The following is a 128,828-nucleotide window of genomic DNA, read 5'->3' on the forward strand; positions in this document are numbered from 1 at the left end:
ATCCAAACTAGAAATGGCTTCTCAGCCTACAACATCACCTGGCTACATCAAAACATCTAAGTATAATCAGAAATGCAGCTGGAGGTAAGCAACCACAAGCATACATTTTAACAGGAACTATCCCAACGGGCTCTGAGAGCTACATATAGTCTATCTACCTGTTGCTATTTATGAGTGGTGGTGGTTGGTTTGTTTGGTTGGGTTTTTTTTCAAGCTGAAGATGAGTCAGAAAAAGAAAAAAGTCCTTTATTGTTGTGGAAGCAGAAGGATGTCTCCTGAGGGTGTATATAATGCACTACTGTCACGGCATGACAATAGAAAAACTGACTGCTGAGCCAACCAAACCCCCATAAGTACCTAATGATATCTCTCCTGGCCCAGATTTTCTACAAGTCAGTGCCTGAACTGCATACAAAATGCCAACCAATATGAAAGGATCTCTCTTCTCAACAGAACCGGAATTTAAGAGCCCAGCTGAGCTTATATTCCAGTTTACAGAAAGAGAGCCTTTTAAAGACCTGTCACAATAACTTAAGGTGGTGATTTGACAAAGAAGCTACTAGGCCTCTCCTCACCCTCTCCCCCACACCTCCTGCCATTACCACAAAGAGCAGCTGGCTTCAGTGAACAGGCATCATTATTAGTTACAATATGGTGACACAAGCAACGCGTGCTAAGGAATGTTATTGACTTTGCATTCACGTAGGACAAGCCCAAGATTTTCTTTTTTTCTTCTCCTGGCTTGGGTAGCTCCGCTGCCTCATGTACTTGGCTGGGGAGGCAGCTGTGCCAAGCACCTGGCCCAGTTACAGGTATGCACACAGGGACAAGGAGCCCGTTGTGAGAAAAAACAGCCTTAGCAAATTTCTCTGGCCATAAGCCAGCCTCTGCATGTTGGGCAAGTGACTCTCTCTGACCACGGTTACATCAGTCACCACCACCTCCCTCAGTGTTATGGCACAGGAAGAGGCTGCCAGGGCAGAGAGAGAGAGAGAGAGAGACAGTCACTAGGTTTTGAAACCATCTGTCCCACAACATTACAACACCCTCACCGTTTTCCAGTGGATTTGCTCAGTTCCTCCCCTGCCATGAAGACCACACAGACTTCACGAAGGCGTTTTTCGCAGTGCTGGAGAAAGGCAGTCTCTGGGGCCTACCACTCCTGGCAGCAGCTCTGAAGCAGTGTGATTCCCCTGACTGCCTACAGATGCTCTCCCAGTTTACACCAAGGGCCAGAAACAAACTCAAAAGCTGATATTTAGAGGAAAAAAATACGGGTAGGGTTTTTATTGTTGTTGTTGCTGTCAGTTTTTTTACAGAGAGAGATTCTCCATGCTGCTCTGCGCCCAGCACAAAAGGGAGGCAGGGCTGGAAGGGTGAGTGGATGGAGAAGCCCCTCACAGATCCACTCCCTCATTTTGTCCTCTTCTCCTCTGCTGGCTCTGGTCTCTTGCACACTGATGGACTCACACCCCCTTAGCACAGAGGCTGCCCAAGGCAGCCCTGGTGGGGGACCCCTACTACTGCCTTGCCAAGCTGCCAGCTCACAGGGGCCCAGGTTAGGAGCCCCGAGCATGCATGTTGCACTGGTGAGGAGGCAGGCAGAAGCACCACTGCCAACAGGGCTGACAGCCAAATCTCACTCTCAACTACTGCCCAGTGTAAATTTAGAATGACTCCCCATAGCAGTGACCAGGATTTGTTCTGTGCGAGGGAACAGAGCAGACTCTGGAGATCGGATGGCACTTCAAGACAACCATCTGGAGCCCAGTGTAATCACAATCACTTTATAAAAGACAGCAAAACTGGCAAACAAAAATATTGCTCCTGGCATGAAACTACTTCCATATTGATTCAACACTTAAAAATGCACTGAAGTGAGGATGCCCTTTCTTCTAACCCTCCAGCAAATTAACTTTCATTCTTCACAACCTGCTGTTTTCTCAGCCCTCGGCTTCTTCACCCTGACAGCAGCAGCACCTTCATACAACAGTGTCTCAGCCCTCCATTGCCAGACTCCATCAACCTCTGTGCTGCCTTCTCTTGCTCCCTTTTCTGCTTCACCTCCTGCTTAAAGTTCTTCCAGAGAAGGAGCTAAAATTTCTGCAACAACTTCCCTGCAACATAACCCAGTACAGGCCTGACTACCCTAGCAAGAGCAGGGAAAAGCACAGCTGGGCCTCATGCTACAAACCTGTCCTCTCAGCCTGTCTCTCCACAGACAGGAGCCCTTGCAGGTTCACAAGCTGGCCAGATCAGGATGGATTTTCTCCACTCAGAGATTCTGGAAGGATTATTTGGCTGCAACATATCATATGACTTTGTTCTTAGAGTTACATTTTAACTGAGAAAGTTTAACAAGTATGACTTACGGGTTTCTAAAATTGGCAGCAGAAAAGTGAGCTGAGGAAGTTATGGAAAAAAACCACAAGCAAGGCCATTCCATGTTATGCACAATTTCTGGGCTCTTTTTCCAACCTTCTTTTTTTTTTTTTGGATGGTGGAAAATATTTTCCAGCTACACAGGCCTGGCCTCCTTAAGTAAGTATTTACACCAAGTTTATAAAAAAGCAGCTGCAGACAGGGTTGAATGAAAGGATTACACTGCTGTCGGTCTTCCAGAAAGTGCTTTGGTTCACACCCTGTCCCACAAAGCAAAGCTCAATTCTCAAATATCCATAAATTTAGGTAAAGAGGGGAAAAATATGAACCACACAATACAAACAGCTATGGTTGTGCATGCAAATGGGCATGCATGAGTGTACATCTAGCTAGCTGGCTAACTAGCAACTGCTCCTAGCCACTGATAATGTGGGATTTTAGCAGCTGAAGATTATCACCATTCTTTCTACCCCCTCCCCACCCTACAGCCTGGTCCATCTTCCACGAATATAGCAACAGCAAGAGGACTTTCAGGGTCAAGGTTCCTGTCTCAGTATGCCTCTGTTGACTGCTTCACATATACCTGGTCTCTACTGAAATTCAGGCTGCACCAACCTCATATACTTTCAGGCTGCCAGGCTGTAAGGATAGAAAGGATCGCTGTAAGCTTGCGGCCTGACCTCCTCTGCGGCACACGGCCACTGAATTTCAATCAGGAACTCACGCAGCAGAGGCATAACCTTAATTTTCAGCTGTGCCTTGTCACAGCCTTGGCCTGATACACTAGTCACACGAGGAGAGTCACAAACAATTCTTCACTCTCCTAAACAGAATAGCTACTGGGGGTGCAGGGAGGACACAGACTGAAAGTAAATGGATATAAAAAGGTAAGGTGAGTGGTAAGCTACAGATAAGCTACATTACAGATCTGTACCCTGCTGGTTTTGCCGTTGAGTATTTTAGAACAGTACTGAGAATGACAGCGTTACATCAGGAATATCGGTCAAGACAATATTTCCTGGCAATTGTTTGAGAAATGCTTTTCTCACAGCTAATTGCTCCCAAGAGGCTGTGTTTTCTCTGTTTTTAGAAGGACAGCAACTGAGAAAGAAGGTTTTTAAACCTCTGTACCCTTCTGTGGGACAAAGAACTGGGGGGAAGAAAGAAAGAGAAAAGAAAAAGGCACCACAGCTGTAATGTTCTATAAAATTATTTTGTTCTGTTCTCTTGCCGGGGTAGTGGGTGCAATCATCAGTTTGGCAGAGATAAATACAGAAAAAGCAAGAAGTTTTACAGAAAAGGGTTGTTTCGGCTGCCAGAGTACCACATTGCCATCTAGTGGCACCGGCTCTAAGAAGCCAAAACACAAGGGGCTCTGCAGGCTCTCCATGCCCTGCCTCACCGGTGCTTGTCTGGGCAGCAGGCTACCTAAATATGCGGCCATGCTTTACAAAAAAGCTTGACAACTGCAAAACCTGCTTCGTCTGTCTATAAAAGATAGGTGTTGGGAGAGATGGGGAAAAGGAAAAAATCCCACCAAAAGGAAGTTTAAGACAAAGTTGGCTTCCCTTGGGAAAAAAGGTGTTTTACACTGAGGGCCACAGGTTTCTGTCTTTCAATGATCAGACACAGCTACTGCAGCCTCAGTATGTTCTGTAATTGTCGTATAGATGTCTTGTGTCAAAATGACGGGCTGGTAGGAACAGCAAGTGCTACCTTGTCCCAAGGAGACAGGCCTAAACCTAGAGCTGAAGCTCTGTCACCAATCACGTAGGACCAAAAGTCTCAGTACCTTTGTGCTCAAACGCTATCTGCCGTGCCACTCCATAAAATTTAACCATGTGCTTCTACAATGACACATTTCCTCTGCATTCCAAAAAGAATGCACACATTAACCTTTCAACATTGAAAAAAATGAAAAGCAAAAATGTTAATCCCCTTTAGACAGCAAAAGGCAGGGTTCCACCTTTGAAAGACACCCAGCAAAAAGCAGCAAATTATTTTCAATGACCTTCACACAAGTTAAAAAGAAAGAAGAGCTTTGGTGTGCTTGAATTCTGATGTTCATTGAAAGATGTTAAACTGGAAGGTCCTAGCTGCAGCAGACTTCTGTTTAGACAGAAAACAAAACAACACCCAGTGCCTCAACTCTGCCAGAAGAGACCATCATTTTGGGAACCAGTGGAAGAAAGCCTTGCAACAAGCATCCAAGACTGCTCACAAAGTTCTGCCTCATAGCAAAGTTCTTCCTGTTCTTGCATTTTCAACTAGAAATAAATGACCACAGTCACACCTTATGGGCAATGAAAGGTGATTAGCAGCAAGCTGCATTTGGCCCTGGTGCAAAGGACAGTATGCCTAGCTTATCATTAGCTCTTTGTCTTTGGTCCCTGAGTGCTGTGAAGCTTTGCAAGAACATAGCTGTACTCCATGTACCCTAAACTGCCATGTCAACAAGGATGATATTCCTGGATACTAGTAAAAATAATGTGGTCTTCCAAGAAGAAAGGAAAATGCAGTTAAGTTCCCCAATAATCCAGTCTATATTGCTCCAGTGAATCAGTCTTACAGCAGCATTTCTTCCAAAGCCTAGTGACAAGCTCTACAAATGCTATGACAACCTACAAATACTTTGAATTTACAAAATCCTTGCTGTATCCGTCATAGAATCATAGAATTATTTTGGCTGGAAAAGACTTCTAGGTCCAACTGTCAACCTAAGACTACCATGGCCATTAAACTATGTCCCAAAGTGCCGTGTTCACACATTTCTTGAACACCTCCAGGAATGGCGACTCCACAACCTCCATGGGCAACCTATTCCAATGCCTGACGACTCTTTCAATAAACAAATTTTTCCTAATATCACAGGATGTTAGGGGTTGGAAGGAACCTCTGGAGATCATTGAGTCCAATCCCCCGGCCAGAGCAGGACCATATAATCTAGTGCAGGTCGCACAGGAACGCATCCAGATGGGTCTCCAGCGGAGACTCCACAACCTCTCTGGGGAGTCTGTTCCAGTGCTCCATGACCTTTACAGTAAAGAAGTTTCTTCTCATGTTGAGGTGGACCTTCCTGTGCTGTAGTTTACATCCATTGCCCCTTGTCCTATATCAAGGCACAAGTAAGAAGAGTTCCTTCTTGACACCCAGCCCTCATATTTATATACATTTATTAAATCCCCTCTTAGTCTTCTCCAGACTAAACAGCCCCAGGTCTCTCAGCCTTTCCTCATAAGGCAGTGCTCCAGTCCCTTAATCATCCCTGTAGCCCTCTGTTGGACTCTCTCAAGTAGATCCCTGTCCCTCTTGAACTGGGGAGCCCAGAACTGGATGCAATATTCCAGGTGAGGTCTCATCAGGGCAGAGTAGAGGGGGAGGAGAACCTCCCTCAATCTGCTGGACACACTCCTCTCAAAGCACCCCTGGATACCATTGGATCTCTTGGCCAGAAGGGCACATTGCTGAACTTGTTATCCACCAGGACTCCCAGGTCCCTCTGCATGGGATCTGCTCTCCAGCAGATCAGCTCCTAACCTGTCCTGGTGCAGTTTGTTGTTCCTTTCCAGATACAGGACTCTGCACTTATCCTTATTGAGCCTCATTTGGTTCCTCTTTCCCAGCTCTACAGTCTGCCCAAGTCTTGCTGAATGGCCACACAACCTTAGGTGTATCAGCTAAGCCTCCCAGTTTGGTATCATCAGAAAACTCTGTCTGTCCCCTCATCAATGTCATTGATAAAGATGCTGAACAGGACTGGACTTTCCCTATCCAATCTAAACCTTCCCTAGCACAATTTCAGCCCATTTCCTCTCATTTTATCACTTGATACTAGGGAGAAGAGACTGACCCCTACCTCACTACAACCTCCTTTCAGCTGTAGAGAGAATGAACAACAAAGCTTGTGTTGTCACCCCCTGAGACCAAGTGCACAATACCTGCAATGTTACTGGAATTTATGGAGGCAGGATTTGAATAGTAAGATTAAAAAAAATGGAAAGGTCATGAAGGATCCTGAATCTGATTGTTCTGTCGTAGTGCAATCTGTTTCTTAATTATTTTCTTTAAAATTGGTGTGAGTGTACTGTTTTTATCAAAAACATGCTGCCCAGCATAGGAAACATCCATCTGTGAAAAGATCTACAGTATAATGACAAATATTATCAAGCTGCTGAAAATTTTTGAGGTCAAGCCAGCAGAGTAAACACTGCTCCCAACCTCAGAAGAGTCTCATAACAAACACCATCCTGGGAACAATAAAAACAAAGGGATGGATTCTACAAAGGAACCAATGGTTTTCCCAGATTCATATTTTACAACAAAATCATAGGGAGAGTACTGACCCAGTATCAACACATTCCATCCCAGGGCTCTGGGGCCTTTAGAAAAACAATTTAAATTATCAGCACTTACTTCCGTAGTTGCTCAGAGAATTCAAGGTGCCAAGTGGTTAACTCAAGCTCCTACGAAGAACCAGACAGTCTGTTGGTTCTTGAGGGTGGCAAGACACACCAGTCTGATCATCTGACATTCCAGATATATGGCTACCACATAGCCAGCTGCTTCCAGCCACATCCCCCTATCCTTTCCAGATACTGACTCCAAAGCAAAAAAAGGAATATAGAGCCATCTTGGTTAATAACATCTGCTCTAACCACAAGGACTTTTCAACATCAGAAGCAAGCTTCAGAAGGCTGAGATGAGTTAACTATCCAAAACTGGGCTACAACTTTCTCAGTGAAGTACCCCTCCAAATTTCAACCATTTTATCAGGCTGTCATGTATTCAGATTGCAATCCAGTATCTAGGATGGATGCTGAGTCACTGCCTTGCTTCTAAGCTGTTTGCCTTATTTATAACCGCTTAATACCTATGTCCCAGCTTTCCTATTTGCATAAGGGTGTCACCAAACTTCAGGCACTACGATGTAGGCTGATCAATAAATTTTGACAGAACTGTCAGAGTTCCTTTTAAAGCTGCTATTGAGCAAGCCAGATTTCTGAAAGATCACTTCTTACATTTACAGTGCAAAAACGGCTTAAGAACTGCAGGACTGCCAGCAGAGCAATTAACCCACTGCTCAACAGTTCATGTTTTTTGATTTCAGTTTGGGTGGGGACTGTCCTTCAAATATTTTCAATTATAGAGTATCTTTAATACTTCTTTTCCTTTTGGTAGGTTTCATGATTTTTAAGTAAGTCCACAGTTGGTGGAAGTCTGAGTTTTCCTGATGATACTAGTAACTAGTATATATAGTATATATAGTATACATAGTATATACTAGCTATACTAGCACTGATTAGTCAACCAGTCTAAAACTAATGTGATGTAGAAAAGAAGTTTTAGAGCTTCATATGTAATTCAGAAAAACAAAACAACCTCCCAGAAACTACCAAAACAACCATACTATCCTAAACCTTACCTTCTCCCTTTCTGTGTCTCTGTCCCAATGTCCTGCTCTTGACTGCTTAGGTTTCCATGAGGAAAGGACCATGCAGAGTAAATTACAGGATCAAGACCGCAGGCTGTGAGCTTGCAGAAGCAGAGACTTCATCTTGACAAATTCTTCAGAGTGCCACACATATCTCTGCTGACATAGAAGTAATAATAATTTCATGCTAAGAATTCTGCAAGTGCCAACGGCCAGTAGATAACACCCCTACAGAGCAGTAAAAAAGGGCCCTTAGTTCTGTCAGACAACTTTTAACATAAGCCAAGGGGCCCAATGCTGAAGCTCAAAACTTTAGATGCAGAGATAAAAGCAAACCCCCATGGTTATACAAATTCAGCTGAGTGTCATTATAGCAAACAATCAAACTAGGAGAACCCAATAAATGTGGAGGCTGCAATGTGAGGTCAGACAGGGCTTCTCTTCCTTATACAGTCAAAAACATTCACCTCCTTAATTCTAGGAGCTGGTAGTCTTTACTGTGGTAACTTACAGGACCAAGCAAATTTCCACAAAACTAGACTGTTCCCACCAATAATGAGATATTACTATGGATTGATTAGGTATGTATTATCAATCAAAAACACCAGAGGAAAGTTTCTCAAAGAACATGCTTGCTCAAGAATCCCTTTTTCTCCATTTAATTAGTCATTGCATTATAATTAACAAATGCATGCAATAATCATTGCCATTTTAATAATCAAAGCTGAATGTACATTCCTTCTCATTAAATAATGTTAAATACAACAAAAGATGCTAAACCAAGTTGTTTCAGAGCTCCAAGAAGCACTCTTTTACATACATGCCAAAGCAGGCAAAGATTGGTTTGTTACAGCAAATTCCTGTATCTTCCAGGATGTTTTACAGGGTGCAAGATACCCAGATTGACCTAAGGAAGGAGGATTAGCATGCTTTGAAGAGAGAGTATCTTTTATTAAACTCTCTTTCTCCAGATACTTGCAATGTTTTAAGCAGACTTTGAAGAATTTCTTCCTAACAAGTTAATGTTTGGATAAATGCTGATCAAAAGCTACAAATGCTGGAAACTTCTGTTCACTTGTATGGCATAAAAATGAACTTTCCCCCTGAAAACACAGCCCAGGAAGCAGAGGGAAATCACTTCTAAGGTGCAGGGGTAGTTAAGATGTGGTCTCAAGACAGTGTGACACTACAATACAAACAGCTGCCTCCAAGGCATGAGAAACCCCCCAGCTCACTTCATATCAGTTACAGGACCACAAGAAGGTGAGCAGATTTTGCCACCTTAATCTGAAATTCAGCCAGCAATGAAACTGCATCTTATTGGCAACCTATAACATCTTGCCCGCCTGTGTCTTTCTTTCGCTGCCCCTCCTCACACAGGCCATCACAACCAGAGTCCAAATCTGTGAAGAGCCTCAGGATACAGATTTCTCTTCCATTCCTACTGCAGTTAACAGGTGCTTTCCTTTCACTACAGCTAACAAAGCTCATTCAGAAAAAACACAGCTTGGCAGGGGAAACTCTTCTCTTGCACACCTAGGAATAAGATTCAGTAGCATTTTGTTGCAGAGTTTAAGTTGTACAACACAGTTGTCTTATCTACATACCTGGTTTGTGTTGAGGGATGAATGGAAAGGAAAATTCTTCTAATCATGTCATCACAACAAATTAAACACAGGATTAGAAAAGCCAAAATTAGGTATTGTTAGAAACACGTCACTGCTGCCACAGTGATCCTGTCTTGTACACTGTACCAAATTTGCCTCACCAAAACGCTGCATTACATCACCACACAAAACAAGACTAAGAATTAGGATTTTGCAGGGCAAGCTTGCACAGAACGCGTGTGCAAAACTGCCCTCTGCTGTTCACATTAAGACTGTTCAAATAAAGGATAGTGACCAAATCAGTTTTGAGTTGTAAGGGTTGAAGTTGTAAAGAGGCAGAACTATCTGACTTCGGCTGCTTTCTGCTTGCATGCACAGCAGAAATTTCATGCCTGAAAGCCACTCAAACTGTCTTGGAGCGGGTACCATTCAGACAGACTTGCAGGCTGTAGCAACATTGCGTTAGCTGCAACAGCACTCCATTCAGCAACTATCACGCAGCAGGTGAGCACCAACAGATAATTCTCTCACCCCAAAGACAAGTGAAGAACATCCTCGGGTTGTAAGGGACATGATGGTAATTGTGAGTGAGCAGGAGAACAGGCATTTATCAACCCATTAAATCCAGGCCTGACCTTGACAAAACAGGAAGCAGATCTCTCTGACTGGGGTCAAAAGCTGATAGCACAGAGGCTTTTAGGAGTTCGTTATTATTAGATTACAGGAGCGACAGGATAACCGTATTGAAAGATGCCCAGTAAATACTCTGTAACAAACGAGTACTTGTAAGCCTCTACTGCAGGGAAATGAAAACCTGTTGGTTGGTTTAGTGTTTTGTTTTGTTTTCGAGAACATATGCAAACCTCTGTACTTTGAAAAAGCTGCCCAATAGATTCTAGTGCCAGTATACTGAACAGTTTGGAACAGAAATGTCACAAAAGGGCCAGCCGTGTTCTATGGCTTCGCTCACATTCGTACACAGGATGTGCTAAATTCAGCCCTCTGACAACAGCTTCAGCTGTCCACATCTTTTCCTTTGGGAAGCTGTTTCGGTACAAATGCAGAAAAGAAGCACTGTTACCATACCAGAAACTCAGTTTCCAGAGTGCTTCTGATGAAGATAGACGGTTCTTGTGAATTAAGCACAAATTTCAGCTCTGTGCAACAATCTTTTGGTCAGATTTAACTGCTGTGCCACAAGTTTCTTTTTGGTCACTGCACAGAGACCATCAGCTGTGCTGCTCAGTGTAAGCACACAAGTTAAAAACTAGACCAAGATTTTTTTTTTCCAAATCAGCCCTTTTCATATCCTTATGTTTAGATGTACAAGTATGGGTGTACAGTGCAACAAGTCTTTCAAACACTAGAAGAACTTAGTGACCAAAGATTCCCTTGAAGTTTAACTCATGTTAATTTTAATATAACAGCCATGTAGGACCACCGTTCAGCCTAAAGGACTTTAAACATACCATCAACATCTTTACAAATGAAACATTAAAAAGATCCTTCTGGATAAATAAATAGCTGGAGCTTTACTTTGATGATGGCTGGATGGCCTCCTATACAGCAGGTCTAGGATTCCTCCATTTTTTGAGTTAAGGACAACAATAATACTCTGTCATCCCCCAGGGTAAGGAAATTACTGCCAGATGATTCACTGTGTGTCTGATCACTTTGGTTTTGGATTCAATTCCATTATCTAGAAAACTTAATGGTGAGACATCAAAGGTAGTCCTGCACAATCATAAAATTAGCTGGGGCTTTTGTGTAAAAGTTGCCTGAGAATCTAGTGACTGATAAAACTAACAGATAAAACTAACAGATCTTTGATTTTCTTTATGAGAAACCCTTAGTGCTGAAAATGTGCCCTTTTTGGAGCACCAGAGAAGGGAAGATTGCTCTTTCCAAGGGAAAGATTAATAGCTTTACCTGCAGCAGAATAAGAGTAACAGATCTTACTCATCTGTGGTTTTGAGCTTAGGAGCAGCAAATCCACAACTGGAATGGCTTACTTCCACCTTCTTTTAATTTGCACAGGTGAAAGATGGTATTGTGCACAGGTAATGCAGTTGCATTGCTGCTACTGATGCAGTAACACCTACCACTGCACTCTCGATGACCTGTACTTGGCTTATGTCTGTAACATAATCACAGCCTCTGCTATATGTGGTCTGTGCCAGCCCTCGATCGTTGAAGAAACAGCAAATCTCCATTCTAGACAATGCATTCAAGTTTTCACAGCTTGTAAGGCATTAGCTTCATCAGATTTTTGGAAAAAAGAAATAAAAAAAATTCTCTAGCCTTGTTAAAAGAATTGGTTCATTATTCCCACTACATTAGCCACAGTACTCAATACAGGTATCAGACGTTGCTGTAGCATACTAACCAGGTACTTCTGAGTTATCAAAATGAGAACAAATTGATACTTAAGGCTTCAATTAAACCTATGCTATCTATAAAATTGTTTAGATCTAACTTTGCAGGATCAAGAACACTAAAAAGGGTTAGAGTAATACTTGTGTCTACGTTTATTAAAACAGTGATCATTTGTAGACATAAAGACTCCCACAAAGTCTTCCATCAAAATCAGAACTGACAGAACGTACTTAGCTCAGGACAGCTTTGCTGCCAGCTAAACTCTGAATTCAAATTGTCATCATTATACTGAAGGGTGTAGAAAATTGTTCAGGTTTGAAGGAAGCAAACCACTTTTCTCATATGCTGTTTGGGTTTTGTTTTTCAAGGCAGGATGGTGATTTACCTTAGGATGACCTTAAAAGTTGAACCAAAAGGTACTACATAGAAGTGATCACTGCAAGCAAGGACAGCAGGTAAATATGCTAACAGTTCAGCGTAATCTATGAATTCTTAACTTTTGAACGTAAGGGTTGGAAATGAAAAATACAGCTACAGAAAGCCTCACTCAAAAATAGATCCTTTTGCAGTTTCATAGTATTTTTATTAAGTATTCTAGGTGCTGAAAAGGATTGTCCTCCTAAAATTAAGGAGCAAATCAGCCACTGTCACCTGAAGATTACGGATACTAAGTTTTGGTTTTACTTGTATGCATCGGAGAAATTTGAGCTCAACAAAAAGATTAAGCTACAGTTCAATAATTTTCTGTTTGTACCAGGCATTAACTTAAGTACTGATCACATTAGTCAAAGATTGAATAGTACCTCAAAATCTTGGGAAAAAGTTTTCAAGGGGTTAAGGGAAAAACATCTCTTTCATGGCAAACCATTTAAGCAGACTGACTCAGTATGAGCCATTTCTACTCCTAAACTCAAGTATATGACTGACCATGAATTGTCCACTTAACCTCTCAAAAATTGCATGAGGCAATTTCTGAAATGTCAAGACCTGTATCTTGGAAAAATCTGCCTTTACAGAAACTTAGACCAAGCTGAAATGAGACAGATGGAAATGTTGGCTAAAGTGCTCTCAGAATATCTCACTTGGACTATATACCACCTAGTACCCTACTATCATTAGCTGGTCTGAAGGACACTTCAAAGCGTTCTTTCTCGAGTTAAAACAAGTCACCATGTCAAAAGTAAAGTTATGTTTTAAATTGTTTCTTCTGCCACCTGAGTGGTAATAGCACAAAGCTAGAGAACAGCAGAAGCCAATCTGTTTTCACATACAGAACATAATTGTCCATGGAAAACTTGCTGGCAGAAGTATGCTTCTGCTACCCACTGGTCTGTAGGATTTGTCTCCTCTTCAGCAGCAAAGGAAAACATACCTAATTCAAGTTCACTGTATCACACCATACCAAAATTTCACACCACCTTTTTAGTTCTATTAGTTTTAGCTAGCTTAGCCTGGGGATATCATTGTCTTACCTTATCAGTGCAATTTTATTTTAAGTTAAATGTCAAAGACTTAAAAACTGGTTTCTATGGTCTTGAAGACTAGAGACTGAAATATTAACTGCCTATCTTGCAAAAAGGTTCCAAGCTTTCCAAAAAGAGTCTTATGCTCTTATGATCTGTCCCAGGTTCTATTCCAAACAGCTTTATTTAACACACTTGCATTAACAGAGCTTTCATGTTTGCCAGATACAGTTTTGACTTGTAAAATGTTAGATTTTATTGTTCTTGACAGAAATGGATTTGTCATTCTTTCTGCAGCCAGTCATCTATTACCATTCTAATTTGCATCTCTTTATAAAGTGACTGGTTATTGTTTAAATGATCATGTCTGCTTTCTCAGGAAATGACACAAGTGTTTAAACATAATTAAAAGCATTGCAAAACCAGCAATAACATTAAAAATAAATTTTAATGTTAAGTCACATTAAGATCATTTGCTCTGACACTCAAATGTTCTGAAATTTAAAGTAGTACTATAGGGACACACAAGTGCAGATAAATCTTTATTGCCATAGTTTTGTTGCGGGTTTTGGGGTTTGTTTTTTTTTTTCTTTGTTTGTTTGGCGTTTTTTTTTTTTTTTTCCCAAAAATGGGCATTGGGATTCTAATAGGTTGTAGTTTAATGTCTTTATATGTACAACATTACAACTGCATATTTTAGTAATAACGAAGTTAGTGATACTTTCATAACTCAACACAGTGTATTTATAAAATGAATCCTTATCAAAATACACTTTCCACTGGGATAATAAATAAAATCCTGTGAAACCCACCTACACAAAGTTAATTTTAACTCTGGTAGAACCCGATGTAGTATACAGTCCATTAACTAACATGTTTGCCCCTTTATCCCCCTACTGATGCTCATCTTCTGGGGTAATAAAACCTTTTTTCCCCCCGTTGTGGTGTGACCTCATTCAACATCATCTTCAGCCAAGCACTGTGCACTTACAATTCTCTGTAAGAAGGAGAAAAACTCATTCACAATTACATAAAATCGACAGTAAGCAACTGATTATCAAGCAATGTAATTTTACACTGAAGATTAAGCAGTGTAATTACTAAGCAAACTGATTAATGTTAAAAATGGTAATCTATTTGACATAATTTAAGTCAGTTCTGCAGAAATTATGTACTGTGCAAGGCCTATCAATGCCAAAGTCTGACAAATAATATCCTATATCAGCCTTAAGTGGTGAACTGTGTGGGTTTTGGCACTTTTACTCTATTATTATCCCAGACCTTCACATCTTGTGTACTTGAAATTTTTCACCATTTTTACTAACTACATGGACCTTAAATTGAAACGTAACCAGGCCCAAGCTGTAAAGAGAGCTGACTAATGCACAGCACTGAGTCTCTGCTTTATGTGAGGTAACATCAACAGAAAGTACTCTTGCATTTCCAAGAACATAAAAAATAGTATTTTTTTTTCAACAGGCTCCCTTGGTAGCATATTGCCAATGTTACCTGCACAGTACTCAGGCTAAAAAGGAAGGACATTTTACACAGAGCTATGAACACTTCTATCATCAGGGAAATCCCTAAGCTTCCCAAACTGTGCCATGCTCTAATGCTAGTTAACACTGTGTTTATAGCTGGCCCAGAAGCAACAGGCTAGCAAAAGCAACAGATTAATTCTAATAATCTTTAATAGCACTAACAGACACTTGCAGATACACCATTTAAATTAAAACCAAACCACAAAACTCAAGACCCAGTGTAAGAAAGTTAGTGCTTTTCTGATCTTCCAGTATTTGGGAAAGAGAGAACCCGCTTACAGTATTCAGAGCTGCAGTCAGGTGTCTCTGCTTTGGAAGAGCCTAGCTTACCCAATGCATGAGAGAAATTTTCTATTTCTGTTTTACCCTGTTTGCTATTAATGCTACGTGATGTTTTTCATAGGTGCTTTTTAATATTTTGCATGGAAAAAAGCTTTTTTTAAATGTAAAATATATAAAACACATTACAAAAAACAATACTTGAGACTGATGTAGTACATAAGAGAACTAGAACAATTATTTTCAAACCAAACCAGCAAGGAACATTTCACATACCTGGCTTATTGTAGGGAGCTTAGTAAGAAGCATTTGAAACACTGGTGGTGGAAGAGTCTGCTGTAGAACTTGTAGTAGCTGCTGTGGCTGTCCACACACAGCAATGGCATTGGTCAAGTGATCGACACCTTTCTCATATTCACCTGTACAACAAATCACAATGTTTTGAAATCAACCTTCTTCCATGCTTTAAAGTATTAACATAAAACACCCATCAACAGTGGACTGAATTACTGAAAATCAATCCACACTTCTTTCTTCCTCCTTCATTGCCGGATCTTCTGAACGCAGAAGGTTAGAATTAAGTAAACAGATTTTGCTAGGTGAATTTGACTCCCCAAAAGATCTTAGTATATAAAAATCATCTTCTAGCAAAGGGAAACAACATTAGGTAAACTATTCTTAGAAAAATAATACTATTACCTTGAGCTAGTAGTTCCTCGCCCAGCTGAATCTCCTCAAGGAAAAATTTCTGAACTGCTTCAGCATCTTTCAGATCAGGCAACTATAACACACACAGTAAAACTGAAGTTGGCCCTTAAACATCAGTTAACAACCATGTTAGTAGAAAACATCCTCAACTGATATCAAGCACATATACAACCATACTGTTACACTGAAACTGGTAAAAAAATCAAACATTAGATGTGTCACCATAAAGTTAAATGCACACAGAATGTTTTTGATGATCAGACTCAGGTCTCATATCATTGCATCATAAAACCATACAGGTAGACCTTGAAATACCTCCATTCAGTTTATTAAGTACACAATTTCGTAGAAAATACAAATTTGTTTATCACAACTCTTTTTCTTACAATTATTAAGATAAATCTTTTTTCTTCTAGGATTCACTGGTCATAAGAAATATCAAATACTTAGAACAGAAAAATATCAAGTTCAGTTATAGGTTCTTCCCATCAATGACTTAAGTCTGAAAAGTCCTTGCACATAGTGCAAAGAAGAAAACAGCATCAAATCATGCAGTAAATGTTGTACTTTCTGGTACACAGCACAAAAAGGAGCAACTAATTCATTAGGTTATTTATAATCATTAAGAAAACTAAAGACTTGTCTAGCTGCAGAAGTGTTTGTAGTGATGGAATCAAAATAGGTCTTTAAACAAATCTTATAAATAATACAAATTAAATATTTTTCAAAATAGCACTGTATTACTGAACACAAAATTACCTTGGAAAGCCCTGCTCTCTCTTTGGCAAGTTTCTGTTTCTTCCTTCCTGTAACAACAAAAACATTGTACATTTTTAAATTGCAATTAAGAAAGCCTCATTCAAAAGTGTGAACAAATCCAAGTTATTTTCAAAATAAGAAATTGGCAATATGTTCCTAATATTGAAGACTGAACACAAGACCGCAACCCACCTCTGCAACAGGATATGATTTAGAGTTCTAATAAGGGTCAACAGTAGCACACCAATGCAAAGTGGCAATTCTTCTGCTGTCAACGGTAAACACCAACTGCACAGGACTTGCAGCAGAGCATACCTCATGCATGAGAGGCATGAAGATGAAGAAGGAAAGAGAATTACAGTAATACTGGATTTCTTCTGAATGGTTTCTAACAATAAGCACAGAAGCACTGCCTACAAGTCAAAGCTATCTGATTTTGAACTACATGATGCACCACTACCAGGAACTTTAGCAGGTCACAGTACATAATTGTCCTTTCCCAGCTGCTTTAAAGTAAACTTGGGAGCTAGTTAAATAGGTGGCAATATCTCATTGTCCCACAGCAAGAACAATACTAAAGCATATATTTTGGAAATCTGATGAAAGCAAGCATTTATGGACAGAGGAAGCAGATTTAATTGCACAATCTAAAGGCACAGATGGTCTGAAACAAAGTTGCACCACTCTAGTAAAAGTAGTGTAAATAAAATTATATATAGCTTGCTTTTAATGTAATCAAGCAGATATAAAGATACTCTATATCAGCAGTTATTCAAACAAGAAAGAATAATCATAGCGATACCAGTAACTTCCTTGAAAGAATAATTTTTGTAAGTCATCAGTTCATTAACAGAAATACTTAGACATAACTTTAAAATACAGCTTATGATTAAACAAGTATACTCTTACTATTTGGCCTCAGTGTCAGCTTGGTAACATCTGTGTTAACAACAACTGTCACAGCCTGATTTTTCTGTTGAGACAATTTTACAAGTTGGAAATACTTCCACACGTGACTAACAGTTTTAATGGCAATGAGTTAAAAATCTGCAATTGTCCACATGAAAACATTAAGGAATACTATTTCCTAGTAGTGATAATGCAACATTACATTTATGGACAAGATCAAGTGTTTTTCTATATAAAGAGAATCTACATTCTACATGAATCATTCTTTTACCTCCCTCCCACAATACCATAACCCTTAGCACCTGAATTTTGACAATTTCTTGACCTGTATAAGTTATTTCACAACATTACATACAGAAAAATGTGTCATATAGAACTGTAGCATACTATAGTTTTATCATTATGATTATTTTCAATCTTAAAAGAAAAATTTATCTCTTGAAAGTTGGTGCCTTTAATTAGCCCACTCCAAGTTTTCTGAAGCATTAATTTGCACACAACTTTAAACTGCACTATTACGCAAAGCAGTTATGCTAATATCTAAAATCTTGAAGATTAAATAAAAGTAAAATTAAAAAGTAGTAGCTGAAATGTTTCACTGTCAAAACAAGGCACACTGTAACTATAGTGCAGCCTCAATAAAAAGTACAAAGAATAACAGTCTACCATTTACACGTAATTTTCAATAGAAAATTGTGTTTTCTTGCATGACTATCATTTCTTCTAAAATATTACAACAGGTATCAGTCACAAGCTTCAGTATTCAATGGAAAAACAAATAAAGACATGCTGGTAACCATAACTACTTAATAAAAGCTTTTTGATCACTGATTGTACACATATGAAGTAACATAATTTAACCTGGAAATAGTAACACTGAACACACTTCTACAGAACCTTTGAAATCCGACTGCTACGCTATTTTTCTTCCTCTTAATACATTTTCACAGGTCTCTTTAAAAGTCTATTAACCAAAAGAATTATGAAAATCAAATAGCTCTAAATGATTTTTAGCAATTCTTCCCACATTGGCTGGTAACACTAGTTTTAAATACATTTGCAATGACAGCCAAAAGTTGCATTTGTAATAAGACAAAAGCAAAAAGCAAATACTTTAGGAGGACCAAAAAAATGAGGGGAAAAATATTATTGAAAATATTGTTTTCCCTCAGAGAACCTCCAAGAAAATTAAAAACTTCCATTTTTTCTAAAGACATTGTCACATTTTAAAAAGGGGAAGGGTAATCTTTCATAGAAGTCATCTTAGTAAACACAGAAATGCGTGTGCATCCATTCAAAACAGAAAGCTAAACTGCAGCTCTCAAACTGGATGTGACTTGCAGGTCTCCTGCAGGCACAGCTCTCCTACATGGAGAACTTTCAAATGCAAACCAATGGACAGCATAGCCTGTTGTGCTGCCATGGGTTGCAAAACCCCCACGAGTTGCCCCAGCAGCTTCAAAAACAGTCCCACAAAGGAGCAGAATGATCAAAAAGCCATTTGCGTTTTCAGGTCCCATCCATGCACTGCTCTCCTCATACTGCTGTCCAGGCAGAAGGTGCTCTGAGGCAAAGTTCAGCGTTGCCAGAAATTCTGTCTTTCAAAGACGAGCTTGGTGTCCACACTTGTGTACAGAACAGTTCTCATTTATATATTCAAGAACACAAATACTAAACACATCCAATGTCTTATCATCTTAAGATATAGCTGTGGAAGCTAAAGCAGCTCCTGATGTTTATAGCTTTGCTATTTTTTGGTCCAAAGATTACTGTCCACTGACAGTAACATGCTGCTAAACTAGCATCAGCAAAACCTAAAAAAACCCACAAAACCTGCTAAAAAGGTAAGATTAAGACATCTGGAAAATCAAAGTACAGCAGATTTTCAAGCCTCCCAGGAAATCTCATTTTTTCCCCCTGAAATCTGAATCTGGCCACCTAACCTTTTAGGATGGGCCTTTGCAAAGCAAACTTTGGTCCAAACATAGCCCAAGGAGATGTACAATTTAACTGGTTCCTCATTTGTCAGTAAGTGCCTGAGCAAGTATGACAGGCAATCCCTTGACATAGGGGATCTCCAGCCCTTTCCAAATTTTGGTGATACCACATCACAGAAGCGAATAAAACCCCAAACCTTATTCTAAGAACATTAGTAGAAAATATCTGCTATAAAGGTGGCTTCTACAATTTTTTTCCATCAAATACCCTTATTATTGCCTGAGAAACAGTATACCATCATCTAAAGAACTGCAACTGACTGCATCAAATACTTTACAGCCTAAGCCTTACTATCCAACAGTAAAAACGCTGTAATAATCAGATCACTGGAACTACCACAGAAGCATCCCTATGAAGAATCATTTAGAGTAGTTAAAAAACAGTAAATTTAAAATTCCTTATTATCTAAAGCCTTACAAATAAAGGAAACCCAGTGTATCACATGAAAAGATCACAAGCCCTCCAAATGACAACAGCCAACCTATATCAAACCATACTCTACTTTTTCACTTCAAAGAAAATGTTAATTCTTAATCAGAGAATGTCTAGGGTTTATTCAGAACATTACTGGACCGAAGCTTAAATAATGCAAACAATAGCGATAGAAAATTAATTTTCAACGTTTCTGCAAAAAAATTACATAATACAGTAATTTCTCTATTACATATTTAATATTATAAAAAGAACATGGATGATTATACTGCCAAAAATCGAGTTTGTTTGTGCAAGACAAGCACTTAACCAACTTAATATACTATGAATTCCCAATGAATAACTTGCACTTGCAAGAAGCATGGATCCATGATCCTACATACATGTGCAATGGCCTCGAAGTGAAACATTCAAAAGATGTAATTTGCTGTGGAAATGCTTACAGTAAGAGGAAGTAATTTGCTGCTAAGTGCCAACACTGGTTACAAAAGAAATCCAAACCACTAAGGGAGAATCAAACTGTTGAAGTTACGTTTAATCAGCATCAGGTAAATACCCATTTTCAATCCATGTAGTTATTATCCCTTCTACCCCTGAAACTTCAGACGCCGTTATGTTTATTTGTCGGGAAAGTTTACCTTCATAGCAGTTTCTTATGGTCGGATTAGCTATCAAAGAAATACTATCTGCATTTGCATGATAGGAACAACCCAGCACAACTAATAAAAACTTATTTCTCGTTATTGAAGTACCCCGAGTACTCATTTCACAGTTGCCTTCACTAATTACTAAAGCGTTGTTGAAGATGTGAAATAATGAAGAGCCACAGGAGAAAAGCTCTACATTTTGGATTAATCATCAGTTTGCTCTGGCATTCATTCTTATCCTGGAAGCTAATAACCGAGCTGCCAGGAGGGTTAAGAATGCAGCAGATGAAACACCCGAGAGCTGCTACCTCCTCTTGCCTTACGACAGCAACAACTTCACTATGAGAGATTACATTGTTCTATCTGATCTTCTTTAAAAAAAAAAAAAAAAGTCAAAAAGTCACTATGCTGGTTTCTGATGCCGAAACCATAAGTTATTCAGTAACCCTATCAACTACAGGAAACACTCTGCTCCGACAAGCAGCCCCGTCTCCTGATTAGGCAAAGTGATGACGAGAGGCAGCGAACAGCAGGGTCTCGAGGCCTGCCTCTCACAAGCGCACCGGGGCGAAGGTGCCCGTCAGCCTCGTCTCGCGCCCTTCCCGCCCAGTAGACGGTGGTGACGAGCCGGGCAGGCACCGGGGGCTCAAGGCCGCTCCCCTCCGACAGGGCTATGTGTGGGAGAGGATGGATGTGCAGCCGCGGCGACCGAACCCCAGCGGGACCCGGGAGCAGGAGGGCGCTGCAGAGGCGCCACGTGCCACCCGCCAGCCCCTCGCGCGCAGACCAGGCGGGCGGGGTTAGGAGGCAGTGGCCGCTGAAGGCCAGGAGCAGAAGGAGAGAGGGCGGCCCGGACACTCACGCTCCCGCAGTCGGTTCTTGAAATTCGGGTCGCTCCGTCTTTTGCGGTCGAAGTAGATGCAGTAGCCAATGAAAAGGGCCCCGCAAAGGCCCGCCGCGATGGCACTGGTCTTGCCCACCTTCATCGTGCCCAGCGCCGAGGGGTAAGTCCCACCGCGTCGCCCCCTCCCTTCCACCGCGCGGCCAGCGCCGAGCTCCGCAAGCACCTTGGGGCGAGCGGACAGCCAGAAAGGACCCCGCCTCGCTTCCGCTGGCGTCATCAGCCAGCGGCAGCAGAGGCTTCCCTCTGCAGTGCCTGCGGGGGAGCCAGCCAGCTACCGGGCGCATGCGCGGAAGGGCTCACATCGCGCAGGGAACCCGAAAGTGCGGTGGAGCCAAGCTGCGCTTCTTGAGAAGGCACAGGGGAAGGCGCACAGGGCGCTCGGATCCCCACTCCCTGAGTACCGGCTTTCCGTGCAAGTCTTGCAAGCTGAAACTTAAGTTAAAAACAACCCCAACGGTTTCTAGGTAACGATTTGCATATCATCACAGCATTCATCTGCACAAAAGCCACTTTGGCTGTAGTCATTTTGACCAACTCTCAGAATTCAACTAAACCCTGCAGCAAGGCTGCAGCTGGAGGTGCATTCCCTGAACACAGTATCATGCAGTGTCTGCACTGACTGGAGTATGGATACATACCTTGTACATCCACTTTATTTTCTAGAAAAAGCCAAAAGCCCCAGAGTGAATACAAACAACTACAGCTGTATTACAAACAAAATTTATGGCAGAACAGCGTGTATACATCAATCTTTATAACAATAATAAGCACGGTTATAGCTCTTATTTTTATCAAAAAACTTCTGTTTTCTTCACAGCTCTATTTCTAGGAAGAGTTTTTAGTACTTTCTGTTTACTGCTCTTTAATGGGATTGCTTTTTCACCAGAGCTACTCTTGTTTTTTAAGGTACTATCAGCTCTGTACTTCAGAGACTGATCTGCACTTTTCCATGGTGCTTTCCATTTCTCTCTGCAGTGCTTCACTTGTATCTTTCTTCCCTTAAGATTAGACTTGTTGAGTTTCAAAGTGACATGTACAGCATCTGTATTCTGATCTGCACTTTTCTGTGGTGTTTTCCACTCCTCTCCACAGTGCTTCACTTGTGTCTTTCTTCCCGTAAGATCAGGCTCGTTTTTTTTTAGAGGGAGATATATGGCATCTGTATTCTGATTTGCGCTTTTCTGTGGTGCTTTCCACTCCTCTCCACAGCACTTTGCTTGTGTCTTTCTTCCCGTATCAGATTTGGTTTGTTTCACAGCAACATGTACAGCATCTGTATTCTGATTTGCACTTTTCTGTGGCGCTTTCCACTCCTCCCCGCAGTGCTTCACTTGTGTCTTTCTTCCCGTATCAGACTTGGTTTGTTTCACAGCAACATGTACAGCATCTGTATTCTGATTTGCACTTTTCTGTGGCGCTTTCCACTCCTCCCCGCAGTGCTTCACTTGTGTCTTTCTTCCCGTATCAGACTTGGTTTGTTTCACAGCAACATGTACAGCATCTGTATTCTGATTTGCACTTTTCTGTGGCGCTTTCCACTCCTCCCCGCAGTGCTTCACTTGTGTCTTTCTTCCCGTATCAGACTTGGTTTGTTTCACAGCAACATGTACAGCATCTGTATTCTGATTTGCACTTTTCTGTGGCGCTTTCCACTCCTCCCCGCAGTGCTTCACTTGTGTCTTTCTTCCCATAAGATGAGACTCGTTTTGTTTCAGAGCAACATGTACAGCATCTGTATTCCGATTTGCACTCTTCTGTGGTGCTTTCCACTTCTTTCCACAGCGCTTCACTCGTATCTTTCTTCCCATAAGATTCGACTCATTGAGTTTCAGAGCAAGATGTACAGCATCCGTGTTCTATAGCAACAGACAGTTTAAAAGCATCGTGAGAATACTGGGGAAGAATGTTTTTAGGCTGCAGGAAACAAAGTAAGGAAGATGAAGCTCAGAGACTGCCATAGAAAGCAAGTTGTACTGAACCCACAGCACAGTCAGTAAGCAATATGTCTGCTGGAAAGAATTCCACTTGTAATTTGACATGTAAGAAATGGGATACCATTGTAATTACACCAACCGAATTCTTCTGTCCATCTTTCCCTTAAAGCTCATTTCTTTCACCAAAATGCTTTACAGCTTTTCTTTGTACACAACCTAAAATAGTTTGCTCTATATCTGCTTCCAGAGAACTGGTCTTCCAAACTGCTTTTAACACATGCACCCTCTCCCCCTGCCAATGTTACCCTTTAATGTTACAAACTGCTACTACTACTATTAATAATGACAACAATAACAGCAGTAATACTAATAAACAAACCCACACATTTAAATTTTTTTAGAAATTTAAAATCCTGACTCAGATTTTGAAGGATTTCCAGTGTCCTGAAGCACACCATTCACACGTACCTCAAAGAGAACGTAGCCGAAGCCTTTACCCAAGCCAGTCTTTCTGTCTCTCACAATTCGCACTCCTACTACATCTCCACAGACAGAAAAGTGTTCTCGCACAGCATCGTCACTGATGTCTGCAGGCAAGCACAATGACACATGCTTCTTCACTCAGACTCAGAGCTTTTGAAGCCTGGCCCAAATCCAAAGATTTTATATTTACCAATTTGTATGCACAAACCGTATTTTTATATTTACACAAATGTAAGTGGTTCAGAAAAATGACAGCAAGTTAATAATGCAGACTTATAAAGGGCTGTTTACTTTGACAGTTAATGATTCTCTAGCTTTAAAGAGCACAACATAAATCACAAAGAACAAAGGCAAAGACTAAAATAAACTTTTCAAACAATTATATTTATTATTTGAATGTAGTGGAAATGAAGATTTGTGCTACATTTTTGTATCTTTTTCTTATGCCAGAATCTCTAAGAATCAATGCTGATGACAATGAGCTTGTGCTGGCATTTCTTGAAGTCTAATACTCATTGCCTGTGTCATGAATTTTAGCTGAATCATGAAGGGACTTACAGTTTCAAACCACAATTGCTATACCATTGTTCTGATAACAGCCAGATGTGTAAGGCTTTCTCAGTCTCATGTCCATGCAAACAGAAGAGTGTGATGTAGCAACACAAAAACACAGGTTTATTCTTTTCTCTACGATTTACTTCACACTATGGTAAACCCCTTACACTGATATAACCCTATCTCTGCTGAGGGCAGGCACTGAATTTAATAATATAGGGTTTAATTACAGCAATGGGACTCAGATGTGCTGAGAAATGACCTTGGCAGATTGAACTTTTTACAGAGCACTGCTAATCTCCAAACTGCTTTTTGTGCAGGATGTTTACTACTTGGAATTAGTTCCTAAACAGGTATCAGTACACATTTAACATAGTTTTGAAAGCTATGGCCTATACAGTCCAGTCACATTTATTTTAAAAATACCAAGCAACAACCAGCTACAATAGAGAAAATTAACCTGCAGAACCTGCCCAAAATTTACAATGCCTTTAGATGCTGGAGCTAAAAAAATAAAACTGCTATTAAAAAATTAATTCCAACAAAAGACATTCAGCTACCTAAACATGCTACCCTAAATACCAATTAATACCACCCCCAATATCAATAGATTACATAAATCTTAAGTAACAATGTGTAACAATCCATTTCAGACTTACCATATGAGACATTTCCCAAAAATATGGATCTTTTATTATCATGCTAAAGAAAACAAGATACAAGACAGTAAGTTCTTTATTACAGGGGGAAAAAAAAAAGCAGCAAACATAAAAGGGATTTTCTAGTCACATATCTTACTTACCGAACTGCTTTTTGATGCAATGTCAACTCTGATGTGAAATCCACTAGCAATTTCTCTTCCATTTCTTTTGCAACCAAAGGCAAAAAGGTTTTCAAATTAAACAAGTTACTTAATTTGCAATGACGCTGCATAGCATTACTCAAAAAGTATACTTCTAAAATCTGAAAAATCATTTTATTGATTTATGCAAAAGGGAGGAGGTAGTTTAAATTTATCTGTAAATCTACCTCTTCAATAGGGAATGGGGAAAAAAACTGAGACTTACTCCTTAAGAGCCTCAATGGCATCACGTTCTTCCTCAAATACAATATAAGCATTAACGAACTTCGCATTAGGGTGCACTTTATTCCTGGAATGTGAAAAAGACACATACTGTTTTAATAATTCTAATAGCGTGCAATGCACAAGCACTTCTTGTTAAACACATTTATGCCTGTTGTTTTATGCACAGTAACAACTTAATTTTTCTTAAAGGTCAAGCTAGCCACTTATGTCCACACTACATCTTGTAAAGCCTGTACGTGCAGCCTGATCAAGCTTCCTCAGCTCATAAATGTATCCAAAAATATAAAGAAATATAACCAAAGGTAATAAATTACTAGTACCCCAGGCACATAATTACTTTTCACTTGTCAAGAAAATTTACATACGCATAAAGGTAATTACAAAAGTCACAGAAACACAGAACTAAAGAAAAAATTAATATAGCCAAACAGGCAAAAAACAGCATTTAAAAATTCTTCTGAGGAATAAAGCAAGAAATTCACAAGGAACCTACTTTATTGCTGCCAACTTTTTGGATAAAGTAGCTTCTGCTGGAACCTTTAAGATAAAAAGAGCTTTAGTTAAGCGAGCCTAGTATCAATTTCTCTCAGGTATTTTTTTCCTGAAGACAAAGAACAATTCAAACAAGTACCATTCCCACCCAAAGCAATGTAGCCAGTACAGTGAGTAATGATGGAAGTGGTTATTCTACAGCTGATAGAAAGACCTCATAATTAGATAGATTGCTTTGACTTCATCTGTTAAGTTACTTGAGTTCCAAGACTATTACCCTTTAAGTATTTTACAGAGTATGCTAATTTATAATCAACGCATCTTTGCTAATATGATTTAAAAATGGGTAAGCACTGTCTTAGCTAATGAACAATAATAATAGCATTCTTCTTGCAGGTAAAATACAGCTCTGACACTATCAACTGCTGCTACAGGAAGCATAAAACCTGATGCAAGGAGAGATGAACCCCTAGTGGTGCCTGTGTGGTAAAATCTCCAAGGCTTTTTCTAATGGCAAAAAATATACACCCAAGGCTCCTTCAGAATTAATTAAGATACAACAACCCTTATGAATACTACCCTTTAAGATCCAAAAATATTGTTGTTACATAACGTTAAAAGAAACAACATACCAAAGACCGGAACCGAACAGATTTTATTTGTCCATACTCTTTAAAAAGAGCTTTCAGTGCCTAAACAGAAGACAGTACAAATATTGAATACATATTTGCATACTGGTAATAAAAATTATTGTTGAACATTTATTAGTAAGATTAGTTTTACACTATTTGCATGTTGCTTCTATTTCTGTTAAAGGGCAACTAAAAATAAGACAGACCAACCACATCCACTGCCATAGAAAGCCTAGCTCCACTAAAACAAAAAGGATTGCCTTTCAGTAACAAGCATTATTTCTTACTTTCCCAAAAAGCAACTTTAGTCACAGTATGTGCAATTCCTCAGATGAAAACATCCTCCCAAACTATGAACCGTAGTATCAATTTTCAATCCTTTAGCTGACAGAATCATCTCACATACCTGACGAGTACAGCTGACAGGCAGGTTTCCAACAAACACTGTCCTTCTGCCTACCATTTCGTCGGTCACCTTTTTCCCTTTTTTTTGTTTCGCAGTACTGCCTTTATCTGAATTAACAACACTTCTGGTGATGGCATGAGAAGCGCTTTTCTTTGGCTTTGCTTTGTTTTGAAACGGTTTTTCTTTCTCCTCTTCATCTGCCTGCTCCAAAGCACTCTCTCTTATCAGAAAAAAAAACAAGTAAATTATAATTGATGAGAAAATAAACAGAGTTTAGGTCAAAAAGTCAAAGCTTCCAAGACAAGTATTTTATCTTACATTTTAAATTATTACATTCAACACTGAATTGCAAAGGTTATTTTGCTTATTACACATTGAACAAATACATTTGATATTCCATAAATGGAAAACTATGTTCTGTCGCCAAGACATTGCATTTGCTATTTAGTCGGAGTTCTAAAAAACAAATTCACAATTAAATAATTTGATATCCTCTAAAATTGAAAGGGGGGGAAAAAATCATCTTTGCACACTGAAACCAAGGAGAGATTTAATTCTTCCCAGTATCCAGGACAGCCAGAACAAACAATCCTTTGGGATCCATCTGCGTAGTAAGGAGGCTCTATCTATCCAAACTTGCTGTAACAGCATGAAAAATAAGATCTGAAGAAGCTTCTAGAAAGCTACCATACCAAAACAGCAAACAAGTTACATAGGTGCAGAAGATGCAACAACATACAGTATCAGAGAGAAACCGCTGTGTTAGCCTTGTGCTACAATCAGCCAGACTTTGCTATCCAAACATCATTATACAGAGACTTCCTGACCGCACTGACAGCATCTTGGTTTAATCTGGAGCATTTACAAGAACTGTTAACAGCGTTTTCTGTGTCACAGCAGAGGGTAAGTGTTGGCAAGGATAGCTAACCCTGCCTGGTACCTTGCTGCTGCTGAAATCACCTTTGTCCCTTGGGCTGCAGGTCTGCTGGATAAAGCCAATTAGAGTTAGAAAGCATCACGCCCTGCGATGATCTGATAGCTCCCTATCAGGGGATCTGCACTTCATGGACCTAGAACTTCATGAAGCTGGAAGTATTTATTACCTTCTGTAGCAAACTACAGAAAACTTTTGCAGTATCCTTAAAAGTGATCTTCTTAAACACGAGGTTCAAGATGAATGGTAGAATGAACTACTGCTCCACTGAATCCATGATTTTGGGATTAAGCTAGATGTTGTTTAAACAATACTATAAAATGTATCTTCCAGTCACCTGTTTGCCAGTTTTTTCTCTGCTTGTGAAAGTTCCTTTTTTCTGACTTTCTTTGGCTTTATAGGAGGTTCCTGTATGACAGATGAGCTCTGGTCTTCTGCTACTTTCTCCACTTCTGCCTGCCTTCTTTTCTTGCTTTTCTGCAAACAAAACAAAACTTCCAGAAACGTCCTACCGTTATTGTATATATTGCTATTTAGTTGGGGCGTCACTAACTGAAGCCAGCAGCCCCAGGCAGTGGCGCTTCCCGAGCTCGGATCTATCTGCCTGCCTGCCTGCCTGCCTGCCCACCCACCCCGTCTGGCATCCTCACGGCACTTCCAGCCCCCAGAGGAGGGGATCACCGCGAAGCGCAACTGGCGGCCTCGCACGCCAGCCATCTCACTCGGCTCCCACGAAGAATTACCCTGGACTAACCCCACCCTCGCGAAACCTCCTGTCCTCCCGCCCATTGTCCCACGACCCTTATTTGGCGCTCCGCGGGCACAAAGGCGCAAGGCAGGGGAGAACGCGCCCCCGCAGAGTCCACGCAGCCCGGCTCGGCGGCACTCACCCTCATCACGGGCACCAGCGCCGGCGGGGCGCCGGCGGCGAAGGGGCTGAAGAGGCGCGCGAGCGGCGCGTCGGGGGCCGTGTCGGGCCAGAGGCTGCCCGTCACCTGCCCCACCACGTACTCCTCCGCGCCGCCCGCGCCCCCTCTGCCCCGCGCGCGGGGAGAGCGTGGCGGCGCTACACCACGTGCTCTCTCCTCCGGTGGCGGCGGGCCCCGCGCCCCCACGCCGCGCCGCTTGTCCCCCATGGCTCCTCGTGGCCTGATGGGAGTAGAGGCGGGGCGCATCACTTCCGGCGCGCGGGGCCGGTGCAGGCTGAGGGAAGGCGGAGCGACGGAACGGTGATGGAGAGGGACAGAGGTGTGCCCTTCGAGAGGCTGGACGTGGGGGAGACGCCAGGTAGAACACCGTGTCCGCTCCATCCCCCGCCGCTCGCCGCAAACATGCCCCTCAACACGTAGAACATCGGCGGTGGCTGCTACACGCGGCTTGGGCGGGGAGAATCGTCTGATACGTTATTTTCCAAGACCCTCAGCTCGAAACGTGCCGTGCTCCCCTCCATCCGAGAAGGAAATAGAAATTATTCTGTGATTACTTATGTCTTCTTACGCAGTTCCTAGTTAAAATCATTTTTAAGTGATTGAGAGTGCCAGAAGTTGCTGTTGTCTGGAGAAAAAAAAAAACACATTTCTTTGCCCTATGTTGCTGTGGAAGCCCTCTCCGGGATGACATTATAAAATGCACAGACAAAAATCCCAATCACACAGCCCCCTAAACTCCCACTTATAGCCTGTGCAAGATGTTCTCATTGTCCCAGAATGCAGACTAAATGGAAACCACCAAGTTTGCTCAGTGGCAGGCTGCGCCGCTCCAACAGCGCCTCTGGCCTCTGCTGGAAGACTGAACTAATGCCTGTGGAAAAGGGCTTACTCCAACCGTCTTGTTAAAGTGCACAGGGGCCAGAGTGGGTGATCTCGCAGAAAACATCTTTCTGCTGGTGCAGCCACTTCTAAAGTAGTTCATCTTCAGACGAACCTGGAAAAGGATTAGAAAAACAGAAAGGGAGGAGTGTAGAGCCCACCCAAAACTGAATGTTGTCCATGGCTTGTTTGTGTGAAACAGGCTATGTCTTACAAAACTGGATAACAGAAAGTGCACACAGCCCCAGGCCACTAAGCAGTTAAAGCTGTTTTAAGCAATAAGTTACTAGAGCACAAGAGACATCATCCCAAAGCATCACTCAGGCAGTCAGATTCCTTCTGGATTGTATCAGCTGTACATGGAACCTGCAAGAGGCTTTTAAAACATGTAAGGATTTTTTCTGATGAAAAACCCCTGAGAAACTCAGTACTTCTAGGGGGATTTGAAAACAGGGGCAGGGGGACAGGAAAACAAGGAATCAGTCAGACCTCCTACCCTACTCTGTAGCCAGCAGAGTACTTGATCTTGCTGCTGCAGCTATGGGGATAGGACTGGACAAGTGATGCAACTGGAAAAGACACTTTTTTTGCTAGGCTAATTCTCAAACAGTGCATTTTCCAGCCAAGGCCACAGTGCAGCTGGTGCATAATGCAGTTTGATCTGTTACGAACTCTATGAATAGACATCTAATTGGGATCTCCTTTTAGACCTGCCTGGTCAGAATGTAATTTTAAATGTTAGATGCTGTGATAAAAATTGGAAAGGCACAGAAAATTAGCAAGCACTTAAAGACTGAAGCAAATACAAATGCTGCTTCTGTTATAATATTTTATGCACTTTTTGCACTGCCAGTGTCAGCAGTTTTGTTGGCACCAATGGTCAAAACTGAAGGCAAAACAAGTAGTCCAGCTATGAAAGGAAGTATGGACACAGCTCAGCGATCACTGCTAGCGGGAAGTTTCCTCAGCTTTAAGCAGTATGCATGCCAAGCAGGGAGCACATCCATGTTTGAAACTGCATTACAATATATAACCTAAAAAGATGCTCATGTTTCACTCACTGGAACATGGGATGAAATTGCAGGGCTAACAGTTTGCCAAAGGCACCTTCTTTTGTAACTACTGGGACCCAAGAAACATGAATCTGGTAAGTACCGTTTGGAGAACTGCATCACACAAGAGGTGCAAAATATCCAGAACAGACTTTTGACTAACCATTAAACTGCATGAGTAATACAGCATGAAATAAATAATTTCTGTATTAAACAACAGCAAAAATCCTATTTATGCAACAACTCAATTTGTGAGTGGAGGGGTGACTGTATGATTCCTGTTTTAAACAAGTAAACAAGCAAAACCTCAGATACAACATGAGTCAACAATTGTCACATCAAAGCAAAAATGCTGGCACTAAAACTGAGAGCTGACCAAGAACTAGTACTGAGTGGAGAGCTGAATTTGCTCTTGCTTGCTCAGATGCATTTTCCAGTTAAATCAATACCAGTTACCCTACTGAGACTGCAAGGTAGAACTGAACAATTATGACTGATTCTGCTAAACGTAAAACATATGTAAATATCCTCTGAGTAGCATGATGGAAATTATTGAAATTGCTCTTCAGGCTCAAGTCACTAGTAGTTACTAATGTACTAACAATGTTTATAAAGCTTATAATTGCTTGACATTTATCCGTCTCCTCAGTAATCTATCATTTTGCAGGTGTAATAGTATTTTGGTCAACTGAACTACAGCCAGACATGATTTAAGCATAGAACACTCAAAGTTTTATTCCAGTTTCACTTCTGTTGAACCTGAACTTGATGCAGTCGATACAAAAGTCAGCAAGAATCTTCAGGAGCTTGGGTTTACATTTTCAAACTACCTGAATTAACATGAATCAAAATTAATCTTTTTTTCAACTGGTCCTGTCTTAATAATTACACTGGGCCAAGTTTTCCCATTCCACTGAAAAGGAGCATGAATATGAATTAATTGCTAAGAGGAAAAGTAGGGCCAATGTACCTGCTCTCGGTTATCTTTACTGGCTAAACTGATTCTATAGCTTGATGTCATTTTAATGCACATTATGGTTGCTTAATTAAAATGTTAGAAACAAAATCAGGGATTCACAAACTATGGCATTTTATTTCAGAGGCCTTTGCTTACATTTGTACAATATATTACATAATTCTCCATTTTCTGCAGAACCTAATATATATTTTATAGCTTTTTTCTATAAGCTTTTCCTTCAATGTTTGTCAACAAATTTTTTACAGTCCTGTACAATTCTGAATACTCTGAAACCATTTTCAATAAAATCAGTTAACCTTAAGCACACACTATGAAGACTGAAAATGCTTTTCTTAGAAAAGTCAAATGTAAAGGATTCTGACACTAGCATCTACAAACAAAATGCTCTGATTTCTTACATGTTGTATTGCCAGAAAACAAACAAAAACATGCCGGCCCCTATTTCCCCAGGCAAAAGAAGTACACAGAACTACAATTAAAACAGTAAAACAATCTGTACAATAAAGTACTGTGTATTAACAGTGCCAGGTATTAAATAGCTTGAATGAACACTTCCGCAATATACAAATGTCTTACAAAGGTATATAATTAACAGGAGAGAGCTTGGGATCCATACAACATAAAATCAGTACAAGTGAAAACAGTTTGAAGTTGGTTTTGGAATTTGTACAAGGCATTTAAAAAATTAAATGTCTACCACTCAGCTAGCTATTCATTTTAAAAACAACTACCCTTTTGTGGCAGTGTTCATACCAGCAACCACAAATTATAACTTCACACTTTACTCTGTCTTGAAGTCCTCTCTTTGAAGCTCGTAATAAAATAAGCATTACAAATGAAATATTTGTTGCTTTAAGGGAAAAGAAACATTTACAAGAGAACACAAAAATATAACTGTTATAATCCATTATGAATAAATATACACTTTAAACTGGCTAAATACAATCTTTATACATTAAGATTTAATACAGTTAGCCATTTTCTTTCTTTTTCATAATGTATTTTTATCAAAATTAAAAAAAAATACTGTTTTATAGAAAAATGGCAAAGTACAGTAGTTTCATTCCAATTAAGGGGTTCTTAAAACCCAGAGTAACCCATTTGAGCCTAATTCAAACCTGTAAACATTAGTCAGTCTTTTTTTTGTTGTGGGTTTTTTTTTGTTTGTTTGTTTGTTTTAAAGGAATCTTCCTATTTGGTTATCAGGACTGATGTCAAACATCCTACTAATTTCAGGTTTTTAATTGAATACATGTGCTTGACGTATACAATTAAAGCCACTGTAAGGTGACTTAGCAGTTAAAAAACAATTAGCTTGTACAAATGAAAATAGGTTCAATATTTGTCATAAATAAATGGAAAAATATCAAATGTTCCAGCTTTAACAAAATACGAGGGAATAGAGTAAGCCTGATCAGGTTTATTTAGATCAACTCAACAACTATATGCTTATTGTCCTGTCCCTACAGGCAGTGAACAGCCTCCATTTGCCACAGTGGAAGGCCTTCGAGTCACCAGACTTACAATTCCCAGACAAGTTGGAAACAATTATTGCTTGAGGAAAAGCAGTTTGTTGTACTTTTTCTTCATAAAAGTGCACTTAAGTGCAAAGTTAGCTTGTCAAGAAACAACTTTAAATACAAAATAGTGCTTGTCTGAATTTTGTGCCACTGTGCAGTATAAAAAAAAAAAAAAAAAGAAAAAAAAGGAGGAAAAAAAAAAGAGTGGCCCTCAGCAGCCATTAAGTGCAAAGTGCTTTAGCAAGTCCTGCTGTCACCTGCACTCAACTGACATTCCATTCTGTGATGAACTTGACATAGATGGTTCTGCTAAAGTTAACATAACTGCAGCTGTAATGGAACTAGAAGAAGGTGATGAGGAGGAAGATGATGTAGTAGCAGCACCTGCACAGGAAAACACAGGTTATAAAGATTTACAAATTATGCAATAAAAATGCTTTCCTATTCAACAACAAACTTTGGTATACTGAATCCAGCAACTAAAACATAGTAACTAAAAAGAAAAAAAAAAAAAAAGCCTCTATTCCCTACTTTCTGTGGGAAATACTCTGAGACAGAGCTTTGGCTATGTGCAAGGCAGCACAGCATTGCCCCTTCCAGCCTTGGTTCGTTGTCCAAGGCAGACACCAGACCTCCTTCCTGACCCACCAGCAGAGTCACCTGTTCCATTGGGAATCCACTCAGGTAGAGCCTTGTTCCAGCATTCTATCTTCCTGTACACCCTGCTCTGGCAACCATGAAGCAACTGCAATTATTATGTGATGGTTGCAGCCATAAAATCTTACTACAGGTGGCATTTCAGACTTTCTTCTTACACCCAGTGAACTCTTAAAAGTGCAGGTAAACAAGACATGGAGAAAATAATCCTTTTAATGCTCCTAAGAGGCAGCATACTAGAACATTCCCTGCAGCAACAGCTAAAGCACCTTCAGGGAAATCAGAATCACCGAATGCACTGGGTTGGCAGTAACCTCTAGAGGTCATCTTGTCCAACTCCACTGCAGTAAGCAGATAGCCCTAACTTGTTCAGATTGCTCAGAGCCCCATCAAGCCTGATCTTACATGTTTCCAGGGCTGGGGCCTCTACCACCTGCCTGGGCAACATATGCCAGTGTTCTACCACGCTGATAGTAAAGAACTTGTTCCTAATGTCCAATCGAAATCTACCCTGATCTAGTTTAAAACCACTACCCCTACACCTTGTCCTATTGTTACATGCCCTTGTAAAGTCTGTCTTCAGCTTTCCTGTAGGCCCCCTAACAGGTACTACAAGGTCTAACCAGAACCATGAGAGATTAAATGTATAGTCTCATTTAAACTCATAAAATAAATTACTTCATTCTAAGGGGAATGCACAGTAAATTACTGTGTATCAAAGAAAAGCTATAAACTACTACTAATCTTAGACACTCTTTTCATTGCTTAGAAATGTTAATTTTTCTGTACAAAGTAGTTCTGCCTAAACAGCATTAAACAGATTGTGTGCCTTTTTTCATGTTTCGCCCCTTACATAGCCACTGGATATCTGAACTGTACCCTCTAAAGATTATAATAAAGCTGTATACAGTGTTGTCTTTAACAAACAAAACCACACTCCTAATGGCACTTCCCCCAAAATTATCCATGCCTTGTTATTAGCATCTTAATAACATGACATGCAAATTTATCCCTCTAGAAGCAGGATTTAATTCCCAGCACTTACTTTCCCGCTCTTTCTTCTTTAAACGCTTTCTTCTTCGGTCAATGGAAGCCACCTCAGATTTCAAGGACAGGTAATGTTTCCTGATTTCCTGCAGTTTTTCTTGGAGGACTGTTATGCGCTCAGCGCTAGTCAAATTTTCCAAGTCGGCTGCAAATTAAAGAATCCCTGTTAATGTATTGCAACATTTCCCAAACGTTTCAGTGAAGTGGGAAGTACTCAGATCTTAGTGATGTGCTTTGAGATAGCAGACAGGAAAGCCAAGAAACACAGCAAGAGCAGCTGCTGTTTATTATCAGAAGCTTTGTTCATTTGTTGGGTTTTATGGTTTTATTTTGGGTTTTTTTGTTTGGTTGTTTTTAAAAGCTAACACCATATATACTCTTTTTGTTAAGGAAGTGGGAGGAAGAAAACACATACACTCCCCTCCCCATAGGAAGGGAAAAAGCCCAAACAAACAAAAAAGAAATAGTGAAAACATAGGGGCCAAAAGTAGCTTTGAGCATGCTGTTTTGAGTATTTTCTAGAGCTCAGTTTGGCCTAATACAGCAAGGTCAGTCCTGTCTGACTTGTACTGGTTGTTACAAAAGCAGCAGGTTACAGGAATTTGAGTAGCTGTGAGGTGGTTCTAATTGAGTCCATAGCATACGGGCCATAACGTATAAATAAGGAGGACCTCCTCTCTGGCATTCCAAAAAAGGATGTCAACGGACAGGGGCTGATCCTCTGGCTGTTTCTAGCTGGGAGCTCTCCACCCCATAGCTGTGAGTGGCACAAGCAGGAGGAATGATCTCAATTCGTTCCCCTTCAGCCTCAAGTAACCACCCTGGAAACACTCTATTTGAAGACATTTAAGAATCATTTAAGCTGCTGTGGGGTATAGAATGTCCATAACCACCTATAAGGAAGGTAGCACCAAAGGACCAAAAGCCACAATTGTAGTAGGCTGTGGGAAGATGAAGAAAACTCAAAGACACTACAAGTGTCTTAGGTGCTTGAAACAGCAGGAAATGTGTTAAACAGCACTCAAAATTCCAAATTCTGCCAAGCAAATTTAGCATGTGCAATGTTGCCAAGGTAGAAAGAAAGGAAGGAGCAAAAGCTCTTTAAATGCGTTGCACAGGAAATCTGCCCAATGAATCTCAGCAGGCCAGTAAGTGACAATAAAGATCTATTGCATTACACAGTCCTGAAAAGCAGCAGAAAGTAACTTCAGTGTAGAAGTACTAAGAGAAAACCACTTTTAAAGGAGAGTTACACTGGGATTCAGGACTGGGGGCAGAGTCAGATTTCCTGACTGCAGAAACAGCTGGCTAAGTGGAAAATTCCCTGGGCATGCTGCTGGCAGAATTAAAAAAAAAAAAAAAAAAAAAAAAAAAAGAAAAAAAATCAGCAGATGTGTCTGCACAGCGTGCTGTGCCAGCTATTTCCTGTTCTCACTTCAGGTGAGGAACAGCAGCCTGGGACAGAGCACAGAAAAGCACAAAGCAGTGTTCTGAGAGCTTGAGAAACTTAGCATACACTAAGGTCATCTGTGAATACTGGATAAGATACTATGGATTACTTTAAGAAGTAATTTAAATCAGTCACTGCACCCAGTTTCAATCTGACCTTTAAAAGCAAAGGAAAGCAACTCATGCAATGCTATGCATCCATGGTTGGTACTAACAATTTATTGCTGATCTGACAATTAAATATACAGATGCTGTAAGAGAGAGGGCTAAAAATAGCACATTTTTGGTTTTAAATAATTATTTCAATCATTTGATGAACCAGCTAATATTTTCTCTTACTTCTTCCCACTGCCAACAATGCTGCAATAGAGGAGAGGCAATTAAGAAGTTGAATTAAAGTTGAGGCAATTTTTGAACTGTTTTACAGATAGGTAAATGCATAATCCTTTCAAACATACTGGAAGGTACTATTATTAGAAACAGCAAACATGTCCTGGCTTACTCCAGCAAAATGGAAGGGAAAAAGTCCACTCAGAATGGCAAGAACAGCAGGTCAGCTGAGGAGCCATATCTAAAAATCAGTATTGGAAGAGTAGCAGCTTCCTGCACTGCAACTGCAAAACAAATTCTTTTGGAGCGGTAGTTTTCTGATTAGTGTGCTGTGTTTGTTTGTAGCTGTTCATTTGCTGGGGTGTTGTTGTTTTGATTTGTTTTTTTAATGGAGGATTTATCACAAAATAAAGCAAACTGAGGATGGAATAATTTTAGGGGAAAAACCCAAAATACACAACATTCAAAAAGCCTTCTTACACTCTACCACAAGACCATAGTGGGTTTGTTCTGAAGTACATACTTACACATTTGAAAACTCCATTTGTAAACTTTGGGCAAACGATTATTCTGTTCTTTGAGATCAGAGTCCTTCTCTCCATTTTTCCCACATTTTCCAGGGGACTGTGTTCTTGTAAGTGATTTGGTTTGGTGAGATTTCATGCTAGTAGAAACAGATTTTGTTGACTGAGACTTGGACACACTTTCACCAGCAGATAGTTCTTCACTGTCACTGCTGTTTGCTGAAGAAACAAGAAGATATGTTTCAAAACAAAGCAACCTTCCTGCCCAAGCCAAACCTAGCAGAAGCTACCCTTGTGCCAATTTTCATTTAACAGGAGTTTATTTGACCAAAATCCTTTTACTCTAAATGGTATCATCCATCCTGGTATAGAAGCTTGGCACACAGCTGTTTACATCATTAGTGCCTAAAGAATGGACCACAAAACCAGCATGTAATGGGGGCCCCCTAATTCTGGCACGCTGTGAAAGTGAAACCTTGTACTGGAAACACTGTCAAGTTTGCTGCTTTGCAGGTAGATTCATAGCCATTATGTAGGCCTGTGGGAATCAAAATCCAAGGAATAATTCAACAGAAGTCTTGTGAAGCACTGGGATACAATGCCTAGGGAAGCTGCAGAATCTCCATCACTAGAGTATTTCAAAACATATTCAATTAATATTAAAAAAAGAGAAATTTATGGCTCAATTGTACTTGGTCTAGGTCTTGGTAAAATGACCCCTGAAAGTCTTTTTCATTCTGGTTTTTATGAGCGGGTGATCTATATTGAAGAAACCAAACATATGGTATGAAAGAACTCAGCATGCTGTAGCACTGTTGCTGTCTGCAAGAACAGAAGCTGCTATGAAAGCAACTTTAACTGGTGTATATGAATTCTGAAAAAAGCATTTTTTGCTCACAACCGATTCCACATTTTATCTATTTATTGCCCTCACTACATACAGCAGTGCCTGAAATCTAGCAGAGTACATAAACACCAAAGACTGTACTTGGCACAAGAAACAATTCTAGCTTTGAAGTGCTTGCAACCTGACGAAGAAATGGATTAAGAAAAAAGGGATAAATTCACCAAATCAAAAGGAACAATGGCAAAGCTATTAATGGTGTATAATTAGTGCTGCAAATTTGGTTTGTTTTGTTACTTTCATTCCTGGGGGTGAGGGAAGGAGCAAGGATTAATGAAGGGGGAGATTAGGGAAATGGAATGAAAAAGGATGAGAGAATGTGAAAGGGACACCAATGAACATGAAGGACAGGTGGGTTGAAAGGAACCACCCATTCGTACCAGAAAGTACAGACTTTTTGTAAAAGCTGTTAAAAGGAAAAACAGGCGGTGGAGGGAGTAGGAAAAGAGAGGAGAAAAGGCAAAGCATATGCTTTCTATTCTTGCTTTAACTGTGTTTTTTGCAGCTATCCTCCTGTCTTCACTCTTAAGCTGACTGTCCCCTGATAGTTTTTAAGAGTGAGATAAGGCAGTAATGGATCTTGAGGTCTCCTGAATGCATGTGCATATGTCTCTCTAACACACACACCTCTGCTTTTATTAAGCTTCTCTTTCCCAGTACTGTGGTTTCTATTCCAATTAACTTTTAAAACTACAATAAAAAGTTGCAGAAGTTGCATTATTTACTGGACATGTAACAGATGATACAGGAAGAAAATAGAGCCTATATTCTTCTGGAATTATTTTCATATTTGGTACTGGAAGGGATAGTAACCCCTAAAATCTCCTCTTGCAAAAAGTACAGTTTCATCCAGGTCCCCTCTAAAACATGCAGCTATCATGCCACAGAGATTCCTGTCCCAATTCTACCAATTGTGAAATACTTGCTCTTTTTAGTCTCCCTGAATTACACAATACTAAGGAACTTAGAAATAGGCCTAGAAGTAACATAAGACATTTAAAAACACTTCAGCATGCAGCAAGAGGAATTGCTGAGGAAAACACTTTGTCCTATCTCAATTTTTTTTATTTCCAGGCTTCATTTCCTGTAATTGTTTGACAATGACACAGAGCGTTTGCACATTTCATTTCACACTGAGCTTCTATACATACCAGTTTTACTCTTCTTTTTGTTGTTCACAGACGTCTTGTGGCTTCTTTTCTGCTTTTTTGAGGAGCTGCCTCCTCCCTGAGCATCCTTAAGTCTTTTTTGGCCTGTACAGACTATAATTGGAGGAGGGGAGGACACAAAAAGAAAAAAAAAGAAAAGAAACAACAAGAAAGAAAAATAAATTAAATAAATACTTATATTTGTTTTTCCCAAAATTTAAAAAAATAATTCTCAGAAATTAAGTTTGTAGACAACAATTATAGCTGTTTCTACTTACTGTTACTACAGCTCAGCTTTTTACTTATATTGACAAGAGAAGGTGAAGGAAGATGGAAGGCAGACAAAGTTTATTACAGTGCACATGTAAGGTTATTGCAAGTAGCTGTCCTGCATGCATCATAAGAATTTCTCTTGAACCACATGGATTTTTATTTTTTAATACTGTGAATTAAATACATTTATTTGAAAAACTTAGCAAAATCTACTAGAAGTGAAAAACGTTCAAAAAAGCTTGTCACACTTCGAAGCTGTGAGGAAAAAACCTGAAACTAACACTTGTGATCAGCAATTCTACTAACTGCAAGTATCTAAGACTTTTTTTTTATATATATAATTTTAAAACACAAGGCAACAAAAAACGAGGGCAAACAAAAAAACCCCAAAGAAAAAGTCTACTGGTATTTGTGACTACAGAGGGGAAAAGCAGAATAAGAAGATAAAGGAGCACCTGTTAAGAGAGCAAATTTAAGAGTTGCTCAAATGTTCCTCCTGACTTACAGATTAAAATTGAGTCCTGTAACTAAACCACTTAAATTGAGAAACCAAATTTTCTAAAATAGGCAGTGAGCTGACATAATTAGAGAAGTTAAAGTCTAATGCATGTAAAAGAAATATTGTGTAATAGAATATAATTTTTTTGCACATGGCAATGATTTCCTTTATATTTAAAAAAAACCCTCTCAAATTAAATTTTAAACCTACACGTCTATAATTAAAAAAGCAACACAGGCATATTTATTAAGGGCGACATATTCACCTCTGCCAAACTCCTTCCTTTGTTTAAGGAAACACATTTTGTTGCATTCTTTCAAAAGAACAATTTGAATGAGATGAAGTTAACATATCTTAAGGGCATTTTGAGAAAAATACAGTTAATTATTAACTGAAATCTGTTGAGATAAGAAACTACCTCTCTCATCTCAGATTATATTCAGACATGTATGGTTTTCCTTTATATTAATAATTTTAGCGGCACTTAAAAAGTGCTTTAAAAGTGGAAGTAGCTGTATTTTTGATGGACCTGTAAAAGAGCCAGTGACTTTCATAGAAAAACTTTTAGATGCAGCCTTGCAAACAGTTAAAAAGCAGGCAGCAGTACACACATCACTTGCTCAAGTGCTGGCACTGTTTATTATCCCTTATATTCCCTAGTGATCTCAAGACAGGAAATTCAATCTGCAGAAACACATCTGAAAGCAAAACATAGCTACATAGCTAATAAGGTCAATGTTTGCTGTCAGCTTGACTTACTTTCTTTAAAGCACCACCTTCATAAGATGCAAGTTTAAAATGGTTGTCTAAGTGTTTAATAATTGGTGCTTTCTACCCTCAAAGAGGTTACAGAGATTCAAATTTAGATAAGAAACAGTATCTTCCACTTGTAGGCAAGGTATCAAAACGTATCCATCTTGCTACAATCAAGATTTCTTAAACAATGTATTCCAGTTCACTCTTACTTTTCATTGAAACCACCACAATTCCTAATGAAAGGCCAAGAAATTACCTGGCAGATTATATTTTAATTGCTATATGATTATGCCATTTCCACACATTTGAAGTGGACAGCATGCTACGACTTCCTCCAACAACTAACCTTCCAGTGTGTAACCGTAACAGAATGCAAATACATTAGCAATGCTAAAACAAGAGCTGGTTAAGTTGAAGACAGCTTTTACCCTTTCCTTTACCTTTTTCAGTATGCTCTGGCTCTGGTTGATTACTACTACTGGAGCTGACGCTGGCATCAAAACCTGTTGGAGAAATATTTCCCTCAGACTGGAGGTCTTGCAGCTCCCCTGCAACACTGTCCACCTCTATTGTGCTATCAGTTTCACTTTTAATGCTTCGTATCTCTTCTTGATTTGGTGGCAGGGTCTCAGAGACAGTGACACTGGACTGATGTCTACTGGACTCCGTTACAGTCACAGATGAAGGCGATTCAGGAGTTGTAGGAGGAGTATTTAGCACTGAATTACTGCCACTGCTTGGAAATTCAACTTTCTTTTCACCCACTTCAGTCGATTTCTCCTCAACAGGTTTAATGTCCACACTAGCTGGCAAAGATTTTTCAAGTTCCGACCCAGGCAAGGAAACGTCTTCTTCTGCAAGAGGCTGAAGCTGCTCCTCTGCTGCAGCATCCTCAGGAGCAGCATGTGGAGGCGAGGCAGCAGCTTCAGTGTCAGAGTCCGAAAACAGCTCCTTCAACGTTTTCTTAGGCCATTGTCCCTGAATACTTGACCAGACATCTTTTCGATCCTTCATTCTGGTGTTCTGAAGTCTTTCATCTGAGTTATTTAGAAGCTTTATTCTTTTTTCTCCCACTTCAGAAAACCCTGAGTAGAAAGCACTTGTCCGTAAAGACTTCCTTTTCTCCTCTAGTCCATTGTACTTTTTAGTTGGAGTGATTTTCAGTTTGGATTTGTCGTCTTCATCTTCATCCGATGAACTGTTACTGCTGTTTCCTAAACTAAGGGAGTCTTTGTTTTTGGACTTCTCATCCTTTCTATTAGGTGACACAGTCTTTAAAGATTCCTCTGTAACACAGTATCTTCGTTTACCACGTTTTACCTGTGGTTTTGCTGTTTTATCCACTACCTCCTTTTTTACATCCTTTCTCTTCTTCGTGGCTTCATCTTCTCCATCGGAATCAGTATCTTCAGATAACTCTTCCAACTCTTTTCTCAATCTTTCAGGAGACTTGGATCCAGACTTGTGCACTCCTACATCTGTCAGAGATTTAGTTTCTTCTGGGAGGGTTGAACCACTCTGTTGTTCTTTCAGACAAAGCTCGTTTTTATCCTGGTTTACAGGTTCATGTTGAGATTCCTCTTTGCCATCGGCATGTACGTTCAGGGCACTTTGGTCATCTTCCTGCTCACTATCATCAGAACTTTCAGAAGCTAATTAAAAATAAATAAATAAAATAAATAAATAAAAACACACCAAAACAAAATAATAAAGGTTTGTCTTGATTCCATTTACAACGAATTCTTTAAAAAAAAAATGCAACAAAACAACTAAAGAAAATATATAAGCACACATTTTAAGTGGTACCCTCCTGAAGACTTAAAAAATGTATTTCCTGTTCTAGCAGAAAATATAATGGCTGGATTAGGAACTGGAAAAATTCTGTATTACACAGTACATCTCCAGGAATTTCTGAGGAGGCAGAGAAAGCATAGAGTCCATCAGTCCATAAAACACAAGCTTCTGCATAATTAGCCACAACAAAAATTGAAGGATGTGCTTGACAGAAAATCTAAATATTTCTTATGGATTACAAATACTACCACTATCTCCCCTCTTTCCAAAGCCCAGAATATAGATAATATTTTCCCTGGAAAATCCACAATCTAAATGGAAAGAACTACAACAGACATTGGACAATCTCTAACAAACCAACCTGATAACCACCTTGGAAAAGTGAAAGCAACAATGAAACACACTTGGAGAAACATGAACAATAAGAATGTAAGACAATAGTAAGAAAACTCAGGGTCAGGATTGAGAAAAGAAGCACAAAGATATAATGAAGGAAAGAGCAACAAGGCCATTAAACGGCAAGAGAGAGAGATACAGGGAAGAACAATGAGAATTGGCTCAAATACAGGTAACTCCATGATATGCAACTCATTTATTTTTGTTGGCATAGTTAGGTAAACTCTTCTCACCCCCATTCTCTCATTCTCAAAACTAAAACTCACCATCTCTTTAAAGATAATACAACCAATGACACAGAAGAAGAGCAATACTGTCAACAAAATTCACTAAATTGACAGAAGTTGACTTAACCCTTTCAGTGTTCTTTGCATTTTTAAAAATTAAATATTTATGGGTGGTAAGCATCTTGGCCTCTAATTCCAAGAATTCAAATCACTTAAAAATCACTCTAAAACCACTTAAAACGGAAAACAAGCTTTACTAAATCAATTTTTCCAAGACTCACAGAAAACAAATAATGGAAATCCTGGGTCTTAAAAGTTACGTAAATGAAAAATTTAGAAATAGAGGAAACAAAAAATGCTTTGCTGTGTATCAAACAAACAAACCAACAAACAAAAAAAAAAAAAAAGAAAAATAATGGAAAACAAATGATGCAATTCTTAAACCTGTTAACATACACCAAGTCTACAATACTTGTTTTCAGAAACTATGAATATTGCTTTTGTTCAAGGGTTATTTCTGAATCTGATGTTGTAATTAACCATAAAGCCACTTAGAGAATTAGATTAAGTACAATACCTTGTAGCCCATTAATGACAGAAGTAATTTCTACTGATTTAACTGGAGTTTGTTCAGTGCTTTTGGCCTCAGTGCTGTCAAGCTTGGAGCCAGTCTCTGGTGACGTGCTGGTGTGAAAGGGTGGTTTTGATGAACGTCGCAATTTACAGTTTTTAGGAGAATATTTTTCTTCCTTCTCTTTGTCAGTTTTATTCTACGTGAAAATTTTTTTTAAAAAAAGATTAAAAACTCATCTCATTTAAACACACACCTTAACATAATTATAATTAAGCAATGCTTATAGTCGTCTTAAATATTCAGCCTTTTTTGATCTCTTTTTAAAAGACTACAAATACCTTTTGACGTCCCATGTCAAGATATTTATACCAAAGACAGGAGCTCTGTCAGCAGTGAAACAAATGGGAAAGCAAACACAGCAAGTGCTCCAGGAGCAGTGGCACTGCAGGTTGCCAAGTTCAGCAGTGGCAAGGCAGGGCTATGTCACAATGAGCTGTAGAACACAACAAAGGTTCCAGACTTGGCATGGTGCTGGGTGGGGACGAGAAGGATATTGGGAATGCTGCATCTGTGGCAGAAAGGAAAGTGTCCTTGCATACCACTGTCCAAGGAATGTATCATAAGCCTAAATACCAATTTTAAAATAATTAATTTGGAAAGAAATGCTATGAAATCAAATGATAGTGACATACACATGGCCTAGCCATAGGTTTGCTCTCCAGAATCAGCAGAGAGCTCCCAGATTTTGTCCTCCTGAGCAGGCTCCTACCAGTGATAACAAAAATGGATTCTTCTTGTTTGTTTTCTATAAATTTTTAAATTTCATTTAAAAAAAATATAGAGAAGAAGGAAAGAGACGCTTCCCCTCCTCACCCTGAAGTGAAAAACCCAAAATCTTGATGAAAAAAGTTTTAGTTTTTAAAAGGCTAGGAAGTCACTTTTATTGTCAAGCATTTGCAGGCCAATCAAAAGGTTAGAAAGGGGGAGGGGAAATACTTAAGAATATATTAAACCAAAATGGAGAGGAACAAGGGAGAAAAATGAGAGAAACTACCTTTATTTTCTTTCGATGCTTAATTTTTGGTACATTTTTATCAGCTGGTCTCACTATCTTGTCTGCCTTTATCCATTCATCATACCTAAAAGCAAAAAAAAAATGTATACATTAATTCTTTAAAGCCATATAAAAGCTGAATTGGAGTTTGAATAAAGAAGTAATTTGTGTACTTTTCAGTATATGAACTTTCAGCTAAAGTCAAAATCTTCATGTACAAATGACTGACATTATTTTACCTGCATGCATGGATTTTCTGCCATGCAGCACAAACTGGACAAACACCAGCTTTCCCACTTACACATTAGTGAGAAAAAAACCCTGACTACCAGAATGACAATTCTGTGTGGATCTCCCAGAGATATACTTTGTATATATACTGCAAAACCTTAACAATAAAATAATTCTTAAAGCTACATAAAATGTGACCAGTTAACAAAAACAAACTCTTTCAAGCCCAAATGTCTGCAAAGTGATATTTGGAATGATTAACACTTAGGAGTCATTAACTTTTGAGTCACTAACTTAACACTAACACTTTTTAATTAGTTTTCACTTTCTACTTTCTATCAAAATAATACTAGACTGAACAGCACCAAGACAATTAACAGCTCTCTTATTATCTAAGGCTGGACTTGTTAAATACAAATCCACACTAGAAAAGCATGTTCTTGGTAGGAATATACTGTAACTATCGTACTGTACTTGCCAGTTACGTTGTGTATTTCTGAAAAATACCAAGAATCAATTTGAACATTTTTTTGTCTCCCAATAAGCTTAACTTGCTGCTTACTTTAACTGTGAATTTAAGAACTGAGTAATGGTCAGTTAAAAATTAATATATTTTAACTTTTGCTTTAATATACAGCCATGCAAACTCTGATCATCTAGGTAAGCATGAAAGCAGAGGGAAAGAAAACAACTTTAAAACGACAACAACAACAAACACAGACTGAAAAGAAAACCCAAACCAGACACACAGAGAACTAGTACAAGCCGAAGCTAAGCACAATGCACTCATAATCATGCTGGCTTTCCAGGTGTGTTTGCTTGACCACCATTTTGATAAATAAGACACTTGATGCAGTCCCAATTCTGCTTCTCTGTGACTACTGTCAATTACATCTACAATACTGACATACAAATCAAAAAATTCGGGGGGGGGGGGGGGGGGGGGGGGGGAAGGCAAGTTCCCAACTTGCTTTTCTGTATTCTCTAAGTTAAGATCTTATGCAAGGGGTTCCAAACTAATAAAATAGTATTTTATTAGTTTATATTTCATATAATAAGAATGAAAAATTAAGTAGCAGTAATCTCCGAAAAACATTTTTCAAAACAGTTGTCTTGTTTTTTTCCCTTCATGAGACAATAAAAATCACAAAATCCAGCAGCAGATCATGCAGAATACAACAAGGCAAGATTGCCCATGTTTTGGCAGGTACAGCTGCAATTGTACTATTAGGTGAACAGACTCAGACTTCTCTCCAAAACTGAAACACAACTCTGCAGGGTATTTTCCAGTCCCCTGAAAAAATCCCATATTCCATGAGACCGTGGGCAGCCTTATGTGAAATATGATTTCTTCAAGTCAGACACGCTTTCTAAAACAAATATTGCTAAGCAGACTGCCAAATGGACTTTGCAGTTCACATAAGGTTATTTAATTAGGTCTAAATGCATGCAGGAAAACAGCACTAGTACACATGAGAAACAACTACTCCGACAGTGTCTTTTCTGCCTCAACCATGTTGCTATATACAGAGTTTATACTGATTCATTCTATGCATTTACAGTAAGAAACCAATCTTCTTCTATGCAAAGTATGTGTCTGTGATTCAAAGTAACTGTAGTGCCTGCTGGAGTGACAGCTGACAGACATAGGGGCACACTGAAGTGAAGAATCTTAAGAGAGTATCGGTAGATACCACAGGGTACTACATGTTACATATCAGAAGCAGTGGTTACAACTCCTCATTTGAAGGAGCACTAATTGAAAACTTATATGTGAAAGCCACAGTTCCTGGTTGGAGCACACCCTGCTCCACTCCTGACATAACAGCAGGTACACCCTGCAAGGAGGCGCAGCATCACAGAAATCTTTCATCTTCTCAAGGGAATCAGATGCCTGCGTTTCACACCTTTGCATGGCACCAATGCTCCCAATACTCACACATCAAATGCATATTGTTTGCCTAAACCTGTGACAATTAAGACCCAAGGCTGAAACAGACCCTACAAAAGGGATACATCCCAAGCCACAGCTGACAACCTGACAGTAAACCAATTCTGAAAGCTGTAAAGCACACCACAATGTCATGTGTGACTCAGATTAGAGCCTTTCTTTATAGAACTGCACCTTATTAAAACAGGAAAACTTAGTTAACCACTGATCTTGCTTTAGACAGCCTATTTAGAAAACAACAAAACCCCCAAAACATTATGAAAGAAGTTTTTCAGCCATCATTACATGAAGTGCATACTTCCAATAGAACTGGATTGTTTTACTGCGTTGCTGTCTTCCACACTTGAGTGTGGAGAGGAAGAAGGCAAGATGGTGAGGTGTTGCTAAAAGTATTTGCACAGACTTCTTTGACAACAAAGAGAAGCAATTTAATAAGAAATTGTTGTTTATTTTAAAAATAAGGTTTTGTATGAAAACGTGCAATGTTTTCAGAGGAAACATCCCCTTTGCCTTACCAAAACGAAGACAAAAACGAGCCAGTAAGGAGAGCTGTTCTGCCTTCTTAGTTAAAATGAATGCTTGACAAAGTTGGGTTTGAATAGGAAGGAAACAAAGAATGCCTCAGAATACGCACTGATTCTATTACATCCACATGTCCTGACTGCAAGCTAAAATACACTGCAATGTATTCACAGAGCCAATTGTCCAAAGTACTAGAGGAGACGCACAGAAGAGGCTGTACTTCTCCAGCCTCTAGATTTATACTACCAAATGTACCACTTTCTCAGGAAGACAAATGACCTCAAGCAACTAGCAAGACTTGGCTGATATTGGAACTTCACTGAGAAGTTCCATTATACTGTCTGCATCTGTTAACAAGGAAAAACTAAATGTTTTCTATGGTTGTCATCAAAGAAAGGAAGAAACTTACTCTTATCACAAAATACCAGCATATTAGATGAGGGCTCCAATTTAATTTAATTTTTATTTGACTGCCTGCCCCCCCCCCCCCCCCATCCCTGACATACAGTACTCTCAAGACCCTGAAATTTGGCTACATATAGAATGATACAATTATTTAGGTTGGAAAATACCTTTAAGATCATCAAGTCCAGCCATTAAGCCAGCACCACTAAATCCACAACTTAACCATGTTCACCTAAGCACCACATCTACATGTCTTTTAAATATCTCCAGGGATGGTGACTCCACCATTCTCCTGGGCAGGTTGCTCCAATGCTTGATAACCCTTCCAGTAAAGAATTTTAACATCCAATTTAAACCTCTCTTGGTGCAACCTGAGGCCATTTCCTCTTGTCCTATCTCCTTCTACTTGGGAGAAGAGACCAATCCCCACTTCTATAAACTTTACAAGTGGTTGTAGAGGTCTCATATTCCTTTAATTGCAGCACTTGTCTATTAAATACAAAATTTGTATGTTGTTAATACTTCAACAAGTTGAGACAGAAATTAAGGAAGGAAGGTTAGGAAGAAAGGAAAGAAATCTTTAAAATAGAAAGTTTCAGTTTTAACACTTAAAACATTCAAGAATGACATGTCTTGTGATATGGTACAATGAGAGGCAGTTAAACAAACCAAACTTTTGAATACACATCCTCTGTCTTTAATTACTAAGCACATACTGCAAAAGAAATTCACCTCAAGCAATGAAATTTTCTTTGCACTGGCAGAGGAAAACTAAAATTATGACAAAAGGCACTCTCACTAGGCCCCAGGGAAGTTTAGTTCCATACATAAGCCACAGGGTGACCAGTCTGTTAGAAACACGTGGTAACATAAACAGGTGTCTCTAACAGAGCAGAGATTTCACCATTTTCTTTCACTACAAGTCAGGCTCCACCAAAGCTACAACTCTTTACCGTTATTAGAGACACATCACCTGAATCTCAGAAGCAAACAACAAAGTCCTTCAGCATGAAGTACTGCAGCTCTACAGTGCTGTTATTCTCTCTTACATTGCTGTATTTTCTATTTACTATTAAAAAAAAATTAACACCAGGTTTACCAAATTCCATTTCAAGTACCCTAAAAGTGTGTGCACACAAAATTATTGTGAATCCCAGTCCAAAACTGAAGTTACCTTGTAATAAGAAAGATTATTAATTAAGATTCCTGCTCAGACTTACAGGTTTAAAGAACAGGCCATTAAATGGCATACTGACCAAACAGCGATGATTAGAAAATTCTAGTTCAGTACATCCCATAACTAGAGTGTTACAGTAAGGTACAATGAAGAAGAAGAGGGAATTGCTACTTATTTAAGCAAAGCAGCTATTTTCCAGGTTGTAACTGATTAAAATATCAAACCAAGTTATTGCATCATACAAGACTTGTCTTCACTATACTAAAATATCATAGTGTTTACATGCTGTCTAAAGCTCAGGTTTACCCATTCCTACTGTAGGAAAAACTTAAGTAATTTTACTTGAATTGAAAATAAATGGCCACATCTAGCAGAGTCCACACACCATCTCAATGCCAAATCTCAATCACTGTTACCTTTTTCAATGAAGAATCCTATTTTCCCAGCTCCTTTAAGAGAGCCCTTTTCAAACAAAGAATATAAATGCAAGTCCCACTGCCAGAAAGACCAAACAACTCCCCTATACCTCTCAAATAAGTGCACATTTATTAAAAACGCTTTTATCAAATATATCCTAGTTACAGACACAATGTCTCTGATATCAATCGATGTATTTGTTTAAAATGCAGATTTCAAAAAACAGAATCTTGATTCCTCTTTGAAAACCAGGGTGCTGGGATCCCTGGGATCCCTGAGCAGGTGAAGGCTCAGTGTTGACTACTTTTTCTTTTGATTTCAAATAGTACTACTTCAATAAAACTCTGATCATCTCCCCTCATAACATAGATAATAGCTCAAAAAGGAAAATACCTTCTGTTTGCATGTGAATTCCAAAACAAGAGTTTAAAGCAAAAACCTCTTGGAATGGTACACACTCAACCTCAGCAAGCAGGACGCAAATATCAGCAACTTACACTCATAAAGAAGTTCTCCCCAGTAATGGCTGAAACACTAGTTAAATTCCAAATCCCACCTTCAACAGGCTTCATCTCCCTTTGTGTCTTGAATTCGTAACTGACTATGCTTACACATGTTGTCTGAAGATTATGTGAACTGTAGATCTGCATTATGTGTAGATCAAAATTCTACAGAAGATTGGTATTAAAACAACCAGCAATATCAAGATGTTTCTCGTCAGCAGAGGCTTAGGTGGTCCTGGAAAACACCAGGCCTAGATGCAAAGAGGTGTATTCAAGGGATGGAGAGAAGTATGATACTTTTGTGTGACTTTTGCTAGCAGGTCTTGCTAGCACTGAATAAATGAGATTTGTCCTGCCCTCTTATTCAGAAGCATGATGGTAAAGTCCAGATGACAGGAAAGTCACAGGAGCATCAGACTTTCCAGAAGAGAAACAAAGTCAGTAAAATGTAGAGCAGATATGCCTCAGACTTGTTTTCTTTTTTAGAGATCTAGAAATACAGTAATAAAGTTTAAAAGATGATAGCTGAGGAAAACGAGCAGGTAAGTTGAAACACAGGAAAAGCAGGAGACTAAGTAACTGGCTTAAAGCCCACTCTGAAGCCTTAGTTTTCTCTACCATTTTCAACATGCTTCAAGTTCTAAAAGGCAAAAAAGTAGGCCAAAATAGCAAAAAATAAAATTAAACTTATTTCTATTAATAGTATATTAAAAACAATTAAAAGCGAATAATCCTACATATATTAAGAAAAGCCTAAGAAGCCACTAAGCTAAGAAGAGTCTTGTTTGGAAGCTTGAAGCAGCCACAGGGGAAGGAGGAGTAGGGAAGAATGGAAATTGGGTCTGAATGAATGCATTTGCTGCACACTTATTTGCCACTTTGAACTTGTTAAATACCATACTGCTGGTGTACTCCCTGTTTCACTGTGAAGCACGTGTATACAGACTCAGCTAACTGCATTATTCAAATACTGTATGAGATAAAACTGGCTTAAGAGAGCTGGAGCAGGGATTTGCGTAAGACTGAGCTGTCATTTGCTGTGTGGAGAGATCCAAAAAATAAGATGGGGAATGAAGAAAGACTTCTTTGAACAAGTTATTTTAAGATCATTTTTTAAGTAACTCAAGTATTGCATTTATATAATGTTAAAACCCTAGCAGTTTTACATAGTACAATGACCTTCACAGACCACCAATACGGCTAGTTTAGGACTCCAGATGTCTATTCATTTAGTTTTTAAAATACACAAGTGTATTTTAGAAGTAATTCATGAAGTAATCACTAACTAAAACTCAAGTTACCTCACATTCCATCCACAGTAGTGCACCAAGTAAAGGACTTCTCCACCTTCGATGTCAGAATCTTTAATACTAGCTTCATACATTTTTTGATTTTTCCCTCTTCCATACCGCACTTGGACTTTCATGCCTGGTGGATAGCATTCAAACTCTTCTTCCTCATTGTTATTGTTGTCTTCCTCTTCCTCCTCCTCCTCTTCCTCCTCCTCAGCTTCTTCTTCATCTTCATCTTCTTCCTTACTCGTGTCATCTCTTGAAAGGTTTAAAAAATTGTAGAGTTAATATGAGATACTTCACAAGCTTTTCAGTTCCAAACCACATATATTGATAAATATTGTGGATGCATTAGAGACTGGGAAACAGCAGGCTCCAAACATGTGAAACTGCACTACAGCTGAGTAATATCAGCAAAACAGGATATAGCCATACACACAAAATCCAGTGACTGCAAGGTACAAAAATGGCTTGACTGGAAAAAAAAAAAGTAAAAAAAAAAATCCATCAAAAATTGTATGAGCAGAAGTTGTTCACTCATCTTTATATGATTCTTTCATGCAGTCTCTTGGTTTAAATATCCTTTTTTTTTTTCAGTTCAAACTCATGCCTCTCACTATCAAGTTCTCTAAATTCCATTTTTCAACCTACAAGTTTTGAAAATTGTTCTTATAAAGATCCTTGGTTTGTTACGATAAATAATCTATCTCAACAGCTTGAAGCGACTGCAACCAAAACCAGATTTTAGGCAAAAAAACCCACCATCCCTTAACTAAGATTATTTAGCAAATCAAGCAACCTCTGCTAATTTATGACCTTGTCTAAATGTAAGTCAAACTTGCATTTAATTGTTATACAAATACACAACCAGGTGTTCGCTGGTTTCAAAAGCTGATTTTGAATACAATTTTAGGTATTGGGACCAATATTGAGAAGCATTAAGAGTCTACTGATCTTGCCAGTTTCAGTCAATGGCAGCTATGGGCTGCTCTGTGGTTCTTCTATAAAGGCAGGCTACATGACAAAAGCTAATGGTAGAAAAACATCTTTTAATCTTAACTATTTTTACCAAACAGTGCTTCTGGCCCTCACCTCTAATTCCACACCCTGTGCAGTACAGAACAGATTAGGGCTGCTTACCAAATTCACAGTAACCACAGACCACTAGTAACTTAAACTGAGAAGTGAACAGATATGTACAAACTAGGTAAGAAAACTTAAGTGCTGCTCCAAGTATGATTTACACCAATATTTAAGTTAATCTCACAAACACAGAAGTCTGTATTAATAATCTAAATCTTTCCCATGAAGTTTTCAGTAAAAAGTACTCAGGAAAGCCAAGCTACTGTCTCTCTGCAAAAGGATCAAATAGCACTTTAATTATGCAATTTCTTTTTTGTGGAAGTAAAACTGCACTATTATTATCTAATTAGCTGGAAAATGAGAATTCAGAACAATAAGCTAAATTCAGCTGTAGTATAACTGAACTGGTTGAAAGAAATTACTTCACAAATGAACGTTGCCACAAACACATATATACGTGCATGTGTGTGTGCATATATATACACATGCATAAATCAGGAGACAAATGCCAAAACTTCCCTTTGATAGCGTATTAAGTAAATGAAATTACAGAAGATATATCTATTCAGGTATACATGGCATAAAACATACAGTTTTGTTCTGGAAGACCAGGATTTTAAATTGTATACTTTCAGTGAGCTGCTTTGCTAGTAAAGTTAAATCTACCGGAGTTAAAAATCTAAACAGAAACGAATGAGCTGTATATCATGCAGCAAAATTCACTTCCAAAAGAAGTCACAAATAAGGGTCCCCAAAGAATGAGATGAAAAATTCCAGAACCAAACTCCACAGCTAATAAACAGAAACCACCAAGCAACAATTTAAATCTAAATTATACTCTCTGCTGTACTAAATCAAAACTCCTTGCTAATTTCAACTTAACAGTTATTAACATACAAACACCGAAAAAAAACCTTGGCATCAGAGCAGAGCCACCTGCCCTGAGAACAAGATCAGCCTGTGATTTCCCATTTCTCCAAGACTTCTCAAAATTCTAACGGAACAAAGTTTGCAAGAATTCCACTGCATCCCCAGCCCCCACCAAGAATTAGCTGCACAATCCTTGAATTCTGTGTGCAAAGAAAAGCATGCCTATGAAGGAGATCCTGCATTTTACAGACACTGGCAATTATGCTGCCAGTGGCTCTTTGGCTGCTAAACAAGTCTGGAGTCTCTCTCACTTTAACTGATGTATGTATGTCTTATTGTCCCAACCGATGTTCTACGAAGACTTCATGACAATACCAGAACTCCTCTGGAAGACACATGTGAAACCTTTATTGTGAAGTTGACTAACTTGGACAATCAAGACTATGCACAGGATGGAGGGAACATAAGAAGTAAAAGCAAAATGGAAGCAACGATGGCTGTAAAACAATTGTGTTCTAAGGAGTGATATGGCTAGCAAGCAAACCGGAGATTTTTTTGGAGAAAAATGAAAAGAACATTCATAATTTTGGAGCAGAAAAATCTGTGTATTCATACAGCTCTTGGCACCAAAAAAACCCAAGCAAACAAACAAACAAAAAATCCCACCAAAAAAACCCCACAACAAAACCAACCCAAAATGTATTCAAATGGTTACAAGGAAGAAAAGATATAGTTTTATAAGACTGTAAAAAGCTGCCAATGAAGGAGAAGCCATGACTACAACAAAACTAAGGTCTGTAAAAGAAAGTTGCAACTGTAGGCATCCAGCATGCACAGTCATAACTTCATTTGTCCATGTATGCACGCATAAGAACATCACATTTTCTTTAATGCTGTTTAGTCAAAATCCTGTTGGGGGGGGAGGGAAAAAAAAAAAAGAAACAAACATGTCTTTTGGCAGCAGACAACAACTGTCAACTTAAACACAGCACAAAGCTGCAATGATGTGAGTAACTCAAACAGCAGCTGATAAATTAAGGCAGCAGCAGATGTGCATGCACACTGTACAAGAAAGACAGCAATACAAATGTAACTGTGCTCCAGAAACCAAAGTATCACCAGAAAGCTTATCAGGAGGACTTGAAAGCATTTCCAGTAACAACTGTAGACTAAAGAATATCCTCACCCCAACTCCTATAGAATGGGAAACATAAACCTCCAGAAGTAGGAAATAAACTAATTAAAATGCAGAAATATTTGCTAAAAATGTAAAACCACTAAAACGTTTAGATCATACAAATATTGGTTATCAGGAGCTTCAATGGACATTGTGAAATTGTTTAAAGGATAAAAATATTGCAAGAGTTCAAAATTACAAATACAGCAGATAATTCTCAGTCAGTATAATGATCTAGCACCAACAACCCCATAGCATGGATAAGTATATCAATTAATAGGTGTTAATAGATTAAATAGTGCACAGTGTTACAGCACTCAAGGAACTGTAATAGCAAATGTCTTTCAGCCCCCAGATTCTGGCACAAAATACAGCACTGTCACAAAGCCCAGCTGAAAGCTATGAGACTGGATGTGATTGGAGTACTGGATCTGCCTCCTATGATCCCTGTTTTGCAGCAACGTTAATACTAATCTGAAGCACCTACCCTAGCATGGTATCGTGCTAGCAAACACAGCAGGTGAGATGGCAAACGCAAGATTTTTTTTTCAGGAGTTATTCTAACACTTGAGGAAGCAAGATTATTTACATTATTGATTCAATTAAGTCATTACAGTTAATTGAACCACTAGCAGAAATAAACTCCAGTATAATTGACACTTCAAGCTTAGCAATTACCTTCTATTTTTGTTTTTCTGGTTTTTCCTTTTTTCTTATCCTAGAGTATTATTTAACCTCTACTTCACATAATACAGAGCTGGAAGATATTCATACTCCAACTTGCTCAATCACAGCTGGTTTAAGATACGTTTTAAGGCAGAGGGGTCATTAAGACCTGTACTTATGCCACGACATCTTTAATTAAACACAATAACAAAAGCCACAAAATTCACCAGTGTCTTCCCTCCTCTAACGTTACAAAGAAAACCTAAAAATAGAAGCTCCAAAGACTTTTGTCTACACACAGAAAAATCTAAATAAATGCATAGTTATGGTCCATCATTCTGAAAGGAGAGGACAGGCACTAACTTCATCTGAATCGCATCTGTGAGAAGTACAGTCACTTCAGGCAAGCATGTACTCTGTAACCAGGGAATTTCTCTAGTGATGCAGAGAACACAAATTAAAGGACCTCAGGTTATTGCCTCTAATGATTCAGCCACGTATTTTAAAATATTCCTCAAATGGATAATGAATGGCTCAGAAGTCTGACTGAGAAGTACAGCACTTTTTATTTTTATGGCGCTTGCGCACACACAGCTTGAAAACATCTAGTATTTGATGAATGTTTTAAGGGCTCACCCACACTTGATAAGCCTCAGTGACAGCTACCATGGTTAATACCCTCCATGGTGATCATAAGCTATGGAAAATGTGATGACAGAATCACTTTCTCTGCATCAGATGACTTCCTTCCATTCAACATGACGCACGCACAGGACTGGTACACTTACACTGCCACTCTGCATTTTCTTAATGCATTATTAGCAGTTTATTGCTATATTGAAGCAATTCTTGCATTTATCTGAGTATCAGCATATATTATATATTTAAAAAAACAAACAACCCCATGATATACAAAAATGTCCTTCCCAATACAAAGGCTGCTGGAATAGGTAAGTAGAGCACGCATCACAGAGCTAGAGCATAGAAATATGCAGATGTTCCTATATGCAGATGTTCCTATATGCAGACGTTCACAGCAACTTTCTCTCCCTTCTCAAGCTAATCAATTTCATATAAATTCAAATCAGACTGGAGAAATCTACCACAATATATAGTTCTTGACACCAATCCACCCAGCTGGAAGATATACCTTCTGTATCAAATCCCTCTCACTCCAAACCATTTTAGCCTTCCGGCTACCATTTTAAATTCATCACCATAAAGTCTTGATATGTCATTTTAAGAGATAAGGAACTGAAGAAAACACTGCCTCTAACAATCTGTTATCTCCCATATATGAAGTGGAGCTTTTGACTATTACATAATCCTGTTGTAAACTGCTTTCAGAAAATCCTCATCAAGCATTTCCAGATTATTTAACTCTTGTACAAATAGAAGCAAGTAGTCATCCTACCCTAGAAGTGTAATAAGCCCTAGCAAAATCCTCCACGTGGAGTACTGCTCATCCTAACCTAGAGCTTTTATTACTTCTACCTCCCTCCTACTGCTTACAGGGAGGGAAATGCTATTACACATGTTACAACGTATGTAATAGCTCTAAGAGTGAGGTTTTTCCCCTGCACGTGAATGAATTGTTTAACTCCATTTAAGATAATTAGTCAAAGACATTTAGCACTTTCTCCATTTAGTACTATCAAAATATGACAGCACCAATTCTCAGAAAACCACACCATGAAGACCTAGATCAAAAGCATAAGACAATCAGTGTTTAAGTTTCTAAAGTATTCTTTAAGAGTTAGTTGTTCATCCACTGCCTGCTTCTTTACTTCCTCCTAGGAGTTTTTGAGAAGAGAAAAAAAAAAAAAAAGGAGGAAAAAAAAACCAGCTTGTAAGACCGAGAAAGAACTTTTTGTGAGTATTGAAAATAACAGCCTAGTGAGAAAAGGCAGGATTACGATCCAGAGATGGTAACCCCCATGCAGTGTTAGGGTTAAGGAAACACGTCTCAGTCAAAAGAAGGAAAATGCAGGAACAAAGCCACCTGCAATCTTTCTGTACTGTACTGGGATCACTTCATACAATTTTGCTTGGTCACCTCAATAATCCAAGTACTACCAATACATAACTCTGTGCTAATGTTTAATTGGAAGCAGAAATTTTTATCTGGGTTCTGAGCACTTAAATCTTTCAGTTCAGTATAAAATACCTGACACAATGGTCTGTATCAAGTGCTTGAGAGTTAAGTGCTTTTAAAAACCCCAAATCAAATAAAACACAAACTTGGGAATTGAATTAATCATCTGGTAAGAAAAGTCTTACTAATACTAGTTAACTAGCAATTAGCCTAAACTTCAGTTCACAAACTGTATCTACTATGAAACTCTTAAAGACTTTTTAGCTTATATGAAAACTTCATCTTTCAGAAACTCCACTAGGCTCCTAGCCTCAGTCTCTTGGGAGTATGTTCAACTGCCTGCATTGTTCATTGCACAGAAAAGCCCCCGTTTCTCAATTTGTTGTCTTCAATTCAAGTCTTTGAACAGTTGTAACAATGAATGTTAGATGACAACAGAAAATTGCACAAACTACACAATGCTGCACTTGAAGACAATTACTTCTACAACATGAAGTTTGCAGGAACTTTAAAACAAAGAGAATTTAAAACTTTCCTGTTTATTCATTGACTGAGTACATTTTTCTCTGTTTTTGTACATATGGGAAAGGGACAAGTTTATAAAGCCATGTTTGTAAAGATCTCTTTGGAACACACCAATGGAAAATAACTTATTACTGGCCTTTTTTTACTATTTTATGAGCAAGTTGCACAAGATTGTGCCACATGCATCTTCCACTAGCCACAAAAAAACAAAAGAAAAAAAAGGCATGTATAGAATACAGAGCATGCTGCCTCTGAATCTCTGTTCTCAGTGTTCACAGACATTAGAAGCAGGCAAGAGACAGGCACCGTGGGGAAGAAAGGAACAGAGCAACATTCAACCTTTCCTTTTCTCCACCACATTATTTAAGTCTGTGATGGAAGGACCAATAGGATTCAGATGGTAACATTCTCAATGGGTTGAGACACAACAGATACATAGAGATACAAAACTTGTGGAAACTGAGCAACTTTGGCTTCCACCAGTACTTCCTGAGATCTGGAAGCTGGGAATTAGACCCAGTCCACCAAACAGAAATTAATCAAGAAGGAACTCAGAAGTTTTTCTGTCTTCTATACACAAATAAGCTACATGAAGGTGCTTCGAAGTCCTCCACGCAAAATGAAAATAGCAAATTCTAAAGCTTTGCCTTATATAATATTAATTTTGTTTGTTTGGCTGTTTGGTTAGTACTGTAAAAGACAGATGGTCCATAGTTTATTAAAGGTTCCATGAATACATTTTAAACACACTGACAAAAATTCACAGTGATCTATTCCATTTGCTTTTTGGATAATTTTTGTATGTGTGACAAATACTAATTTTTGATTTTGTATGAATACAAACCACAGCATTTCCCCCGTCTGTATACCCTTTGCCACTTCCAACCCATAAAGGTTGGGACAGGAAGGAGTACAACCTATGGTACAACGTCGCTACCAGCATACCAGACTCACAAAACCCCTTTATGGTATACATGCTAAAAACGTTAAGCATTTAGGATGACAGCAACATTTCAAAATCTCTTTAAAGCTGATACACGTGCATCTTGTACTTCCTGTTAATCTCTAAAGGAAGAAATGAAACGTAGTCATGCTCACAGCACTACAGTACTACTACTTATAAACACTTAACAGACTATCAACTGCTACACGCTTTTTTTAAGTTTAAATTATTCCTTGAAACATATTCCCAGCAATGACCACATCACCTACATCTATTTTTAGAGCTAAACTTCCTATTCTAAGAAACTCATTACAATCTTTCATAAATCAAAATACCAAAATATTAGTTAGAAGAATTTTTACTGGATGAGTAAGGAGAAGCAGAAAGAAAACAACTCACTCAACTACAGTCACATGAATTGGGGAAAATTAAAAGGGAACAATATTTTCTAGCTTTCTGCTATTTTGCTAGATAAAAATCCTAAGAAAACTCGTAACTTTTTATGTCATAAATAACCCAGACATTAAGCATTATTAAAATAATTACTGAAACGCAAATGCAGCTTCTAATTGTGTAACATTTACTATAGCAGAATGGTTAAGTATGAAGCCAATGTACTTTCCTATTATATAGACAGAATGTAATGTCATAAACACGCATGCATATAAACATACAACTTTAAGAACTTGAAAAACTGCCATTCTCTAAGCAGGGCAAAGTTTTCCATCTATTTAGTTATGCATTTTGAAAGTACCATTGTAAAATCTGTTTTCTAATTCTCGAAAATCTAGCAAACTTGTTACAACTGAACTAGTTCACTCCAAGCGGCAAATGTAACAAAATTCCACCAACTAGTCTTAAAAAAAAATAAAATTCATGCAGGATACAAATGAAATCACATCCATAGAGAAAAGGCTCTTCCTAATTGAGTTCAGTTAAATCAAAATTTTCCTCTGTTCTGCATTTCTGAGTTACAGAAATTGCCAACATCTCACTGAAATTATTTAGGAAGACAGTTACATTATAGAGAAGGATCCTTCCAGAACCTGTTATATGTAAATCAAAACCCTTAATTAAAAAAAAAAAAAAATTAAAAAAAAACCAACCCAAACACACACAACGAACGCCCAACAAACACAAAATTACAAATTAATCAGAACTCAATATACTGAACTAAGGTGTTCTGTCAGAACTCTCAATGATCCAGAAAAAAAGCATTAGGAGTGAATGGTATTTAGAGAGAATATTAAGACAGCTGATCTATTGAATAGCAAAGATTGCTGGAATGAACAAGGGAATTAGTGATTAGATGACAGCTGGTATTAAGCACAAAAAAAAAGTCATCCCCTGACATACAGACTGCTGTGAAAGTACATGGAGCTGTCATTACCTGCTCTCCTTCTTATAACAGCTTCTCCCTTAAGCATCTGTTACTGGTTTTGTTGAAGATAGGACTCTATATTAAAAGAGACCTTTGATTTGACTTGTAATGGCCTTTTTTGTGTTCTTATCACTTGAAAATATACTCTATGAGGGTCCTAACTACAAGAAGATAAATTGTTAATACATTGGGGATTAATGAGGACTCTATTCTGGTTTAAACTTTATACAGGTTATTTTTGTGTGACTGCTAATAAACACTTGTGGTTCGGGTTTTTTTTCACTGAAATAAGGAAAATCTGCCCATTCCATGAAGGAAACACACCTGATTATGCCCTGAGCATCCCTATTTCTTTAATCTCCTACTTTCAAAACTCCTCTCTGAGAGACTCTACAAGAGACTCCCACCAGCATCATGCCCACTCAATGGCAAAGTTGCTACTGAACAAATGCAAGGTACTTCCATCTTTTCCCCTTGGTACTCACAACACACCACTGCCCAACAGCAAAAGCTGGAAACCACAAGTTTATGATATACTTGTACCAAAATTAAGTAGACAAATACTACTGGCAACAGCTGCTATATTTTTGTCTTATATCAAATCTTACGCTTTCCAAGTTCTTTTCTCACTCAGCTGATAAGTAGTTAGGCCTGGACTTTAAAAACTTAAGCCACTTCCGTTTTTTTTTTTCCTTTTTCCAAACCAACTTTTCTTTTTTTCACCCAAACCAGGACAAAGTTAGGAACACACAGGGCTACAGAAGAAACAAGTCTAACTTAAAACAGGGATGTCTGATTTGAAATTCAAAGAGTAAAATTCAGTGAACACACATTAAGATGCCTCAGATGATTACTAAATAGTGTTACTTACCCTGATTTCTCCTTTTCTTCAGTGTCTGTATTTACCATAGGATTTTCCACTTCTTTGATCTTCTCCTCCTCTTTATCTTCTACTTTGGTTTCATCTTCAGTTTTGATTACATTTAAGTCCTTTTCCTGATCAGGCAGAGTATATACAGAATCTGGCAAACTTTTTTTGTTTCCCTAGGACAAATAAAACCTTCATTTAACATACAAGGTGAAATAAAAAAACAAAGGTTTTATGAAAAAGCAGACAAAACACACTGAAGTTATAAGAGGAAAAAAAGACATCTAGAGTCTAGGTCTTATTCTAAAATTATGGCACCTGCACCTTTTTTTCTTCTGAAAATCTGAAACATAATGGATTTTGAGGTTGCAGCCAGTGTCCCAGCCAGCTTTGCCACAGTATAGGCATGCTCCTTTTAAAGCTGAATTGCAGAGCAATCCCAAAGATGTACACTTCACAGTAGTTAGCACGTGAAGATATCAGTACTGGCCTATGTGGCATTCACCCCAAAGTTACTACCAGAAGCCGGATCAGGGCTTCACATGCAGAAGCGTTATAGTTGCATTGCAGACTGATTTGAGGGGCTACACTCTTTCCAGAGTGAACTGCTAACCCTGCACAGCACAGCACTTCAGCTTACTGCCCTGGGACTTCCTTTGCTAAAACCACAGACTCAACATTAGATTTTGAAAAGCTATAAACATTTGTCCCTCTGGACCACTGAACTACTGCGTATATCACATGGCCCAGGTTTCTGTAAAGCTTCACTGGTTTCACTGGAGTGGAGAAGATTCATGAGGGCTTAAAAACATGGCTAAATGAAAAATAAAAATATCAGCACTGTAGCTAGCTGTGAGTGTATGTTATCCAGATCAGGATAAAGCTGCATGCTAATTGGGCTCTTTATGACCCAGGAGGCCACCAAACAAGTGGAATGTTGCAGCTGCTTCCTACCAAGTCAGATACTTTGACATCATGATCCCCTAAAACAGGCATCCAGGGATAAATATGGCTCAAATGTGTTGTTCTGAATTAGGTTTACAGCATGTTTGTTTTTGTTTATGGAGATTTCAATCTTGACATGAACTCAGAGTTATCAACACCCCACCTGACTTCATAAACAGTTACAAACATTAAAATATTTTACCAGAACAGAGGGCTTATCATTTTCTTTACTTTCATTATCATTCTCAGCTAATTTTTTTTCTTCTTCTTGTACTATTGCTACTTCCTCCTGCTTGCGTTCTTCCTTATCCACTGTTATTTCTTTTAATTCCTGCTCTGGTTCTTCACGCATCTTCAATTCTTTTTCCTTTTCACAATCCTTACAAGGCTTGCTCGTCACTTTCTCTGGCAATGCCATTTGAAATTCAATGTTAGCTGATGTACAATACTCTTCAAAACCATAGAGGTATCTAAAGGAAACAAAATTGTTTGCGATAAGCAAGTATTTTTCAAGAACGAACATACCACCTTACAGAAACAAAACATGAACATGTTTAAAGCCTAAAAACCTGTATCATATAACCAGAAAGTTACATACTATGTATATTACCACTACCACAGGATCACTTCACTGCATTCTAGTTGCTTTAGCACAAACCTCACAGTTTTATTACTTACTTTTTATATGCACATTTAACATTATATCCTGCAGCTGAATTCAATACAGGGATTCCAAGATCTTGATAAACTTGCTTCCACACTGCTCCACTTTCAATCTGTTAAAGAAAATGAAGTCATGGTTTTTGAATTAACTCACTGATACAAAAAAATCTAAGTCAAAGTTTACAACTTTGGAAAATAATTGTAAATCATTTCCTCCAGTCAATAAAATTATTATTCATCACACACAAGGTATTTCGCTGCAATGCATACTGTAATTTGATGTAACTACTTTGAGCAGTTCAGCATTTCAGTAAGCAGGCTTTTCTCTCCAGGTACAAAGAAAGTACAAAGAAAAATTAGTCCCCAATTATTTTATTTACAGTACTTTTTCAGCTATCAGAGCTAGGATTTTAATTAAACTGGACAAAAAAAATTATTTCAAAGAAGCATTAACAATATTCAACCCTGGCAGCACTGCACCAGACAAGAGTGGCTGCCTGTCTTTCATTATGCCCTTAATATGCCCTTTGGGGTCACAGTTCTGTGACAGTGTGATGTGCTCATTTTTAACCATCTGTGAAGGTAGAGCAGATGTAATGCAATACCCAAGTGTAAGATCCTCTCTTGTGTATCAGAAGAGTGCCACTGTACAAAGATACCTCCTCAACTGATGCACTACATCTACAGGAAGCAGATCAAATCAGTAATAGAATCTGCTCCACCGTGAATTCCATATACTTCAACTATTGCTCTGAGACCAATCCCACTAATGCCAGTCAGTACATTTTTCTATACACTGTCCAGAATAGATAAGAATTAAGGACTTCCCATCAGATCTCAAACTAGATTACCTGACTCTGAGATTTTGAGCAGTGACATTTCACTTTCTGAGGTAACAATTTAATCACATTTCTTGAGCTATCACAAAACCACAAATGCTGGCTGATTTTATGCAGCAATAATTAAACACACTGAGTAGATTCATAATTTATTTGTAATATAATTGCCTTCTGATTCCTGTTGAAGCATGTTTTTCAGAGTTACAGTGTGTCTTGCAAAGCCATAGTAATCAATTTTCAGATGACTGAAGTACCTAGGTAAGATTCTTCTTCATTACTACTTAAAAATAAACAGCGTTCTCGATCTTATGGCTCTGGAATACTCATCATACTGATACTCACATTATCAAATCCTCCAAGTTTGTGTACAAGCCTGAATAATTTGAAGAGATTCAAATTTCTATATCCTAATACCGGTCGTTTGTTAATAGGAGTCCCTGTGAACAAAGACAGTGTTTTGAACTCATTTTTAAGAAAAACACAAAATCTACATCATATGTACTACTATGCTATTCCATACAGTATCATAAACCCCACCTCCCTCTGACCACTCCATGCATCTGGTGCTTTCTCAGCAAACTTTTTCAATCAAATTCAAGTCTTAATAATCTATTTTTCCTGCAGTTCAGTAATTGAATTTATATATACGCATTCTTCCACATATTATTGAATGTGCATAAATGGAACAGCTTTTCTTGCTATTTGTACTATAGATATTTTTATTTCACCTGCTGAAACAATTACATCTAAAAATACCAGGACAGTCCTTTCACTATTATCAGAAGAAATTCCTCCCAGGAACAAATCCCACAATGCTTCAAAGCGCAGAAACTTCCTAAGCTACTGTATTAGTAGTAGCCACCACATTGTAAACAGTTCCTCAACTCATCTTCACATGTGATTAGCAAGATAATAATTTCACTAGTTCTAACACTAATTTAAATGCAAACACTTTTACCTCTGCCTCCACAGACACTGTACTTTTCTTGCAGTGCATAAATACCTGGTATAGGCTTAATATAATAGATGGCCTTTGCTTCTAATAGCTTTTCAATCTTTTCAATGATCAGGATTCACACAAGAAAACTAGCACGAGGTAAATAACTTCTCTCCATGACCCTAAAAGGTAGGGCTTAGCGATTAAGTATTTTGAAGTTACAAACTGAGCAGATATTAATGATTGAGGATATTAAATGTTTCATTATACACACTGAAATTACACAGCAGAAAATATACCACGATATATGAGGTACTATCCATTTATTTCAGAAAGTAGGAATAAATAATGGTATTTTAGGGGAACAGTTCAGGGACAGACTTCTTTTCTAAATACCAGGGAAGTAAAAAATTATGAACACAGTCTGTTTCCAAAAGTGGACTGCAAAGCAGCACTAGTTTACAGATTCAATTCTTTACAGTACTGCTAAGCAATACTACCTTCAGCTTCTACAAGCCAAAGATGAGAATGCCTACCTCTGTCTTCCATGAACTTGTACAATTGCTGAAGAAAGTTCTCTCGTTCTTCAGGAAACGGCTCTATTTCCTCCTGTTAGAAACAACACACAAGGAAATTATCAGCACTTCAAGTTACAGTTCTTCATTAAGAAACATGTCAGCGACAATTTAGGTTCAAATGTTCAAATTCATTTTGCTGTAATCAGCAAAAGGCTACTATACAAAAAGACATTTGTTATCAGTGCTACATCACATGGAAGTAAGTTTCATAAACTGTAACCAGTTTTTCAAAATCTATAAAATAGTAACTGTAAAAACACACTGAAATTCAGTTTTTGACTAAAGTATCATAAGTGAAATAGGGAATAAAGATGTACTCTCAATTCTGTCCATTTATGCAGAAAGCCTGGGAGACACCACTAGTAATGATTGAGAGATCATATCAGAAATATTTCTGCTGCAGTTAAGTGACTCATTGCCTGGACACACTATGTTACTTTCAGGATGAAGTGAAAGAAAATGATGCTTGCACTTTCTCTGGAGCTCTAATCCACAGTACTGGCAAACGGCAGCCAATGGCACTGCATGCATGCTGCCATAGGGCACCAGTTGATCATGTGCTCAGCAGGATCAATTCCAGAACTGAAATAACAACGGATATTTTGGATGCTCACTTCACTGAACCAATAAACCTTTGCATTAGACTACATAGATTAACAAACAGTAAAGTTTCATAACAAAGCACTATGCCTTATTTCACAATACCTCATAATTTCCTTAGGAAATTTTTGCCCTAACTAGTAACAAGAAGGTATTAATACAATCAGAATTCTTAAAAATTGTGATGACTAAGTTACTTTAAAACAATGTCAGATGTAAGCTGGTTAATTTTCTTTTTTTAATACTGCCTGCAAAGTTTCTCAAAATAAAAATTATTCAGTATATCTAAAAGAAATTGGTTTTAGTGTATTCTCATTCCATGTTTATCTTTTCCATTCAACAGCCATCTTGTACTAAATATTGAAGCTTTACCTACCCTGAAGCAAGGGGCCAAACATACTCTCTTTAAAGTTAAAGCAAGACAGTTCAGAAATAAAGAGAAACAAAGTACCACTATTAAATGGGGCAAACAGGAGGGATCAAAGTCAAAACTTCACAGTATCTACTGAGGCTATTTAATAAAGACACAGATGGCTGAAAATAAGGTCAAAGAAAGGTTACAACTACTAGCAGTGAGGGTTTTTTCCTTTTTCTGTACTTCTCCATTAAATGCACTTCAAGGATGTATCAGAGCAAAAAGACAAAAAATGAAGAACCAATATTCACAATATGCTGAAATAGTTGCCAGAGATATAATTATCAACAGAAGCATAATCAAAATATTCCATAGTCTTGCAGAGGCAAACAACTGCTCATTTAAAGGGAGAGTGAACTACAAAACAGAAACTCATCTGGGCCATGACTGACATAGCCCAGGAATTAATACCACCCTTAGAAAGTCAAAGTTCTACATCAGTAGAACTGATGGAAATAACATATGGCAAAGAAAACGTCTGTCTGGGTGTACATACAGTTGCAAGATATAATTCCAAATATTTTCAAAGAAAACAAGAGAAATCTTTGTTTTAAAGTTATCAAAGATAATTTAAGCACCACATATTAGAAACAACTTAAATATTTTCTTAACTGCACAGATCTTCCCAGTTACAAAGCAGCAAGACCTTTCACAGCTAGCAGGCAAATTCCACTTAGAAATATATACAAGGAAAGGCAACATTACTTATTTCAGAAAAACAATATGCATGTGACAGTAGACACCAATATTTATCCTTCTTCATCCTGCTCAGTCCCTAGTAGGTATGGTAACCCCTTCTGCCACTGCAGTAACACCAGCGTGGTAAATCTTCTAAAGCAGGCTCTTTTCTCAGAGTTTTAATTTCTATTTTCCACTAGTCCCTAATGACTCAGTCTTTTGACTACATGTTTTTTGCTTAGTGACACAAAGATATTTATTAATTTTTTTCAAGTTGATATTTTCACATTAACTGGTCCTCAGTGAATATAAATTCTGAAAGCTGAAAGCCAACAATGCTGCTTATGTTAACATGTTAAATGTTCCCAAATGTTAAAAAGACGCATTTAAATATTACAATCTTGCTAATTTATATCAGCTCTGTATCTATGCCCTTTACTAACTTCACTTGCCTCTTCCTCACTGCTGTTATCCTCCTTTTCTTTTTCATCCTCTTCCTCTTCTTCAGCTTCACTGCTGGAGCTGTCTTCTTTCAGTTCAGTTTTCCAATTACTAGGAACAGTTCGGTTCTTAAGGAATTCCAGGGCTTGGTCAAAAGCTACAAAAGGACCAACATTTGTTAGCACTGCAGAAAGTATCAGTTTCACTGAATGTTCTAATCAAAAAATGAGGTCAAAGGTGAGGTTGCGGGGGTTCCACCCCCACGTTAAGAAAACCTTAATCACTACCTCTTGTTGAGTGGTCTTATATGCCTTACCTATTCAAAATGACCTAGTGTTCTCTGCAGATCAAATTATTCATAGCTATTATTAGGATTACTACCACCTTATTGTCTATAGGCACAAATAACAAATCTTCTACTAAGACACATGTGAAAAGTTAATTGAGAGAATCCCTATTACAACAGGTTTACATATATTGAACAGGGAGGAAAAGGAAGAAGGAAATGTGCAAAAGGTAATTCTGAGAGTCTGCACAAACAAACTTTCGAATGAACCCACAACCCCAGTTTCTTGAGAGTGGATAAAGACAACTTATAACTATTAGAGATAGGACAGTGAGAATAACTCTTAAAAGGTCAATACAAAAGGATGAGTACTAAATAATCTATAAAGTCAGTGTGTGCTGTACAACTATATCTTTTGTTTGGCATGTAGACATTTATTAAAAGTACACTAGAGTGGGGATAATTTCTTTAGGTTCTGTTTTGTTAAGGTATATTTGTGGGGTTTTTGCTTTGGTTAGTTGGTCTTTTTTAACAATTCCTCTAGATTTTCAGAAGTGTTCTTTTTCAATATATTGTGATATAAGGAAAGATCCTGTACTTCAGCATTTCTGAGCCGGGAACTAATGTACCATACATTGGGTCCAATTTACGTAACAAAAGGAAATACATACATGTTTTCTCACAGAAAGTCGGTTTTACCTTGTTTTAACAAAGCATCAGGCTTTGGTGAAGTTTCACTGATCTCCCGAACATCTTTTCTTGGCACAGAAACACTAGATTATTTAAGAAAGCGTTAAAAAAATAAAATTTTAAAGCTAATTAACAGTATAACACAGAGCTACCACTAAGACTATAACACACTTACTAAACATACAGAAGCAGCATATGACAATTCTGTAGTGTTAGTCTGGTATAGTTTAGTCAGTTATTGGATTTAAAAAAAAAAAAACAAAAAAACCACACTTCTACATAAGTTTGATTAGACCATCCATATACATTCACTGCATATTAAAGAAAGCATTCTTCTTCCACTAATAAGTAGGTTCTGGAATCTTCCAAATATATATTATTTAACAAAAAACTCGTGTAAATTTATCAAGTACTTACTACCCACAAACAACAAAAGCCTGCCTTGCTTGAAAGATAATTGTCTATTAGTATAAACTGTCAGTATGAAATACTTTCAAATTGAGGGAATCACATACTTTCTAATGTAGCTATATGCAAGGAAGCAAATCTGAACTGCAGCCTTAGGGGGTGGGAGTACGTGCACATGCTTATGTATGTTTCCCTAGTGATATGCATTGATGCCTGAGTAACTCTCCAATGGTGAAGTGACAGCCTAGACTTACTAAGCAATTAAACCACAATGAAACTGCAGTATTTGAATATCCTTTCTGCAAAACCATCTGTTAAATTGAACCAAGCATAATAAACAGATGCAACTTTTAAACTAAAACCTAGGAAGAAAGAATTCTATTGTCATCCATTAACCCTCCTCCCTGACCAACATGAGTTTTAGAACACAAAGTTCCTTATTCTACTGCAAATGTCATACAACCTGGTTTCTTTTTCTTTCCTACTTTGAGTAGTAATACGTCTCTTTTCAAATAATGCAATAATACACAGTTGTAGTCTAGCCTGAGCTAAACATACGCTTTACCACCTCATGCATGCACACTCCCCCACCCACTCCTGGATAAGCTCATGGACACATCTCTGAAAAGCAACGCTGTATTTCAACCAGAGCCAGAGAGAGTCTCAGGCCATTCCTCTCAAAGAAATACTGCTTTGTTTGCCAGCATTGTAACAATGAAATTAAAACTAAGATAGATACATAGATAGACTTACGCATCCCATCATTAATAATGATGTCAAAGTTCAAGACTAATTTCATCACAAGGTAGGCTGTTAATGGTTTTGTAAACATGAGAAAAATCCCTGCAAAAACTTAATGAGCTTATTAGTATTTTACCCAATACATCTTATGCTACATTTTACTTGACTGGTATAGATTTTTTTCAATTACAAAGCTCTACATTCCTACTCACAATTTGCCATCCTTGAAGGACCGAACGAGAATATTGTCTTTCTTCACTGGGATATCATCACTACAGTCTGGACAAACCACCTGCAAAGATATTACAAATGCAAAGTTTAGAGAGAAAAGGGGAAAAAATAATAACAACCCAAAAAAGTAATAGCATAGATCAATGTTTCTCAAAAACCTTTAAGGTCACTTCCCTTTAGCAACAGTGAAAAGAGAGAAACCAAGATCCCTCAAAAACCTGAAATGATGACCTCCTGAAATTATTGAATGCTCAAGTTCATGTTCACTTCCTGGAGGGAACTGGCAGCTGCTCACAGATTTATAAGGAAGAACAGCAGTTCTGATAAAAGTTAAGTACTTGTCATGCCACTACAGCTTATTCTGCTTCTCATCCTAAAAGAACAGAACTACCACCAAGGACTGCCACCTGAGTTAGAACCCTCTTCTGAAAAACATCTGGAAATTGCAAGAATGCAATCATACACATACAAAACAAGAGGATTTATGAAATGCCATTTTATAATGGAGGATTCTTGAGTTATCTTGCTGAGGAAACAAAACAGGAGTGCCTCAAGTACAAGTATTATGATAGGTTCTTTAATTCAAGAAGTAGACTAATCAAGTCTGGCACTGAAACAACATGTAATTGTTGCAATATAAAAAGCTATTAAATTTTGTTAAACCTGTATACAAGTTGATAATTACAAATATGTAAATAATTTCCACAGTTTCAGAACAGAAAAGCAACTCTCTCCATGACTCATGTCTCTTCTCAAAATGCGTGTAGTTCCCTGAAATTTACTGAAACTCTGGCTGCTTCAAAACCTGAAGGAGAGGCGAGTGATTGCAGCCCTGGTACATAAATTCTCTCATACACCAACTGCCTTCAATCCTACCATTTTTACGAAATATACACAATACTGTATGACAAAAGGTATTTTCCTCCATACACAGGTCACCAGCCACACAGCATTTTAGAAGGTAAAGTCAAAAGCTCAAACTGATTTTGAAAGAGTTGCGTATCACAGCGCATAGTCTAAATATGTTTATAAAAATAAACAAAACCAAACAATGAAAGCAAAACAGAAACCAACCTACATGTCCCAGTTCAATGCATTTTAGGGTCTCTGGAGAAATTACTTTACAAAATTACAACTTACAATTGAAATACAGTTCAAGATATTGTTTGTAACAGTGTTTTAGTACAAAGGTAAAATGCTGCAATTATCACCTCCCACTTGAAAGAGGTACAACTTCCTAGCTCTCTAAAGATGGAGAAAGTCCCTTCTGGCTTCAGCTACAGGTATTCTAGAAGCATCAAGACCTTAGTAGTCAGAAATCCATTCAGAGGCTGGAAAACAACAACATCACCTCAATTTTGCCTGAATCAATTTTTCTTTATATCTTTGAAAAACAAACTCCACTGGAGTCACAGGAGGATGAGAGCTTTGATCCTATGCAAACTCAATTTTCTGAAAATGCTGCAAGCAGATTTCCTCACTGCAACTTCCAAAAGCCTTCAAGTACACATTAAAACTAAGCAGTGCTCTAAGGCTTACTCAGTCACACTCCTTGACATAATGGGCAACTGCCAGGCCCTTTTACAATTACAATAAGCCATTGCTCTCAACCCACCAAGCCCTCCATAGAAAACAACCACCAAACAACCAAACCCCACACATACAGGATTAAAACAATCTCATCCATCCCTGAGTTCTTAGAGCAACTTTTATCGAATTTAGATCTCTGCAATTTTACAAGTGGCAGGCTACCTGGTTATAGGGCTGATATCCAAAGTAATCAGTTTTCACTAACTAATCTTAACTGCTGTCTGCCATAAAGGTTTACTGTGAACTTTTTTCACATAATAAACCTGCACAATGTCCTCTGTATACAGCATATCTGTGCATAGTATCATTAATAACAAGGTAATTATGGGATATGCATTCTTCAGCATATTAAATATTGATTATTATATGATTATCATACAATTACAATATTCACATGATTTTGGTTATTCATACAATTACAATTAGCACAAAGTTAAAGCAATCATAAGATAAAGTAGCCTTGTTTAAATAGTAACCTGCTTACAAGGTAAAGGAATGGAGAGGCATAACTACATGGGAGGAGATTAAAAGAAAAGCTATTTGGGGCATGAATCTATTCTTTGGCACACCCTCTCAGGTTAAATGCAATATGATGCTTATTTGTAGAGCTATAAATCTGATTACTAAAATAAGTTAATCTAAGATAAGCTATTTCAGAGTTAACAAGATCCACCCTTAAACTTGATCCCTCTACTGCTTCTCATTCACCACAGGAAGCTTTCTAAGAAGAATGTGCTATTCTAATCTCTAAATGAAAGCCAAGAAAATAACAGTGTGTATTTAGAATACCTTGCAAGCACAAAGAACAATTCAGTTAATCTTTAAGGTCTGACCCACAGCTACCCTGAGCAGCGTTACATCAGTCTTATGAAAGCCAAACACCTAACCAGAGAGGCTGCCATGGAAACTGTTACCTGTCATGTTCATGACCAGAAGAGGTAATCCAACAGTGTGACATAAAACAGCTCCTGCCAGTCCAACTGACCACTGCACACAGTGCAAATGTGAGGTAGGTGATACTGCATCAAACTTGCTGACAGCTTTTAGTAAATAAACAGCTTGATTTTCTTGTTTATTACTGAAAACCTGTCTTAAAGCTATCTGTCATTAACATGGTATCTATCTCTTTGCTGTATATCCTGCCCTCTCCCTTGTTGTAAAAAAAAAAAAAAAAAAAAAAAAAAAAACAAAATCATTTCAATGACTCATTCTCTCCCACCACTTTTCCAAAAAGAAAAAAAATCCCTTTTGGAAAGCTTGTGGACTACATTACAAGACACAAGAGGGGGCAAGTAGAAAGTTGCAACTAAGCCACTGCACACACCAAGAAAATTAAACTGTTACTGTATTGCATCTTTCCTAAAACAGATTGTAAGTGTTCCTGAAATTAGATAAACATTTTAAGATTTCATTGCCAGGGAGAAGTTATTCAAACATCTGAAATTAATAATCAAAATTTAAAATTATGGTAGTAGAAGGTACCACATATGGAAATACGTTAATTTCCAAATAGAGTAGTCAGTCTACATGAATCCTTTGACTAATAGTGATATTTTGTGAGATTTGTAAAAGAAGAGTTGTTAAACCAGAATAAAAGGAAGATAAAAGAATATTTGTACTAAAGGACTAGAATGTTATTTTAAAGGAAATACACTGGCAATTCTCCACTACCTACCACAGCAACAAAGAAGAAACACTTGATTTTATTAAATACATTTATACTGAACCTAGAAAAATAATATCTAGCTAATCACTAAACTTCCCCTCCCTCTGCACTTCTTTTCAATTTCTTCCTTGATAGAATTTGGTATTTCAGAAAAACGCATGCAGTAGCCTAGGAAAAAAAAAAAACAAAGCTGAAATTTTAGTTCAATAATACTAAACACACTGATGAACTGGGATTAGGTCAACAAGCTATGGTTTTTTTGAAGAACTAAAATCATGTCATCAATCATGTTTTGTAAACAAACATTTTTTCTTATAGAATATTTCTTTGACTATTACTACACAGTCCAATTTGATGAAATAGTAGGTTCTAATAAAAATAATTTGGAAAAAACAAAATATATAATCCATCTTTTTTTTGGTGCCCAGAAAATGAATTAAACCTTACAAAATCAAAATAAAGATTAAACTCTTACCAAGGCTGGAAACCACAGAGCTTTCTTTTTATCCACACTGAAGCAGTCCACACACACAACTTTCCCTAGTAACTCGTCACTTTGTTTCCTATCATCTTCATCTTCATCGCTGGAAGAGGATGAAGATTCTTCTTCAGGACTAAACAATAAAAAAACACTTAAAACTCAACTATTCAATACTTGTCTATTACAATTAGAAGAGATTCAAAGCTAATGGTCTAAGAGGCATATATAATAATGACTTGAATTGCTTGTTAAGTATTTTTGGATAAAACAATTATAAGGATATTATAATAACAGCTCAAACAGTGTAAACTCAGAAACACACATCTACAGGTAGCACATGTAAAAACCATGCATCCACATGGAGGAATAGAAAGGCACTGTCAGAACATTCAAAATGAGAATTCTGCCCTAGTGAGGTACTGCTCAAAAACACTCTTGCAGTTGTAGTTTTGGACCAACACTAAGCTAAAACAGCTTTCCTCTTAATCTCTCTCTGTTTTTATTTTAACAGTCATACAGAATAAAAAGCTACTTTGAGAGTGGACAAATACCTGAAGAAGAAACATCAGTCATAGAGATGAAAAGCAAAGAGAAAAATAAGTCTACTTATCCTGAAATGATATTTTAAATATGTGCAGTGAAGTATTCCAACAACTGTTTCAATTTCACATTGAATAAAGTGTTGAAATCTAACTAGAGGAGCAAATATGTAAACACGTTTTGATCAAAAAAGGGTCCTGGCTTATTGCTCTGACTGTTCCAGTACAAAGTTACACTTTGTTTTAACCATATGGGGTGTCTAAATGTCTAAAACTACTCTAGCTAAACCCACCTGCAACTGATTTTAAAAATCAGAAAAACAAAATTCAAAGACAGCTATCAACAAGTTTTGCTGCAAGCCATAATACCATCTGCCTTTTTCTAAAAGCCCTTCAGAGACCATATTATGAGAAGCCAAAAGGTCTACACGAGGATTCTAGTACCTTCTACAAAGACTTCGTATCAGCTAGACAACTTAATGGGTTTAGTTTGTTTCCAACAAATTTATAATACTAATAATCTATTCACAGAGAAGCTTCTGAATACAGCTTATAAACATGTTTCCATTTGGTATGTCACTTTCTTTTTTTATTTGAATAACCAAGAAAAAAACTCCTGCCTATAACCAATACTATTTGAAATACTGATTACATGAGGACTTATTTTAAATTCCTGCATGCAACAATACAAGCAAAGCTGACTTGCACTGAATGCTAGACAACACTTTTCATACAGCTTCCTGGGTTTTTAATTAGAAGCCTGAAAATACAACAAAACTACACAAACACTGAAAGCTTCAGAATACAGACAGTACAGGTATAAAGATGTTAAACTTACATATGATTGGATCTCCTTCCTCTGTTTGTTTTCTTTCCTATAACAGGAGTCCCAAAGTGTTCAGGATTTGTGAGAGGAAGCTGATCTAATGTCTGTTGAAATGAAAAAACACATACACATGCTAAAAAACCTGTCTTGAGTTATTCTCCAAAACACAAATTCATATAACCTGGTTAAAGTAATTTCTGTCAATAGAGATTGTTTTCCATTACTAAATGTTGTGTGTTTTGAGGGGTTTCTTCCAACACTTTCTCCTCATCTCCAACACACACACGCAGTTCTTCCCAGAAGTCCTGCCTTTGGACTACTCAAGCAGAGAATTAAGTATCAAGTATACTGCTGACCTAGGATACCCCTACTCTACAAGATCAAATTTTCTGCCTGTCCTGTCAGACTAAACACCCAATCATCTACTTAGAATTTAACAGATACTTCCTATGAAATTAAACTGCAAGATAACTCAATAGGAACAAACATACAGGTTAATTGTACTTTTGTTAGTAAATTGTAATTTGATATGGGAAAGAATGACTCTAAAACAATTTTCAAGTGGTTGTTATATTGATAATTGAGAGGGTGCTAAATGATGCTATAATAGCATCAAAACAAAGAGAGGGAAGGGATTTTCTCCATTCAAGGAGAATACTAAGGCATCAACAGAAGGACTTCCTTCAAGATGCAGAATCTTCTTTCCCTAAGATTGCTGTTATCTATTTAAATAGATAACCATTGCAGATTTGAAAGCTCCTGGTACACTGAGTTGTTTTTTTTTGTAGGCACTTCTTCTTTGAAAGACACAAAGCTTTTCAAAGTAAACATGGTCCTTCAAATTACATTTCTCAGTTGTGTATGAATTTTTAGAAATGAAACACCCACAAGAATCTCAAAAATATTCTGTGTCACAGAGAACTGGACAACTAGCTTCAAAATCTTGAAGTAAATGCATGATTACTTCTGAGTACTGTGAATACCCTAAAAGATCCCACCAGAAAGGCAGAGATGAAGCTAAAGCAACATCAGAACAAACAATCATGCAGCACTCATCTATTTACCAAGGAAACTGTAGATGCAGTTTTCCCTCCTTAGTAGCTATACAATCATGAATAATTGTTAGTAATACACATTTCATTGAGGGTTGGTGACAATGAACTGCAGCATACCAGTAAATTTTGACAAGATATAAAGTGCTAAGAATTATGATAAAATAAAAACCAGGAGTCACCTGAACGGAAAGTTTCTTTGAATCTGGCAAAAAAAATCTGCAATTATTCTCATTTAGCCAAATAGATTCCTAAGTAATATATATGCATATTACATATATATTTTATACATTTTAATATACACACACAATTACATGTACATGTGTGTATATAGAGTAATAGAGAGAGAGACTAAAATTTTCAACCTCCTCACTATAAAGTAATATTCCTGAAGCCACATTAAAGCAGTATTTAGAAAACAGAAGCAATCTAATTTTCAGGAGTGTTGACCATTAGTAAGAGAGATAACAGAACAATCTTTAAAATTACAACATTTATATCTGAATCCAGATTTAGGATTAGGCCCTCTTCTTTACACGTGTTTGACTTAGGGTTCTAGAAGGTATTTGAACCCTCAGAAGAATGCATTAAGCAGACAAGAAGCAGATTTGACTACATAATGTACAGCAAAAAATCAGTAGTTTTCCAGGAAGCTAACATGTTCACATAAATTTGCCTGTCAGTGCAGAATGTCTTAGTTAAGAAGAAAAAACTCTCGTTCTGAAATGTCAGCTACTTGAAATTTGCTACAAATGTCTATGGACTTCAACATGCAAGACACTTTTAAGACATGAACCAGCTTTAAAAATACTGGTAACTGTCTCCAAATTAACAATAGCAACTTATAACTTGTCTTTTAAAAGTAACGATCTCTAAATTTACGACATATTACAAATTAGACTCGATCCTCTATCTAAAATCCAGCAGAACTTAATTATATCCAAAGATGTACATTTTTTTCATGCACTGCATTTTGATTTTTCCAGTGCTTACAGATAATTTTTTCACATTAAGCAAAGTTGTTGTGTGACTGCAGTTTTTGTATGATCTACAATCTACCTTCTTTTATAATATAAAAAAGAAAAATATGGAATTTTGATTTTGTTTCTTAATTTACATGATCTGACTAATTTGTTGTATTTCTTGAATTAAAAAAAAATAAGCCAGACCCTATAGATTGTATTTTACATAATCCCCCTTTTTAGTAGCATGGATGTACATCACACACTTCAATTTTTTCAGACTAAAAACTGTTATACCAAAGTTCTTCAGTTACCTCGCTTTCAGCAAAATGTCTTTCTCCTTTTAAACACAGGGAAGAACGTCTAAGAGTCTTCTCGTCACCGTCATCAAATACTGTCACCAGGTAAGAAGTGAGGCAAGCGGAGAGAGAAAGAAAATTATTTTTTTCTTTTTTAAAATCAGGATATCAGAGATTGATTTAGGTGTCAGAAAGAATGAGATACATATTCCTGCAGCCAGTCCTTAAAACAAAGCTGTACCTAGATCCTGCTGCATATCTAGTAAAGCATTTGCACAGTTCAACCAAGTATGTCAGCTGCTCCATGCTTGCAGACAGTTCAAGGATCAGGACACAAAATTAAAAATCAATTCAAGCTAGAACTGAAAAAAACCTTTTCTTAAAGCAGTTTCAGCTTTTTGCAGAACTTTACTATATAACCAGGACTCCTACAGTATTCAAATGAAGGCTATGCTTACTATATAGAACCATAACTGGATATTTTGAGAAAAGAAGTTACAGTTCAATGTTATGTTAAAAAAAAATAAAAATCTGCAACTTTCTCTACTGACTTCAACTTTACAGGGATACCAGCTTAAGGAAGATGACAATTGTCAAAGTGCAGACAATCATTGAAAGCAGCTGAGAGAACTGTGGTGCTTCTGGTTTCTAGACTGCCTGCTACTTCTGCTACTAGATCAACTGAAAACAAGTTCATAACAACTGGCTTCAGTTACACATTTTATCCTTCTGAATCCTGAAATCTACTGCACAAATACAAGGTGAGCTCTTCAGAAGATGAGAAACTCATCCTGTAAAAAGTAAGCTTTTGTCAAGTCTTCTAAATGTACTTCAGGGATGAAAACCTGATGACAAGTTTTAACTCCTAGGCTATGCTTCTACTGTTCAGCAAGACAAGAACTGCTCTCTCCAAACAGTAGTAACAATTATATTGACTCCACGATGCAGTGACCTTGAAGATTTTTTGCAGGCACAGAAACAACCCCAAGATCAGATTAAAATGTTAAAAGTTTCAGCAATTTACATGTCTCTTTCAACACCATTCAAATAATCTCTTCTGTGCATCAACAGTAGTGTCAGGCACTACTGTTCAGTCTCATTAGAATTCAGTCATATGGTAGAAGACTCAAAATAAGTAAACACTTTCACAAATGAGTGGAAATAGGAGAATGGCTGTCAAGAACCAGAAGACGCCTCCTAAGATTAGAGAGGTAAGTTTTCAGCTTTCAGTGTCTGCTACACTTTACTTTCAACATTTACTAATTCAAATAAAAATACAAAATAGCAATGAGATGCATCAAAAATCTTGACTAGTATTTATTTTATATGAAAGTAACTTTTACCTAGTTCCAAAAATTTTTCATCCCTATATAAAATCTAGTACTGGTGATGAACAAACTTCCCCTTGTGACTACAATTCTCCAGGCTGTGTTTTATAGTACAGTAATGGTTCAATACAGTTTAGTGATAAAATATCAGTTACAGATGCATGTCACTTCGAAATTTGTTGAGAGTGCAAAGGGCAAGAACTGCACAAGAAAACACAGGTTTGGAGCTGCATTTGAAATGGTTAACACTTAATTAAGCCTCCCCTTAGCTAAGTGAAGTAGAAGGCAGCAGGTTCCTAATTCAGTTTGTGTTAATTAACATAACAGTCTTCTTACATAATGAGAGGTTAGATAAATACATAATCTATCCAATTCCATGGATAAGCTGACTACCAACAGAGGTACAACTATTTGAAGCTATGTAGGTGGCCACGTTCTGTATCCTATGTGGTAATCTGCTTGTTGCCTCTTCCCTGCCAGAGGGATTCTTAATCTTGTTCCATAACATGAATACATTGAAAGGAAAAGCTTCACCTCCCCTAAAGACTTGTGTGGCCAGCACAGCACATATGGCTGTAATGCATATAACATCCTAATCTAAGGGAACATCCTCAAAACAATCTGCTGGGCAGTTATACAGGAATACAATGCATTTAAAAACACCTATTCTGAAACTGCAAGAAGGAAAAAAAAAATTAATGCAAATAAAACCCATTGTGAATTCTGAATAAAAGCAACATAGTAATAAAAAAGGTGCAGAAGAGGGTAAGACTACTTTTGAACAGCCACAATTCTGCATTTTTAGTAAACTGAACAGTTCTATGGGTTTGGGTTTCTTTCCTCATAGTGAACACAGAGTTAAAGAACATCACTTAAATTTTATGAAGACACATTTATATGAATGAGAAAACAGTACATAGTTACCATGACTGTATTACCTTGAGCTTTTAAAGAAACTTTTATTGGACAGGTAAATAAACCAAGGAAACCATGTACTTCTACAGATGTGCTATACTAACTTTAAAAGGCTATATCAGAACATTAATTTAGTTCATATCTTTGGTAGAAAAGCAGTAGCATCAAGAAGGGCATATAAACAAACTGATGTACAACTTATATTCATAAGACGCCATCTGAATAGAAGACAAACAGGGATGTTCTTAAAGCAGTCTTGCCCATACTTTAGTGCTAAGAGTTCTCAAGAACCTCAAAGTGGTTATTTTAAATTCTACATGCAACTGTTGCAGTGGCATAAATGGTCTCAAGTAACTACTTCTGGAAAGGTACTACTTCAGATCTATCTGCCCCTTCACAAATCTTTTTGACCAAATCAAAGTAATTTTCATCAGAAAATCATTCAACTAAATACTTCTCAATGACTGCAAGGACAACATCAGCACATCTTAACCAGCAGAGTTATCTTATTCTGAAATCTAGTAAATGGCAACTATTCCTTGAAGAAGGGCTTTCATTCAGATACACAAAGTTGTCGGTGTTGGTAAAGATAGTTTCAGCCTCGTTCCACTCAACCTCCTGACAAAGATTATTCTAATCATCTGCTGCTAGACTCACTTCTCTCTCAAAGTGTATGACACAGCCAGCAGTTGTGCTACTTTCACTGATTCTCCAAGGTCGACATGCTTTTGTCTACTTTTATCTACAAAATACGGTTTTCAGTCTCAATTCTTACACCTCCGCTTCCTATTTCTCAAGTTCAGGATTTTTGACAGACACCTACTTTGATTTACAAACTGCAGCTCCGTGACACCTATATTCTTATTCTTCTTGCTGAACCGCTAACCTCACACCTTCTCAAAAGCATAAATGTATACATGTAACATAGTTCAAATACCACCTATGCCATTTTGGTTTTAAACATTCTCATATGTGATCCACTTCCACATTAATTACCACAAGACGATACAAAACGTCAATTCCTCTCTTTATACCTCAGGGTTCACCCAATCCTAACCTGGTCTCTTCTCCTTTACTCATACATTCTACTTCAAAATAAGAAAATTGAAATATTTTCTGCAACATTTACCTGAAAAGTCTTATCTAAACTTACAGCTCTATTCCTTTCTAAAAGGACCATGACTAGGGGAAGTAAGTTCTTCCCTAGTTGTTCAACATCACCTCATCAATAACAACCCTTGATATCTCCAAGCAACTAAGTTTCAATCTGCTAGTACATAGCATCAAAGAGCAAATCCATGTATATAAAGCCTTTAAAAATATTTAAAGAAGAATTAGAGGCTGCTTGTGGGCTTGTGGATACATCGTCTAAAGTCTGAAATGTCACATTAGAAAAATAAGGAAAACAAACAGGAAAGTATTTTTTTTAAAAAAAACCAGCATCCACTATCAGGGCTATATTTGAGAGTAGGGGGAAAAAGTATTGCAACTTGTGTTTTAAAATCATTTCTTTTCCTTTAGGGAACTATGACAATATACGTTGCTGCAGAATATTTGACAACAGTATACAATATATCTAAAGGAGCAGTTACCAATTACAGAGCAATTCACTATGTCTTCACTTGGGGTCCCAATTTCACATTGTGAGTGGTACAGTTTCTTACATAAACCCAAAATAAGAAGTTTAGTTTGGGGTTTTTTTATACAAACTTTGAAAACATAAGCATCTCTAAAAACGTGCTTAAGACACATCCAAGTGACACACCTATTTTAAAGACAGGAGTTTTAGTCAAATACGTAACTATTTCTCTTACCTACAGTGTACCAACTTGCATCTGTTAATTTGTTGATAACTGCTTCCTGGTATGTTCCATCTGGATTCTTCACTTCCACAACAGTTCCTACCTAAAATACAAAAGCCTCTTAGCACTGGAGAGCTTCCGAAACAGGCAATTAAGTTAACACTTTTGTATTTAGCAAACAGAGTTAATTTCTATCCTATTTCTACATTAAACATACCATACTTCTCCAGTTTCATTTGAATATATTTATATCATTCAAAAGTTCTTTCATTCCTCTAAAACAAGCCAATTAACTGAGATGATTATTTCCTGCCAGCAGGTGGGGAACAAGAACCAATTTCAGTGATGTCATTATCTTGTATAAGTCCTTGCCCATCAAATCCTCTGTCTTGAGTATTCCAATGCAAGAGTGACTAAAAAGCAGAGGCAGTCAAACTACTTAGCTTTAAGGCCAAAAAAAAGGAAACCAAAACAAAACAGCAAAACAAAACCCCCAAACAAACAAAAAAATCCACAAACAAGCCACAAAGAGGCTTGCACTAGCCTCTGTGTTGCAGCCCTTCTATCTACAAAGGAAAAGCACACTAACCTTAGCTTTGCAGCACTACCTTTCACACTCTGTGATCCTGTCTGGCCTATGTAATAACCTGAACTTTCCACTGTGCCCCCCACACTGCATATACACATGTGATGATTTTAAGACTGCCTTTTGTAATTTTTCTTCACAAAGTTCGAGCAGAGAAAGTGAAAGAATGTAAATAAATCACTATTGGGTGTAACAAAGCAAATAATGATTATTCTAAACACTCCCACTGGAGAGAGAGAAATGGTTAAGAATCACTACTGAAAACAAGACTGAGCAGTCAGGCAGTCTCGCAGTCCGTCTTCTGTCTGCCTGCTTCTTCTTTTCTGGCTGAAGATAACACATTCGCATACTGACTTTGACAAGCTAGGTCTAACAGCCTCTCTGCTTCTTGACTCTCTGCCTTCTGCCAGGGGGCCTTGGGGGAGTCCTTCTGGCTGGGGGGGGAAGCCCCTTGGGGAAGGCCCCTTGGGGAAGAAGCACAGCCCCTTGAGGGGAGGAGGAAGACAGGGGGCTTTGTTGTGGTTTTCTGTTGACTGTACATATCTGTAAATGCTGTGAATAGTGCATATTGTACATATTCATTGCATTTCATCATAGATTGTAGTTTTGCCTGTAAAATACAGCTTCATTTGCTTCCAGACCAAGCTAGCCTAGTTATTGTCGGTGTGGGAAGGGGATTTCAGCTCTCACACTGTTACAACATATTTGTGTCAAATACTGCCAAAATAATGCTTTTCAAAATGATAGGAAAATATAAAACAAATTTATTACCTTCAAGGGACCCTTTATGTGATCATCCTGCACTTCCACTGTTGAAGAATCATGTCTAAAAGTCACCTGAAAAAATACGATTCAACTGACAATCACTTGATACAATTGAGCAGCATAAGCACACACAAATATCTATAGTCCTCATAATTCTCATCCTACAGCTGGTCACCATAAGCATTCCACTTGCTCAAAACTATGTATCATTCATGTATTTGGGAAATATGACACAATTTCTTAGTCATCAAAATTTCTAATATTTCTTCTCTTCCAGAACAGAACCTCTAAAGAAAGTGACAAAAAACAGCTTGCCAATAATTGTTAATGGCTCAAAACAATCTCTGCAGTTCTCTTAATGAATTATATGGCTCTAGTACCACAGCAAGAAAGGAGAAAGTTTCAATAGTTCTGTGCATAAATAATACTAAAGAAACGTTTCAATGCTCTGAAATCAAACAGTTTTAGCACCTGTATGTAAAGCACATATGTCTCATTATCAAGTTGAAAAACTAGCAAAAAAAAAGTGTAGGAACACTGCTGTCAACTAAATAAAATGAACAACCCAAACAGCCTTTCATTTAATGCAAGCCTAGCTTATACAATGTTAGGTAATTAGAAGCAAATACACAGACACCTAACTTTTCATTATTTCCAAGATATTCTCCCATGTCACTGATTCTTGTCTTCACTCATACACATGCTATCCTCATGGAAAAACAAACAAAAAAAAAGACACAGAAAAAGTTTGGAAATACAAACATATTTCAGTTATCTGTATCAGATGCTACGGATATTCACCATTCATTTCACTCAAAATTAACTTAGTCATACTGAAAGTCATAAGATCTGCCTGTCAATTACAACTGGGGTTTTACTTTCACTCCAGTTTTAAAAAACAGACAGACAAAAACACTTTGTAACCTGAAAGCCAGACAAAGGATTCAGGCTAGAAATTAATTGAGCAAAGACTACCCTTCTGAACTTCAGCCTGACTGGTACAGGTAGGGATTTATGTAGAAATCAGAAGTTCAGTTCACTAATTTGAAAGCTGTGGTCACTACTGGCCTCTATGAACCATCCAGTATATCAAGTCTGATTTAGAGACATCCGGTTTTATTTACTTTCTGTAATTACCTTAAATGTATTTTACAGCAAAAAGGAACTCTGTCCAAAACCATGAGCCAGCCACAATGTACTATGATGAAAGGTAAACAAAGCAAATTACTACTGTGTATTCTGGATTTTTTTCTCAAGATGCCTTGGGGTTTTGACTCTTTCTAGGGAGAATATTTTTGGTATCACCATGTTTTGCTTCTTGAGATACTCAAAATAATGCTTATTAACAGAAATATTCAAACTCCAAACTCAGTGTGACAACACTGGCCTTTTTTGAAGCTGTGAAAAGTTATGTCAGTATTTGTCAGTGTGGGTTTTCATGCCCAGAGTATTTGTCACTGTGGATCCTTTCTGTCTCAGGCAAAAGATTAAGACGTTAAGCACATCATCAACGTGTTTAACGTCATTTGGAATTTCCCTTTTCTTTGACATCCTGAAAAGAGTCCTGATAGGCTCTATACAGAAGATGCTTCACTGGTTTCTGTTTAATAAATATCTACAAAGAAAACAGTTTCCTCTGAAACTTCTGTTGGAGGATGCCCAAACACAAGTGGGTATGGATAATGGTGCTAATTGTTTTAGAAGATGCTGTCAAAATAAGCTGGCTTAAATAGCTCTCTAAGAAAAGTTACAGAAGAGTCTATGAAGATGAACCAGACTACCAAGCCAACAACACTGAGTGTCTTGCTCTTTAGTCAAATTTGTAGTGCCTTCAACACATTTCACAACTCCAGGCAAATATTAAGTTTTACTGCTTTCCATGACAAAGTCTGTAATGTAGTTACAGTATTAGTGTAAAATTCTTTACCATGTACAGAACCTGCCAAAGACTGCTAACCTGCGAAATACAGTACCTATTGATACTGAAACGATAAATACACAGTACTTGCCTTAAATTGAATCAAGTTACTAAATTATACAGATGACGGAAAACTATCTAGGAACCTGAATCTGACAGAAGAAACCAGATAAAAGGAAACACAACTAAATGTATTTTATTTGCCTAAACATATATTCCATATTGAAAAAAAATTGTTGCTATCCTTTATCAACACAGCATCTAGTTACAAAATTTAAATGAAAGCTTCAAACTAAAGCTGATGTTATGAAGTTAATTGCATTTCCTTTTCCTCTAGCAGTTCTAGGAGACTAGGGCATGAAATATGGTGGGGTCAGAACAAACTGTTAAACAAGTGGAAAACAAATGCAGCAGATAAACTACCAAAATTCCAACCAAGTACACCTGATTCCAGGAATACTGGTTAAAGTGAATACTGAGGATAGCCTGCATGTGGCAGAAAGAGATTAAAAGATTTTATAGAAAATCAAGGGGTCACTGTCCAGTTTAGAAACTGTTATGTTCCTAGGGGGGCAAAGACAAGATATTGCTACTAAACTCACACACAAAAGAAAAAAAATTCATCTCAACCACAAAAATACTATACAAAGCAACAACAGCACTAGGCCTTAACTGTCCTAAGCTACACAAGTAACAGTGAGGACACACATGCAAACTTGAATCCACAGGGCTTTAGGTACAGCCTCCACAAAAAATATACAATTAAAACTCTATTCCATTTCATTTCAAGATCATTCTGTAAAACACTGCAGTGACCAAACTGCAAGTAATAAACCTGTAAGAAAGTATTTGTCAATGAAAAACAACCTCATGTGAAAGTTGCCACCCCAAAGGTAGGCTGAAAGCCTTCTAGGGAGCTGAAAAGAGCTAAGATTTCATTGAGTTATACAATTCCTGTCCTTAAACACTGATACTTAGCATCTTAAACACCAATACTCAGTCACTTAAACTCGATGGTGCTATAAAACAGAGCAGCTGATACTGTGAGTTATGATTAAGACCATTAATTTGCTCTAAAGGCTTGCTTTTTTTTTTAATGTCAGATTGAAGACTAACATCTTCTTAATATAGTTAGCATTATTATCATGTAAATGACAATCATCCTTCCCACCAGGGCTACCCAAGATAGCCTGCTCTCTCCCTCATACATACTCTAGGCCAACATCAACCATAGCACAAGGGTTTATTCAAGCAATGCATGACAGTTTATAATGAAGGCTCTTCAAAGTGTAACAGGTTATAATCACTCAAGATTCACAATTTTTCACTTTGATTTACAGTAGACATAAGAAAAATCTTCTGCCACTATACTTCGGTTGCAGAGTAATAATCTAATTTATTTTTTGTAAGTGCTTTTGATCCTTTCTCTGTTATATTTGTGTATGAAGGTAAGAGGCAGAGCAGAAAAATAGGACCTGCTCTCAGATTAGAGGCTTTCAGGACAAAATTACCCAAATAGAAATATAAGGCTGCTTTGCAGTGTAGACCTACTATGTAATTGAAAAAAAAGCACAAATATTGTTCTCTTTATTTCTAGAAATGACACTTTAAATTTCCAAGGCATCTCTTGCAACCCATCTGCAAGTATCTTATGGTGATTCATTCAGTCATTAACTAGTCATTACAGGCATTAGGCAAGATCCTCTGCTTGCTGTTCTGTAGGAATCAATATGCCAAGTTTTTGCTGAAAGACAGCAGGATTATTGCTGAAGCATTATGTATTTGCCACTGCCAAATGGCAGTGACCTGCGCTCCTGAAGTGAAAGTGAAACCTACTCTGAGGAGTTTAAGCCATTTACTTTATAACACTCTGCCATATATAAGGCTATGTTTGTCATATTTTGATGAATTACTTTAAGGTCAGCCTATAGCATTGAAGACTACAAATACTGGTTGCAGGCAGATGACAAACCAGTGAAAAAAAAGAGAATGCATTTAATTGCATAGGGGTAACCCCTCCCAATGAAAATAATCTTACTATTATTTCAAAGACTGCACTGCCAGTTTCCAAGGAAAGGACAACCTCTTAACTGCCTCAAGATGATAAGTTTCATGTTGTGCTCTTTTTAACAGTGATGACTTTCCTTGCCCTCCCCACAAAAAAGTGTTTGGGGGAAAACCACATACCTTGACTTTGACAAGCCTTTTTGCTGTCTTGATCTTGGCTTCACAGAAGGCTCCTCTATACTTTGCACTCACATCAGTGCCCACTGTGAGATAGGGAGGCTCATCAATAGCCTAGAACAGAAAGGAAAACAACTGGTTTTTAATTACTAGACACTGGCATATAGCTGTCATGGCACCGCGAGCTTTTGCAGACAAAGCATCACGAAACAGCCCAATAAAACTTAACTTGGCAGCATATGAATATCATAGCAGTAGAAACACAGAATGCAACACTAAGTTTATGCAACAACTACCATAAATATAATAAGCTTATACCATAGTTGAGTTCAACAAGCACCAATAAGCCTCCAACCTATGCCCCATGTGAAGATATAGCAGATGGGATGGCCAGTTCTGCTGCAATGGTTAAGGCCAACCAAGTCTTCTACCTTCTCCTTTAATTTCCTCAAAATCTGGTAACTATCATGGAAACAGCGGTGTTTACATCCCTCAAATAATTAATGTCCATTTTTCACCAGTAAGTAGAACAATTCTTTGTTCTTTCAACATGGAATAAAGTGAATTATTATATGAGTGGGTGCTCACCAGAAGAGCAGCCCGAGTGGTAGAGGATAGTAGGAAAAAAAGCAGTAGGACAAACGTACAATGAAGCTGAAGGGCCTACACAAAAGACAAGGTCTGTAACAAGCAACAAAGGAAGAGCTGACACCCAAGCAGGAAAAGAGCAACAACTAAAAGGAATGAGGTATGTTCCCAAGAGCCGTGAGCCTCCATGCATCCCTAAACAAAAGCTGGGAAGAAAGATCTAGGTCCCTATCCAGGCTCACATCATGTTTCTGTACCCCTACAGTTTACAAGGGGCAACTCTGGCATATCCAGGCTCTCTGCAGAAAGAGATACAGAGACAATCTCCCTCACAGGTCTCAGAGCAACTGCTTGATATTGAGGTGCTTGTATTCAGCATCAGGTAATTCCCACTGGCTGTTTCCAGCTCTGATACATTAGAAGTGAAGGCATGCAAGTATCTACCTGAACGCTTCAATGCGAGATTTTCAGAAATTCAAGTTTTGGGAAATTTGAAGTTGAGAGACACAAGATGTCACAGTGTTCACAGGATCACAGGATGTCAGGGGTTGGAAGGGACCCAAAGAGATCATCGAGTCCAACCCCCCTGCCAGAGCAGGACCATACAATCTAGCTCAGAGGAACACATCCAGACGGGCCTTGAAAGTCTCCAGAGAAAGAGACTCCACAACCTCTCTGGGCAGCCTGTTCCAGTGGTCTGTGACCCTTACAGTAAAGAAGTTCCCCCTTGTGTTGAGGTGGAACCTCCTGTGCTGCAGCTTACATCCATTGCTCCTTGCCCTATCACAGGGAGCAAGTGAGAAGAGCCTGCCCTCTCTCTCCTGACACCCAGCCCTCAGATATTTATAAACATTTATTAAATCCCCTCTAAGTCTTCTCTTTTCCAGATTAAAAAGCCTCAGGTCTCTCAGCCTCTCCTCATACGGCACATGCTCCAGTCCCCTAATCATCCTCACAGCCCTCCACTGGACCTTCTCCAGCAGATCCCTGCCCCTCCTAAACTGAAGAGCACAAAACTGAAAGCAGTACTCAAGATAAGGTCTCACCAGGGCAGAGTAGAGGGGGAGGATAACCTTCCTCGATATACTGGACACATTCTTCCTAATACACCCCAGGATTCCATTGGCCTTCTTGGCCACAAGGGCACATTGCTGTCCCATGGATAACTTTTTATCTATCAGGACTCCCAGGTCCCTCTTCACGGGACTGCTCTCCAGCAGATCACCTCCTAATCTGTACTGGTGCAGTTTATTATTCCTTCCCAGATGCAGGACTCTGCACTTGTCCTTGTTGAACTTCATTTGTTCCTCTGTGCCCAGCTCTCCAGTCTGTCCAAGTCTCGCTGGATGGCCGCACAGCCTTCAGATATATCAGCCAAGCCTCCTCGTTCAGTGTCATCAGAAAACATGCTGAGTAGACACTCTGTCTCCTCATCAACATCATTGATGTAGATGTTGAACAGGACTGGATCCAACACTGATCCCTGGGGTATTCCACTAGTTACATCTCTCCAGCTGGACCTGGCACCACTGACCACCTCTCTTTGAACTCTATCTTGTAACCAGTTCCTAATCCACCTCACTGTCTGCTCTTCCATCCCACACTTCCTGAGCTTGCTAGGATGTCATGGGAAACAAGTGTCAAAGGCCTTACTAAGGTCAAGGCAGACTACATCGCCTGGTCTCCCTGCATCTACCCATTCAGTTACAACATCATAGAATGATATCAGATTAGTCAGGCATGATTTCCCCTTGGTAAATCCATGCTGACTACTCCTGATAATCATCTTCTCTTCCAAGTGCCTTGAGATGCCCTCCAGAAGGACCTGCTCCATCATTTTTCAAGGGATAGAGGTGAGGCTCACTGACTGGTCGATGGCTCCCTGGAACCTCTTTCTTGCCCTTTTTGAAGACTGGAGTAACACTGGCTTTCCTCCAGTCCCCTCAGGCACCTCTCCTGTCTGCCATGATTTGGCAAAAATGATGGAGAGTGGCAGAGCAATAACATCAGCCAGTTCTCTCAGCACTCTTGGGTGCATCTCATCAGGGCCCATGGACTTGTGAATATTCAGTTTGTGCAACTGATCCTTAACCCAGTCTTCACTGACCAGTGGGGAGCATCCTCTCCTCCAGGCTTCCTCTCCTTCATCCACGGTCTAGAGTACATAGGGGAGTTCAGTCTTAGGTGTAAAGACAGAAGCAAAGAAGGCATTCAGCAACTCTGTCTTCTCTGCATCCTCAGTTTTCAGGGCTGCCTCCTCGTTAGCAGTGGGACCACACGTTCCCTGTTCTTCCTTTTCCTACTGATATATTTGAAGAAGCCCTTCTTGTTCTCTTTGACTTCCTTTGCCAGTTTCAGTTCCAAGAGGGCTTTGCCCTTCCTTGTTGCCTTCCTACATGCCCTGACAACTTCTCTATAGTTCTCCCAAGTGACAAATCCCTTCTTCCATGAATTGTCAGTTTCTTTCTTCCAAGAGATTTCCTTCAGAAGCTCCTTGCTCAGCTATGCAGGTCTCCTAGCATGTCTACCCAATTTTCTACTCAAGGGAAGACACCTATCTTGTGCTTGGAAGAAGTGGTCTTTAAAAATTGACCAACTTTCTTGTGTTCCTTTACGCTCCAGGGTCTTAGCCCATGGGATTTCTGCAAGTATGTCTCTGAAGAGTACAAAGTTAGCTCTGCAGAATTGTAATTCTACTTGTTGGTCTGCTTCTACCCTTTATAATACTAAACTCTACCATGTTATGATCATTGTCACCAAGACTGTTTCCAACCTTAATGTCCTCAACCAGTCCTTCTTTATTAGTTATAATACAAGGTCAAGCAGTGCACCTCTCCTTGTTGGTTCCTCCACTACCTACATCAAGAAGTTATCATCAAGACACAGCAAGAGCCTTTTGGACTGACTGTGCCTGGCCATGTGAGCTTCCCAGCAAATACCAGGGTGATTGAAGTCACCCATGAGTACCAAGGAGTTTGCACTAGAGGCTACATCCAGTTGACTGTGGAAGGCCTCATCAACATCTTCCTCTTGGTTTGGTGGCCTATAGGAGACACCTACAACAATTTCACCTCCTTTCCTACATCCCTTAATTCTTATCCACAAGATTTCAAACTATTCTGTCTTCCCCCTTGGATAGAACTCAGCACATTTCAGTTGCTCTTGCACATAGAGAGCAACTCCCCCACCTCGTCTTGCTGGTCTATCCTTCCTGAACAGTACATAGCCATCCATGACAACATTCCAATTGTGGGAGCTGTCCCACCATGTTTCAGTGATGGCAATTGCATCATATTCAGCCTAACACAGATCTCCAGCTCCTCCTGCTTATTCCCCATGCTCCATGCATTGGTATATAAGCATTTCAGGGAGGGAGTTAATCTGCTGGCTTTCACTCTTGCAGTCTGACCATTCCCAGCCACTTCCATGGCCACCAACCTAGCTGTGAGCTCTGGGTGTGCTGATTCCTTATTACTTGATCCCCGTGGTACATCTCTGTAAGACTTTAAGAGTTCTTGTGTGTCCCCAGCATGCTGCAAAGTAATAGGTTGAAGGCTCTTATTAGCCTCCCACCCTGATATGCCCTTGCACTCATTGCTAGCCCTTGAATCTTCTCCAACAGACAACTCATTGTTATCTACCTCCCCTGAGATAGCAGTGGAGCTGACACATCGCCCCACAATTGCCTGAGGCTTGCTTACAGTAAGCCTGACTTTTTCCTTAAGTGTTAACTTATGTGTCAGTGTGAGCTGAAATTCCCTCCCCCCTCCGACAATAACCAGTATTAATGATCTTTTTACTTAGACTCTGCCCAAGTCTACCTCTCATTTTCAGGCAACAGAATACACTTTGAAGTGCTAAACATGTATGCGCTAATAAATCCGTCCCTCTCTTCCTCTCTCTTCATGCATGGTATGTGACTGCATGCAGAGTAGTCGGACATCCTACTCTGGTAGCAATGTATTCATGAATACATATCTGTTCCTATTCTAGATTTAACAAAACTCAACTGAGATTAACAATGTGTTTGTGATACTTAAATTCATTCCCTCCTTGCTTGTCTAACCATGTCAATATACTCGCCTTCAAGGCAGGCTGAAGTGTTTTTCTTACTCCACCTTGAAGGATGATGAAACAGGGACTCAGATGGTACTAAAGTTGATTTTGCTTAGTACCCTCAGTAGAATGTATGAACCAGTGGGTGCTTCACAAATCTAAACAGGGAAAAGCAGCGATACATTTGCTTGCAAAGTCAGTAGAAGCTCTAAGATGGAAGTATCCCTCCTGCTCTCCCCCACTCTTTAGTGAAGAAACTGTCAGCACTACAACATTGACAGTCTTATGTTTCCATTGATCTTTCAAACTTGAAAGAAAGCACAGAGTGCTACTATTACCTGAACAAGGCAGACAGATCTCAGGTAGGTCCAGACAGACGCACATAGCTAAAATGCTCCCATACAGAAACACTTCAAGTGCTGGTCGTGTCAATATCAGTCTATACCTTCCTATACAGCCACACACATTATCTCAAAGATCAACTCATAATAATTAACTTACAGAAAATAATGCTTTTTCTTCACTACTACTGAACATTAACTAAAAACCCCCAAATGATCTACAGTAGTGGGAACCAAAACAATCTAAAGCTCTAGTCTTTGCTTGGAAGTTTATGGAAGAGGAACATGCACATCAACAGGATGCTAAATTCTTACTAAAAGCATAATCACCAATATTAATAATTACAATATCACTATTTTGTCTTATTTTTAAAAGCTTTTCCCAAAACAAACACCAATTTGAAGAATGAACATCTGTAAGAATTTATTTCTATCCCTAGCCTAAATCTCCTGATGTTACTTTTACAGTAGCTATCTCTATTCACTGGAGGTAGTTTACCATTGTAAATAGAATAATTTCAAAGAATAGCAAACATACAGTTTGCTTACCACTGTAAGTATGTTTACTAAAAATACAGTACTAGAGTAGCTGTTGAGAGGAAAACGTATACTGATTAAATGCATTTCTTTAATCATCACTATGAACAATTGTGCATTTTAAAATAACTATGCAAAATCTTCAGAAGATACGTATATAATTTTTTGCTGCAATTTTATTATTCCGTTTGAACAGAAATTATTTGTTGGATATTTCCCTCCGCCCTCCCCAAAATCACTTAACAGCATTTTTTGAAATGCTTCCCCTCATTGTGATTGATAGTATCAGTGTAAAATGGTAAGTTAAACCAAACAACCAAGATATGATGCACCACAGGGAACACAAACCAGAAAAAAGTCAACAGTAGTGATCAAAGTCTGGCATTCACATCAGATAATCCTTAGCATGACTTTGTAATTTTCACCAATTCTACATGAGTCACTTGTTCTCAAGCAGGTTTTATTCAATTCCACCAAAATCAGAGATTAAAAACAAGTACACAGATATTTTTTTCTGTTATTCCTTCTCTGCTTTGTGCTTACATCATTTAACAGACATGCATACACTCAGAGCAAATGTATATTTGCCTATTTAATTCCACCATGCTTTTGCATGATTTGCTTTTTTAATTTCTCTGCTTTTTCTGTACACGTTACCAAGAAAGAAAACGTATGTTAAAATGCAGGTAACATCTGAAAACACAATTCAGTAAGATCTGAAAAGGTGTTACAAGCGTATTGAAATTACCTTAACAAGAAGCATAACAGTTGTCTTTAAGGGGAAAGAAAAGATAAAATATTGGATTACCCTATGATACAAAGTTTGGAGTATTTAAAATTATTTAAAATTTCATTTTGAAAATGAACTCCACTCATCTCATATATTGCTGTCTCCAAATCTTTGGACTGCAGTCTCAGTCTTCATTTGACAGGGTAATCTGAACTTGCGTTAGCATTTTATATCAAAACATAACCTTTTGCACATCATTATTTGTAAATAGTCTTTTCAGTACCATAACGTAAGACTATGAATAAACTTTTGGGCAACAGGAAAACTGAAAAATGTGCCCACCACACATGCTGTCATTCATTTATAATTAAATCAATAATTGATTTCATTCAAAATAGCTTCGATATACAGCCCAGATTTCCTCTCTGAATGTCTGTAAATCTCTTTACTTTCTCTAAACAGTTCACGCAGGATGAAAGGAAACATGAGGCTGAGGGTAATCTCTAGGTTTGGTTTTGAGGGGTTTGGTTTGGAGGGGTTTTTTTACTGTTGGCAGAAGTCTGGCATTTTAAGATCCTCATCAAAATCACCCAACAACCAGGCGCTTGCAAGAAGAATCACTGTTTTAATGAATGACTGAATCTCGGCTACCGGAAGGGGAGCAAGCATTGCTGAGTGACAACAGAAGCTGGCCATCCTCCAAACGGAAACCGGTGGAGGGCTGTATCCGAGGAGTCTCTGCCCGGGAGTATGGGGCCGCAGCCAGGATGGGGGAATGGAAAGGCTGCTTTGGGAAGAGAAGGGGGCAAGACCTTCCCTAGCATTCGCTGCAGCAGGGTGCTGACTACTGAGAGCTGAACGTTACCAGCACTGTGAGCAGCTCCCAGGCGATACACAGCCAGCCAGTTCCATACTCTAGCTTTGGTAAAGCTGACAGAAGAAAACAGAGCCCAGGTGATTCTGGTTTTCGCGCATTAGGGACGGCAGGAGACCAGACGGCCACCGGCGTTTCTCCGGGCACCGCAGGGCGGTCCTTGCCGCTTTAAGAGGAGGGGCCCGAGCCGGGAAGCTGCCAGAAGTTTCTGGCTGTCCGAGTCAGCGCCGCGCGCTGCCGCCTGCCCTCGGCCCCGGCAGATTAAGCGGGGATTGCCGGTACACTAAATTTGTCCCCTTAAGGCGATTGCCGGGTAAAGCTGCACGCAGGGCTTTCCGGAAGCCTCTGCTGCAGACTGCGTGCCCTACCGGGCGAGTGGCTTGCAGGCGCCTTTCCAGGCATTGCTGCCTGGAGGACGCGAAACCCGCCGGCTGCGGCGGTGCCCGCAGCTGCTCCAGAGCGGCCCGGAAGGCGTGTTACGCTGTATAGCCTTCTCAGTCAGCACTCAAAAAACAACTCGCCATTTCTGGCAGGCTCTAGGCTGAGTGGAGAAGGGACACAAGGAGAGGGACTTACTGCAGTTCTGCACTTTGCTTTAGGAAACCTAAACTGATGAGCAACCACCATACTACTACTAAATTTTATTAATGGAGAGAGGATGAATACTTCTTTTGCTATCTCAATTCACAACTGCTGTGGACAGACGGGACTTCCTACATGTAATGCAGGCTGCCGCAGCTGAAAAGCTGATTTACCACTTAAATAAAGAGCTGTCTCTAGGTGACCAGTCAGCGGTTTCCACCAATTCAGGGGCTGAATTTTCTTTGGCAGGCAAAGCATGCTGCTGGAAGGGTTCTGCTCCAGCCTTCGAGCTGATTATACTTGGAAGACTGATAAAATGGTGAGATGCCCACAACCTAAACCAACCTGCGCTCCTGAATTTGGACATTTACGTCAGTATTACTAGTTCTGGTCCTATGATTACGAGGGAGGAAACAGACCCCTCCAGAGCTCTTTACTTATATAAGCATTTTAACACTACAATCTAAAATACATGCTTTTACATGCCGTTTAGGGCTGTTAAGAAGTCCGTTTTCCAGATTTTCTTCACATTTATATATTTTCCATCCACGAGGGGTGAAATCATCCTCACACCTCTTTCAACTGTGCTGTATTAGTATATTCAAATTCCTTTGTAAAGTCTGTCATGCCACACAGCAACTGATAAAATTGCTTTGTGTTGTCCTCTGCCTATAAGCACATCTAATACAGTGTGTGTGAATATATTATTTCTATCTCCTAATCTGTATTCCTCTGTACCACACACAGGGTGTTCCAAGTATACCACATGAAAACAAGATTAAGCTTTCAATCTAGAAACACACCAAACACGCTTAGTAGGAAAGCCTGTAGGACTACTTTCAGATTACTATGCAAACTGGGTCTGTACCTTCCTTTTGTCTCTCAAACATATAAGGTTTAAAAAGCCAGGATTTCAGTTTGTATTAAACATTCAAAATTAAGCATTTATCTGTTCTACAAGATTCGAGTCAAGAGACTAGTGTAATGCTTTTCAAGAAGCACATAAATAAATTCCAATCCCACAACTACTGAAGAGAAAGGACTAGTTTTAGTTTTTAAAATGGAAATTCAACATCTGCTTATTTTCAAAGTTTAAGATTCAACACCCTCTCCCCCCAACACACCACCAGACATCCAAATTAAATCTTGAGTTTTAAAAGAAACAGCATAAGGCTCAACATCTAATTTTTCCCCTCATGTTAAGCAAGAAGAATAGTGGCAAAACTTTATTCTATGGTAATTTGAAGTTACCTTCCCACAGGAACTGTTTTCTTATTGTTTGCACATCTTCCATAATTTAAGATGGAAGCACCCAGTTTGCAAGAACCACCACCACGTACATACCTGAGTAGTCCAATTACTGTCCTCAGTCCCACAAATTAGTGGGAAAACTCACCAATAATATCCCCACTACTTCAACTCCAAAGCTAGACAGATCCTCAAGTCTTCTAGTAAAGAGCAGAAGTTTCACATAGTCAATAAACTCCCAGTCAATCCTGCAGAATTAGCAGCCACCTCAAAGTCATTCAACAGCATTTCAGAAACTTCTCAGGCAATGAATGCCTGAAAAGACTCAATTTTCAAAATCAGCACCATTTTGTGGAAAACAAGGGTAAATCTAACATCTCCTAGACAAGTTCTGAAGGACTGTTTTCATGACAACAGAGAAAAAGAAACAAAGACACCATTAAAAAAAACCACAAAAAACCCTTTCTCTCCAGTTATTGAGGTGTTTAATTTATTACCTTACGCATTTTCAAACTGCAGTTAAGTTCCACCCAATATCAGAGAGCTGTCCACAGACTGCAAAATCAATCTCTTAATAAACAAAATTACTGAGTGTACTTGAGAGCACACGATTTTGCTTACAGCTCAACCTGCTATGGTTAAGAGAACACTCAACTTTAAAAGTAAGAGCAAACAGCTTCAGGGAAAAAAAATATTACTATAGCACACTTAATACACAGAATCTGGCAGATAATAATAGATTTGTAGATTATTTCAAATACATTCCTTGTATTTTCAGAGCAACAACAACAACAAACTTCTAAACCCTTTCTACAAACCTTATGTTACTGAGACACAAAACTTCACAGAAACAGATGCAGTATCTAAAGGAAAGAATGAAGCCCAGAAGACGAAAAAACTCCTTTGAGTAAATCAGTCCATTGGCCCATCTTTCACCTCCTAGAAGCAAGAACACTGAAACGGGGTGTTCTTCTGTGAACCTGGAAACTACAACACAGTATGAAGATTTTTTTTTTCCCCCATATAAAAGGCTATTGTATGAAAGCCCAAGAGAGAGTGTGTCCTTCAGGAAAATTTTCTTCTGGATGAAAATCCGATTTTGGCTTGAATTTTTGGTTTTCTTACTGTTGGAGGCTTCAGGAAAAGGCAAAACTAGCAGTTTTGAAATTTCTCAAGGATTAAACCCACCCTCAGGAACCTGAGACACTGGAGGTAAGGGAGCAAAACTGGAGGGAGGAAGACTCTCCACTGGTCAGTGTGGAATGAATTAAGAGATTGCTTGGATGGATTTAAAATGCAGAAGTCCACAGACTCTGATGGAGTGCATCCATGAGTGCTGAGGGAGCTCACTGATGTTACTGTACCACCTTCCATCACTTCTGAGAGATCATGAAAAACAGGGCAAGTGCCTGAGGACTGGAAGAGGGACAATGTCATTCCAGTCTTCAAAAAGGGCAAGGAAGACCCAGGCAACTACAGACCAGTCAGCCTCACCCTCATCCCTGGAAAGATGCTAGATAACCCATTCTGGAGGCCATCTCTAACCACACAAAAGAAAAGGGAGTTATCAAGAGTAGCCAGAATGGATCTTGCTTGACTAATCTGATAACCTTCTGAGATTCCTGGGCTATTTAGTCTGGAGAAGACTGAGAGGGGATCTCATAAATGTGTATAAATATCTGAGGGGTGGGTGCCAGGCACTTTTCAGTGGTTCACAGGGATAAGACAAGGAACAATGGGTTCAAACTTGAAGACAGAAGATTTCATCTCAACATGAGGAAAAACTTCTTTACTGTGAGGGTGACAGCACTGGAACAAGCTACCCGGTGGGGGGTGTGGAGTATCCTTCTCTGGAGACTTTCAAAACCCACCTGGTGGATGCATTCCTGTGCAGACTACCCTAAGTGATCCTGTTCTGGCAGGGGCGTTGGAACTGATGATCTCTTGAGGTCCCTTCCAACCCTCTGATACTGTGATACGAAACCATGACCAAATGGATAGATGAAGGGGAGCAGTGGCTATCATCTATCTTGACTTCATCAAGGCTTTTGATACCATCTCCCATAACATCCTCATAGGTAAACTCAAGTGGATTAGGTGATTGGACCATGAGGCGGATTGGTAAGTGGCTCAACAACAGAGTTCAGTGAGTTGTGATCAGTAGTGCAGAGTCCTGCTGCAGGACTGTAGCTAGTGGTGTTTCCCATGGATCAGTACTGGGCCCAGTTTTGTTCAAAATCTTCATTAATGACCTGGATGAGGGGATTGAGTGTACCCTCAGCAAGTTTGCTGATGATACGAAGCTATGGGGGGGTGGGGGGGCAGGGAGGAATGTAGCTGACACACTGGAAGTCTGTGCTGCCATCCAATGAGATCTGGACAGGCTGGAGAGCTGGGCAAAGGAGTACCTCATGAAGTTCAATAAGGACAAGTTCAGAGTCCTGCATCTGGGGACAAATAGCACCAGGTATCAGTACAGGTTATGGGTTGTCCTGATGGAAAGCAGCTCCATGGAGAAAGACCTTGGAATCCTAGTGGACAGCAACTTCTACACGAGACAGCAATGTGCCCTCGTGGCCAAGAGAGCCAATGGCATCCTGGGGGGCATTATGAAAAGTGTGTCCAGCAGGTCTAGGGAGGTTTTCCTTCCCCTCTACTCTGCCTTGGTGAGACTACATCTGGAATACTGTGCCCAGTTTTGGGCTCCCCAGTTGAATAGGGACAGGGATCTGCTGGAAAGTGTCCAACAGAAAGCTACGAGGATGACTGCAGGACTTCAAAATCTCTCCTATGAAGAATGAGAGAACTGGGGCTGTTTAGTCTTGACAAGAGAAGGCTGAGAGTGGATCTTATCAACATCCATACATATCTGAGGGGTGGGTCAAGAACAAGGTGCCAGTCTCTTTCTGGTGGTGCCCAGTGATAGGACAAGGAACAACAGGTAGAAGCTAGAACACAGGAGATTCTGCCTCAACATGAGAAGAAACTTGTTTACAGTGAGTGTGATGGAGCACTGAAACAGGCAACCCAGAGAAGTTGTGGAGTATCCTCCTCTGGAGACTATCAAAACCCACCTGCATGTGTTCCTGTGTGACCTGCCCTAGGTGATTCTGCTTTTGGCAGGGGGGGGTTGGACTCCACCTCTAGAATTCCCTTCCAACCCCTAACATTCTGTGATTTCTAAATTAAAAACAGCGGGACTTCTTGTAAAAAAATGTTTTTCAAGTTTCCGTCAAAAATCTACAGCAACTTTCAAGTAACACCTCATCAGTCTTGTAAACAAACATTATACAGCATAAAACTGGCAAAAGAATTTTTTTCCCTTTTTCTCTCTCTCTCTTCCTCCTCACCCCTCAAATTTGAAGTTAAAAGAACTTACTTAACAGAGATCTGGAAGTACTAAACCAACTTCTGACAGCTTTAGCATTCTCTACAGGTGCAAATGGGGTATTTTCTTTATTTCAAATTATTACGTTAGATCAATACATATTTAACGTTCTTAAAGACTTGAAAAGGTACAAACACTGTTGTTTTTTTTTCTCTGAAGATGAGCTATGTGGATTTACAGGTTCTGAGATCATCAAGGACCAAGTCACCCAAAATGAGATGTTCAGTAACTACAGGTAATACTTAATGTACCTGTTTTAAACGCAAAATATATTTTTCTTATTTTTAATTATCTGTGTAAAGCTGAATTTTATAGAACAAGTAATCCCGTTACTTTTTAAAAAACTATTTTTGGTTTTTGGAACTATGCTAAGTTGATGGATACGGAATTAGAAAAATATTTTAACTCTACTTTACTGAGAAAATGAGAAAGATTTCAAAGGAAAAGATTAAGTCAGTCTATCCTAATCACTGTCACAGAGCAACTTGATTCTCCCTCCAGAAATTTACTTAGTGTAATTTCCAAACATTCAAACTGCCATTACCTCATTTCCTATTCAAAAGAGCAAATCCAGAAAAGTAAGTATGCTTTTTAAAATAACAGTATTTAGATTTAAATATTTTTCTACCACACTGAATAAAACCCACCAAGTTCTGATTGTGTTCCTAATTTGGTCACAGACTTCTTGTACAATGATGCAACCCAACAAGCATATACCACATTTTCAAGTCTGCAGAACGGGGCTAATGCATATCTTACTCAAAGGTGAGTAGGCATTTGATGTTTCTCTAGTACTTTGAGACCTAGGAATGAAACTCAGTATTCTTTTGATCAGTATAGCCTATCATTCTAGAAAATGTTTTAGTGAAACACTCCATAACTGCTGATTGGTCTATGTAAAAATAATACCAATTCTTTACATTCCTTCTGTAGATCTCTTCTCTTGTTCTGTATTGCTGAAAGACCACATGAAGGAAACATATTGTGAATGCTTGCTTCCACTGTTTGTTCCCCTCAATATAAAGTATTTTTTAAGTAAAAAATTACCATAGCTACCAATTTTCAATTTTTATGTATGGTTCAATCTAATACTCAAACTATTCAGCATTACAGTTTAGTACTGACAAACGGTCCATACTTAGTACATCACTTTTAAACTAATTATTGGGAAGGAAAAGGGGAGAGGATTTATTTTTGTTCCTAGATTAGAACAGAACAGGAAAGTTGAAGGGATGGCATACTAATTCAAAATCCCCCAACAGAATGAGATTTCTCAAACACTGAATATAACAAAATAGCACATTAAATTATGTAATTACTTTGGTTAAAAAAAAAAAAAATCTTTTGCCACCATTGCTAACTAGGAGAATGATGGGGGAGTACCAGATGTAACATCAAAGCTACATGCATCTGTCAACCAATATGAAACAAAAAAATAGGAAACAAAGTGGAAACACAGCATTTTTTTTATCTTTAGGAGGAACCAATTCCTCCTAAAGATAGATTATTTAGTAGATTAAGCACAACAGTTTACACAAAGCTACACAAAAATCCAAGCATTCAGGAACTAAGAATGTGTACAACCGTGGTTCTACAGACAAAATATGTCTGTAGCAGATAGCCAACTGTACACAAGTCTTCTGAGAACAGGGTTGTATAAAGTAACACCATAGAGCAACAAAAGAAATTTTAGACAGAAGATACAATTTTAAGTCTGCTGTACTCCCTCAACTGCTGCCTAGTCACTCAGTGTAAAACTGCTGGCCAGGGACAAAACATTCAGAACTCTGAAAATTGGTTCAGAAAATACCTACAAAGAGACTGAAATAATTTAATCTAACTACTTTATTGAAGATTCAATTAGGGTGGATGAGATTCCTGGGAAAAACAAACAAAACCTTAATTATGCTCAAAAAAAGGTTATCAAGGCCATTCCTCTCAGTAGGATCATTTTAGCTGTATTATTCATAACAGATGCCTGTCATATCTAATATTAAATTCAAGAGTGAGTATTCCAACACAACATATTCCAATGCTTACAGACTCTTCCATAATTTCTCATCTAAATATTCCTTGCTGCTATTTCTTCTCTTATCAATACTTCACATAGAGACAGACCTTGTGCTTCTGCTTTGCAGCTTTCAAAAGATTCAGCTCCTTAAAGTAATCTCATCTCTAAACTAAGAAAAAAGAAACCAAAACAAGTTACCATGAACATTTTATTTATAGGCCACTTTTAAAAGACACTCTGTATTTCTAATTGCTTTCTCTGGAGTTTGATTTAATTACGTCAAATACTTCTTTGAGTTGGTGCCTGGAAATGGACACAGATATGGCCCAACGGATTGCTAGAGAAAAAAACAGATTATTTCATATAACTTTTAAACAATACTTTAATATTCCAACATGACATTTGCATTTTTGGTATGACTATGACATTGCCTCATGTTCTGGTTTATATTTTGGCCATTTTTCCACAAGAACTGGCCCTCGAGGGAGGAGGGAATAGCATGCAGCACATTTAGTCTTCGATACCAGTGAACTGTTAATGTGGCACATACTATACCATGAAACTCCAGCAAGTGTGCTGATTGTTCATAGCTGCCCAGTTTATCCTGTTGGCTGTCTTCAACCCCAGACACTAAAACTTTAGATTAAAAGGCTGCTAGTGCAAAGTTCTTGATTCTTTCTCCTGAGAATCTTGGCTTTATTCAATAAGCATTCATCTCACTCTTCCAGAGGACCAGGACTACTGCAAATCCATTATATGAACCACCTTAAAGGCAATGGAATGTCTAAACAAGTCATAGGTGCCTGAAGATAGGTCCTCTGCTAACCATCCAAAAGATCCTGCTCCATAAAGACAGATTCTACCTTCACAGTTAGGCTCTCACCTGTCTTTCTGCCAAGTAGAACATCCAGTGCCACATGCCTCCCTGTTTGTAATACAAAAGAGACTTCTGCAGTACCATTGCTCACACTGCAAAGTATCACAAACACCCACAGGTTAGCTACAGTACTTCACCAGATTTGGTCTACTATATCAGACCAAAGTGCTCTTTATGTAGGAAAGAAGCAATATTGCAAGGTTCTTTAACCTTGCAGTCTGGAACGTTAAAAAAATCCCACAGCTTCAGGATGAAGGTTATAGGTTTAAAAACATCTAATTTTTTTTTAAAAGGATGTTAATGTTCTCTATAACTAGTCACTTGGACATCATAAAGGGTTGGAATAAATACTCCATCTGTTCCAGGCTTTAAATCAACAGTCTCACTAAATACACATTAACAGAATGATCAAGTAAAGTTCAAATAGTTCACAGTAAGCCTGATGTGGGCATAGGTATTCACACTCAAATTCTGAATCAACAAGGAACTCTCACAATTAAAACACTATGATAAAGGCAGCTACAGGAAAAACCTCTGAAGAGTTACTGGTGCTTTTAAAGATTCTGTTAATTACTGTTTAATTCTGTTTAATCATATACTAAATAGCTAAAGTGATCAGGAAACTCACTCTATCCTTTTTCCAGCAAAAGACATAGCAGCTTTACCATTTCTGGTATGTGCTGATCTGTGTCAGAACTCATTCTTCCACCCCCAGGTACTTGTGTAATGTCTCAGATAGGAAGTATGCACATGGTTTCATCTCTGGTTAGAGGTCAACTTACTTATCACTTATCCTAATACTCATTTTAAAAATACACTGTACACAACTCTGCTCAACAACCTGTTCACTTCTTCAGTTTAAAAGCTCAATTGTTGCAGTCAGTCCGCACTCAAAAAATTATCTAGACTGAAGCTGGCTGCCTTGCCCTTGTATTTATTGCTCTGAAATTCTGCAATCTTGTGACTATTACAGCTATGGGTAATAGCTGTAAAAGGCATCCCAAAACAAGAACCAAACAGAAAAACCCAAATAAAAGCCCCCACAGCCTGGTAACATAGCTTGTAGTTAATACAGTTGCTTGTTAGATTTTTGAAATGGCAATATTCCTAATGCTTTACCTGTTTAAAGGAACACATGGAATAAGCTTTTTCGTAAAATCCAGGATGGGAAGAAGTAAAACGAGGACTATTTAAAGAAAAAGGAATCTAATTAAGTGAGAAATGACAAACAAACAGTTTCTGCTGTATTCACAATCCAAAATACACATCTACCTGTGTAAGAATCAAAATATGAGTTAGAACTGTAGAGCTGTAGAACTCTAATGAGTTCTACAAAATATGAATAGAACTGTATGAGCTGACAAAATTAGTAGCAAGAAGCAAAGCGTCACAACAGCCCTGAATGCTACAGAACTCATGGAAAACTCCTAAAAAAACTTAAGTGCTTTAAGACCTAACTCATATAAAAAAAATATGTAATAGCTTCTTTATGGTAGAAAACTAATCCAGCAGAACAATTCTGAATGCAAGTCACATTCACTTCCCGGTAACTTTGAGTGAGCATCAGGATGCAGTTTCGATCATTAGGCAACGCTGAAAAGCTAGTCTGGTAAAAAAAGAGTTTGAACAAATTCAGTCCTTTAAGAATAAAGCCAGAAATCTTAGAATATTTAGCCCAGCATTCCTGTCTACCTGCAGGAAAAAAATGTGTACATCAAAAATAAATAAAATGGGTTCAAGCAATCAAAGTTGGTGATAGACACTGCCCCAGTAGTTCTTAATTTCTGAAACTGAGGCTAGGTAGAAGGGAGAGGTGTGTACTGCTACAGGCTCACCATCAACAGTTAAAGAGACTGTGTTCTCTCATGTATCTTTTGTGAGTTGAATTAACAACTCACTAGCATAAAAGGTGAAGGGCTTGGCTCTCCAAACTCAAATCTACATGATTGATACCTCTCACTGTCCATGCTACCTTTTGCATATGTTCTGGTACACCTTTGATTAAAGGCTACAGTGATTCAATTCACCAATTCCACAAATAGATGTTTCTGTTACTTTTGCTAAACTAGTTTTCTTCCCTTTTAGTGAGATGACTCATTTCACTGTAAAATCAAACACAAAGTAAAATAGGATAAATCAGTGGGTAAACTGGCATTCTGCCTGAAATTACAATACTAAATTTATAAATTATTTTCCTTTCCAAATTCTAAAAAATAAAGGTATGAAGCCCCTAGCTGAGGTTATTTTTTAAGAATAGCTAGACAACTAAGCTAACTATCTCCTCTTCAAATGATCTATACTGGGTTTCCTTCCTGAATGCAAGTCAGAGATCTGGGCATCTAACAAACCACTTTCAATCCAACATCTCCACTAAATCCCTGAAGTGGCTTTAAACTGGCTGAAAGCACTTCAGTACTGGAGTATATGTAAGGTCAAATACAAGTTTGTATTCAAAGCTTAATCTACTTGGACAGCACTCAAAAAAAAGTTTGTGGTAAGTTTTTTATCCACTGCACACTATTTGCAAACAAAGCAGCTATTAGTTTTTCCAGTGAAACTTTTTTTTTTCAGATGGAAAAAAAAATTGATTCAATTCTGATTTCTATAGGAGCAGTCCAAGTATTGATTTTTACAGGAAACTAGAAAAACACTACTACTCCCCCAAATAAAATGGGGGGGGGGCAGGGGTGCATGGGGACATGAGATTGTGTTTATTAATCTGTTTGGTTGTTGTTGTTTTTTTAATAAAATTACATATCTTAACTGTTTTAATTTCAAAAATTTCAGAACTTCCAAAAACTTAGAAACTTCACTTAATTCATCAATGGGATCAGTCCTGTCAAAAATAACAGTATGTTTGGTTTGACATTCCAGAAAGTGTGACATTTAATGCTGACTACAAAGAGCTTGTACCAGGATGATGAGCCAGTATTGAAACAATCTTTAAAAGGCCTTCAAGGAGCAGAGATATACAGTAAAACAAAAAAAAAACTTTCCAGAACCATACAGATGGACAAGCAAAATCCCCCAGAAGTTACTGCCTCACACAGAGAAGGATAAACCTTAAGTTCACTGAGTTTAACAACAATGGCAGACACTAAAGCACACTGGATCCAGAAAACCCAGCTTACAGGTTACTTCCATAATGACAAAAAGATCATATTCTTTCAGTCATCTCATGGTCTTGAGTGAATTTAACCTAAGTAGCCCACGAACACATTTTCATATTAGCGCACACAGTCAAAGATACACTGCAGTTAAAGAAATATGACTCTGCAAACTTCCCTCCCCCTTCACAGAGTCTGGCATTGCTATTAAAAAAATTCAGCTAAAGGCAGGCTAAATATCACTACAAAGATAATTTCAGTCAATTACACCTCTATCATGTAGTTTCTTCTGTAAAATTCAGGCTTAGCAGAGATACAGTCATTTAAGTCCCCATTTCAGACTATATTAAATTAAAACACATAGCACAGGATAGTCTACATACACGAAAAAAAGTTCTGTTGGCTCCACCAACACGTCCTTTGCTTTTCTCCTGCTTTTCTAAACAGGTTGTTTTCAAGTGTCAGGCTCAGATTCACTAAGAGCCAAACAAAAATAACAGAACCTGAAGATGCACTTCAGAAAAATCAAATGAGGCTCTCTTCTTTGCTTTACAGTAACTTGTTCTTCACAACTGTTCTTGCATTTCTCTCCCGGCTTCATCAGATTTCATATACACAGAAAAACAGGCTTTCTTCCTTTTTAGTTCAGTGCCAGCAATAACTTAAGATTCTCATTTTGCAAACCAGCCAAACTCTAACATTTTTCATTTCTTTAGAGTTTTAGACAATCTTTGAATTCAACTAGATATACACTAATAGCTAGACTTTTCCTTAGGCTGTAGTGTAAGCAAATCGTTATGTGGAGTATTTTGGCAGATCGTCACTCCTGGTCTAAACTAGCCTTTTATTTTCAGTCAGTAGCCTGCTATTCTACAGTCTCCAGGGGGAAACATTGCACAAGAGCTAACAAAATATGTCGCATTTGGATAAAACAGCTAATGCACTAAGAGTGTAATATTTTGGCTTAAATACTTAGCCCTTATAGTTGGCTGTCCTGGAATTCCCTATGCCACTATTCCATATTTGAAACAGTTAATAGAATAAAACATGAATGAAACTCAGGCAAGCTAGCCAACAAATTTATAATTTATAGATATTAAAGTATATAAATATATATACACCCCTCCCAAATGCAGTGTCACCCTGACCTCTACTACTTTTGCAGCATAAATTTCAGAAAGTAGGGACTGAAAGTATTTGTTTTGTAGATCTATACTGATCCCTTTGGAAAGTATTTGGCATGATGCTTTCTAGATATATTTTTTCACTGTTCTACAGATGATCCTATCCCATGTTTTGGGTTTTTTCGCCCCTTTTACCCTTAGCAAATACTGGTTTCTCTCTCCAAACTTCCTACGAAGAGGATTCTTCTCTCTAATAAATGATTACTTAACATTATATTAGTTTAATACCGATAGCCTACAACAACTATACACATGCAAAACATCCATAGTGCCTTAGGCTTAGTCCATCTTTATTTATTTTTCTAATTTCATTTATTTTTCTAATGTCTGGAATCCAGTCTTACCATCCTGCAAGTCCTACTACAGATATACATCTGCCTAATATCTTTCTTTTATATATATTTAGTTATACATCTGTCTTTATAGAAAGACACTACAGCTCTCAAAATTGTAAAACAATCCTTCAGCTTTGTCTCCTGGTAAAAAATGAGAGCGGAAAAAACCAAACATAGACATTTAAGACACCTACTGCTATTATGTACAAAGAGGAAAATATATATATGCAAAAAAAAATCCCCACAATTACAAAAGAAGTTACACTAGACAAAGGAGCTGGGTTTTTTTTATTTTTCAATGTACTGATCTTCCCCAAAAATTCCAGTGGATCTATAGGTTCCCAAATAAGGAAGCAGGCTACCAATTACAAGCTTGAGTGTCTGAATTATTAATCTTCAGATCTCCTTATAAACAGACTACAGAACCAATGGAACCTGCAGATCACTGGTTAAAACCCACTATATTAAAAACACTCAGAAGACAGCTTTTGGAGTCAGATACAAGCAAGTTTAAAGAGAAGTTAAATATTAGCATGACTATATACATACTTGCACTATGCAGAAGCATCCAAGCAGCACTGGAACATTCAAATTAAGTTCAGGCTGCAACTATTATAAAATGGTTGGTTAAGACTACAGAAAGCTTCCAATCAAGAGCAGACAGTAGACTGGATAAGTCTGTACCTATGTAATCCACATAGCCAATTACCTGAGCCCAGAGGATAAAAGAACATTAGTTTCTGTTATATCTGATAGTGTTCTCTTACCAACACTTCCTGGGCCACTGTTGATGTATGATAACATCTACATCCTTGCAGAGTGTAGATGTCTTAACTAAGCCAGACAGTGGAGAGCGGGGGCAGCAGAAGCTAGTACACCAAGCAATTCACCTGAAAAAACTGTGGTAAATTGTAACTCAAGCTTTGAACTCTGACAAGCAGACTATTGCCATATTGGCACAGGTATTTCTGTACAACGCTGCACTGTAAACTTCCCAAAGGAATCAGCAAGTAAGTGAACCTGAAATTATCCCAGCAAAAATGGCAATGCTGCTTTCCCAAATTGTAGCACAAGGCAATCTACACCTTAAATCAGCCTCTGGGTGAGCTACTATTGGCAATGTTAAATTTGAAGAGCCCATTCTCTTTAATAAATTTTGTTTTCACTGATGTAATCTTTCACCAGAGCTACTTATGTCATACCTTTTATCCAATCTATCCAAAATGCTTCAGTTTCTTTGGCTACTAATTGCTGCACCTGTTTCCAAAATAGCTTCATCTGGCTTAGCCTTTGACTAATGGCAGCCTTTTCCAGGGAGTGGCTATTTGAGATCCTTGCTCTGATTCCACAAAGCTCTTCAATGTATTAAAAGAACAAAGAATAAATTGCATAGTTGCATAGATGATATGACTCTATTCACTGCTTTCAAGTATGCTGAAGCTATTCTGTAAAGCCCTTTTTTTTTTCTTAAAAGTCTTTAAGCCTCTTATACTAAAACCTTCATTTTTTTAGTAATCCTAAATGTTACTTTTTTTAAAAGAGGCTAAAGTGAAAAAGTCTATCCAAGTTTTACTTGATAGATAAGTCTTCTGAATGCTAACAGTTCTGTTACTTTCCACGTGAAACCTCCTTTTGTTATCAAAAGTTCAACAAGACGCATCCAAAGAAGTATTTCAGTACCTAACACAACAAAGCATTCCCACAATGCCTATCAATGAAGTAACAGTGTCTCTGTCAAATACACAGGTTGCGGTATCAACTATACACCAACTAAATTCTAATTATTTCTGTTTCTATGATTAACTTTTTTTTTCCTTGAGCCTTAAAGATAATTTAAGAGAAAATCTGAAATACTCAGCTTAAAGAATAAACCTAATCTTCCAATAAAACCATATGACTAATCAGCCCACTGTAATATTTGCCTCCACTGAATATTGTGCATCACCACTGCTGGCAGCAGAGTTCACACTGGCCCTTCTAATCAACCAAGGTATGTCCACATACTGTTGTGTACTTGGCTGGAATGTTGTTTTAGTGGGCACAAAAGCTGTGTTAAGAGAAACTGACAGATAATAGAAAAGATGTTGCAGTTCCTTCAGGACTAAGGAGTTTTCTTGTAAACACAGGGTAGTCCCATTAGCAAATGGCATTCAAGTATTGCAGTGTATACCTCCCCACCACCACCTCCAACTTTAATTCCAAGTAAGTGTAATAAGGATATCCAGCTACAGCAGTAAGATAGCAAGGTACTGAAACTCTGATCTGGTTATGTCTGAAATCACAGAATCACAGAAAACACCTGGTTGGAAGAGACCTCAACAGATCATCCAGTCCAACCTTCAGCCCAGCACCAATGGGTCAACACTAAACCATGTCCCGAAGTGCCTGGTCATATGCTACTTAAACATCTCCAGGGACAGTGACACCACCACTGCACTGGGCAGACCATTCCAATGCCTAACAACCCTCTCTGTGAAGGCGTATCTTCTATCAAGCACCTAAAGCTTACCATTTTCTCTGTCTTCTTAAAAAAATGCATATTTCTGTGAAGATCATAAAAGCTGTTTGTCTTCCTCAAAATTCCAGCTAAGAGAATACAATATACACAACTTAAGAAACCTGATGAGGGCAGCTTAAGTATCATGAGTGAATTTTATTCTGCATAATAGATGTTATGTTTGATATTTGTTTTCAGACCAAAATTAAAGATTTTATTACATCATTTCAAATGTTCAATTAAGTACTGTTGCACAAGAAGTTATTCCAGTCAGAAATGGGTAAAATTGTTCTCTATTTTAATGGAAAATAGAGTAACTATAATTTTACTGAATTTAGTGCTACAGAAGAGAAATAAAAACATTCTATTTGCTTACAGCTGACCTATTGCCAACTTGAATTGCTATCTAGACAACACTGATGCCATGTACCAGTGGAAAAACGTCTGCCATAATAGGACATACAGCTATCATTGATATACTATTATTATGCTGTCATCAAATGATAACTTTTTTTATTATATAAAATGTAAGAAAAAGCAACCTCATTCACTTGCCTCTAAAAACCTACAGTCACCCTGATAGATACACATATAAATAAAGCAAACTGCTGGCAAAGCTGGCAGCCCATGGCCTGGACAGGAACACTCTGCACTGGGCTAAGAACTAGCTGGAAGGCTGGGCCCAGCCAGTGGTGGTGAATGGTGCCACTTCCAGTTGGCAGCCAGTCACTAGTGGTGTCCCCAGGGATCAGTGTGGGGCCCTATCCTGTTCCATATATTTACTGATGCTCTGGACCAGGGGATTGAGTCCATCATCAGTAAGTTTGCAGGTGACACCAAGTTGGGAGCAGTTAGACGGTAGGAGGGCTCTGCAGAGGGACCTTGACAGGCTGGACAGATAGGTAGAGTCCCATGGAATGAGATTTAACAAGTCTAACACATTGGCCACAACAACCCCATGCAGTGCTATAGGCTGGGGACAGAGCGGCTGGAGAGCAGCCAGGCAGAGAGGGACCTGGGGGTACTGGTTGTCAGTAGGCTGAACATGAGCCAGCAGTGTGCCCAGGTGGCCAAGAAGGCCAATGGCATCTTGGCCTGTATCAGGAATAGTGTGGCCAGCAGGACAAGGGAAGTCATTCTGCCCCTGTACTCAGCACTGGTTAGGCCACACCTTGAGTACTGTGTCCAGTTCTGGGCCTTTTAATTCAAGAAAGATGTTGAGTTGCTCAATCACGTCCAGAGAAGGGCAACAAAGCTGGTGAGGGGTCTGAAACACAAGCCCTGTGAGGAGAGGCGGAGGCAGCTGGGGGTGTTTAGCCTGGAGAAGAGGAGGTTCAGGGAAGACCTCATTGTTCTCTACAACCACCTGAAGAGTGGTTGTAGCCAGGTGGGGGTTGGCCTCTTCTCCCAGGCAACCAGCAGCAGGACAAGCAGACACAGTCTCAAGCTGCACAGGGGGATGTTTAGGCTTGATCTTAGTTCAAAGAAGTTCTTCATAGAAAGAGTGATTAGCCATTGGAATGGGCTGCCCAGGGAGGTGGTGGGGTCGATGTCTCTGGAGGTGTTTAAGATTGGATGAGGCACTTAGTGCCATGGTCTAGTTGATTAGTTAGGGTTGGGTGATCAGTAGGACTTGATGATCTTAGAGGTCTCTTCCAACCTGGATGATTCTGTGATATGCGATCTGTATTATCCAAGCAAAGTCAATGTCCAAAGTAAGATTTGTTTTGATATAGTAAAACATGTTTCATTTATCAATCCAAACATTTTGGCTAGCATCAGGCAAAGTAAACTGAAATCAGAATTTTAGCTCAACAGCCAAAGAGAAAATGCAGACAGACATCTAATATACATAATAACACTTTTTAGAACTTAACGTTAAGTTATCAGGGAATACAGTTAAAACAGCAGCCCAATTCCAAAATACATCAATAGCAGAATATATTTGAGGTGTGACTCTTTGCAGGTTCCATCCCATTATCCAGTACTGTTCATCATCAGGTGACATCATCTTTTGTACTACTTGGTTCTTAGAAACACAAAAGCTGCACTAGTAATCTGTAAGTAATGGGATGAATTCAGATTTTAATGTTTCTAAAATTCTCCAACAGTGCAGGAAAATAGGCACAAAATTCTGCAAAGACACAGATACTGCACCCAAATTGTGTTCTATGGTATAGAGACTGAAGTTCTGGAAGAGCACTTCAGCATAAATCTGCATTTACAAAATGGAAATGATTCAAAGTTGAATTATTGTCTCCATATTTGTCTCTGTTCCAGGCAGCAGGGTATTAATACATATCATATTGTAATTTTTAAAATGTAGTGCAGTCTTACTTATGCGAAAGTACTTCATTGTCTCCCTCAATGCATATCTGACAACCTTCTAAATAAACTGGAAATTTATAAAATTATTGCTATTTTTAAAAACAATGTTCTCTATTTATGAAAGCATAAAGATTAGCAAGCATAAGTATTTTAAAGTTAAATGAATGTTACCTCAAACCACATCACTAAATAATACATCGACACCTATCTTTCAATATGCAATGCAGCAAAAAAAAGTTAAAACATTCCACTGTAAATTCCTGAATTCTGAAATGCTGATATACCATGTAATCATTTCCGAAGTATCTCAACCTCTTATTATTCTTCCCAGGAAAAGAACTTGCAGTAACCCAAGCGTCACAGCATTAACAAAAAGATTACACCAATACTCTCTCACTTAAACACTTCTACAGGATATTGGAAAGTCTATCTTTCACCATTATAAATTAATTTACAGCACTCTCTGTGATCTTGAAAGAATGTATTCTATATTTGTCGTTAAGACAACATGAAGTGAACTATTTTAAATGTACAAATAAGACTTTCAGCACTAGCAATATGCTGTTGAAAGGCTAGCTGAAAATCTGAAAGGAAAAAAAAAAGGATCAGGTTGCCCTGCCACAAGCGGAAACTTTTTTTTCCACATCAGAAGAGGCTGTGAAAAAACAACCCACCAAATTACTCCCCATTACATTACTTTTTACCTGCTGAAACTTTGCGTAAGACACACTTGGATCTGAATTTTGCTGAAGTCAAATTCCACTTTCCTGTGCTTAGAATGGCAGTGCAAACAATTAATATTAAAGCAAGTTATGACAGCCATCTGAAGAAAAGGGGAAAGGACCCTATACAAAAAGCTCAAAGAGAACCTCAGTTCTTGGAAAGGTATATAACAAATGTCTCCATATTTTTGTATTAAGTTTCTGGTCATAAATTGAAAGCGTCATACACCTTACTCCACCATCTCCAAATGACACTAACTCCTGACTGTCCACCAGGCCTCCACTAACCTACCATAAACATACAGGCCGCCTTAACATGCAAAGAATCAAAAAACTTGACTTATATTCCCTTTGATTTCCTTCAACAAGAAAGACGCAAATGATAATCTGAGGAGGAATTACAACTGTTTAATTTGGAATAAACGTAGCACAACTGCTTAATTCTTCCACCAACTGGTAAAAATACCTATTGTCAGAATGTACTATCACATGTATTAGTTACATGAAGATTGTCACCTTTGCAGGATAGAAATCTAGTATTTCTAAATTTTTTTCTGCAGAAAACTGTAAAACCAGCTATTTCTTTCCTTTGGGAAGAAAAAGACATTACTATTAATGGTACTCTTTCTAAGAAAACTAAGGGAAGTGGAGAAGGAAAACTTAGGTTGGTGTCCTTTAAAAATACTTGAAATAATTGCTTTTTTGTCAAATATAATTTCATCTTTAAAACTTCTCCATCTTTTGAACTTGAAATTAATATTCATTATATCAATAATTAAATTCTATTCAGCACCTTCAAAGCCGAACATCAATTCCATTTAATCTTTTCACTCAACACCTTCTAGAAAACAGCAACTTTAAACTTATAGAAGTGAAACACTCTATAGCTAATAAGCAGGTCTAGAAACACAGAATCACATAGAATCACAGAATGCCAGGTTGGAAGGGACCCCAATGATCATCTGGTCCAACCTTCCCAGGTGATAGCATAGATTAAATGAGATGGCTCAGCACCCTGTCAAGCTGAGTCTTAAAAATGACACTTCTGTGGCAATTTCAGATGCAGCCAGTTCACAGAATGATTAGCTTAATGACTGCAAACTGCTAACCTGGTAGAGCAATAGGGAAGAGTATGTATTCACAAACAGTTTAAATCAACCCAAATCAGTCTCTGTGCACTTGTTTTCTTTTCCTTCCTTCCTCCACCCCAGTGTGTGTATAGATACACACACACATACATACACACACACACATCTGATTGTGGAGTCAATCTCAGTTTGTTGAGTCCACTCTGGGACCACACAAATGAACTTTTGGCACAGAAGACAAGAACAACAAACAGCCAGGAGTGGAATAAGACAAGACTGCATTCTTCCATGACCATAGCAGTTTAATTTGACAAACTACTTGTGAAACCAAATCCTTTGCCTGCAGGTTGTTGAGGGACAAATCAACAGATTAAACAATGAGAAGAACAGCAAACTCACTCTTCTGCCCAAGAACAGTGTTATTCACAAGTTAGTCCAACCTGGGTGACCTGCTCTGCAACAGAGCTCTATAGATGTTTGCATTCACACTTGCCCTTTAAGCTAACTGATGAATGCTGTCTCTAAATAGACTACTCCTTAAGGTGGTCTGCCCAAGTAACCATTAAAGACTACATCATTGGAAGTTCTGGATGCTTAAATGTCTTGTCTTTGACATGCTGACTACTGTCTGCTCTCCAGAGCATACCTAGGTTCAAAGACAACAGTAATGGAAGCAAGTAACTCCAGGTTAACTAGTGGTGACTCCTGCTTTTGCTCATAGTAAGGAAAATGCCTTCTCATAGATACGACAATGTTTCTGCTTACCTCATATGAAAAATCTTCATAGTGCTCCCCACAGGTTCAGGAAAACCCAAAATAGTACTCTGCATTGAATTAATTCATATACATTTGCTCAGAAATTCACTGTCACCCAGTGGCTGCACATAACACAAACAGGTAACATCAGTCCTACTTTTTCACAGGTAACTCAGCAACACCCTCCACCACCCTGCTCTGACAGACTCACAGCTGCCTTTCCAGAGCTCGCTTACAAACACTTCTTGCTAAACAGGTCATAACTGCTTTATATGCTGGCTCCCAAGCCAGATAGGAAAAAAAAAAAAAAAAAAAGGCAAGCAGCACAGTAGTGCTTTATTGAATTTCTTTTCTAGTTCAAACTAGTCTTCAGAAGGAAAATAGATGTCAAGTATAAAATATCAAAATGGTTTGCTGTCTTTTCCATACTTGAATTCCCTGAAATATCCTCTGACCTGCTCATCCTATGTTAACAAAAAGAAAACCACACCAAACAATCCAACCACCTAGATTTATGACTTTCCAGCAAAACCTTTAAACCTTTTAAAATAATTACTCTAACAATTATTAAATCACTAACATTTGGTTTATACACAGGGCTCAACAATTTTCCTTAGTTCCCTGGATACCTTTTGAAATCTTCCAGAAGTCTCTAAAAAGCCATTCCACAAGCACACAGAAGAAAATATCCATCGAGTGGTAGTAAACCCAGTAAATGGACAACACTAGAAGTGCTAAATGGTAAAGGAAGGAAAGATGTATTTGTTACTGGAGCACATCAATGAAAAAGCAAGCAGCCATACAAGCCCTGACTTACCAACATTTCTCACCCGCGACCCAAATCACGTAAGGCAAAAACAGTTTAAGATCCACGCTTGTTCAGATTTGTGCATTTCCATAAAAACAACGGAAGTGTCTATTATACTACACAGAACTTCAGAGAGCCTTACTATCACATTTTGCAACAGATTAACTACTTTTAAGTAAATATAAACTGGTAAATAATCTAGCATTTGGATTGCTCTGTATGACATTGTATGTTAAGCTCTAGGTTTCTATAAAATTTGTTAAATTTTTCAATCTTCAGCCTACAATAAAACCATATATTTGAAAACAACTTGCAACAACAGTAACATTCCCACCTTTCTCCAGGTTAGCCCTTTTTCTTAGTTACATGACCAGTGAAACATTCAGATTAAGTATCTGGCAGTGATTGTAAAGATAAGACCTCCAAATAACTGCATTTTGTTTTGAAAGACTTCTCACAACCACAATGCAGAATTTCTTTGAAAATAGACACATAATGTATCACTGCATGTTTCTGCACTACAAGTACACAATACTTGTTTTCAGATTACAGTAAACTGAAAAATAATCTCCAAGTGTTCTAGTGAAGATATGCATATTCATTATTCTGCCTACTAACTTTTTTCTTAGTTAGGCTGCTGCAAAAGCACTGATCAAAAAGTCCTTGACCAACTTTGAAGATAATATGGGCAACTTCACTTTTCTAATGCTCATATTTTATTACAACTTCAGTCTTCTCAGTCTCACACAGCCTTTTTTTCACTAGACAGTCTATACTCTGAATCCTTATCAACACACTCTACTGAATACTTACATACTAAACATGCACATTTAAGTTACAGATTTCCACACAGCCACGTTGTACTTTGTGTTTTACAAGTTCAAATAACTAATTTCAAAATAACGCAGATTATTCCAATATGACCTGCAACTGTTTAGAGCAAGTGGTGTTTGCATTCCTTTACATATAATTATGCAAGCACAAGGAAGACAATTACTGCTTCTGATCGCTTGTTCAAACTGGAACATCAGGACAGAATTTTAAAAAAAATAAATTTTCATATTGCAAAACCAAATGACAGTGAAAAGCCACCTCTTAAAACAGACTTGTTCTCCTACGTTCAGCTTTTGTGCTACTACTGTAATGGAACTCTTTATAAATCTCAGTTTCTGCTGTAATTCAAATAGTTAACCAGAAAGTGAAAGGTCACTACATTCCATGACTGGTTTCCAGCCTGCATAAGAGCAACAGGACTTTCAGCTGATGTGTGCATGAAGTTGGAAATTGGTGACTGAAAAGTTTACTAGATATTTCACTTTTGTCCTCTGCCTTACTGGCAGAGAACATGAACAGACTCACTGGCTTTAAGGGAAAGCAGTTAGAGCATCAGTGTACACCAGTGATATCTGTGGATAGCTAGAGATGTCACAAGGAAAGGTTACTGAAATCAAAATGTAAATTCAGAATTAAAACTGAAACAAAAATCCACTATAAACTGCACACAGATCTTCCTTAATTTATTAGTGTGGCAGCTCTGAACAAGCACTCAGGAATATCTAGGACTACCAAACAGAATTATCTACAACCATTAAATATTTAATATTTTACAGACTGAAAAACATTGACATGCAGATAGCATCAAAACATTTAAACGATCATTTCAGATCAGTTAATGCATAGTGCACTGCTCTAGCTTCTGGGACATCCACAATTTTTATCTCCCATCAGCAATAAATTTCTTAACTACAGTGAGTATATTACCCTTGTTCACATATTTAAGTATGAAGCAAAGGCCATGATACATATTAAAAATGTCAGGAGCATCTACAATAGCATAAATCATTGGTGAAACCAAGCTTGTGTTTATTTACTTCTTCAAAAGCAGAGACTCTGCTTTCCTAGAGTTTATTTCCTAACTTAAGGGGAAAAATAAAAACAAACTGTAAGAATGTTTTTACATATATCTGCCTACTTAGTAGGTAGTAATTTATTTAAAAACTAATTGTGTGTCATGAAATCAACCAGATTCTACATGCTTCCAAAGGATACTTCATATGAAAAGACCTTATGCAGGAAGCGGCCAAGTTAAAGAACCACAAAAAAACTTCACTTCAATGTACGAATCATCCTAGCCATTACCTGTACAACTGTGTTAACTACTATCGGATATCATTCAACACTGGAAAGAGCCCGATTCAGTAGAACATCACAATAATGAGCATAATTATGTCAAAACTTGAATACTTCTTCTAAGACATATTTCAAGGTATTTCAAGACTGCCTTCAAGCAGTCTTTGCAGTCAATGGGAGGACTAGTTGATAGGTTACAGTTATTAGCTTATACGAGGGACTTTATTTACTTGGATTAAGTTGGGTTACTGCAAGGAGAACAATTATGCCAACAGCTTCAGAGCTGGTAATCTCTTAGCAGGTAGCACACTTCTCTTGTCTCAAAGCATTCTGAAATGTGAGAGCCTGAGTGACTCCCAGACATCTATAATATAACTTGGCACTCTTCCTAAATATGCCCATGTTTTACAAAGAATGATAAACGTTTTATCCATAATACACAGATGGGAAAGAATCAGTAAAGCCAAAGAGATAAAGCTACCAATAAGGAATCCAGTTCTAATGCTCTGTGCACTGGAATACCCAACCTTCTGCACTTCAAAGAATGACAAAGGCATAAACCAAAACAGAGGCTTCAATCATGCAGTCAGCACCAAGTCTGCAGTCAGCAGACTCAAAGCCTAGGCATTAAATCTTCTACATGCGGAAGTGTCCTTGAGGCATAGTCTTTTCAGTAACTTACAAAATAAATACACACAAATATACAGTCATATTTAAACAGTATCTTGATCTAGTATAGCCAATGTTACCTTGTGGCAATACAAACAGAAAGCTAATAGTTCTCTTAAGCACTCTCCCTTACTGCTGCTTATTGGACTACCTTATATCCTTGTAAACTTAGAAATTACAAATTTAAGGCAAGCAAACAGATGAGTGTACTGTATTACTCCTAAAATCTTAAAAAAGTCCCAGTCTTAGTTAGACTGTTGAATCTTAGAAACTTCTGTTGAGCTACAATTGCGTTAAAAGTTTCACTGTAATAACCAAAGCTTCAATGTAACGACTTACAGATTAACCTCACTTAACATTACAGGGCACATTAAATAAAGTATCAGGGAGTTATCTCAAGCATATATATAAGTTTGATGCTACACACACAAATTGCAAAAATTACAGACTTGAACACCTTGACATAAATAATTGCCACTTAAAAGAAATAAAAATTCAATGGTAGCACAAAGATGATCAAAGAATAAGTAAGCTGGAAGCTTTTAAAAAATATATGGCTCTATTAACAGGTTTCTGTGCTTGTTGCTTTAAATTTAAGCATTTGTTATAGGTTCAACTTAGCCCGAAGTTAGTCTCTGTTTCACTTTGAATTGTACTTGTGATCTGACCTCCTCATCCTCCCTACTGTGTACCTATATACTTATATGACTCTACAACACAGTATCTGAACCTAGTCGCTATGGCAACTTAAGATTTGTTTACACAGAAAAATAATATTAGAATTGTATGTAAATTTATCTGTCATTTAAGTAAGTGTTTTGTTTGGGGTTTGTTTATTTTTCCTTCGGGGGGAAAAATGTTCCCTATACTGCCTGCTATTTCCTCTTGCTTCCATCTCCTCCATCCCCAGCCAGGAATGAGCCACATTTGAAAAGCTTCATCTCATACTACTCCAACAGCCTGTTGTTATAAATTCATAGTTTACTTCTAATAAGGAAGACATGTGCAGTACTTTAGATCCTAACACTTGCTCAAGAAAGATCATAGAGAGGGCAATTAAAACACAATTTAAAAAAAAAAAAGAAAGACACTATCATTCAGAAAAAAAAACCCACATGCTAAACTTCTAACAGCTATACAAAATGACTTAGTTTACTGCTCAGCTACTCACATCAATCGAGAAATTAAACCAGTCCATATAATTTATCACCTTCAGCAGTGAATATTACATTAGGTACCTATTTTCATAATATTAATTTATAGACAATAAGCACAACTCTGATAGTGCAGTACCTCAAATACAGACAGCTCTTTATTAATAAATACCAAAGAGATGATGCATGACAGGTTTGCAACAATTGTAAGATTTACAGTATTTTGAAATGAAATTTACTGCAGCCCAGCAGCACTGGGAGCTGAATTACATGAGGGTGATGGTAACAAACAGCAGTTTGAGGTAGATATATCAGAAAAGGACTTTAAAAGAACCTAACCAACCCAGTTGTTAAAGACTACATTTAAGTATACAGATCTTTGCTGCAGTTAAGAAATTATTCTGTTCCACTGATATGATAAGATCAGTGCATATTATATTGTAAATAAATCATCTAGAAAGAGGAGAAAAAAGTATGTGAACACAACACAGCACCGAGAAGAAAATTAGAACCTGTTTGAAAATCCTTCTGCACCTTACAGCAATCATTTAACTGCATAAAACCTCTCACATGCACCTTGCCAGATCACACCAAGATTATTCCTCGAACAAAACCCCTGTTAACAAATAGTAAGTAAATATAACATTTTACCCTCCGATCAAGTAAATATGCTTGTACAGCCAGCATTTCCCCTGAAACATTACTTTCTCAGAGTGACTGTCCCCTGCTCCTCCACGAAGCAAGCTCAGCTCGGGTAGCCATGTCTCCTTATTCTCCTACTATGTTTCTGAACAAGAACAACCCTCAGCGAACTTACAGCACAACGAAGCAGAGGAAAGCGTGCCCCACTGTCAGCCAACGAGCTAAGGCAACAAAACACAGTAGTGGGGGTGAAGCAGCCCGCAAAGTCTGAATCTACACCAGCATCGAGCCCCACAGTGGGGTCCGGACTGACAGATAGGACAGCATTTCTTTATGCAACCATCCCTTCTTTCCCCTCCCAGGCACACAAGCGAATGTTTTACCTTCATGATGAGCTCAGGCTGCGGAAAAGCCTCGATACGGGCTGAGCGGCCGAGGCTGGACCTGGAATTTAAAACAAAGCGCTAAGGCACCACACCAGCCGCTCGCACCGGGCGGGGGGAGGGGAGGCGAGGCAGGGATCGGGGTGGGGGCGCTGGGCTCCTCCCGAAACTCCCCCCTTCCTTCTTCGGATCCCCCCTTTCGCTCTGGTTAACTCCCTCTCTTTTCCTCGGTCGCTGCTTCCCCTCCAGCTCCCACACACCGCGGCTTCCCCTACACTCGCTGCCATTGACGCCATTTCTGTCAGAGGAGGAGAAACTTGCCACAACAACAACCCACCCCCGGCCTCCGCGGCTGCCGCGGGGGGGCAGGGGGGAAGGCGTCCCCGGCTGCCTCCCCGGAGCGCTGCACCCCCTCCCAAGGCACCAAGCTACGGAAGGAGACCCGTGGGGGATCCCTGCCCTGAGAACTGTCCTCCTCCCCATTCTACCGCGGGAAGCCGGAGGGAGAGGAGAGAGTAGGCAAGCTCTTCCTCCATTATACGAGGAAGAGTGCCTGTGTGCACGGCAGGGGAGCGGGATGTCAGGAGCAACCCCCCCCACTCCCCGACACACACACGCTTTTGTAGGGGCTGCGGCTATAGCTCGCATCGGCTCCTCCTCCTCCCCCCACCCCCTCCTGCCCCCCCCCAAATAAAGGAAAGCGCTGACTCCGCGGCAGGAGTTTCAGCAGCAACAGCCGCAACTCCCCGGCTCGGCGCAGCGGGTCCGGGCGGGGGGAGGGAGGCCAGGAGGCGGCGGAGGGGAAGAAAAGGAAGAAGAAAAGAAGGGAGTAGGGACAAGGAGGAAGAGGGGCGGGGAGAAAGGGGCCCGACCTGCTTGGCGGGGACACGGAGCCTTATGTGTGTCTGTGTGCGGAGAAGGGGGGCTCCGTCCTCTCCCAGCGGAGGGAACGGGATGGAGAAGCTACCGGTCCCTCCCGCACGCAGGCGGCACCCGATCCCACTCCGCACCCCCCGCACCTCGCCCCGCCGCTGGGTGTTTGAGAGAGGCTGAAGGAGGCTCGACGAGTCCCGCCGCAGTCTCGCTACGAGAAGAAAAACAACCGCCCCCCTCCCCCCGGCCGCCCGCCCCGCCGCCTGGTCTCGCGCCCCCCTCGAGACCCTGCTCCTCCTCCCCACCCGCGACGGAGGCGCCGGGGGACTACTTCTCCTGTTCAGCGCTGTTACCTTTGTTCCGCGACACCCGCCCGCTACTCCCCCGGCCCGAGGCGGGGGAGAGGGAAGAGAACCGGCAGAAGTCTTTACGGGCCCCCGTGGCCGGCCTCAGCCCCCCGTCAACGTTTCAGCAGCAGCTCTGCTAGCGACGGCTCCGCGCGGCGGGGCCAATCGGTCCTGCGCGGACCCGGTGGCGGCGGCGGTGACTGCTCGGCTCGAAGCCTCTCGGTCCCCCTCCCCCTCCCGCACCGACTGACTGACGGACCAGTGCACGCCCCACTCCCCGCCTCCTCCATTGGGTCCCAGCCTGCAGAGCCCGCCTTCTTCTCAGCTCTATTGGCTGTCACATCGGAAATACTGACATCATTTTTCTCTACTTCTATGGAAACTGAGGCCCGGCGCCGAGGGTGTTCATGGGTGACGCTGTTCCCTCTTGCCGCTCTTATCGGCCCGGGAAGCGGCGCGGTGCGGCGGGCTGACTACATCTCCCAGGCGGCCGCGCGCGCGGCCGCCGCGAGGGGACGAGACCCTTGACGAATGCTAATGAGCCAAAGAGGCAAGGTCGACGCTTGCGCGTTGGGGCGCTAGTGGCGCATTTTCCCCCAAGAGGCGAAGGTGGCGCCGGGCAGAGCGGAAGGGGGTGGAGCTCATCCTGCCGAGCGGTTGCTGCTGCCACTCCGGGAGCGGAGGCCGCTTGGGGGAGCGGGGCGCGGCTGCGAGGTGAGCGGCGGCTGCGAGGTGAGCGGCGGCTGCCTGGGCTGAGGCCTGTTAGCTGGCCATCGCTGGTGGGAGGTGCCGCGGCCACTCGGCGCAGGGTCTGGGTCGGGGTGTGCGGCGTGTTCCTCGAGGCGCCGCTCCTTCTCCGCTGCGCTAGGTCGGGCGACGAGGGTGAGCCTGCCTGCTGCGGGGAGCCTGTCCTGTGGCCGCCCCGCCCAGGGTGGGCTGGCGGGCTGCCCAGAAGGGGGCCGGGAAGGGGCTGAGGGGAAAAACAGGGCTGCAGCCGGCGGCCGTCAGTGCTGGGCGGCGCCGGCTGGCGGCGGGGCGGGCGGACTGACTGTGTGTTCGGGTGCCGGAGCTGCGCGCGGCTGGCGGCGCCGCGACGGGCGGCGCTTTTCTCCCCAGCGGCCAAGCCTGGCTGCCGACAGCCAGATCAGAAAATGGGGGTGGACGGCGGGTAGGGGGAGCGAGGAGTTCTCGGCTCACAGTCTCGCTTTATCTAAAATGGCGCTCGTTTGGGGCTGGGCTGTTTGAGTTACGGAAGCAGCTAGGGAGGCTTTGCCGCCGTCATCGCGTTTGCATCTCTTATGCGAAACTCTGAAAAACCTTATTTCCTTTGATTTGACTGTGATGTTTTGGGTGAGAGTTAGGATAGGCAAGCAGGGCAACTGCTTCATGTTTGTGACATGTAAATTTTCGTTTCAGAAGCTAGTCAGTAGTCGCGATTTCTGCCGATTCGTTTTCTGTTCTCGGTTCAGCCTGCATCTTAAAAACCGTTCTTGTCTGTGTGCTGTCATAGCATAGTGCGAGGACTTTGACAAACTCAGGTATTCTTGTCTAGCTTCTGTAGCATTCTTCGTCATATCTAGAAATACTATTAAAATGGGTGCACAATTCAAGCAAGGCTGTTCTGGCGTTAGTATTGAAACTGTAACTTTGGAAAGCTCCTTGTTTACTTAGCTGCATTTTTAGGGAAAGTGTGTGACTATCCTTCCACCTGTGGGCAGCTGCCTAATCCTTAAATTGAATGCAAGCTTTTGTTGGCTATCAGCCTAAGGAGGGTTGTAATGAGGACTCGGCTAATTAGAATGAGAATGTGGACTAGAGTGACAAGAACCCTGTCCAAATTCCGTTTGGATTAAGAGTCTTGACAGCTTCTTTGAAGCAATACGCATTCACAGCAGTTTCAGTGTATTCTTTTTTAAACTGACTTTGCTGCTATGTCCCTCTACTTTGTGCGTTCTTTTTTTTTCCCCCCACTGGTTACAGTGAAACCTGCATTTCAGTGCACTATTTTTTGATGAAGCTGATTTAAAATTGTTAAGGATGGTTCCTTTTGCACTGTAGCTTTCTACTTCATCGGTGGTTCTCTTATTTTCTTTTAACTGCAATTAGAGCCACTGAGATGATGTTGCTTTTTAAAATACTGACTATATATTTAACCTGGAATATTTTAGAGATCATATTTCCTTAATTTGGAAGAGGGTGAGAATATTCTGTAAAATGGGATGGGAGGGATGGAGTGAGAAACTGGTTTAAGACATGTCAAACCAAATATTTTTCTTGATATGTGGTCTAGAATAAATATTACTTGCATCCTGTCAGGAAGTCTCCTAGACACAGATCACAACCTAAAGTATAGTTATAACCTTCTTATTCAATTATCTTGTTGAGCTTTTTTCAAAGAGATTGTTAGAAGGTTTGTTGCAGTCTAAAATTAGTCAATTAGTCACCTGGGCAGGAAACTTAATAATTTCCCAAGTGCATCAAATATGATAACTTTATGCAAAAAGCAGTAATATTGCAGGTCTCATATGATATCCTTCCTTGCAAGTCTTGATAAAGAAATATGTAAATGAAGTTTCTTACGAAGTGTCTTTTCTTTCTATGAGTTTGAGGGAGGGTTCTGCTCACTGTTTTTGCTTTAGTGGGTATATTATTAGACATGTAGCTGTCTGATGTCTTCCTTAGCGAAGGTTATCTACTCCTCATTTAAATGTAGCGTAGCAGTTTGGAAAAGTTTGACTGTTGCAATTTAAGCTAAGTTATCATGCACTCTTTGTCTTTTGGAGCTTTTTCACTTCTGCTTTATTTGAAAATAAATCTTGATGCTTGTGGAAGAAATGCCTGACTAATTTTCTTCTGATAAGCAGCATTTCAGGAAGACTTCTCTTAGTTTTGTGACAAAAGATGCTAGTATTTAATCAGATGATGCATAATACCAGTAAATTTCAAGTTAGTTGTGGATTCTGAACATTTTAAGGAAAGCAGTCAGAGTTGTGGTCAATGGGATGGAGTCTAGTTGGAGGCCTATACCTATTGGAGTCCCTCAGGGGTCAGTACTGGGACCAGTACTGTTCAATATCAGCATCCCTCGTCAGTGACCTGGATGAGGGAACAGAGTGCCCTGTCTGCAAGTTTGCTGATGACACAAAACTGGGTGGAGTGGCTGACACACTGGAAGGTTGTGCTGCCATTCAGCAAGACAGACAGGTCGGAGAATTGGGCAGGGAGAAATGTAATGAAATTCAACTAGGGCAAGTGTAGAGTTTTGCACCTGGGAAGGAACAACCCCATGTATCAGTATAGGTTGGGAACTGACCTGCTGGAGAGCAGTGAAGAGGAGAAGGACCTGGGAGTCCTAGTGGATGGAAGGTTGACCATGAGCCAGCAATGTGGTCTTGTGGCCAAGAAGGCCAATGCTGTTCTGGACTGTATAGGTTAAGGGGTGTGGTTAGTAGATTAAGAGAGGTTCTCTTCCCCCTCCACTCTGCCCTGGTGAGGCCACATCTGGAATATTGTGTCCAGTTCTGGACAGGGCAAGTTAAAGACAGGGAAGTGCTTGAAAGAGTCCAGCACAGAGCCATGAAAATGATTAAGGGAGTGGAACATCTTCCTTATGAGGAGAGACTGAGGGAGCTGGGGCTCTTTAGTTTGGAGAGGAAAAGACTAAGGGGTGACCTCATTAATGTTTATAAATATATAACGGGTGAATGCCAAGAGGATTGAGTCAGGCTCTTCTTGGTGATGCCCAATGACAGGGCAAGGAGCAATGGGTGGAAATTGAGGTATAGGAAGTTCCATGTAAGCATGAAGAAGAATTTTTTCACTGTGAAGGTAACGGAACACTGGAACAGGCTGCCCGGGGGGGTTGTGGAGTCTACCTCTCTGGAGATACTCAAAACCTACCTGGATGCATTCTTGTGTGATCTGGTATAGGTGATCCTGCTCTGGCAGGGAGGTTGGACTGGATGATCTTTCAAGGTCCCTTCCAGCCCCTAACATTCTGTGATTCTGTGATTATCATAGGTAAGAAACTTAAATCCCTGAAGGGAGAAGAACTGGAGTATTTGCTTTTAAGCAGAAACTTTTATGAAGCAATTTCAACCTTAATACCTCTTCCCAGCTCTGTGGGATAGGTAGACACTTTCAATTCTAAACCATCTGTGAGGAATTTGTCACAGGAAAATTGTTAAATTGATAGTGTGTCCTCATCTCTCTCTACCAGCTTCTTTCTGCTTAAAACATCTGGGAGTGGACTGTGATAAGTTTTTTTTATTTATTTCACTTCCTCACCAAAGTCCTTTAAGACTTATCTTTAATATGTAATGGTACAGTTTGACAGGTGACTCTCAGTGGCAGTGCTGGCTTTAAAGCAGTTTCAATTCCTTTGGTTATGCCAACAGAATAGGAAGTAGAGGGTGTCAAATCTGATCTAGATTACTATGCAGTCTGACAGCAAGTTGTGCTGGCACACCATGACATAGGACAGGCTGTGCTGCTTATTGTGTCATTACTGCTAAGAAATTATGCAAAGCTTTCCCAAAAAGATGCAGTTTATTGGCAGCTGTTTGCTTTAATAACCTTTCTTGAAGTGCTGATACAATTGATTAACATATGCAGTGAAGCAAAAAAAGCAATCCAAAACTGTTTGGGAAATAGTTATTAATGTGGATCACTTCCCAAGTTTGGATTGCTACAAATACTTACAATTGTGGAGGGTGGGGATGGGAGTAGGCAGGAACCGATTAAGCTATACTGAAAGGGAAAAAGTCATGAATGTTAAGGAATGGTAACTTGTCCAGGTATCTTAAGAGGAAACAGTGATGTTAATACTGATCCTCTGAGCTTCTGATGGGAAAGTAGTGCTGGATTATTTTGAGCAAGTGTGAAACACAGTTTATTCCACTCATTTTAATCACTCCCCTTAATGTGCATACATTAAAAATGCATCAATACATATTTATAAATACCACTTTAAAGAAGTTTTGATAGATATTTCATATAACTATTCAGTTGCTTCAGGGGCAAAAATTACATCCTTTCCAGGATGGTAGTAAGTAGCTAAGAAATGCTGAAGTAGCATGAGAATTTATGCTCCTACTGCAGTTCCTGTCTTAAAGTGACATTATAAAAATTGTTTTGAACTGCTGCATCTGCAGTGCAGCAAGGAAGGCAGGCTAGAGGTGAAAGGACAGACAATTTATTATAGAAAACAGTGTGGAAAAAAATGCAAATATATATGACCAAAGGTATGGGAACTGAAATGTAATCAACAGAAGATTGTTGAGCAGTGTAAAAGGTTTATCATGAGAGTCTATGATGTATATAGTATATGGGAAAATTGATTAAGATACCTGTATGCTTAGAGGTAAGAAAATTCTATATTCCTATTCTGTGTTCTAAAGTGGGTCTGAAGAATTCTCTCAGAAGGCTGAAGCTAGTGTTCAACTTGTTGAGATTGCTCTTGGGCATCTCCACTTCTGTATGGGGAAAGCATTTAGGGAGAGCTGATGAGAAAAGTTGTATAAAGTTCTATGTGCTGAGTGTCTTCTTTAAAGACTTAGAGTGGAGTAGCATTGTTGTGAATGCTGAAGTTTTAAACATTTTGTCATCTAAGCCCTCTAATACGTGTGAACAAGCAAACAGTCTAGGAATTGGTTTAAACTATTAATAATTTTTAAAATATTTCGTACCTATACTTGCTTCTTGTCTAAATATCTGGAAAACTCTGTAGTGAAAGTAGTATTAACTGAAAGTGTCATGGTCAAAATTGAAGTATTTATACCTAACCTTGAGGTTAGGTGACTTTTGTGTTCATGTGTTTTTTTTACTTCCCTCATTTTTGGTCTCAGTGGTGTTAACAACACTTTCTTTAACAGTGAGCTACCTCTTAAGAAATAAAGAAATGAATGGGATGGATGAAACATCTAAAAGAATCCTAGAGCCATACCAGTATTTACTTCAACTACCAGGCAAGTTTCTTTGTATTGTGTTGTTTTTAAGTATCAAAATTGTTTTTATAGCAACTTTTGCCTCAGATGGTATAAGCCAAGAAGTTTATTTGTAAATGTAAGAGAAATTAAAAGTAACACTTTCAGTATTTGTTCTTTTCTTTCTCCTGTCGAACCACCCTTTTTGCTGAGGTTGTTACAGTAACTTTTCCCTCTGTTGCTGTGTAAGTAGTAGTTCAGTTATTCTGTGCTCGCTTAGGAGTAACTGACTTGCTACTTTTTAAAACTGAGAAGGGCAATCACTGAAGATTTGAGCCCATTCTTTTAATGCTTGTGTTTATCTGCTTGCTGTACTGGTTTCAGTGGGTTGTGATTTTGTGTTTTAGAGAGCCCGTTTCATTTGTGTAGTTTGATCTCTCTGGTATGTATGGAGTCAGACATCCTCATAGCCTCACTTGCCAGAAGATCAGGCAGTCCTTGTGTGGTACCAACTCACTAGCAACTTGTTCAGATGAAATTTTCAGTTTTGAACAGTATCTATTTTAGTAGAATTCAGGAGGCTGTCTGATAAAGAGCTATTATATGGATGTACCTCTGAGAAACTTCTGACTAAACAGATAGTTTGCTATGGCTTTTTATTGTGTTCCTACAGTGTAAGGAAGACCATACAAGTTATAAAAGCAACTAACTTTGTAGAAATAGTGGCAGACCTACTTTGTCATTGCCTTCGTGTTGTTTGCACGATTGCCTCTGTCCAGTTTATTGCATACTGGTGGAGTTAAAGAAGGTACAAAATGCTGTAGATATTGAGGAAAATATTTCTGATTAAAATTGTATCTGACTGGGGTACAAGACTTCTAGACAAGTAGTCCAGTGAATCACAGGCACAGTACCAAGTGGCTTTTGCACATCTGCAGTGACGCTTGTTTATAAGCAAGGTGGGTCCAGGTTCATTAGACCTGTGTATAATTAATATCACCATTAATCTCTACAAATATCTAAGATATTTGTCTTGTCTACATTAGTGAATTTGTTTGACTTGACAGCACTACTTGAGTTGAAAAATAATAAAATGAAAGAATTTGTCAGTAACATGGCTTTTTATTGCCAGAATGCTTGTTTCCTGTTTTCTCACAGTATATTCTATTCCGGTATATTGAACTGGGTGGTGGTTTTGCTCAAGAACTAACTTGAAAATAAGTCAACAGTTTTCCAGAGAGCTTTCTAAAACCTGGTACTGAAGAAACTTACTTTCCTCCAATGGCATCTTTAAGAGTACTTTTTGTTTGATTATATTATCTCATATACTCAAGGCATTAACACACCAAACAGCCATTTGCTGCAGAGATCAGCTTCAGTGCAGGTAAGACTGTGCTGGGCAAGGGATCTGAAGCCAAAAGAGCTGTTGAAAAGCTCTTTTTAGGGCTTTTTGAAGCCGAGAAAAGCAGCTCCACTGTGCCAGGGGCTGGTAGCTTGTGGGCAGGCTGCTGAGCTAGAGTGGGTGGAACCAGCACCTCCTGGGTAAATCTAAACGAGGCATTAACACACCAAATGACCCTTTGCTGTGGAGATCAGCACCACCCACCCACCCACGTGGGTGGAACTGGCCCCACCCGTCGTTGATGGAGTGATAAGAAGCCTCTGGGCCCACACAGCACAGGGTGAGCAAACAGTGATTGTGTGTGCCCCAGGGTTGCTGTAGCTGTTTGCAGCTCCTTGGACAGGCTGCTAAGCTTCTGCCAGTGCACAAGGTAAGCTCACTAGCCAAAACGGACAGCTCCTGTGTGGTAAGTCTGTACTGGAGAGGGTGATACCACCACCAAAAAGGTCGGCAAAGGGCTCCTTTTGAGCCAGCTCGGTAGTTGGCATGGGCAGGGCATGAGGTACTACAGTTTACTGAAGGAGTGATGGTGGCTACTCAGAGGAGGAAGGCTGTGTGCTCCCAGCACCCACCAAAATGGATATTGGTATCCAGGCCACAGGCTGTGAGGAATGCCACAGTCTTTCACTGACAACAGGGGGGCAGCCCTATGGTTGTGTGAGGTGAGCAGTTTGACTTGCTTAGCAGGGTGGCACAACTCCAGGATGAAGTGATGGAGCTCAGGGAAGAGGTGAGTAGGTTGAGAAACATCAGGGAAAGTGAGAGGGAAATTGATTACTTCTGCAAACTGATTGCTACAAAACCAGAATTGGAGTTAACTCTTAGT

The 128,828-nt window shown here is 39.0% G+C and overlaps 3 protein-coding genes and 1 non-coding gene across 4 annotated transcripts; all 4 read right to left on the bottom strand.

Moving 5' to 3' along the window:
* Positions 1–13,370: 13,370 nt before the first annotated feature.
* TOMM20 (translocase of outer mitochondrial membrane 20) lies at positions 13,371–21,604 on the bottom strand. Its single transcript, XM_054396247.1, has 5 exons — positions 21,395–21,604; positions 16,547–16,593; positions 15,779–15,860; positions 15,356–15,498; positions 13,371–14,256 (listed from the first exon to the last, which is right to left on the bottom strand). The coding sequence occupies exons 1-5, from the start codon at positions 21,516–21,518 to the stop codon at positions 14,212–14,214; spliced, it is 441 nt and encodes a 146-aa protein (XP_054252222.1). The 5' UTR covers positions 21,519–21,604; the 3' UTR covers positions 13,371–14,211.
* On the bottom strand, positions 20,678–20,814 carry LOC128980806 (small nucleolar RNA SNORA14). The gene has a single exon (XR_008489494.1). It is a non-coding gene; the product is annotated as a small nucleolar RNA SNORA14 (small nucleolar RNA).
* Positions 21,605–22,210: 606 nt separating the features above from the next.
* Positions 22,211–29,269, bottom strand: RBM34 (RNA binding motif protein 34). The gene is made up of 10 exons (XM_054396824.1): positions 28,859–29,269; positions 28,297–28,436; positions 27,026–27,245; positions 26,620–26,679; positions 25,989–26,032; positions 25,476–25,559; positions 25,211–25,274; positions 25,068–25,110; positions 23,839–23,957; positions 22,211–23,292 (listed from the first exon to the last, which is right to left on the bottom strand). The coding sequence occupies exons 1-10, from the start codon at positions 29,267–29,269 to the stop codon at positions 22,228–22,230; spliced, it is 2,250 nt and encodes a 749-aa protein (XP_054252799.1). The 3' UTR covers positions 22,211–22,227.
* A 4,265-nt stretch (positions 29,270–33,534) lies between these two features.
* On the bottom strand, positions 33,535–119,511 carry ARID4B (AT-rich interaction domain 4B). The gene is made up of 23 exons (XM_054399210.1): positions 119,457–119,511; positions 86,425–86,535; positions 82,326–82,391; positions 80,981–81,071; positions 76,939–77,018; positions 74,623–74,714; positions 73,240–73,378; positions 69,490–69,569; positions 68,138–68,211; positions 67,164–67,309; positions 64,977–65,049; positions 63,846–63,940; positions 62,680–62,777; positions 62,204–62,471; positions 61,060–61,232; positions 51,458–51,706; positions 44,951–45,035; positions 43,900–44,092; positions 41,346–42,557; positions 39,381–39,491; positions 37,329–37,544; positions 35,021–35,167; positions 33,535–33,702 (listed from the first exon to the last, which is right to left on the bottom strand). Exons 1-23 carry the CDS (start codon positions 119,460–119,462, stop codon positions 33,572–33,574), a joined length of 3,936 nt encoding a protein of 1,311 aa, XP_054255185.1. The 5' UTR covers positions 119,463–119,511; the 3' UTR covers positions 33,535–33,571.
* Between the last annotated feature and the right edge of the window lie 9,317 nt (positions 119,512–128,828).

This window comes from Indicator indicator, chromosome 2 (assembly GCF_027791375.1).
Source record: "Indicator indicator isolate 239-I01 chromosome 2, UM_Iind_1.1, whole genome shotgun sequence".
Classification (NCBI taxonomy): domain Eukaryota; kingdom Metazoa; phylum Chordata; class Aves; order Piciformes; family Indicatoridae; genus Indicator; species Indicator indicator.

Excerpts from the sequence above, each read along its gene's own strand:
- ARID4B (XM_054399210.1), bottom strand. Across the intron at positions 63,941-64,976 it reads CAAGTTCATGGAAGACAGAG|GGACTCCTATTAACAAACGA; the intron begins GTAGGCATTCTC and ends CTTTGTTCACAG. Across the intron at positions 39,492-41,345 it reads GCCAGAGCATACTGAAAAAG|TCTGTACAGGCCAAAAAAGA; the intron begins GTAAAGGAAAGG and ends CTCCAATTATAG.
- RBM34 (XM_054396824.1), bottom strand. The coding sequence starts at position 29,269 with ATGGAGCGGACACGGTGTTCTACCTGGCGTCTCCCCCACGTCCAGCCT. Across the intron at positions 28,437-28,858 it reads CCCCGCCGGCGCTGGTGCCC|AAAAGCAAGAAAAGAAGGCA; the intron begins GTGATGAGGGTG and ends TTTTGTTTGCAG. Across the intron at positions 23,293-23,838 it reads TCGGCTACGTTCTCTTTGAG|AACACGGATGCTGTACATCT; the intron begins GTACGTGTGAAT and ends CTGTTGCTATAG.
- TOMM20 (XM_054396247.1), bottom strand. The coding sequence starts at position 21,518 with ATGAAGGTGGGCAAGACCAGTGCCATCGCGGCGGGCCTTTGCGGGGCC. Across the intron at positions 16,594-21,394 it reads CAAGAACCGACTGCGGGAGC|GAAGGAAGAAACAGAAACTT; the intron begins GTGAGTGTCCGG and ends TTGTTGTTACAG. Across the intron at positions 15,499-15,778 it reads CGAGGAACTACTAGCTCAAG|GTGAATATGAGAAAGGTGTC; the intron begins GTAATAGTATTA and ends TTTGTTGTACAG.